General features: G+C 39.3%; 3 protein-coding genes and 1 long non-coding RNA gene across 7 annotated transcripts; 2 read left to right on the plus strand and 2 right to left on the minus strand.

Annotated features, from left to right (window-relative positions):
- Positions 1 to 29,053: 29,053 nt before the first annotated feature.
- ITGA6 (integrin subunit alpha 6) lies at positions 29,054 to 54,257 on the plus strand. 4 transcript variants are annotated; one of them, XM_075711615.1, is made up of 25 exons: positions 29,054 to 29,181; positions 29,593 to 29,672; positions 31,373 to 31,628; positions 33,140 to 33,271; positions 34,662 to 34,778; positions 35,775 to 35,985; positions 36,569 to 36,762; positions 36,897 to 36,993; positions 37,771 to 37,878; positions 39,621 to 39,716; positions 40,231 to 40,292; positions 41,647 to 41,804; positions 42,671 to 42,826; positions 43,558 to 43,673; positions 44,628 to 44,817; positions 44,902 to 44,985; positions 45,186 to 45,265; positions 45,410 to 45,487; positions 45,591 to 45,693; positions 46,790 to 46,963; positions 48,549 to 48,647; positions 48,998 to 49,108; positions 49,191 to 49,289; positions 49,647 to 49,772; positions 53,100 to 54,257. In XM_075711615.1, exons 2-25 carry the CDS (start codon positions 29,604 to 29,606, stop codon positions 53,256 to 53,258), a joined length of 3,075 nt encoding a protein of 1,024 aa, XP_075567730.1. In that variant the 5' UTR covers positions 29,054 to 29,181; positions 29,593 to 29,603; the 3' UTR covers positions 53,259 to 54,257. The 4 variants fall into 4 exon arrangements, with proteins under 4 accessions (XP_075567730.1, XP_075567729.1, XP_075567731.1 ...); XM_075711614.1 differs by lacking the exon at positions 34,662 to 34,778 and adding an exon at positions 51,276 to 51,405 and having other exon boundaries at positions 36,897 to 36,985; positions 37,751 to 37,878; positions 53,100 to 53,136; XM_075711616.1 differs by lacking the exon at positions 34,662 to 34,778.
- On the minus strand, positions 36,016 to 54,290 carry LOC142593604 (uncharacterized). Its single transcript, XR_012831079.1, has 6 exons — positions 54,251 to 54,290; positions 53,009 to 53,151; positions 49,453 to 49,523; positions 46,043 to 46,302; positions 44,229 to 44,295; positions 36,016 to 36,157 (listed from the first exon to the last, which is right to left on the minus strand). It is a non-coding gene; the product is annotated as an uncharacterized LOC142593604 (long non-coding RNA).
- Positions 54,291 to 61,316: 7,026 nt separating this feature from the next.
- On the plus strand, positions 61,317 to 75,699 carry PDK1 (pyruvate dehydrogenase kinase 1). The gene is made up of 11 exons (XM_075710332.1): positions 61,317 to 61,434; positions 64,703 to 64,844; positions 66,278 to 66,349; positions 66,985 to 67,169; positions 67,468 to 67,557; positions 67,859 to 67,936; positions 69,875 to 69,951; positions 70,649 to 70,747; positions 71,720 to 71,830; positions 72,739 to 72,852; positions 72,981 to 75,699. Exons 1-11 carry the CDS (start codon positions 61,317 to 61,319, stop codon positions 73,119 to 73,121), a joined length of 1,227 nt encoding a protein of 408 aa, XP_075566447.1. The 3' UTR covers positions 73,122 to 75,699.
- A 1,974-nt stretch (positions 75,700 to 77,673) lies between these two features.
- LOC104036516 (neurabin-2) lies at positions 77,674 to 118,766 on the minus strand. The gene is made up of 18 exons (XM_009490161.2): positions 117,159 to 118,766; positions 105,333 to 105,465; positions 104,722 to 104,842; positions 104,099 to 104,203; positions 103,801 to 103,921; positions 103,194 to 103,337; positions 101,272 to 101,325; positions 99,270 to 99,499; positions 97,508 to 97,604; positions 97,238 to 97,427; positions 96,257 to 96,408; positions 95,106 to 95,439; positions 92,155 to 92,239; positions 90,993 to 91,064; positions 90,222 to 90,417; positions 84,314 to 84,430; positions 79,230 to 79,418; positions 77,674 to 77,841 (listed from the first exon to the last, which is right to left on the minus strand). The coding sequence occupies exons 1-18, from the start codon at positions 118,764 to 118,766 to the stop codon at positions 77,674 to 77,676; spliced, it is 4,116 nt and encodes a 1,371-aa protein (XP_009488436.2).
- Positions 118,767 to 144,179: the final 25,413 nt, after the last annotated feature.

Below are 144,179 nucleotides of genomic sequence, written 5' to 3' on the forward strand. Positions count from 1 at the left end.
ATTAACGAATGACCTTTCCTTCCTTGCCCCAGATTTTAGTTGTTTGCAACAAATGAACAAAAGAACAAATCACTTGAAGTCAGTGAAGCCAACACAGCAGCTTCTATAAAACCCTTTGCCAAACTGATTAGATTTGCAATTCACTCACTAAGCCTGCCTGGTCATGGCAGCATCATGCAATGAATCTTTTCATTGAATAAAACTGGAATTGCAGAGGAACTAATTTTTTTTGTATGAATACTTCTGTAGTGCTTGTTTAAACATGAAATTGTTCCTGATTAATTCATGTATGAGCAGTCTTATTCTGAAATTTAAAAAAAAAAAAAAATCTTCTTCCTGTTAAGCTTAATGTAGTTGTTTAATTATTAAACAGAAGCAGTTAATTGGAAAATACTGTGTATGTAGACAATCCTCAGTCTTTTTCCTTTGGTGTGGATATAAATGGTTAGTGGTTGGATAAAGAAGCGGTATTTTTAAAAATTCTTCCTTGCGTAACAGATTTTCTTAATGTGTTGATTTTCTTAATTTGTTGGACTACATGAGAAAGTGAAAGTATCTGAGAGTTTTTGCATGTAAAATAGCAGTACAGGTAGATTGGCATGAAGGTAGAAGAATCCTTTATTTCTTATAATAGCTTACGAAGCTCCAGAAACTAAAGGTTGCATTGCTCAGCAGGGAGCTTGAGAACTACAGTGTGTCCTCAGCCTCCACATAAGTGCTATTCACATCCAGGCAAAGCAGGGAGAGAGAACAACCTGATTTTCATTCAGACAGTAGCTCAAATCCTGAGCGGGCTGGGCCTTTACAGACTTTATTTAGATTTTTTTTTTTTTTACAGCCTTTGAATAATTAACACTTTCATCATTGTTAGCGAGCATGTTAGGAAGTGAAACTTAATATAATAAAAGGTTGGATTTGCTCATTACGGATTGATTTAAAAGACTAAGATTAATTAAAACTATGTATTGTCCAGACAAGAAATATTTTTAAATGGTGATCCTAACAGAGTAAATAAGATGACTGTGGTGCTCAGTTCTACCTTGTCCAATTTGTTCTTCAGAAATCAGGATGTTAATCTAAAAAGTGAACATATTTGTTAGATTTATTTTTATTTTAAAAAAGAAAAAAAGACTTCTATTAGCAAAGAAAAAGTAAAGAAAGTAGAGGAAGCATCTTTCTGAGGCTGCTAGCTTTAGACCTTAACCAGAAAAGCAGCCTCTGCTGGCTTTGCCTGCAGTGGTCTGAAAGCCATGTTTTACCATGTCTTGAACACAGGTCATGTCAAAGCGGTGGCAGACACGGTTTGGCTGGCACATGTGAATAGTGGCTGTAGTACCAAAACTGTAAAATTGTTATAGACAGCGACTACCAAAAAACTTAAATCTATTTTAAAAAAAAAAAATCAGATTTCTTTGCATGGTTTTTGTCAGCCAGTGGAAACCTCTGTGCAAACCGACTGGGCTTTACCACCTCCACGGAAGCCAAACAGCCAGCTGGCTGCCCTCACAGCTGGGTCTGATCCAGGACCTGATGGGGGGAGCAGGTGTGGTTAAGTGTGGTAATGACCAAGCAGCTGCTTCCGCTAACTTGCTGCAAGGGGAGTTGGGGGGTCTCAGCTATGCTGTGCTGTTACAATAAGCTAGGTAGTGACTTAGAGACCAGATTCCTCAAGTGACTGTGATTCCTGGTCTTGTGCTTTGTAGACTCTGTCCCAGGGCCAGGTCCTGTGTGTCCAGCACCCAGCATAGCTCTTGGAGGTAAGTGCTATCAAGGTTACGTATAGTTGTGCTTTGGGTGACGGCCAAAGACTCTTTAGTCAGAGTCTGCGTGAGCTAGGAGAACAAAAGTGTTTTGTCCTGAACAATGATTATTTTTGGCTCTTGATTGAGTTAAAATGTGTCCCGTGAAGGTTCATCTTGCTTCCTGAGCTCCTGGGGACAATCTCCAGGGAGATCCTATAAATGTCTGGTTTGTAAACCTTCCCTCTTCCTCCCCTGCTCCCGGCCAGCACCTACCCAAGAAATACCTTCCTTTTTTTTAATCTCCTCTGTTAGCATATGAGCAATGGTTGGCTGCTTTGGCCCAAATTGGCTGGAAAAGGCACATATAGGCAGACATTGAGGGAGAGTTGCCTAGAATTGCCCAAAAGTTTGCATCTGGTATCGGGTTATGTCTCTCTGCCCTGGTGAACAAAGGTACAAGGCAAGGTTCACATGCAGGACAGTGTTGACCAAGAAGTGTGCATGGTATAGATGGGTCTGGGATGCAGTGAAGTGCTACAAGTTTCACCTGTGGTAAGAGATTTGGGGATATATCTGTCTGGTTGAGAGCGCCACAAAACGGGGCTGCAAAGGGGCCTATGATGTGTATAATGATGTTTAAGCTTAGGCTGCCCTTACCGGGGGGGAGGAAATCTTACTAGTCAATTAGAATATAGGCATACATTCAAAATGGCTGCAGTTTTATGCCTTAGTTATCGGTAATTTTGAAAAAACATTCTTAATTCCTTCCACAGCAATCCAAGCTATGGGTGCTTAGTTGCCATTTGGCACCAGCATTTCTCTGATCTCTGCCTAGCTACGCTCATAAAGTGCCTCCAAGTATGTTTACAACGATGTTTACTCTCTAAACAGTTCAGGCTGGTCATTCTGGAACTACTTAGGGAATGTACCTGACAACTTGGGTGGAAAAATATCCTCTCATCATAAAAGACTTAAAGAACTGCTATATAACACTGGTTGCAGTGTTTGCCAAAATTCTGAGTCTGGACTGAAATATTTCTTTGAACTCATATCTTTATTTGTGTAATACTTTAACTTAATGTTTCTATATAATATACAAAGTTATGACAAACTCGGACTTAAAGTCTTTGGACCTGGAATATCATGTCAAATTCGAAACAGTTTGTCTACAGAGGTAAAATATTTTTACTTTGCATGCTAGTAAAGAATGATAGAATGATGTTTATAATTGTTTTAGATATCAAAGAGAAAAAGAAAAGTTATAAGAGCATAGCAACATCTTCATCTGGAACTGTAGTTAATCTGATTTAAATAAAGCAACAAGTAAAAAAGTGGCATCTTAGGAATCTTTCTGAAAAGATAGCAAAGAAAGATATTGAGACATTCTTCATTCAGTTACAAATGATATAAATACGATGAGTGTCAGTTCTGTATAATACAGGATACCAAGTGTGTAAATGTAACTATTCTAATGCTCTGGTTTCTAGACTCCAGAGCAAAACATTTTGCTTACATGGTATTGAGCAGTTTGTCTTCCTTACCACTGTAAGCACCTTTATCTCCTGTGCTGCTGCCTGCTAGCCCTAATGTAATTGTTAACAGAGAACCAAGAACAGCCATAGAGGATATACTAGCAAAAATAGTCTGATAGCCTGGGTGAATAAAAATTCAACTGTTTATTGTAGCTGTTGAGATGCATCTGTTCAATAAACGTAAATAATTTGGAGAACATGCAGTTCTAAAAACAGTATGTGTATTGCATTCGGGAGAAACCATTCAGAAGGTTGATCCAGGCCACTAACACTTAAAACTAGTTTATGTTTCTGAACTGAAACAACTCCTTAGCTTTAGAACTTACACAGTGAACCAAACCTTTTTGGCCTGTATCATTTTTTTCATCTGGAATTACATCAATTATAAAATCAACCCCCTTTTTTTTAATGAAATGGGAAGGGGATGTTTACATATTTTGGCTTTTCAGGACCATTTGATGTGTTGCATTAGAGCTGCACAGCTGAGTACCCACAAATTGTATATTTCTTTGCGTAGTATGTTTTGTTCATATAAATGATAAAAGTTCAGAAATGTAAAGCATTGTGCCTTGCCTTCCTTCTAGGGAAAGCCTAAAATGTCTTGCCAAGCTCTAGCTTTTCCATCCCACCTCTTCTATTTTCCAGAAATTATTTTTCTTCCTTTGTAATTAACTACACGGTTGTACGGAGGAGGAAAGTATTGCTGGCACTAAGGCTTTCTCAATATGTAGACACAGCAGGCGAACACCTTGGAGCTCTTTGGCCGAGTATCAACACACCGTTAATAAGCAGACAGCTTGAAAACTCAGCAATAGCAGAGCGTTTGTTACAAAAAAGAGGGACGGCTTTGATCTGGCCATTGCCTTTCTTTGCTTCGCCCCGTTATTATGCATAGCAGAGTGCTCCTGTTTAATTGGTCATCATACCTAATCTTGGTCCCGCTTCATACAGGGATGGTACAAAAGAGGACTTCCTGAAGTACATGTTAGTTATAGATAACCCACGGCGTGTTTGTTTTGGAGGAAGAGCAAAGGAAGGAAAGTGACTTTTTTAAAACTCTTTTTTCTCGCCTCATCTAGAGCAAATGAACATAGTACAAAATGATGAGAGACCGTCCAAGGTAACTCTGAGCTGTTTGTGTGCAGTTCTGCTCCACCCTGTATATGATCTATTTCTGTTGTTCCTGCCGTGGTCACTTGAGACAGGTTTTAATATAACTATGTCTTGGAATGCTTGTTACTGCATCTGGAGATGAGAAAACTCTGTCTCCCCTCAGCAACCTCTGTGGATAACAACAAACAGGTACAACATGCCCAGGCAGCGCTGGTTGGAGGGAGGGAGGGAGAGGTCAGATGAACCTAGCATGCCAGTATCATTCAGATGGCTCTGGATGAAAGTATTTCTGTGACTCCTTACACAGGTTATTGGCTACAAGCATTACTTAAAAAGTAACTATAGTTACTATAAGAGTATTATAAATACAGAAGTTTAAATGGTCCCGAAGGGCAAACTGCTAAGGCTTTGGTACAGATCTTGATGCTATTTTAAGACTTTTTTTCAAATCTTTACTAATTACTGTGAAATACGTGGATTGTAGTAAGCCTACTTTCTTCTAATTAGTTTGGGACCCTTCCTTCTTATGGTCCTTTAGTGAAACCGTAGGGCAGTGTTTATGTCAGTACAGTTTTCTGCTGTGGCAGTGACTGTGAAGTGATTGAACACTGGATTGAGACTTTGAATGAGTTGGGCATGACGAGCAAGCCGGGAAGGACTCTGCTAGCAATAAATATCTGGTGAGCCTAATTTAACAAAATGTTTTGTTTTCACATTAGATGCACATTTCTGGTGCGTTTTCTCCTCTTTTGATCAAGGGTGTTTTGGACTTGAGCCAAAGACTTGTCTATACATGGAGTTATCCCAGAATAATTACTCTGGAAAAAAGTAGCCTGGATTAACTCCATGGGAGCAGAGTATTGTTCCAGAAGGTGTTATTTGGAGTATCAACATATTCAAGTGCTCTGTCTCGATTGCTCTTTTCTCACTTTTTCTGGAATCTCTTGTGTGGGAAGAGAAACTTCTCTCTTTGTATCTTGGATACGGGTAGAAAAGAAGAACAGAGTATTGTCATGCTGCTGGGCACTTGCGAGGTTTTAAAATCTTGCATCCACTTCTCCAAAGCACTAAACCAAGACTCTGTTACAAAGAGACCGAAACCTCTCTCTCTTGGGTGGATGAAGTGCGTTAAGGTATGCTTGCAAATATCCTTTTTGAGTTACGGGTGAAAGGGTGAGATAAAATGATGTGGGATCTAAACCCACATATTGTTTTCAAACAATTAACAAGTAGGGGTAAGAAATTATCAGATCTGTTCAGAGATAGGAGACGCTGGAGGCATGAGGTTTAAAGGCGACTCGTATGTAGTCTTGAGTCTGTCCTCATGAGCTGTCTGAAGAGTCTGGAAAAGAGGTACATACGTGTTGATTTTTTCTTTTCCTCATGGCTGTGGTGTTTGTGGAATACAGACCGAATGTGAGCAGCACCTGTACGCTGGGGCCGTGCTGTCCGTAGCTCTGTGCCGACCCTAGAGCGTTTCAGAAAGGTGTCACGCACATGGTCAGCGCCTTGCCGTGCCGCGGAGCACCCCCCAGAGCGCCCTCAGCCCTTACCGTGCCCCGCGGGGGGGTCTCTGCCCGTCCCACCGCCGGTGCCCGCGGGCTGCGGCCCGGCCCTCACCTGCGCCCGTGACCCGCCCCCCGGCACCGCTTTATTTTCGGTTGCGGAGAGCGGACACCCGGGGTTGGGGGCGCGGGAGGCCCTCGGCCGCCCTTCCCGAGGGGACGGGGCCAGGCCCCGGGGGACATTTTGTGCCGTGCCCGCCGCCCCCGCGGCGGAGGAGCCGCCGCTCGGGGGCCGGGCAGCCCGCGGCGGCGGAGGGCGGGGAGGGCGGGGCGGGGCGGGCTCCGTCACGGCGCGCGGAGCCGGCGGGGCACAACGGTCGCCCTGAGCGCGGGGAGCGGCGGCGCGCGGCAGCTCGGCGGCAGGTTCCCGTGGGCGGCGGGGGCAGATGGCGGCCGCGCTCCTCTTCTACCTGCCCCTCCTGCCGGGGCTGGCCGGCGCCTTCAACCTGGACACGGACAACGTGATCAGCCGGCGCGGGGAGCCGGGCAGCCTCTTCGGCTTCTCCCTGGCCATGCACCGGCAGCTGCAGCCGCAGGAGAAACGGCTGTAAGTGCTCCCGTCCCGGGCGGCCCGCGGCGACCCTGCTCCCTTCCGCCGCCGGGAGGCTTCCCCTGGCGGCGGGCCGGGGCCGCCAGCCCCCACCTGGCGGCGGGGAGCGGGGCCGGGCGAGGGGGGGGGGTCCTGGGAGGGCCGGGGCGGCACCTGCCGCGGCCCGCGGGGTGCTGCGGCGCCGCAGGCCGCCCGGAGGCAGCGTGCGCCCGGGCGGAGCGGCGGGGACGTGCCGGGCGGCGAGGTGCCGCCCCGCCCTCCCCGGTGGCCTGCGGGGAGCAGGGGGAAGCGGGCAACAGCCCCCGCCGGGAAACCTTCCCGCCGCAGCCGCGACAGCGGTCTCCTGCGCCCCCCACCCCTTCCCCCGGCGGGGAGCGGCGGCCGTGGCTGTGCTCTGGGGCCCGGGGCGGAGCGGGGCGCCCGGAGGCCTGAGCCCGCGGCGGCGCCGAGCTGCTCGGCCGGTGCCCTGGGGCTGCCGGTGCCTGTCCAGGCTCTCGGGTTTGTTCTCTCTCTGGTTACCGGCCTCGGGGAACACAGGGGCTGCTGTTCAAGACGGAACCTGCCCGGGAGTGCAGGTGGGAGGTGGTGCAAGGAAGACGGGAAAAATAAATCAGTCTTGGTGGCACACGGGTGAAAGCTAGGAACTTCTTTTGGGAAATTCAGAAAGCAGAGTAAGGCTCCTTTATACATCTTCAGGATCCTTGCCTCTTCGTGACCATATCTGAGCAGTGCCTGACCCCACCCTGTCCAGTAGCGCTGGGTGGGGTGTGTCTTGTATAAGGTATTGCTATTAAATAAATGTCTCTTACCCAGATACGTAGTTGTAATTCAAGGGAAGACAAGCCCATAATCTGTATAGAGTTAATAAGAGAAGGAAGCTGGAAAGAAATCATATCCTTCATAAAGTTAACTGGTAAACTTACTTAAAAGTCCTGTGGGTCCATTTTGCTCACACTTGGCGTTCTGTGTGATTTCACAGAAATTACAGCGTGTAAAGGAGTATAAATCAGAAATACCCACATTCTGTTGTCCATCTAGTAGACAAGATGACCCATGGTATCCTGAAGAATGAAATACAAATCTGTGAGCTCCTTTTCAGAGGCCTTTATCTTAATTCTCGACAGGCTTACTCTTGCGTTGGTCTCATTTTAGTTCTACTAAGAAAGCAGTGCCTAAAGCTTGTTAGGTTCCCGTTGTATTGTCAGTACTGGTAGAATGAGTGTGTCAGAATATGCAGAGACAGAAAGCCAATTACTGGGAAGTCAGTAGAAACACAAGAGCAGTCACAGCATTCAAGCTAGTCTGTAATATTTGGCTGAAGTGCTTCAGAGATTATTAGCATGAAAGTTCTGTATTGTATGTATAATAAGTGCTTCCTCAGGCAATCCAAATTTGGGGACAGAGCAGAGCCAGATGCTATCTGCCTTGACATGGCCTTCTGAATCCAGGCTTTCATGAGAAGCAAGGGTCTCTAACAGAGGCAAAACTAGACTAGAGAAATGACATTTTATGGTGATGTGCACTTCTGAGTATGAGATGTCTTGGCCATTTTTAAAATCTATTCATGAGTTTTAGCATAAAGAATTTGAGTGCTACCCCGGGTAGCTGCTGGGTATTACTCTTGGAATGAAACCTTTTACATCACACAGGCATGTTATGGTCACTTGGAGCATCATTTTTATGTCTGTAAGGATAGTGGTGTGTGGCTGTAAAAGAATAAGACATTAAACATGCCAAATTGTAACTATCTTTCATAGGGACAGAGGTGTGTTTAGCTCGCTTTGTTTAAGTTCTGTCTCATGAAACAGATGGGAGTTTTGGTGGGGAAGCTTGAAGTGAAGCCTCCCATGTTAGGCTGTATATTTGTATCAGATAAAAACAAGTGACACTGAACTAATACCGAACGATTTCTGTGGCCTGTTCCACAGAAACCACCTGCAGTTTCTAAATAGCTTGACTCTTTATAGGTGGAACAAACAGTGTCTGTTGTCCGGATATTTGGTGAAGGTAGAAAGTTATGGGAATGGAGGTCATACTGAGGTCTCCTACTGAGAAACAAGTGTGTATAATGCCTGTATGCTGCCCATTATCTGTAACGGCAGGAATTTTAGTAGTTTGTTCTCAGGAGTGCGATACCTCTGCATTCCCAACTGCATTTTGGTCTGTGTCTTATATCTACTGCAAAAGTGGTTTTATGTACAGCCATTTCTTAGTCAGGGAGTATTTATTTTACCCCTTCTTCTTGAGTGGATGCTAACTTCCAAGCTCAGTTACAGTTTGAGTGTGAACACTGTTAAGTAGCTGCCGAAAGTGCACAAACCCCATTTCATCATTGAAACTTAATTAAAAGTGACACATGGGTTCTCATCTGGCAGGGACCTCCATTTCAAAAAAACGTGCCAACCCAAGCACCCCCCTGCCCCTCCAATTTTACAAAATTAGAAACAGTTTGTAACAGACGTGTAAGATCAGTCAATCCTTGGAAAAACAAGGAAATGAGAGAAGGTGAAATACATGAATTCTATTCAAGGGCTGTTTTAGTCTGCGGCTTGGAGCAAGGCTTGGTAAAACAAACTGAATGATGTGTAATTTTTCTCTTGCCTCACTTAAGTGGTTCTTAAGTGAAATGGTTCCCTCTTCTTCATGTCGGATAATTCAGTGTTAAACATTATGAAAATCCTCTGTAAAGATGAGGGTGGAGAATGTCTAGGAAGTGTGACAAATAAAGGTACAGCTGAAATAGCCTTTAATTAAGCACGGTGTTTGCTTTTGATCACCTTTTTTCTTAGTCATAGCATACTATGGATTACGTATTAGCTTTGAATGGTAATCTTTTGATTTATTAGTGTTAGCTACTGGTGCCATGTTTGCTAAGGAGGAATTACTTAACTCCCAGCAGTATGGGTAGATGACTGTTCAAGAACTGCTTTGACTTTAGTTGTAAATGGTACTGAGACTAGTAACAGGATTTCATTTTTCTTCGTGAATGTCTTTGGGTAGAAAAGTTGGGAAGTTTGTCAATTGGAGAGGAGAAAAACTACTAAATTCACAGTGACTGAAAGTGGACTGCTAATGGCACGTGGGTGTTGAAAGACAGGCAAACGCAATCTTAATGTGCATCAGGGGAGCATTAACGTTGGAAGTACCAAGGGCAGCCTGCCTGGATTCCTGTGTACAGTTCTGGTATAGTATTGAGCACAGTGAATCAGGTAGTGGAAAAGGCTAATGGAGGTCTAAGAGAGCTGGGCTTGTTGACCCGTATAAGACTGTTTTGTTTTTAATCTGTCAATATGATGAAAATAAGGTAGTCCTGGTTCTGCGAGGGGGCGGTGGCACAATGGCAGTGGGTTTCGACTGCAAACTGGAGACAGGTTTGTAACTTGGAGGGGCCTGAGACTCAGGGACAGGGTAGCTATGGGAGTAATGTGGTTAAACTTTAAGTAGTACTGTGATGGAGAATGCGAGTGTATCTAGCATCTGCAAATGGAGACTACACTCACTGTGTGTGTATATGTATATTAGCTACTATATATTATAAATATGTTACTATTATAATAAATATATTATTACTAGTGACTCACTATATATTATAAATGTTACTATTATAATAAATATATTATTACTAGTGACTCACTATATATATAGTGAGTGTAGTCATATATGTGTAACTTTATGTATATAGAATATATATGATATGTATGTATACATATTCCATGTAAGATGTCCAGCAGGTCTGTTCCAGTCCTTTTTGGTTGTAATTCACAATGATTTAAGCAAATATCTTGAATTGGAACACAAGCCTCAAGAATAAATTTGTGCATAACTTTACTTGCAAGTAATTCCGATACTATTTTTGGTAGAGGTATGGAGCTGAATTCATGCAGGCTTCTTGTTATTGTTTAAGGCAAAAAAGGATGAGATTGTAGTCATCAACATTCAAGATTTTCCTCATCAGCTGAAAAGCTGTGTGGTTGAAAGCTGTGGACAAGCACTTTATGTCAAGACTGCACTGACCATCTTTAGGCCATAAAGTCCTAAAAATCGCAGTGTTTTACTGAAATTTTTACTTCTGACAGGTTTTGCTGATACTGCATCTCTCTACTGTGAGCTATTATATCAATACGTAACACAGTTGCCTTTGGTTAGCAGGGCTGCTGACATTGCTGTACTGCTGCAGTGCATCCTCAGTGGCATTTAGCCAGTGCTTCTGTTGACTGAGAGCTTGCGCTCATAGACACTTTGCACCAGTAACAGAAGACCTGAATTATGCTGGTCTGCAGTGGAAGATGACAATTTCTGCTTGCAGAGGTGGTGTGGTGTAATTCAAACTTCAGGTGGACTGAATTAATAACAATGTGTATTTACATCTTCAGGATTTAAATGCTTTAATAATGCTGGTCTTTAGTGCTTCTGTCAATTAAAAGGATTTATTGTTAATCTTCCTTTTTTTTTTTTTAAAGACTGTATCCTTACTGACTCACTGCACTTAGTATTTTTTTTCTTGAGTATATATCTGTTTTTGTATATGCAAGCTATTCTTGGATAACCTGCTTAGCATGCTTGATTACTTCTTAATTAGTGATAGTAGAGGATTTTGTCTATGTTTGAGATAGATATCTTATGGCAAAAGCCAGGATCAAATGAAGTTGGGAAGGAGGAGGGAGGAGTAGTTTAAGAGTTTCCCTATAGTGGTAAGGGAAAGATCCTTAAAAAGAAGATCCATCATACTAATATCATGGGTGAAGGAAGTGAGAAGATAAATTTACATTGCATAAGGGGGAAGAATGTGGAATTGCTGTAGGTGGAGAACTGCAGAAGGCAAGCTTTTTTCCAGTGCGAAGTTTGGGTTCTGCTGTGGGTTATCTGTGGTAGGCACACAGCTGACAGGTTTACAGGTCAGGTATACAAAAGATTGGAAACTCTATCATATAATTGCCACTGTCTAACTCCCATTCCTGCAGGTGGAAAAGAAGAGGTCAACATCTTTATTTTTGGGGTGGTTTTTTTTTGTTTTCCTCAAAGGAACAGGAAAAGAATTGTGCACTCAGTCCTGCAGAACTCTACTAAAGCAAGAAGGATGAAATGGAGTGTTGAACTGATACACACTGCGAAGTTGCACTAGTGTAACCACTTCTGTCAATGTAGAAAAAGAGCAAACCCTGCAAGGCACTAGTGAAGTCACAGGTTGTACAACAAAAATATGCTTCTACCAAGACAGTTTAGTCCAGGTAGCTCTAAAAAGGTGATGTCAGGAAAGATACGCTACAGTACAGTCCTTTGCTGGTAGCTGTGTGAGTTCACAGGTTCAGCTTCACTGCAGCGTTAACTGGTGTGACAGACGTTCATAGTGTAAAGCTAGCCTTCCCACACCATAAGTGGCAAACCTCTTATCCCAGTCCTCTATCCCCTTGAGAAACTTGTTTTTCCAAAGGTCATATACTTTCAAATGTTTTTTTCTATGGTCACCTGTAAGTGCATAAGTATCTTAAGTAACCCTGTAGTAGATGTGTTACTTTTCTTATGGTGGTGTTACTAAGAATTAACAAAATACATTGGTCTGCTAGTGAGAGCCTTCCACAAGTAAGGGACTGTAGCATATGCCTTTTGTCAGCAGTGATGATAAAGGGCTTTGTGTGCAGACTCCAGCTTTGAGAAACAGCCTAGGCTATCAGCTTCAATTACAGCTCATAAACCTGTTACGCTCTTATTGGAAGATACTTGTACCTGATACAACTCCTTGGTTTCATAGCTTTTTGTTTTTACCTATGCTGAGCCTGACTGGTGAATCAGTTCCTAATGTAAGAGGTACCATGTCTTTGGTGGGGTTGCTAGAGCATAACATTTACAGGGTAGAGGCGATGACAGGTTTAGAAGCATTTTGGCTTATGCTTTCTTATTTTTACATGTCTCAATAGATGTGAATGGAAATTTGTGGAGGCACAAATTCCTCTCTCTTCAGGCTGTGTGTTTGGAAGGAGAAGGGTGTTCTGTAAGCTGTTACTCTGTGTAAAACGCGGACCTGCCAAGCCATTCCAAGAGCATTAAAATATAAGTGATGGCTCAATTAACCAAAATTGCTTTAAGTTCCTCTGGTCCAAGTCTGTTGTACTCATCCCTTTCTAAAAGGTTGGAATTTATACCAGGTAGTTCTTATTAAATAATATTAGGATATAAATCAACCCTGATGAACACAGCACGTGCTAGCCCATTGAGCTCTGTTGCAGCCAAAGTATTAGACACGTCTCAGAAAACAGATCAAAAACTTAATCTTGCATCCTCTAAAACTAGCAAGATTAAAATAGTGTAACTGGAAAAAAAATAACACAATGCAGGCAAGGACAGACCTTGATCTCGGGAAGCAGGAGAAAGGCTTTTGTCCTCACTAAAGTGAGTGAAAACTAATGAACTGCACAACATATGAGTTAAGGACAAAGGAAAAGCATTTTCCTTGACAAGCTGTTGTGTTCTTGAGCAGGGGCTGTGGGTCCTGACAGCTCTGCTTAATGATGCCCGAAGGCTGGGCTGAAAAGTGTTGGGGGGAGGGCTCACAGTTGGAAAGACCAGCAGCTCTTCTCTTGCTTTTCAAAATCAGCTGATGTAGACACACACAAATGGGCAAAGTAGACATGTCTGTGTGCGTGTCTGACATAAAGCCTTCAGTGAAACTGTCTGTGAGGTATTCCATTGTGAAAAGGAGTGTAGTCCTTAACAGTGTTTGCTCTAAATATTGGGGGGGAGAAGTCATCCCCTGCCCTTTTAGTCTGACGTATAGGTCTGTTTGAGAACCGCAGTTGTAAGTTGGATGCGCTGAAATGTGTTTGAGGAGCATAACCACTTACCATCTAAACCCTGAGATGGGAGTGAGCTGGAGAAGCACTTTTTTCTGCAGTTCGCTTCATGCAGTGGGAGGTGGGGTGCTGGGGTGCTGACTGGGGTTGCATGCTGCGTGCGTGCTCTGTCCTGGTTCTCAGCTGTGTGGGCTGGAGCTGAGCGAAGAATCTGTGGTGCTGGCGTCCTGAAAGCTTCAGCTGGCAGACAGGTGCTTGAAGCTCATTGCTCTCCTGATCTTACGGACTGACTGGTGCAAGAAACTTTGTGGTGCTCTTTAGACTTAAAATATGACCCTGCCAGCTGCAGAAGGGTAGAAAGTGAGGGAGACAGAGAGAATACTGATCAAGATGCATGAGTGTAGAGTGAACGGTTTTAAGTATCTGAAGAACGTAGCATGCACAACGCGAGGCCTGCTTTCTTTGTATTGCTCTGTTCCAAAGCAACAGGATTTGGGACAGACGTTCCAGCAGTCCTTCTGCAACAGGAACATTAAAGGGAGCACTATATCATTAAATTACCTATGAGCTGGAATCTTAAAAATTAGCATTTTTATTTGAGGACAGTTTTCTTTTGGTTTCTGTTTTCATGTCTTGAGAGCAGCAAAGAGCTTTCAAAGAGTTGTGCACAAGGAGGTGAGATGTACTGGCAGCGTTGGGCACAGAGGCACAGCTGTAGCCTATCTTCTAATAATAACTCTGACACAATTTCTGTATCAGTTTCACTCTTGTGCTGGCTACCTTGGTCTTGAATAAGACTCTTTAAGCTGGCATATACTTTTTAAGAATAAGTCAGAAGGTAACCCTACCATCAGGTATGGATCCATCTTCATCCATATGTGAAGTTGTATGTACTGCATTGTCTACTCTTAAAAATACCATTCACCTGTGTAAAGAGTCCTAAGTCATCCCTTTTTTTGTTACGATCTGGTAGAAAAATGTCTTGTACCGTAGCAGGAAATAATAAATAATCTGTGTTGTATCTTCTTCAGAAATACTGGCTAACTCTGTAAGTCTGCACCTGGATCCAATCTGTAACTGTACAAGACAAATGTAAATCTTTGTAGTATGACTATCAAATTATAAAGAAGGAAATTATAAGGAAGAACTTTTTTACAGCGAGGGTGGTGAAGCACTGGAACAGGCTGCCCAGAGAGGCAGTGGAGGCCCCATCCCTAGAAACATTCAAGGCCAGGTTGGACGGGGCTCTGAGCAACCTGATCTAGTTAAAGATGTCCTGGCTCACTGCAGGGGGGTTGGGCTAGGCGATATCTAAAGGTCCCTTCCAACCCAAAGCATTCTATGATTCTGTGAAATTAAGTATTTTCAGTTAATTAAACAGTTTTTATTTACATTTCTGAGAAGTCTCTTTACTCTCGACTGCCCTTTATTCTGCCGTTGTATAGGCTCGCTCATCCAAAAATCTCCATGTAATTTATAGTGATATTTCATTAACTGTAAAATAGGAATGAAGAGGGGCACAAAATCACTGTTGCGGTGCTAGCTAAGATGAGCGCAGTTTTCTGTGTAGTATATTTTACTAGTGTTGCTAATGTTAATTTGTAAATAACAAAGAAAAACTTATACAGAAGCAGGACAGGTAGGTTGGCTTCTCATAAATGTTTTTTCTTAAAGGATAACAAGCAGAGAAGAATGGTTTACTGATCTAATTTGTTGCTGTCTGGATTCTCCACAAAATAAACCAGAACGTTTCCCAAATTAGTATATTGGGTTGCCTGGCACATTACAGCAGTAAAGTGTTCACCAGTCAGCATGGGCCATTCTTTTCTCCTCTGTTAAACTCTACCCAAAACCCCTTCTGCATGTGCCAGAGCAACTCTCAGTTTTGTAAGGAATGCAATCTGGTAAGTTTTCATAGGAGAGATCTCATTCATTTCGGAAGAACTGCTGTTTAAAATCAGCTGTTATTTAAATGTTTCAGAGCCATCCTGGGGCTGGATGAATCATTCTAGCCATAACTGTAAAAATTACATGTTTTGGGGATGTATTCTATGGAAAGAACAAGGCTGAGATTAGTCTATTGGGCAAATGGCCATTTAAAAACAAGTAAGCAAAAATCCGTATTATTGAATGAGCAGATGGTGGCCTGTACTGTGAAATGTTAGCTAGAAAATTAATACCTCATAGTGGTATTTAGCAAGGGTAGGTACAGTAAGAGGCACAGGAATATTTGAAGAAAGAAGTATACAAAATGGTCTGGAAAACATTGACTAATTAATTTATTAGCATTGGATGTTGTTGATTGAGAGATATAAGCAAGTTGCTACTTTGAAATAATGGCAGAAGAGTATAGTTTAGAAAAGCAAATGTGGACATAGGAAAAAAGTTTCACTTCCATTTTTAAAGGAATTACTCAGTATATTAAAAATAAGTGAACTGAACCATATGTTAATAAAGCTTCCTTCACAACTTTAGCATCAAATGTACTGTATTCTTGGTAAGATGCACTTCCCTTGGGTTTAAAGTATCGAGCGTATCGCATGTTCTAAGACTATTTTGAGAATTCCCTAAATATTGCTTTGAAAAAGAGAATTTAGTTTAAAGAACAGGCCAGATGTATTCTGCTGTGAAGTACCTGAGATTAGATTTTGTATCAAAATTATAGTAAAAGGTAAGAAGTACTGGTTCTTGCATTCTGATTTTTGGAGCATTTGCTAGTATGGACTGACCATTTTTGGCTCTGTTGGAATGGTGGCTGTTTTTCTAGTTTCCTCTTACAGAACTGCATCTAAAAATGTAATTTCCTAATATTGATTTCCTTTAAGCAGTTGTACTAATGTGCGTGAGGTTTGTGTTTTGACTGTGTTTGCAAGCGAGAAGGCCTGCAGGATCAAGAACAGAAGAGAGAGGGGTTCACGGGATGCTCCCTGTCTAGATGCCATCTACAGCATAAAAATGTACTCTGGTCCCTCCAGGGTAACGCGTATGCATCCTGCACTGGATTTCACTGTCAGCTGTCGAGCTTCTAGGTTACTTTCCAGCTGTATTCTTCTTTGCATTTGTTTTCTATTTTCAAGGAGTTCAGAGATCTTTGAGAAACAAGGAACAGCAAATAGGAATGATCAGCATTGCTGTTAAGACAGTTTGCTGATAGTGTCCGTAGGAACGGCAGACTTCCTTACAGTGACTTGAGTGTTGTTTCCTTTTTAGTGAAGATGACAAAGGGAATTTTTCAAATGGAGCTAAATGTGCTTAGCTTCTGCCTGCTTTCAGCTGGCATTGATACCCTCCTCAAAAGTAGGTCTATAAAACGCATCTTTAAAAAACAAAGCAAAACAAGCTTGCAGATATGCTGGGAACGACTCACCCCTGTAATGCCCGAGGTTGTTTGCTCAGCAGCACATGCTCAGGTCAAAGGTCTGAAGGAAATTCATGTTTATCCTGGAAGCACTCAAAAGTGGCAACCAGCTGTTGCTGATAGCAAGCACATTATCACTGTTTGTAGTTGAATATTCTGCATCCCTCTTTTCTTATAGCTCTTTTCACATTACTCTTGTAAGCGAATTGTAAAGATTGGTTAGCCTTGCACTTTGTCACCGGTGCTGCTGAAACTGCACAGTGGTTAGATCTGCTGGCTCTTAGACCTTAGCTGTGTTTAGCAGAGTGTGTGAAAAGAGATCATGGCTCATATTTAGTTATCCATGTTTGTTAGTGTGAAACAAACCTTGAGTGAAAATCATGTCATTTTCTTGGTGAAAGAGGCTAAAATAAATTTGGTATTTTTTTTTCTTCTATAGCCAACTCTTGTAGCTGCTACTAAAAATATGGCACAATTGTGCAAGTCCCTGTAAACTTTTCATCCACTCAACTTACTATTCTGCTAGAGAAATGTTTGATAATTATGTAGTGTGGCCCCAGAATATTGCTTGAAGAGGTAGGTTTCTTCTCTCTTCTAAACCAAGCTATATTCCTGCATACAGTGGAAGAATACTTCGTCGTTGTTGGGTCAGATCCAGTTGTAGTAGTGGCTGCAATACTGTGTGCACAACTTTCAGCCTAGAGGAATACAGGGTGTTAAAAATACTTGAAAACAAATAATTAACTCCAGGTTCTGCTCAAGTGAGTGGTGAAAGAAGGAAAAAAAGTACGTGTGAAGAGAGGCATGTAAAAGTTAAGCATGTGTGCATGTGGAGGGGGAGCAGTAAGTAGCGGAAGAGAATGCAGTGGGTTTCTTGGCGTAGTCTCAAATACAAGTTATTTTGCAAACAGAAAAATCTTGTTCTTACGTTTTGCAAGCTGGTTGAAATTCTCAGAGTTTGTACATTCCTACTCATATTAAAATATAATTGCTGCTTCTTCCATAGATATGTATATGGACAAGTTTCTTGTGAATATATCATTTATTTTCTGCTGACGTGTTTGATCAGTGTTTCAGTATCTGCATGAAGATAAAAAAAGGCTCCTGAAGTGTTCCAACTGCATGGACATTTGTATGACTCGGTTCTCCTACGAAAATACCTTATTGGAGTGACATTCTTCCAAGTGATTTGAATGCCCGTGTTTTCAGTTAATTTGAAGGAGGGGACTATGTGTCAGTACATGTACCCGGTGACACATCTGCTTTTGTGATTAAATTCATGGCTTGAAGAAAAGCCTTACTCAAACTGTGGATCCTGTTATATGCATTTAACCCAGGGTTATGATGGTTTTAAGACTGAAGGCATAAACTGAAATCTATGCTTTAGCATTGCTGTTGAAGTGTGTGTTTGCTGGCTGTGTACTCATTTTCCGAAACATTTATTAGGGATTATGTATCGGGAAGGTATATGCCTTTTCTACATGTGCCGAGCTCTTTAGCCCGCTCCTGCAGGGTACCTCTCTGTGGTGCCGTGGGCTTATGTTGGCAGCTGGGAGGGCACAGCTTAGCTCAGGGTGCCAGTGCTGGGCTGGTGTGGGTGAGCTTCCCGCTGGGGCTCTGGTTGGTATGTTTTATCTGAATGTGATGAACTACTTTTGTTCAGATGGTGAATCTGCCAAAGTTGTATATTAGTGTTTCTGTGGTTGTGTATCTAGTGTAAGAGGTTTCTACCCGTCTTGGTTTTCTCCCTGCAGTTCAGAGGGGGAAGGTGGTAAGTCTGGAAGAGAAGGAGCAGCGGGGGTGTCATAAATTGTATGTACGGGTGAAGGAACCGCAGCTTGGGTTAGCTTGGGGAGCAGTCGCTCTTCAAATACTGCAGGGCGGTGGGATTAGTAGCTGTAGCATGTTATATTGCCCATTGATTCTCGTGTGAAATGTCCGTCCCTCTTACTGTACTTCTTTCATGCCTTTTAATGCTTTAATTATGGTCATAAATGAAACTGATGTACTTCATTCGGTGAAGGAAATAGAGGAATGACATTTCAACCCAAGTATTTGTTCTGCACTGTATTAAAACTCCTGCAGGTTTTTTTAAAATGACTTTGGGCATGTTGATGAACAGTATGTGCCTGTTATGGTTGTTACCTCTCTAACAAGTAGTGCCTTGAAATAGTAACTGGGAGCACTGCGCTTTCAGATTGCTTTTTTTTTGGGGGGGGACGGGGGGGGGGAATCTGAGCAACTGTTCCTATATTTTGATTACTTCCATGTTCGTTTTCTAAAACATGTACCTACTAGGTGATGTGAAACTGCTTTCATTTTTCATTAAGTTCAAATGGAGATGGCGGGGGTGGGCGGTACAAAGACAAACCCTGCAAATACAGAGAAGTTTAAATCTGAATTCAGAGGTTTTCTATGGCATGAATGGCCAGCAGCCCAGGTGCAGAAGACAGTAACTCCCTATTTCTGCCATGCACTTGCTTACTTGAGCCTGTAGAGTGAGCATGTCCAGAAAACACTGATCACAGGACTAACTCACCGCTTTATACGGTAGCAGCAGCAGCTGCTTCTTTACCAGCCTGTTTTGCCGCAGGAGCTGGGGCAGTGCTGGGCAAGGAGATGGGCCAGGGCCCTGCTGCGTGGGGGCTGTTGGCACAAGAGCGAGATTGCGGTGTGGGGGGCGGCAGGGACGGACAATTCACTCTCTCTGTGCTTGCAGGTAGCTGGGGACTGCTGGGTCACCTCTGCTTTATTGCAGCCGCCCTTGCTCGCTTGTCCTGCTGCTGTTGGGACCTGCGCCTTTGCGCACCGTCGCTGCCTGCAGCGGAGAGTAGCTGGGTTGTGCCCAACTGCCTGTGGTGGGACTTGCGTGGTTTCAGTGTGCCTAATGCAGACAAGGCGGCTGTGGGCAGGGGCTGGGCTGGAAGCACTAGGGCTTTGGCTCCCAAGTTTGTTTCTTGAAATGGTGCACTTGTTACTTCTTGAGTTAAACCCATGTTGTTATAAAAGGATTGCATGTGGTAACAGGCACTGCTGTATTAGAAAATCTGAGTGAAAACCCCTTTAACATTATTTCTTCCCTAAGTTTACCATATCATATCACATTATAAAACTGTAATGCATGTTCTACAGTATCACTTCATGCTCAGGTCTGTTTGTGGCATGGGTGGTGTTCTCTCTTTTAAATGTGAAGGAATGTATAGCTTGTAAGGGAGAAACTAAAACTGTAAGTATTAAACAGGTTTCACTTGCTATTTGACAATACGAAAAATGTGAGAGATCTCCTGGTTAAAGCCAGAGAGTGGTGTCTGAAATGGAAACCTGTATTTTGAAACATGACTTTGGAGCAGACTGTGCCATTTCTTATAAGAAAAATACTTTCTACCAATGAAAATGAGATCTGCAAAACCTGTTTCAGGTCCGTGCAGTCTAGGCTCTGGACTGTGAGGGGAAAGGGTTTATTTTTCCATGTGACTTTCAGAAAGTCAATAATAAGTGGCCTTTCCAGAACAACAGGTATCTTTGTAGTTCCAGTGTTGCTTGGCCGTATGCTGCTTTTGGCTTCTTTTCCCAGCCTCTATCATAATCTGCTTCCTAAAAAAGCCTGAACCAATAAAATGAAAATCACAGTCCTTCAAGTGCCAAGCCTCCAGGCAACAGAGATTAATGGTGTACTTGGCCATGGCTTTGCACTGGTAGTTGGAAAATGGAACTGTGGAGTAGATTAGGAGAATCGTCAGTCACTTAAAATAGCTGTTAATAACAGGCTGGCGGTGATGGGTATCTCTGTGAAAAGTGTCACAAAGTTCTCTGTTGACGTAGTTACTGGCTGTATTTTGCCGGAAGAAGGTTTTTTTTGGAGAAGCCCAGTCCCACGGTTCAGCTCCAGTTCCCATTAGCAGCCTGAGTGTATAGAGGGATGATGTCTCTGTGCTAATTAGTCTGTGGTGCTCCTGTCCTGTGACTTGCTTCTGTTGCGAGAAGCCAAATCCAGGCACAAAGCAGAGGTGGTGCCACCAGTATTCAAACACAGCATCTGTCTCATTGACCAACTTCAGTTATGCTGAAATATTGTGGGGTTTAAGACGTTCCTATCCTCCCCTTTCATCAAGTTTCAAAACTGTTGAGACCAAACCAGTGCAGGGGACTGAAAATACAGCTCCAGCAGAGGGCTCTAGATGTCCATACTGAGATCAGGGGTCTCTGCCTGGAGGTTTTAAACATTTGGTAGACAACTAGCGACTGTGACTGGTGATTTGGTAGTAAAATTTAATCTAAATGAGAGTTAGTGGTAGTTATTCTAATTTCTTCATTTTGTTCAATCCAGTGAAACTCTTTGCAAGCAAGTACTGGGAGTGTGAGAGGAAAAGGATGCAGGAGTCTGTCTGTCTAGACAGGGATGGAAGAAGTTTCATAGCATTTAACTTCATCACTTTCTACATTTGCCCCCCCTTGTGTGTATGGAGTCTTTCTGAAAACACAATGAAGTGCAAAGTGTATAGCGGCAGCATTGTTATCTGAGAACAGCAACCTTAAATTGGACATTTGTGCTCAATGAAGGTTGCAAAATTGGAAATTACTTACACCAGTGACTATTTTATTCTGCCTATATGTGGAAATGGCTAATAGTTTGTTACCCAGGAAACACTTTCAGCGATTTCTACTCCAGTCTGTTAAAGCTCAGAGCTGGCCCTGTTGATGTGTTGCTGTTACTTTTAAAGAAAGGATGGCAAAGATGTGGTGCCTTGTTTGGGGTAGAAGATACTATGGAAAAGGAAAGAATTTAAGGAATGAAGAAAGCTTTGGGAGATAGCAGAGTATCTGAACTCAGTGCAGACTGTGGTATTTTTTGTTTTCGTTTAAATCAAAATGTAATTTACTCAATGGAAGCCTCTTACTTTGATGAACAGGATTTGCTTTCACAAAATGTTGAAGATGTTCTCCCTCCTTTGACTTGATTTCTTTTGAGTAAGTGTTTATTCCAAAATAGAACTGTAATGAATCGCTGATAATTTTTCTTCTCTGAAGTATGTTGTGAAAATCGTATGTTGTCCTTGGACAGTTCCAGGCTATAAGTGAGGAAAAGAATTTCACTGTGGAGTGAGGGAATGCTTCCAGGAGCTTGGAGGTTTTCTGGATTTCTTTTGATACGGTTTTCTCATCTTAACTGCAGCTTTCCTTTTGGAAGCGGCCAGGGCAGTTTCATGAGCAATATTGGAGGGAGTTCAGATAGCTGTGAGCAGGAGCTACTCCCAGTTCCCACTGTTGTTTTCATTAGCTGAGAAGAAGCCACAGCTACCTACTAAACGTCTCAAGAATTACCAACGAAAGCAGGCAGGGTTTTAAAATCTGCACCCTACTGCTTAATATTCTGTAGTATCTGTTAAAATGGAAATCTGTTTCTGGTGTATTTTGCTTTGGATTTTGATAACTCTTTTGGGCTACTTTTGATTAAGTTAAGTTACAGCCTTTCTTCTTGATGTTCACCCGACAGTTCTTGCTGAATATTGGTCAACAGCAGTCAACAAACTGAGGCCTGGTGCCTGCCTGACTATGAGCAGTGAGTTCCCACCTCGTTTCACTTCTTGGAAATGTGTGGGTTTATAAAGCATGTTTTGTACATACAGTTATCCAAAGGCCTGGTCCAGATTTAGATCAAGTCAGTAAGATGTCTTGATGCTGTTTCTGAGGCTTGAGTAGTGCTCAGCATAACTGATAAGGGCAAATCCTGCCTGACCAACCTAGTGGCTTTCTACGAAGGAGTGACTGCATCAGTGGACAAGGGAAAAGCAATGGATGTCATCTACTTGGATTTCTGTAAAGCATTTGACATAGTCCCCCACAACATCCTTCTCTCTAAATTGGGGAGATACGGGTTTGATGGGTGGACTGTTCGGTGGATAAGGAATTGGCTGGATGGTCACATCCAGAGGGTCATGGTCAATGGCTCGATATCCACATGGAGACCGGTGACAAGTGGGGTCCCTCAGGGGTCCGTACTGGGACCGGTGCTATTTAACATCTTCATCAGTGACATAGACAGTGGGATCGAGTGCACCCTCAGCAAGTTTGCAGATGACACCAAGCTCAGTGGTGCAGTTGACACGCCAGGAGGACGAGATGTCATCCAAAGGGACCTGGACAAGCTGGAGAGGTGGGCCTGTGTGAACCTCATGAGGTTCAGCAAGGTCAAATGTAAGGTCCTGCAGCTGGGACAGGGCAACCGCCAATATCAGTACAGGCTGGGGGATGAAGGGATTGAGAGCAGCCCTGCGGAGAAGGACTTGGGGGTACTGGTGGATGAAAAGCTGGACATGAGCCGGCAATGTGCGCTTGCAGCCCAGAAAGCCAACTGTATCCTGGGCTGCATCAAAAGAAGCGTGGCCAGCAGGTCGAGGGAGGTGATTCTGCCCCTCTGCTCTACTCTGGTGAGACCTCACCTGGAGTACTGCATCCAGCTCTGGGACCCTCAGCACAAGAAGGACATGGACCTGCTGGAGCGGGTCCAGAAGAGGGCCACCAAAATGATCGGAGGGCTGGAGCACCTCTCCTATGAGGCCAGGCTGAGAGAGTTGGGGTTGTTCAGCCTGGAGAAGAGAAGGCTGTGGGGGGACCTTATTGCGACCTTCCAGTACTTAAAGGGGGCCTATAGGAAGGATGGGGGCAATCTTTTTAGCAAGGCCTGTTGTGACAGGACAAGGAATAATGGATTTAAACTAAAGAAGAATAGATTTAGACTGGACATAAGGAAGAAGGTTTTTACAATGAGGGTGGTCAAGCACTGGAACAGGTTGCCCAGAGAGGTAGTGGAGGCCCCACCCCTGGCAACATTCAAGGTCAGGTTGGATGGGGCTCTGAGCAACCTGATCTGGTTAAAGCTGTCCCTGCTCACTGTGGGGGGTTGGGCTAGATGGCCTCTAAAGGTCCTTTCCAACCCAAACCATTCTATGATGAAAATGGAGTTTTTCTTGCCTCAGCTGTTTCGTTCAGGTGTAACGTAATATTGCAGTGAGGTCGGGTGGGTGTAGCTGTGCCCTAAGGTTGCGTGGGGGGATGTGGTGCTGCACTGGTCCCTCTCTTGAGAGGGGGGCTCGTGCCAGTCTCTGTTGCATGTTGTGGCTGCAGCTCGCGCATGCAGGTACAGCCGGGGTCACCGGTGTCTGTGCAATGCAGGCACCATCCACCTGAGCCAAATTTGTGTCTCAGTGAGGTTAGTTAGTTAAACTGGCATTACGTGCCAATCCTGGAGCTCTAATCCTATAGGATTATCTCAAGTTTGGCCATGAATCTGGGGTTGTAAGGGAGTAAATCTGTCCCTGGAAGCCAGCAGATGCTCATAATTGGCAGTGACTTCAGCCATTATCACGTATATCCAAGAAGTAATTAAGAGAAAACAATAATTAATCTAATTCTAACTAATAGAGCAACAGGACTGATTTATTTGGTTTGAAATGAGAATTTTAGTTTGAAATTGGAAGGCGCGTGTTTTAATTATGGGGTATAACTGGAGCTAAACAGCTTTGTAGTTTTGTGCCAGGATATGAGATAATTCTGATTTTTTTTCCAACATTATCACTTGATAGACACTTCTTTTAATCTACAGAAATGTATCGTAATGAACTATTAATAGAAGTTAACACCTGTGCAGTCTGATTGGCTCAGGGAAAACCTAATCAGTTTATAGTATATATTTAAGCAAGATGAATGGGGAAAATCAGGATTCAAGTAGTACGAAGCATCTGATTCCATAATTTACATGCGGAATAGTAGTAATTTTTTTTTTTGTCTGACTTTTAGCTCATATGGTAAACATTAGATACTAAGTCATCATAAATCATAAAAAGCTAAGGCTCCAACAGGAACTGATGCTCAGGCACGTTTATGTTCAGTATACTGTATGGCTGAGCTTCTGTTCTCTCTATAGTAATAAGGCAAACCTGCCATGGGATAGAAAATCAGTAAAATGTCTGCATGTTGGAGTCTCTGGGGTTTTCATTTCTGACTCTTGACATTGGGGCATTATTTTGGTATTTAAATACGGATTCTGGAGCCTGACTTTGAGCATTCAGACCTGAATTGAAAGTAGTGACTGTAGCCCTTGTACACCTTCAGCGGGATGTCCCAGTCAATATATGACTCATACTGTGATCATGGGTGGAGAGAAATGAAGAACCTATTTTTGTCAGTCTTTGTTTGCAGAGGAAGTTCTTTGGTTTTAATCTCAGTGTTTCATCTGCCAATATAAGGAGATAGCGATAGCTAGGAGAGCACCTCCTCGCCCTGCCTTAACTCTTTCCTTTTGCAGAAAGAAGTTTTGCTTGCCACTGAGAAAGCTAAAATGGAACATGCATAGCTGCAGAAAAACCTAATCCATTTTTGGCATAATGAGCTCAAACTTGATTAAAATTCTTCTATTAAAACACAGCTGAGTAAGTAGCCGTACAGTAATGACTGGAATGCGTCCTCAGTCTGGAAGGACTCTGTTGAGCACGTACCACAGCTCAGTGTACAAGCTGATTCATTTGGACTGCTACAGTCATGCTGAAATTCACACTGGTGTACGGCCATGTCATACTTCTGTAGTTTTGTGCACACTTTTATTTTTAAATGAAGTAATTTGGCTTCTATAATAGAATTCTGATTTTTCAAATGTACATCTTGAACAGTAGGCAAGGTGAACAGCAGCTTTGTAGATCACAAGTCACAATGTGCTTGACAAGGGATTTTTATGTTTTGCTCGATTTATTTGGCCAAAGATTAGATGCACCTGACCTTCTTTCTTACATTCCTAATAATGTTGATAATCCTCATAACGTTTATAATCCTCATCATCTTTAGTAACCTGTCTGGCAGAACCTGGAAGCATAGGTTTAGTCTTCTCTGCTGTGGCCTTTGGGGCAGGTAAGTTGTGAAGAAGCACAAAGCAGTTAGGCCACTTTTTAATGGGTCTTTGGCTGCTACTTGTAAATACATTTCGGGATTTACCATAGTATCTACCTGAACTGATCTAATCCTTTGCAACAGCTTGCTTGTAGTGTGCGCTACTGTTGAACTGTGTTGTGAATAAGGACTCGCAGTGACGTACCTGACAAGATTCAAGATTTTTGTGTTTGGTGAGCCTTGAAGACTAGTGACAGGATTCCTGACAAAAGTTCTTGGAAGTCTGGAGGGTTTTAAGTAAGTCTGCCTTGAAATACTTTGTTTACAGTGGAAAATAACTTCTGCAAAATTAGGGGAAAATGACTTATGCAAGATTTGGACAGTGGTTATGAGCACTTGGAAAAATCTAAGGTTGCCTGTTTCCTTGAGATCATGTTGCGTTGACACTTTTTAAGAAGGCTGAAGAATTGCTTTTTTCATCTATTGATCTCAACAGGTGTCTGTTTGAGATGCCATTGAATATTTGGGGTATGTTATGTCAGGGGGCACATCTTTCCACTTTATCTTTTTTTGGCTACGCTGTTTATTCCCTGATGCCTCAGTAGGTCTTCCCTCTGGCTGAATTGTCATCAAGATTATTGTCACATCATGGTATGCTGTAAAAGGTGTCATTTAGCTAGGGAGAGGATATGGTCTAACTATCCCATAAAAAAAGAACAGGGTTGTAATTTTCTTGATCTAGCACCACTGCTGTTGGTAGCATGCAGGTGGGTGAATTAAACCAAATTAAGTATTTCAATTCCAGAAGCTTTTAGTTGTGTTCACAATGTCGAAACAAAAGGTTTCTGATCAAATTCCTGTAAGTGAGATTCCATACATCATTTTTACCCCCCAAGCTTTGAATGAAAAAGTAGAAATAATAAGAATTTCTGTAAGTTAGGAAATCAGTGCCTCTACTTTCTTAAATTTATGGTTGTTAATGTAAAAAAAAAAACAAACAAAAAACTCATCTGTCTTTCTGTGGGGGATAACAGAACTGAGGAGAAAATGTATCTATTCCCATGTTAGGAATAGCTCAGAAACAGATGCTTTGCAAAAGAATTACTCTAAGAGATTAGAGTTAAATGCACTGTTGCCAAAATTAGAAAATGAAGTAGTTGATGGCCTTTCTAAAAGCGTGGTTGTTTAGGTTACAAACTCTTGTGATGACTGCTATGTTTCTGAAAAAAATCTTTGAAAAAGATGCCAGACATATGTAGGGGGAAAAGAAGGAAACACTTTAAACCAAAACCCACCCACACTGTGTGTCCTGATTTTATATGCGTATCAGTTAAAAGCAAGTATTTTACCTGAAGGTTTCACCATTCAGGGGGTTACCTTCACGACGACAAATTGTGGGAGAATTTATTTCTGTAAAAGTGGTGAAAACTTGGCTGTTCCATAATCCAGATAGAATTTTCTGTTTTTAAAAAAGCGTGTTTTCTCAGAATACATCAATTTAATTTTTTTGTCTCATTATTTTAGTGACACTGAATAAATGTTTTCTCAATAATAAAAATGTATGATCTTAGCTGATCCAGTCTTAAGTGTTAGATATGAATAAAAGTGAGTCTTGTTTTTAGCAAGAAAAGCATTCTGGGGGACTGCAGTGTATTTTGTCCCACTGCCACTATAAAGCATACAGAAAAACTTTTCTCTCAAGAGCAAAACTCTATAGCTGAAGCCTTAAAGAGGGTCTGAGTTCCTCTCTGAGCCTTGTGGGTCCAACTATAGTCCCAGCTTTGCCCTCTGTGACACGGTAACGTCAGGGATCTCTTTCACATGTTTTGTGCCAGGGTCAGGAAACACATGGAGTCTGGTTCAGCATCCATCCATCCTTTGTACCTGCTGTGTTGCAGCTATCAACACGCTGTTCTCTTGGTCTCAGTTTTTCAGCTGAGCGTGATGTTTCTTGTTTCTTCCACAAACTATTGCACACTGGTGGTTGTTATTTCAGTTAGCTGCTTGAAAGGCAGCTGTGCTTTGTGCGTGTGACCCTTCAAGGAAAACTAGACAACGTAAGGATTTTTTTGGCTGAAAACCCTTGTTTTGCAAGTAAATATGTCTACTGGTGGTGGTGTGATAATACTCTTGGGAGTCAGTTGATACAGGAAGAAAATTTGCTTTGTTCAGTTTTTAAAATAAGAACCTTCACATTTGGCCAGAACAGTGTCTAACGAGGGCTCATTAGAGTGGCCTTTTTAGAGGAGAAATAAGTCCTTTGTGGGCATGATCAGTTCTTGATGGGAGATTTGTTGGAGAAAAACATTGTCAGCTTCAAAATGGAGTGTCTGGCCAAAGGAGTGGAGAGGAGTAGTGCATTTTTGCACAGAGCCGGGAATAGTTTGGTGAAGAACACTTGCTTGGGCCAGGAGGGATCTTGCTTTGCTTCACAGGATGGAGATACTAAGGTGTCTGTAAATTCAGCCAAACAGTGGCACAGCACTGGTGTAAAACTAGAAGACAGCCTTGTCGTGGTTTAGCCCCAGCCAGCAACTAAGCACCACGCAGCCGCTCGCTCACTCCCCCTACCCTGATGGGATGGGGGAGAGAATCGGAGGAGTAAGAGTGAGAAACACTCCTGGGTTTAGATAAGAACAGTTTAATAATTGAAATAAAGTAAAATAGTAATGATAATAATAACAATATAATAATGATGATAATAATAGTAATACACAAAGCAAGTGATGCACAATGCAATTGCTTACCACCCGCTGACCGATACCCAGACAGCTCCCCAGGAGCAATCGCTGCTCCCCGGCCAACCCCCCCCAGTTTATATACTGAGCATGACGTCATATGGTATGGAATAGCCCTTTGGTCAGTTTGGATCAACTCTTCTGGCTGTGCCCCCTCCCAGTTTCTTGTGCACCTGGCAGAGCATGGGAAGCTGAAAAGTCCTTGACTAGCATAAGCAGTACTTAGCAACAACTAAAAACATCAGCGTGTTATCAGCATTATTCTCCTACTAAATCCAAAGCACAACACTATGCCTGCTGCTAGGAAGAAAATTAACTCTATCCCAGCCGAAACCAGGACAAGCCTGAAAAGCACTTGTATTCACTGTTTTGGGGGTTTGTGGTCATTTTAGTAACAACACTTTTCCCACCCTTAGCAACAATTTTTAGTAAGGCAAAAAATACCCCACTTGACTCCGTGACAGAAGGATGTTTTTTACAAAACTGCCAGACACCTACTTTTTTTTTCTTTTTTTGGTCAACCACTTTCACTGAACATTGCAACAATTGTAGCAGTAATAGCAATACATTTACTGCTTTGCAGGTCCAGTAATTGCAGAACTATTACTGCTTTACAGCCCCCTCTTTTTTTAAGGAATGGTTCTGTGATGTAGCTTTTCATACATCTTCAAATGTTTGCAAGTCGAACCTCTAGCAACATGGTGAAAACAATTCCTGATTCTGTTGCCTTTGTCTTTTCTAATATTACCTCTGTAGATCCCTTGAAATTATTTCTCTTTCCCTGCAGATTGCTGGTTGGAGCTCCTCGGGAAAAGGCCTTTCCATCCCAACAAGCCAACAGAACAGGAGGGTTGTACAGCTGTGACATCGCATCTCCAAATACACGCTGCACACGTGTCGTATTTGATGAGGAGAGTAAGTTCTTCAGCGCTTTTGTTTTGGATTGAAACAGTTGTCTGATTTTTCTTATTTCATGTGGTCCTTTCCAAAGGCAGTGTATCAGACAGTTGATTCTATGGCTTTATACGTAACTTTTCTTTGCATGAGAATAAGCCCTAGCTTAATTGCTAAGCTTGCACGAGATGCTTCAATCTTGGTATATTTGGATGTTCTTACTCTTCTGTAAATTGATGCGACATGAAGTACTATGCTAGAAGTGTTTAATAAAATGGATGTTGTCAGTGATAAAATGTACAGACACTGCCACCTGCAGACTGCCTCGTGTACTGTAGGAAGTGCCTGTCCTGACTGGGACTTCAAAAAAAAAAAAAAAAAAAAAAAGTAATTAACTGTTAATATTTGAAGCTGTATTATGATACTCTGCAGCTGATCCGAAGATGGAGAGTAAAGAAGACCAATGGATGGGTGTAACTGTCCAAAGTCAGGGGCCAGGAGGAAATGTGGTGGTAAGTCTAAAGGACTAACTTATAGAAAAGTTTTGTATCTATGGTAAATGTTCTGAATGGTCTGTGTTTCTATGCAGCTTTCTGAAAGGTAACTTTCCTGTGTTTAATCCTGTGATTTCTTGTAAGGATGGACTTAAATGTCTCCCTAGCTAAGTAAGATACTTGAGATTGTAAAAGCTTTAAATTATTTATTTAACTGTGAGTTGGCCTTTCTTTATGACCTTTGTAACAGTCTAGGATGGACAGCTCATTTTCAGGATGTCTGCTTACTGTTTTTGTGATACACGTATTGTTTCTTTTAAATACCACTGGCTACAGAAATAGGTGTGATAAGGTTGTAAAAGTAGCAGGCTATCATCAGCCTGTTTTCCAAGATGATCAACATCACTTTAACTTTCATCAGGGAGTTTGGCTGATTTGCTCCTATGAATTAATGTGGTCATTGCACTGCAGTAAGACTACTAGCTATTCTTTATTTTATACGATACAGAGGTACTCTTTATTTTATACAATACAGAGAGAAAAAGCTTTCAGGAGTTACCAGAGAATGTTACTTTTTTAGCTCTTTCTTAGTTAAATAAACCTCTCATGATGCTGCAGGATACCAGCTACATCATAAAATGGGTGTGCAGTGAAGCTTCCCCATCTAATTATATTCTTGCAGATATTCATAATATATATATAATAATAACTAATGTTGTCTTGTCTTTTCTGAGAAGAAACTTTTCTTTCTAAGTGCTAAGTGGGAAATGCACTTACTAGATGAGGTGTGGGCAGCCTGAACGTCACTGGGCAGCAGGGCAGTACTGCAGTGCTCTAAGTGTAGAGGAGCTGCGTGTTTGCTTAATATTTAAGCCTTGATAGGAACCATAGAAAAGGTATGTCAGCTGAGAAACCTGGTGTGGTTGTGCTGTTCACACACTTCCTACATCCAGTTCTGCAAAAAACACTGCTGGCAAAGGGGTTTGACTGTTCTACCTTTTTCTACAATAGTTTGGTGGTTACACCGCTTAACCGAGTGGCTACTCATCTTTTGTGTTAAATATTTGATTAGAATTCTGTTCCCAGGTGAACAGTCTAAAAGGTTAAGGAACAGGCTGTGCTCAGTGCTGCGGCTCTGTCCCGATGCCAGTTATCTTCTAAGTGGAACATTCAACATAGGAAGTAGGAACAACTTCCCTCTCCTTCACTGGAAAAGCTTTCAGCCTCTGCTTTGTGACACTTTTCTGGAAGGGGTGAGTTCTGAATAGTCTCAGGTAGATGGTAGTTGAACCAGCTTCTCATGTCCTGCACAAGTGTGTAAGTCATTTAACTGACAGCTGTGGGGAAACACAGCCACTTCTTTCTTTATGAGAGATAGGGTGGCTCTGTCCTCACCTCTTGAAAGAGAGTGATTAGGTATTAGGGAAGGCTGTAGGGCTAAAACTCCTAAATCCCACAGAGAAGAGGAATTTTAACCATGTGGCCTTCCTTGACCATGAAGCTGGTTGCCTGACTTGTATCCATTGACGCCCAGAGCTTCCTATACATTGCCCATGGGGAACAGTGGACTCTCTCTGCATTGCAACATGGATGTGTCTACAAGGTGACTGACTTACAGCATTGCTAGCATGAAGTATTGCTAAAGGAGACCAGCCTTCTTTGATGACTTGCATACAAACATACGGAAAGCATCACTTACTATGTCTTCTATCTTGCAGACATGTGCACATCGCTATGAGAAAAGGCAGTATGTAAACACAGTGCAGGAAACCCGGGATATCATTGGAAGGTGCTATGTGCTGAGCCAGGATCTCACTATTAAGGATGATATGGATAATGGAGTATGGAGTTTTTGTGATGGTCGTTTAAGAGGCCATGAGAAGTTTGGTTCCTGTCAGCAAGGTGTTGCTGCTACTTTTACTAGAGACTATCATTATATTGTGTTTGGTGCCCCAGGCACTTACAATTGGAAAGGTATGACCTGGCTTCCTTCCTGCCTGCCCTTCCCATTTCCTCTGAGATTGCTCACAAGGGTTGCATCCTAAGGTGGTGGGGTTTTTTTTTTGTTTGTTTGTTTTTTTCTTTGAGGGGGGAGGGGATAATAGGGATCTAATGATTTTACCCTGTTTTCACAAAATGCTATGCTCCTGTATCAAAAGTATGTCCTGAAGTTCTTTTAAATATCTTTGAGGGAGTACTTATGAATGGGTAATGGAACTCTTTTTTTTCCCCCTTATTAGTCTTAATCTTACGGTAGGATTGAGTGCTTGCTTTGTGACTTCCATACTGGAACAAGTTACTAAATTATTTTAAGCTTATTTGACCAACCTTTTTTCCTGCATTTGAGCAAATGTTAGATAGCTGCACTGAGGTCTTTGTTTATCCTGCAGTATTCTCCACTTTATTCTTTGTGAAGTCTGTGGAAAGTAGTACTTCCCAAATTAAATACTGGAGGATTGCAGGAAGATAACTGAACAGAGAAATATTACATGCATTCATATCTAAATCCATGGATATCCATGTAAAATTCTATGGATAATCTGTCTGACTAAGAGCCCAGTACTCTATATAATCTAGGAGATATTCCAAAACTTAAGAGAAAAAAAGCGTAGATTTTCTCTGTTAGTTTATATTGAGAAGCATCTAAATGGCCGGCTCTGTCTCTTTTTCTTAAAGTGGTTTTTCCCGTCACACTTCATTACACCAACAGCTTCCCTCTTTAGAACATCTGATCCTCGAACCATGACATTTTTTCCCTCTGTACACCTGTGCCTGCTATATGAACCATGCAAAATCTTTGAGTTAACTCTGGCACAACGTGTACTTTAGTGAAAACTTAATCCTCCACATATCTGTCAACAAAATCTGACCAAGCTGAAACAGCATATTTTGTTCAGACACTGTTTTACTTTAATTGCAGAGAAGTGCTATGAAAGTATATGAGTCATAAGAGTACTCTTTTGTATCATGGAAAAACATGTTTGTGCTTGCCAAAATGTTAAATATGCCTGTTGAGAGAAGGGACGCATACGTTTTATTGAACAATAGCTCTTTTCCCCTTAAATAATGTTTTCTAAATATATCACCGGTGTTTGTCATAGCTGAACAGTAATTTTTTTTTTTCTATTCCTGTGTACTTACCTCCCTTTTAAGAGAGGCTTTATGAGGTTAAGAACTGTGGGATGAGGGTGGTTCCTGACCAAGTTGGTCCCGTGTTTTTGTTGAGAATTTTCTTAGTATCCCGTATTTTCCAGATCACTGCATGGCCTCTGCAGAGCAGCATTGAGAGTGTGGCACACAGATAGAACTTAGAAATTCATTGCCTTTTGAAAACGCTTTCACCCAGTGCACTGTTATGTGTTTGTCCCATTTACATAGCAGTCACTACCTCATTCGTCGTAATTAATGTTAGTTGGGAACCATTTATCTGTTATTTTTCTCCCTTACCATTCATTTGCTTTTATTTTATCATTTCATTTCTTCAGGGGTGGTTCGTGCAGAGCAAAAGAATCAGACATTTTATGATCTGGGTATCTTTGATGATGGGCCTTATGAAGTTGGTGACGAGAGCCTCCAAGATAAGAATCTAGTTCCTGTTCCAGCTAACAGTTACTTAGGTAGGATTAAGTACATACAGTAAATTTCTTTAGGCTTCTTAAACATTTGTGATCCCAGCCTGGTGCAACGATATGAAATGGGAGCAGAAAATCCTTCATTTGTGGACCCTGTAACACGTTAACCATTTTGGATAATTCATATCTCTCTCTGCATATATGGGCCAGTTTTAAGCGTAAGATGATACTCTGCTGAGGTACCTAAAAGAGCTGCTAATGTAATGAGAGATTTAAGAGCTGTGATGAGGACCTACAGATTCTCAGGGAGCGATTATAATCGCTGTAATGGTAAGTACGGTATATGGATCTGTAGTCCTTAGTCACAAGGTCTCTGCCATGTGGTACCAGAAAGTTGATAAAAATTTGAGTTTCTGGATGTAACTGTTAAGACTGCAGTTTCTCTCTCCTGGTAGGTTAGTGCAATTTTTTTATTCAAGTTTTTAAAACTCCAGTGGCCTTTTTACAGGCCTTTAATATACCATAGTATGAGTAGTGTTTATTTTTTAAGTGCATGTGTGTGTGTTGCAGGAGGCAAGTCTCTTGCACTTTGTGCGCGCACAAAAGCAGAAATACATCCTTAGGCCAGTGGATGTTACTGTACACCAGTGAGATACGTTGGTGCAGAGAAAAGGCTACACTGCATTTTTGGAAAGGCCTCAAGCGTAAAGAACCTTTCTGTTCTAGTGCAGATTTCTGTGGTGTATTGATCCACTGCTTTTGGCATATGCAACAAATACAATTTTGGTAACTTGAAACTGGAATCTGTGTGAGTGGTGGAAAGCTGAACAGGTGGGAAGGGCATTGCTAATATAAAAAGTAAAAGCAAGTCAAGAAAAGAGCCAACTTAGAGCTACATATCTGTTAGAAGAAATAGAACATAAACTTCCGTTAAGTATTAGCCGTAATCACTGGGTGTAAAAAAAAAAAAAAACCCAACAAAAAAAAACCCCAAAACACAAACAAAAAACAACCCACCCCCCCAAACAAAAAAAAAACCAACCCCAAAACCAACCCCACAAAACATGAACAAAACACACCCACCCACCCCCCCCACCCCCCCCCCCACCCCCCCAAAAAAAAAGAAAAAAAACCCCACACCACACATAAGAGCTTACATTAGAAAGACAAGCTGATTGGTAAGGTGAGGAGTGCTATGGAGGTCGTATTTTGCCGTGAAGAGAGTAACGCTGACTTTTTGCAGTTTCATAACAAATGCATTTATCTTCTAAATGTAAATGCTGCCTTTGATTTGTCACAATCAAAACCACTTCCATGCAAGCCTGCCGTTCACTGGCATTGCTGTTCCCTCTGTTTAGCCAGTAAATAAACATGGTTATGGCTGCTTTACTTAACTACTATTTTTGTCTCTTCAATCTTTCACTCATGGTTACAGGTCTTCTATTTTTGACAGCTGTATCTGATACTCATCCAGATCAGTTTGTATACAAAACGTTGCCTCCCAGCATACAGGTGGACAAATCGGTGGATGTAATGATGAATAGCTACTTAGGTTTGTGACCGCTTGAGGTGGCAGCATCTGGTCAGACGTAATCTCCAGACCTTTCACGTGATCCTCTCCTCTCCATCCCCCCTCATCTCAAATACATTGCAAGTAAAAGCATGTAAAAACAGGGATTCAGATGAAGAGTAGCTTGCAAAATAACATGGCTTCAAGAAACATGTCACACATTTCTCCAAACCCTCTCATCCCTCCCCCAGATGGGACTCCCTGAATTTTTCTGAAACTGTCTCATTGTGAATTGCTGTAATTGAGAATTTTCATAGTGGTGGTGAAGTGTTTCAGAAGGGAGACTTCTGTCTGCTGGCTAGTATCTTTCTTCCTTGCAGTGTATGTAACTTTCTTCTTTGGGCTTTATTGGATATGTTGGTATATGCAGTATATTCTTTTAACTCCGTTTTTCATATTTTTTTTAAATGCATTGACTTTTATAAAGAATACGTAAGATTAAATTAATTTGAACATGTCCTTCAGGGCTGCATTGAATCAAAATTGCCAATTTCACCATTACTGTGTGAGGTGATTCTCAAATACTGTATACATCACTCATGTGCAATACTGTGCTTGTGCAATATGTTTTGCATGTTTGCAACAGAATGATATTGACTTGTACTTAGGAATTTTTATAACGATTTTGCCAGACGTGAGATACTCGAGCTATATTCAAGTGGTAAGGTGTAGTCATTTCTAAGCTGGTGCTTTTAAAAATGATCTTGTATTTGGTGTCTGTGAAAAGTAGATCTGAGTAAGCAATGAAATAATATGTTTTGTGGGGGAAATACTTAAATATAATATATGGAAGAGTGTAGACTTGTAAATATGCATTCACCAGTCCAAACAGAAAAGGAGAATTCCCAGGATATCATACTCTGTTTTAGATAAAACTTCTATTCAATATACCACTTTAATATAGTAGGGGAATTTATTTTTCCTATGAACAATACAAGCCATTTGTTTGTTTATAATTTATTTCTTTCTCTGTTAAAGGTTTCTCTTTGGACTCTGGTAAAGGAATTGTCTCCCAAGATGAGATGACTTTTGTGTCTGGTGCCCCAAGAGCCAACCACAGCGGAGCAGTTGTTTTACTGAAAAAAGAGAAAAATCAGAGAGCACTTTCACTCGAGCACATGTTTGAAGGAGAAGGGCTGGCCTCTTCTTTTGGCTATGATGTTGCTGTTGTGGATCTCAACAGTGATGGGTATGGCCTTGGTTAACTCCTGCTGCCTGTATAATGAAGGATGGTGATCTGTTTTAATTCGGCTTTGGTTTTTCACGTTGGAAATACAAGGAATGCCAAATCCCATCTTCCATGTTTTGCTGGAGGAAATGGTGACCATCTCAGAGAACCAGTCAGGACATGGTCTACATTTCTAATTATAGAAAAGAGTTTATTTAAATTTAAACAGTTAGTGTAAACAAAGAAGCAGCAAACCTCATAGGGAGGTGGTGGAGTCACCATCCTCGGAGGTATTTAAAAGATGTGTAGATGTGGCACTTAGGGACATGGCTTAGTGGTGGACTTGGCAATACCAGGTTAACGGCTGGACTCGATCTTTTCCAACCTAAATGATACCCAAAGCAGGCCCTAGAATATCCTTGTATGTCACAAAGGAAATATAATCAGCTTGTAGTATCAGTGGAGCTGTTGTTGCTCAGCCAGTTTAATGTACTTCTTAGTCTTTGCTTAGCAGCTCTTTGGCTAGCTGACCTTGAGACCACAGTCTGATGGTTATTTTTCACAGTTCTGTAAAAGCCCTACTTTTTTTTCCTTTAATTCTAAGATGGCAAGACATTGTTGTTGGAGCCCCGCAATATTTTGACAGAAGTGGAGATATCGGTGGAGCTGTGTACATCTACATTAACCAGCAAGGCAAATGGGAAGGAGTAGAACCTATTCGCTTAAATGGAACCACTGACTCCATGTTTGGTCTTGCAGTTGAAAACGTTGGGGACGTTAATCAGGACGGCTATCCAGGTGAGTGAAAAATGATTACAGTAAAAATGTATGTGACATGCTGATGCCAGAGTTGGAACATCGTACCCTTATCATGATTGCAAGCTGCAGAAAGAGCAAGAATGATTTTAGATGTTGCAACTTATTTTCAACAGATATTGCAGTAGGGGCTCCATATGATGGTTTTGGCAAAGTATACATTTATCATGGATCCAAGAATGGAATAAACACAAAACCAGCACAGGTATTGAAATAACCTTTACTTTATATAATTAGTCTTGCACAAAATTAAAGGGATGATAGGGCTATCCATTTTCTCCTTTTCCATTACTATTAGCGGGGTGGTGGGTGTGCAGAAAAGTCACAGGACCCTTCGAAGATTGCACAGCTGACCAGAAGGATTAGGAATTCTTGATTTTAACACACATTTTTCTTTCTGGGGCAGTCCTTTGGCACCAATAATATGTAGAGAAGGAAAAAGGCATGTAGGTGTGCAAGTTTTGTTTTTTTGAAAGAAATTTGGGGATTTGAAAATACTTAGTTTCTTCATTTTGTCTTTCACTACGACTACTTCACTTTCTTTTTTAATCAAAAAAATGTTTATGCCTTTTTCTTTTTCTCTTGAGGACCACTGTGTTGTCTGCAATGTGAGAATGGAACTTGATTACACTTCCTAGAATACCATTGAAATACTTTCTCAATTACTTTTTCAGTTTTTCAAGTGTCTATACTGCATAAATACTATAAATAAAGATAAGCTAGGCAACATTTCTATTTAAAAGAGTAATTTCTGGTACTCACTGCTATTGCAAAGTAACTTTTTGGAAGAAAAGCAAAAAATCCTGGCACTCAGTGTCATTTACCTGAACACAGAGGTTCTATTTCCTTGTATGTCTTCTCTCTCTTCCCCCCCCGTCCCCTGGCCATGAGACAATGATGCTCACTTGTTACTTATTCCACTTCAACAGCTTTTAAATGTCTAAATTCCCTCAATCTGTTTGCTCTTTAGATTCTTGATGGTGAAAAAACAGGCACTAATTTCTTTGGTTACTCTATTGCTGGAAACATGGACCTGGACAAAAATTCCTACCCTGATATTGCTGTTGGTTCCCTTTCAGATTCTGTATCTGTGTTCAGGTAATACAGAACTGTAACTAATTACACCAAGGTTCTGGTTGTAGTTTGTTTTTAAAAAAACTGCTTAGAAGTAACAAAAAGCTGTTTGGCCTGGAGTGTATTTTTTTTCTTCTAGAAGTTGGAAATTTGGGGGGTGGAGGGGGTGAAAATCCATAAATTGGTTTGTTACTTTATCCCCCTCTTCTCATTGAGAAGCTGCCTTACTATCAATACAGGGTAAGAGGGTGAATGCGGACAGTTACTGTGGAGTGCTGCTGCATGTAGTGTATCTGTACCCTAGCTTTGCCCTGTGGTAACTTACTTGGATGCCTGTGTCCTTTGCTGGAATTAAGGGTGATAAGTAATTCCTTTGCCTTAAGAAAGGAGAAGTTAACTGATACATTTGCTAGAGCTTTTGTTTGCTGCTGTTATATAAATGTAATCCTGCTTTATTGAAGATAGAACAAAATGAAACGAAACTTCTCTTTTGCAGCTGAGGATCCAAAAGCAGTGAGGTATTGCTGAGGTTGCAGTGGGGTCCATGAAACAGCTGTGAGGAAGCCCTGCAGATAGGATCCCTTTGGATTTCTGTAGTATATGCCTTAATTAGGGATGAGATCATGGTCTTTTATGGACCTCTGCTTTTTTTCCAGTTTAATGTACTGCTGAGTTGAATCATTAGTAATGAGCAGGAAGAGGACTGTCTCCTCATCAGAGCTATGAATGCTGCATCAAGTTCAGGTCTTCGGTGGTTGCTGTCAGGTCCCAAAGGAGGAGGAGCAGAAACTCCAAAACTGCTTATCTCAATTTTAGGGATAAAACCAACTCTACCTTTGATGCAGAATGACCTTTCCTGCAATTCTCTGGTGATCCCATCTCTAAGGTGTATAGTACCTGTGTACATAATTGGAATGTTCTTAAATACACTGAAACAGCACCCAACAAAACCAACTCATGTTGCTTGTGGAAGACAACAGAGTAGGTAGAATGGAAGTTGATTAGATTATTAGGTGTTCTGCTTACTCAAAAGGAGCTTTAATCATTTGCTGATAAGGGCAGTACAGAAACATTTACAAAGGTGAAAACAACAACCTTTATGATGATGAACAATGAAGGGGGTGGCCCAGTTAAAAGAAATTTGCTAGAAAAGGAAGAGGTGGCTTACTGGCCATTTTAAACAGCCCTTAGATCCTTCCAGGAGAGCGGGGATCAGCTCATTCATTTTTTTTTTCATGTGAACCGTCTTTTCTTGTCCCTTCCAAAAAGGAAGAGAAAGGAAAAGTTGTCAGGCTGAATTATGGTTGCAGCCTACATGCAGAGGAGTCAGGAAATGAAAGCATCATTTCCCACAGCTACCCAGGCTCCACATTAAAGCTGTTGTGAACATTGATCTGAATGAACTTTAGTAGCTACAGTTGTTCATAGGGGTTGAATTACCATTGGGGTGGGAACCATCACTTTGAATTTTCTGGTTTTCATATGTGTGTAAAATGACAACCACAACATCACATTAATGTACCCTGTCAGGCATTTAATACAACTGTAGTCGTTTTTTGTGACTTGCTTTGCTTAGCTTTAAATAGTTTTGTTTCTAACCTTTATCAAAGCCAAATTCTGTGTTTCTTGGGATGTCTTTGTTGCAAATCAGTGCAGGCATGGAGGGCGTCTGGGATTCACATGAATTATTTAATTAATCTTAACAGAATCTTTTCCTTCTTTTTTTTAACCCTTGTTTTCATTCCCCATTTTTCCCCCAAATGAAGATCTCGGCCTGTGATAAGTATTAGAAGCAGCATTACAGTACAGCCTGACAGAATTGATCTAAAGAAGAAGAACCCTGAAGACCCTAGTGAAATATGGTAAATTTAAAAAAAATTATTATATCAGAAGCCTTGGTGTATTGAGTTTTCTGTTGTCAAAATTTGTTCAGTCAGTGATGATGTTAAAGTGAAGGGATATGACAGTTGTGCAGGTTAAGCAAATGCATCTGCGTGTGATCATTCTGACTTCCTGAATTTGGTATGACTATGTGCTAAAGACAAGGGGTGGAATATGTTCTGGTCATAATGTCCATTTTTGAAAATTAATGTCACTTTGCCACTTAAGACTTTTAACGCTTACAGGTATCTTAACTTGAACAGCTTTCTCATGAGTAGAGATGTAAGAGCAAATACCAGAAAATATTTTTTCTATTTGCTTATTAACCGTGTTTTCTTGGTTTGTAATTCAGCTTAGTAAGCAGCAAATTACTGTTCTCCCATGAAAACCACAGTCATGAGACTGACGGTATCAGTCAATGGGCTACTAAAACTTTTCAGTCTGTTGGGCCATGCCTTATTAAAATTAATACTAATTTCTTGGCACTTTTTACAGGATGGATGTGAAAGCATGTTTTCAATATACTGCAAACCCCAGTGATTTAAATCCAAGAATAAGTAAGTTTTGAAGATAAATATTTTTCATCTGTTTGTCATATGGTTTGCTTTTTGTTTTTTCTTCATAATGTGTCATGGAAGAATAGTACTCAAATTATAGTGACTCAGACTGTGATTGTCAAATTTAAAATGTGACTCAATACTAAGGTTGATCAGCTGTTGCACTGTCTGTATTCAGAATAACATGTACTTAGAGTCATGCTGGTGTGTCGGGAAGTTTTGTGGATGACAGACTGAACTGAAGCTTTCCAGATAATATAACTACCAGTGAGCAAATGGCTGCCATACAGACCAAAACCATTTTGCCTCTCTAGGTTACTGCTGCTTTAGAAAATATTTTTAAAAGCCCATTTTACATATTGTTAGTAAGCATTATTTCTTACTGGAGACTTACCATGTAAAACAGTGTTCTGTTTTCATGAAAATGGTTTTGTTTTCAGTAACTGAAATAAAAAAATCTTTCTATGAATAGGAGCCTGGAAGACTGTGCCATAAATATAGTTAAAAACGTAAAGCATTAGTTTCTCATGTCTCTTGTTTTTTCTCATTACAATGCTGCTGTCACTACACCTCAGAAAACTGTGTAGGATTTTGAGAGGAAATGAGAAGAAGTTTAAGCCCAAACCTTCTTCTCTTCCTGTGTTGTCTTGAGTTTCTCAGTTACTTGTAAAATCTATAAGATATGCTTGAATAAGGTCCTGGTCCTTCAACAGGTCAAGCGCTGCCAGCTCTCAGAGGCGGCTCACGTGTGCCCATCTGCATGCTCCCGAGGCCTGGCATGCTGGGTGCTGTTCCCAGCCTTGCGACATTGAATTAGCTCGGTGAATACAGAGATCATTAAAAGATGCACAGAGTTCAGATCTATCAAAACATGCCTCAGCATACAGCTAGAAAGCTCTCGTCGCACTTTGCTTTCAGTGTTAAAATTAACAGTGTACCTTGACCTCAAAATCGTGCTGGCTGCTTAGGTGCTATTTGGGACAAAAGAGAAATCAAGAACAGATGAGTTTACAAAGTTTTGTATCTCAGCCCTCTACTGGCTCCCCAGAAGCAATTACAGCTCCTCCAGCCAGCTCTGCATGCTGGTAAAGTAATGGGGTACTTCTGGAATAAAAGGATTTGGTTTAGAAGTTTCCTCTGGATACACGTGCGGGGTACCTGGCCCTCAACTGGAGAGGGACAAAACTGACAGATGGAGAAAGTGTTGTAAATAACTGAAAACAGTTTGTGAAGCCCAGCACTGGCTGAAACTCTTCTAGAATAATGTTGTAAGATCATACCTGGAGAAATTAAAGTTCTTTTCAGTAAGGCAAGGGTTCTTTTTTATAGTGACCTACTTTATTTCTTCATATAGGGATCAACTATACATTTGAAGCAGAAAACGAGAGGAGGCGGTTAGGCCTGCCGTCTAGGGTACGGTTTAAAGACTACCTCTCTGATCAGTTTACTGCAAGTACAACCCTAAGGGGGCAGAACTCAAAAGAGTGTGTGACAACCAAGCTTGTACTGCAGGTAAGGCAGAGTATTTTATTTTTATTTCATTTAGATCCATTTAAAACAAAAGCATGCTCTTTTTTTCAGCCTCGTGGTACCTTTGTCTATAACTTAAGCCACATGCAATATAAAGCTTCAAAACTAGAAAACAACAGTAGTTAAGTAGTACCTTACTATTCCCTGCACACATGCTGCTTCCTCCTGTTGTCTTTCTTACAAAGTATGAATAAAAGTTGTAGCCACTGCAGCATGCTCTGGATGTCAATAGAGCTGAACTAATTTAGAACAATACAGCTGTTTCCAACAGAAGTAATTGTTACAGAATTTAATGGTGTGACTGGCTAGGAAAAGAATTTTAACTGAGGGGTTTTGGAGGGGATGAATGGGCAGGACAAGAGAGCTTGGTATGTGCTCTCTGACTTGGCTGCTACATTGGCCCTTAAAGGTGGCACTGCTCCAGGAGCTGAATAAATTCTCTATCTGTGGCTCAGCAGTAATGAGTCAGCCTCCGAGGCTGCTTTTGACCACAGCAAATCAAAAGAGCTTGAACTTGTGTAATAGGGAGAAAGTGTGTTATTTTATCATTGTAGTGTGAATTTCACTAGCCTGAGCTACCATCTCTGGTTCCTAGGAATTCTTAACGGTGAGAGAAATCATCAGATTGGGAAGCCAGAAAAAGACAGTAGGGCTAGGGCTCCTTGTGTTCTTGCACATTTTTAGAAAGTATTGGGTTTCTATATAGTGAATAGTTTTAATACTGCAAAATGTAGCAGAAAATATTTTGCGTTACTGCTTGTTTTAAAATGTGCACCAAAAGCTAGTCTTTGTGTTGTTTTTTCTTCTCTGTACTGTATACTAACTATGCCATTTAAATATTTTAACAGGAAAAAATTAAAGATAAGCTACGCCCCATTCCAATATCAGTCAGTGTTAAAATTGCTGGCCTGGAGTCTAGCTCACCGCCTGCAAGAAAAGAGAGGGTACTTCCAGATCTTATACCAATTCTGAATTCAAATGAATCTGAAGCAAAGACCACGAAAGTAAGCCTTTGATATCACATTTTCCCATAAATCTGCACTTTGATAAATCACTGAATTTTAAGACTGTAGAAAGCTAAATTGCAACCAAAGGAAATAACTGGGGCGGCACTGGACTTGTAACTACTGGCTTATATTTTATACGTTGTTATGAACTTGCTACAAAATGTTATGAACTAGATCCGGTGTTTCTTTTGCAACAAAAGTGAAGCTGGTATAGCTGCTAGGTTTCTTCCTTCTCCCCACCAAGTTTAGGAGGAAATGTACTTTTGATTAAAAATGGAAATCCATCATCTCCTGCCGTGAACACTTGTCCCACATCACAAAATTATGTACAGGCTAATTTTTCCATAGGTAGGATGCTGTAACAGCATTAGAACTCTGCAGCAGTGACGTAAAAGAGAGAAAGTATCTTGGGTAAAAGATTTCATTTCCTGAACGCTCATTGAAGAATCAGACTTAAGGATGTTTCTCCTCATTAGAAGTGTACCTCTCACTTAGAATTATCTAATTCTGCCTTTTAGTCACATTTGAAGTTCTAAATTATCAGCATCAAGGGCTATGTCTCACAAAGGAAAAACTCTTGACGGGCAAGAAGAGTCAGGTTAAAATCTTACTCTAGCCAGGAAAGTATCTCTGAGCTCCCCGTAGACACTTTATGCAGTGCATGTCAGAAATCTTGTTTTAAGCTAGTATTGTGTAGCATGCACTAAAAGTGCTTTGGTTTTATTTAGGTGGAGTTCTTAAAAGAAGGATGTGGAGAAGACAATGAATGTCACAGCAATCTGAAACTTCAGTACCGGTTTTGCAGTAGAGAAGGAAATGAAGACAGGTTTACTTATTTACCAATGTAAGCCTTGATTAATGCATTGCTGAAATGCAAATTATTAACAGGTGCTTAAAAGAACTTTTAGGAGAGGGTTTTGGGAGATGGAGCAGCTTCATCCTGTTAGTCTGGCAAACACAGCCCTGTGTAGTAGTACTGATCTGACAGGGTGAGGAAGATGGGGGACTGGGGATGAACTTTAGAAGAGGAGAGGTGGTACAGAGTCAAATGGATACCAAGTGGCCACAGCTGTGCACATATGGTCTAAAAGCTAGGGGGGGAAAAAGTTTCTAACCCCTGGAGAAATGAGATTCTAAACCAGCTTTGCAGTAGTTTATTGTGTGTGCTACTGTTAACTATTTTTGAGGTGAAATTTCATTGCGAGTATGACAATATGATTGATACACTATAGTCTAGTAGCCTAAGACAAGCAGTTACAGAGAAGTGAACAGCGAAACCATTTCACTGTAACACACACCTAATGCTCTGTTGTATCCTTCCTCCCTGGAGGGCCAGTGGGAGGGCCAGCGAAATTAGAAAGGAGGTGTAAAACAAACAAAAGGAAGTATGTTTACTTACTGTCAGCAGTCAAGTCACCTTTAGCAGTAAGTGCCACAGTCTGACTCGGAAGCCAAACCCATGTATGCTTTACAAGAGAAAAGTCAGTCAGTAGATTTATTCAGAGAAAATTCATCACTATTAAACATGAGCCAGATGCATGTGCTGGTTCAGAAATACTATAAACTCTTGATTACTTGAGGGGTATATCAGTCTGTTCTATGCTGTTAACTGCTGGCCACTTTCAGAGAGGAAATACTGGTCTGGGGAAAAAACCTGCAACCATTCATGTGTTTATGGTCCTATAGCGATTCTTCCCTAATAGAGGGAATTATATTAGGGTAAACTATAGTAAGAAGCAAACTTTCATACACATTTGTTTTCCTAATGCACACAACCCTGTATACTCTGTTTCTGTAGTGAAAATGGCATGCCAGTGCTTGTTCTGAAAGATCAGAAAGATATTGCCCTGGAAATAACGGTGACAAACAATCCATCTGATGCAAAAAATCCACAAAAAGATGGTGAAGATGCATATGAAGCTAAACTAATTGCAACTTTTCCAGACAGTCTGACATATTCTGCATTTAGGGAGATGAGGGGTTATCCTGTAAGTATTTTTAAGAGAAAAGATAGAAAAATTTTTTAATATTTGCAGCATATTTTTACTTGTAAATGTATTCTGTTTAATCAGGAGAAACAACTAACATGTGGTGCTAACCAAAATGGTTCTCAAGCAGAGTGTGAACTTGGAAATCCTTTCAAAAGAAATTCTAATGTAAGTTGCACCTCTTTTACTCGTTATAAAATCTGATTCCTGACTGCAGTCATCCAAAGTTTCTGTGTGTCATAACTGGAAATTTGATTTGGATCTGTCTTTTTAGCTTTAGAACTTGACGGTGTATTTCTATAATACTGCATATATTAATATATTTTATAAAATGTTTACATATTTCATGGATGTTCTTTCTTGTCTAGGTAACCTTTTATCTGATCTTGAGTACTACTAAAGTTAATGTTGATACAACAGACTTGGACATTAATCTGAAGTTGGAAACGTAAGTTTTCTTTGTGTGCACGTGCTATGTTTTTATATACAGTTGTAAACATTTTGAATTAATTTGTTCAATTCACAAACACAATTTAGTAGTAAAGTGAAAACTGCTAAATTTATAAACAGCATTGTTTCCTTTTCATTGTAGAACAAGCACTCAAGTTAATTCGACTCCAATTACAGCTAGTGCTAAAGTGGTTCTTGAATTGCTTTTATCACTCACTGGGTAAGTGCTGATAGCATAACAAATGGGGGGGCTGGGGATGACAGTTTTGCTGCAGACTTCATTAAAATCTGATTATTCTCCTTCCCCACCCCCACCTGAACAGAGTGGCTAAGCCTTCGCAGGTATATTTTGGAGGCAGCGTCATTGGTGAGAGTGCTATGAAATCTGAAGATCATATTGGAAACCTCATAGAGTATGAATTCAGAGTGAGTAATTTAGATTAATGCCAACAGCTTCTCTCTTTTTGCATATGAATACTTGGAAAAGTTGCTGGATTTAGAATTGGCTTTTCTTGTCCCAAAATCCTGACTCCTGATCAGAACATGCAGTCTGACTGCAGACTACAGCTTCTTTAGGCCTTGACGTTTTACAGTCATATTTTGAGGAAGTGGCCTGAGGCTGGCTGTACGCTTGTTTTTCAGAGCAGTTCACGCACATTCACTTGCACAGCATAAAACCCCATGCAGGTAGGGAACAAAACTTAAACCCAGAACCCTAACTGTGGCATGCCCAGGTGTTAACTGATGCACATGGACAGCAAGTATGTGTACTTACTGCACACAGGATTGAGCAGGTGCAAGAAGACGCGGCGGGCACCACTTTGAATGTATGGGTCTGTTTCACTCTTTGGTCTTCTGCCCAATTAATAAATCGAGGAGAAGGCTGAGAGAGACTATTTTGGTTCTGTAAAATCTCAGGTTATCAGCAAGAGTGGTGCTTTTTCTACATCATTAATGCAAGCCCTGCCGTCTTTGTACACAGTAGTTTGTCAGGATTAAAGTCCATCTCTGTCAATCCTTTACTTCTTTCTGTACCTGCATGTATGTATTAAAGTAGAAGCAGTTAGAATATCTGTTTTAGAACTTGCTATCATGAACAGTAACACTAAGAAAGCAAAAAATAGGTTGGGAAACAACTTCCAGACTTATGAGTGCAAGAGCTGGTTATCTTTTTGTGTCAGAGTTCCTCATAAACTTGCAATTTGCCTCAGTTATGTAACTGGATGATTTGTTAACTCCAAATTGGAGTTGTCGTTTCACATGAAGATAGATTTCTAAAAATCAACAGCTTAAAGTTCATGTTAGGGAATTTTAATCCTTACATGTTTAAACTCCATATTTACTTGCTGTCCAAGTGTGCTAGTTTCAGTATAAGCTTTGTATTTATCCTCTGTTTTGACTGTCTTTCATCTGCTTTTAAATTTCCTGTTAGCTGCATGCTTAAAAGTCAATAACACTTTCGATTGAGAAGAAAATCCCTTTGGAAAGTATTTCACAGTTTAAAGAATGTTTGTTTTAACAGGTAACTAACTTGGGCAGACCACTGAAAACATTTGGTACTGCTTCCCTGGACATCCAATGGCCGAAAGAAATTAGTAATGGCAAATGGCTGCTTTATTTGATGAAAATAGACTCCAAAGGCTTGGAAAAAGTCTCCTGTCAGCCTGAGAATGAAATCAATAGTTTGCATGTTGCGGTATGTTACTGTTTTCTGTTCATGATTAGTACAATGTGAAAGCACTGCAGCCTGTGGTAATGGGGCATAAGAGCTTGTCTCCAGAAGGACTTTTTTTCTCTTAAGCAGCTCAAAAGCATAATACAGGAACAATGTATCAAGGGTTAAGCTTATTAGGAGACTTCATAACAGCTAATGAGGATGACATGCTAAAGGATAGATAGTATGCAGTGGTGACTGTTATTGCAATGGGCACTGTTGTCATATGCTCTTACAGGATGAAATTGCTGTTTGCTTTAACACATTTCATCAGCATTATTGATATGTGATTCTTACACGGAAAACAATAAACAACAGTAAACATCTCCCCAGCCTGGGGGAATTCCATGTAATTTTTTGAAGAGAAAGGGCTTGCACTTTAATTTACTTATTTACAACAAATGTGATAAAAAGAATTTCTCAAGCAAGAGTTTCATAGCCTTTTGTTGTGCCTATCTAGCAAGATTTTCTCCTAAACCCTGAGCCTTCATTTTCATAATTTTTTTTTCATATAATCTTTAGTTCATTTGGGATGAGTTTTTAATTTTCACCATTAAAACTGCATGCACGTAAACCCATTCTTGTCAGATCACTACATTAGTTAATAAAACTTCCAGTGAGTGTAATTAGTATACAGTTAAAAAAAATGCATCTACTGACTTCACCATAATCTTATTCTTTTAGCATGGTAACATTAATATCCTTTGTATAGAACAAAAATGGAAATAGCATTGTGTCCTGGTTTCGGCTGGGATAGAGTTAATTTTCTTCCTAGCAGCAGGCATAGTGCTGTGTTTTGGATTTAGTAGGAGAAGAATGTTGATAACATGCTGATGTTTTTAGTTGTTGCTGAGTACTGCTTATGCTAGTCAAGGACTTTTTCAGCTTCCCATGCTCTGCCAGGCGCACAAGAAACTGGGAGGGGGCACAGCCAGAAGAGTTGATCCAAACTGACCAAAGGGCTATTCCATACCATATGACGTCATGCTCAGTATATAAACTGGGGGGGGGGGGGGTGGCCAGGGAGCAGCGATCGCTGCTCGGGAACTGTCTGGGTATCGGTCGGTGGGTGGTGAGCAATTGCATTGTGCATCACTTGCTTCGTGTATCATTATTATTATACTGTTACTATTATCATTACTATTTTACTTTATTTCAATTATTAAACTGTTCTTATCTCAACCCAGGAGTGTTTCTCACTCTTACTCCTCCGATTCTCTCCCCCATCCCATCGGGGTAGGGGGAGTGAGCGAGCGGCTGTGTGGTGCTTAGTTGTTGGCTGGGGCTAAACCACGACACATTGAAAGCATTATAAATCTAAAACCCCTTTGACCTATTAAAGAAAGTAGGCAGTTGACCTTTCTTTAGGTAAACTCAAATTCTAGGAATTGTCCTGACTCTACTATTAGCAATAAATGTAGTTAAGTAGGGATATATAATGATGTCACTCGTGCTGATCTTGGAACAAGAAAACACTCCCTGAGTTCTTGTTTCTCTGCTTATGTGGGGTCAGAATTAAGATAAACTACTAAAACTTTTACCTTTTTTTTTTCCCCTCTTTTTTTAGGAATCCCATAACTCAAGAAGGAAACGTGAGGTTGCAGAGAAGCAGATTACAGACAGCAAGACATTTTCTTTATTCTCGGAAAGAAAATACAAGACCTTGGTAAGCATATTGTACCAACTGTAGTCTTGTCAGATACTTCCCCCTGCACTTGTAAGAGGGCTTTGGCAGGGTGAAAGAAGGTATCTCTCTGCTTTGTTTTTATGTTAAATCCAAGTATCGAAGCTTTTAAAAGTTGACCATTTAGATTATCTACTGACAAGAGAGAAATAGGAAAGAGTTTCTGCATAGTTATCTACATAAAATAAACAGGTATTTTCCTGTTGCTGTCAGTACAAACAGATTTTTGGTTCTTGCACACAAATATGATGCATATAATGCAATTTTTAATCAGGGGTGGGTTAATTTGTGAGGATGTGTTTTTATTTACATGCACGAATTTGTAATTGCAGGACTGCAATGTGAATGCACGCTGCGTGGATATAAAATGTCCCCTGAAGGGTTTAGACAGCAAGGCATCTATTGTGCTGCGTTCCAGACTGTGGAACAGTACTTTCTTAGAAGTAAGTCCTCTTATCTGCCATTTTGGAAGGTCAGAGTTCTCTCCTGTTCTGTGTCTAATGTCCCTATTTTGTTTTGGAACAGGAATACTCCAAAATGAACTACCTGGACATTCTTGTTAGGGCTTCAATCAGTGTTCCTGCTGCAGCTAAGAATGTTAAACTCACAAATGAAGTTGCTCAGGTAGGTTCAACATTTAATGCTAACCATATGTTATGGTTGTGATGTTTCCAGCTTACCTCAAAGACTGAACCCCCCCCGCCCCCAAAGCATTTTAAAACAAAACTAGCTAAAAGTTTAGCTTTTTACCTGAGTTATTGATAACTGAATTACTGGTTGTTTTTACCTTTTAATCGGGTTGGAAAAACTCACTGCCATATTGAAATGATACCAGTAGGAACTTATTCTTCAAAAACACTTTGTAGATGAGAGAGAGAAGACATCTTGTTAGAGAAAAAAGACTGTATAAATTACAGCTTTACATTAACATGGATGCTTTTGAAATGCTCTTTACATCTTCACATATTTTCTCTCCTTTAGGTGCGTGTTACTGTCTTTCCTGCCAAACCTGTAGCACTTTATACAGGAGTACCTTGGTGGATCATCTCGGTGGCTATTTTTGCTGGAATACTGATGCTTGCACTGTTGGTATTCTTACTATGGAAGGTGAGTTTCTATTCATATGGTTATTTTACATCTCCTGGTCTACAACTGATAAGACAGCAAACTAATTAAGCAAATGATTAAATATTTTCGTTTTATTTGGGACTCAAAATAGAGTAAAACTGCCCAAACCATATATTACCTTTATCAGTTTCTCAGTTTTGCAACATACAGAATGAAAATGGTTACATGGGAAGACTTGTTATGAAATTTTTCTGCTTGCACATCCTCAAAAGGAAGTATTTTGAGCTCTGGGCAAAACTTAAGACAATGTTCAGAGACCATAGTTACTTTGATATGGATGGATACAGCTAATTGGGGCTTCTGCAGTTAGGTGTAAAACTTCATGTGAACTACTTACAAATGGTTTAGCAGCTCTTTGTTCTCATAACATTAGAAATACCATTAAACTGAGAGTAGATAAAAATAACCAAAAGGTACAGAAATAATCTATAGCCAAGTGTGTTGGTGAATTTCTGTAGTATTGGCTTTTTATCTTAAAAACCTTAAAGGAGTAAGTGTGTATAACAAAAGGTTAACAATTTGCAAAAGAAAAAAAATCAAGTATCTATTTTTCTAACTACCTTTGGCATTTTTACAACTAATTGTGGTTCCAAGTATAGCAGGGCAGTCCTTTTATTCTTGGTTTTTATAGGCATAGGCAGTTAGTATTTGCTGTTATGGGATAGCAGAAGGTTATTCAGAAACAAGAGGTGAAGAAGAATATCCTCTGTCTGTCACTTTCTTCTGGAGAAACTGTAGCAATTAGCTTTGAGGAGCTACTGTTTGCTGCAGGTTACTTCTTACAGGATAGTTCTGACTTCCCTGTTTTCTAATAAATGCCCAGCACCTGCTGCAATTCTTCCTGATGAATTAATACTTGGGTGGGCTGTTAGGTTATAACTAATAGTGTCTTGCTGCACACGAAAATAGACACACAGTGTAAAATGCTTCTTCTGATGACAAACACTGTGTCATCTTATGAAGGACAAACATGGTACTTCAAAGACAGTTACATGACTGGTTTAAGACAAATGCTTGTGTTGTACAGGTCAAAGTAGTACTCATTTTTGTTCTACCCTATGTTTTTGTCTATCCTGTGCACTAGTCCATGAACAGGTTTCTATATAGATTTCTTTCTGCTCTTCACAGCCAGCTTTAGTTGCTGTGGACATACTTTATAGTAGCTTTTCTAAAAACAAAAACCCAACCAACGAAAAAAAACACAACCCACAAAACCAAAAAACCCAAACAGATGCATTACAAATTTATCAAAATGCCTCTAAAATAATATTGTTTACCTCAAGTTATTCTATTATTTTACAGATCGAGCTAGTCCAAGAAATTATCAGATCTAGAAACAGCTCAGTTGTTGTGATTTTATTTTTTTTTTTAGGCCTGTGAAGGGATAACGGGAAGATAGTTCAGAGTTAATTTAAGTCAGTTTTAATAGGTTTGACTTCTTTCAGTCCACAGAAATTGACTAAATACCTTGCTTCCTTGTAGTGTGGTTTCTTCAAGAGAAATAAGAAAGATCATTACGATGCCACATATCACAAGGCTGAGATCCATGCTCAGCCATCTGATAAAGAGAGACTTACTTCTGATGCATAGTATTGATCTACTTCTGTAATTGGTAATTGATGAAATTTTTTTAATTTTTTAGCTGTGGCACATGCTATGGTTGTGGTGGCTAACTATGAAGCTTTTACTGCATATGTTCTATTAACTTTTTCAAACTATCTGTCATACTCGCTTGCTCATTCTGTTGATAGATTTTCAGCTTTTGGTGCACGTGAACAAACACAGGTGTTCACCTTGGTCTAAAAAGCTTCTTGTTTATTTCTGTGGAAAACATCTTGATCTGTTGTAATGTTTTTTAGTCTTTTTTTGAAATTTATGTTTTAACAGTACAATTAAGTTTTAAGCTTGAGAGATGGTAGTCAACACTGCAGAGTTAAGATTTAAAGCTAAGACTACGTGAATGATAAACTTGCTTTGCTAATCTTCAGTGCATGCTAAAAGATACATGTTGCTTATAATGAAAGGGGTTTTCATAATGAGAATTAAATTGCTGTGGAAACGTCTGTTTTCCTTCAATTCTAAGGTATACTTTTCTAGGAACACACTTTCCTCTGCTGAAGCTACTAGATGCATGATGATTTATGCTTCTGGCAACCTTTATTCAACTTAAGATATTACATGCATGTACATCATATTAATTAAGTGATGCTTGGGATCAGGGGGTGCGGAGGAATTCTTAACTAAAATATGTCAAAACAATGTTTCATGAAATCTTAACTAAGACATGGCTAAAGATTTGGTCTATGCCTGGATGTAATTTTTTTTTTTAAATTCAGTTCCACCTGAGTTCTGATGTTGTTTTTTTTAAAAAAACCCACCACCCCAAATACTATGAACAAAACCTTACCACTTTAATCTCTTTTCTAGCAGTATCTAATGGCAGCTGGATGGCACAATGTCTCTTAACCTTAATCTTGACATCGGTGACCCATAAGCATGTAAAGTTGAGCATCTACCAATCATCATCTTTGTAACATTGTGGCCGTAACTCCATTTTGTTTTGAAAACTAATTTCAGTCCATTCCTCAATAGTTAAAATCAGTTTTTACAGTGGCTTTGAATAAAAAATTGCAGGGCATAAATAAGCTGTACTAGATTTCATCTGGGGAGACTTGTGTCATGGCACATTACAAAACTTTCAAGTTATGTCTTTTTTTTTTTTGTCCTGTGGCAAACTAAGCAAGACTCATGTTCTCATACTGCATATGTGTGGTTAGTTCAGGTGACTGTAGTTGAGATGGTGCTTTGAAAAACAAGGCCTTAGTGTAACTTTTCTTGAAGGCCCTGGGAATCTTTCTGTAGGATTTTAAAGGTAAATCATGTCACTGTACAGGAAGATAGCAAAGTACATACCTACTTTTGATTCAGAAGCAGCAAGCTTTCCTGAACTGTATCTACTTCTTTGTGTAGCATTAAATTCTCTCATTATGTGAATGAATAGCTCTATAAGACAACTTAAAAGACTTGTAAAACAAATTTAGGAAGTTAGTGGAGGGAATATTTTTAAGGTATTAGATTACTAGATTGTCAGACTATGCTACTTGTCTTCAACTGCTGCTGGAACAACTAATGTAAATCTGCTGGCTCACATTTTTATAGCTACATATGCTACTTTTTTGGCTTAGCTTATGTATGTTTGTTTTCAATTTTCTTACCTGTATATCTGCACAAAGGAAGAATTTATTGCCTCTATAATTGTAGTACTTTGGCAGCAACCTAAACTGTTCTTTTTCTTCTCTGCCCCAGTGTGGGTTCTTCCAGCGTTCTAGGTACGAAGACAGTGTCCCCCGATATCATGCTGTAAGAATTCGAAAAGAAGAGCGACAGATCAAAGATGGGAACTGCAAAGACCTTGAGACAAAACAGTGGTTCACAAAATGGAATGAAAATGAAAGTTATTCTTAGGGAAAAATTATTTTCATCCACAAAGTTCAGATAGATGTTAAGGTTTTTCATTAATGGAATACTGATGGAGTTAGACCTATGAACACTATGGACATTCACCATTTGATTGTAGATATTACTACTTATATTGAGGCTTTTGTTTGCACAGTTAAAACTGCTTCAACAAACTTTATTTGCATTATTTAATTTCCAGACTGCCTCTTTTTCCCTTCAAATCTAACTCACACTTTAGAAGATACTGTGTTGATTTGGGGTCTTTTCTGCAAAATATACAAAACCACTATGGCAGACCTTTGCCTGTGATCCTAACCTTCCGTGCAAGGAATGCATGGTTAAGATCAAGACAGGTTCTCTATCCTTCTGTCAATGCGTAGCTAATTATAAAGAGACAGTGGCCTTAACATACTTTGTTCAAGTATAATCTGAAGACCTGCAAATCTACTTTAGTCATAAACTTTGCCTGCTGCAGTAGTTAGGGCTTAACAAAAAGCATCATCTTAAATTACATGTGCAATAGGTCATGTTGCTCAAAATTTTTTTTTTTTTTAAGATTGGATTGTGTGATTCTTGCTCACAAATATACATAGTTGTTTTTTTTTTTTTAAAAGAGAGGCTTGAATATTAGATGTACTTTTTGTATATATACACTTTAGTCATTTTTGTATTTATTTTTGTTATAAATCATTGTCTTTGACTAACTGTTAGGCCAAAGACTTAACTGAACCTTCAAATCCACTGTGTTTTTGAACTTCAGATTGTGAGACCTGAGGCTTTCACTGCATTTTAACAAATCACCAAAGGTGCCAATGCTTTCTAAACATGTACATATTTACTCCAACGATGTGTATGGGGGCTTTTTTTCCCCCGATACTTGTAACTTTATGTAACAGGAATTACCAGGTCTTGTAACATGATTTGTATATTACTTCAGACTATTTAACGATTTGGACACCAAGCAGAAGCTGGGTTTTTAGATACAGTTTTATACTTACTGCAAGAAGTGAGAGGTTCTCTGGAAACCACTTTCCAGCTTCATAAGGACTTCCTGTTTGGCAAAAAGCATTGACTACTGCAACTGTAACACAGCACTTGAAGCAGGCTATAAATGCCTAACTTACCTTAACCATGGGGATCTGAGCTGATCCACATTGAGACTACTGAATCATCTGGAATACCTGAATGTTGATAAAAGTAGAACTACAATGTTGTGTTTAATCAGTACTCTAGTTATTGTAATATAACTGATAAAACTATTTAAAGAGTTTACTTTTCTACCCGTGTTCTAAAGCGTTGGTACTATTTAGGAATGAAGATTTAGTTCACAATTGTTTATTCTACGCAAAACAAAATTCTGCTCAAAAAGTATGCCTGTTAATTGCTAGTAATTTGAACTATGCAAAAACCTCTTGGTACTTTTTCCCCTCATAGGGTAAAAACCTGCTAGGAGGGCAGTTGTCAAGTGTCTTATTTTACTACTGACTTTGAACATACCTTTTTGGAAAGTGTGGTCACCTAAAAAGATATCATTATAGAAAGTACATTAATTTAATAGACTAAATAATCTCAGCATGTTATGACCCTGATTTTATGAACACTTATACATGTATTTAGCTGTCACACAGTTTTTGACCTTTTAAAATTCTAGCCTAGTTGCTGAAAGGCTCAGCAGCATCAGAAGCCAGGCTAGTCAGCGGCTAAGAAGCTTGACAAATAGCCTTGGATTTAAAAGCAGACTGTGGCCCTCTCCTCAGAACATGAATGTCTTAGCAGTGTTAAACTGAAAGTTCTTGAAAAATAAGTCATGTCACTGGTATACTTTTCTCTGAAACTTTTTTAATACCAGCTAGCAATGCTACATCATTCCATGATTAGAAATTACCTGTGGATATCTGTATAGAAGTGTGAAATAAATTTTTTTTTTTAATTAAACATTGTTTTGGTAATAGTGATCTCTTAAACTGAGGTAGCCATAGCTTAGTTCACTAGAAGAGCAAGCTTTAACAAATTGTCTCATTCTCAATGTTGCCATAACTCTCAGTGCCCTCCCTCATGCAAAGGGGCAGATAAGGCAGCTGCAGGAGATAACACGCAATCTCATGCTCGCAGGCTGCTTGCTGCAGTTTCCAGCATTGGGAAGGGTCAGGCGTGGAGTCCGGCAGAGCAGGCTCTGGCAAAGCACCAAGTGTCAGCTCCTGTGCGGCAGGGCTACCTTCTCCTTCCGCACTTCACTCACACTGCCCAGGGTACCTTCACTGCAAGCACTCTTCTAAAGGCTCCCCTGCCAGACAGGTGTTTCTGTAACTAGGGGAGATGGATGCATCCCCCAAAACTAGTCAGGGGACCTCACATACCTATCTGTATTTAGCAGTGGAAGTTTGATACTGACAGTCAGTTACATGATTGCAGGATACAGCTTCAATGCCACAAAAAACCCCAGAAAAGCCAAAAAGATGCAGGGGGGGGGGACCCAAACCCCAGAGGAAACCTGTGGTTTATCTCTATTTTAAGATCCCTCACAGGATGCTTTGCTTGACTTTGCTGAAAGGAAACACCTTTTGATGCAACACAGCCTGAAGATAAGGGTTAGGAGGATACATGCTAGACCAGTGTCTGTTGCTGCAGCCAAGAAACTTCTAGGACTAGAACCAGAAGAGGCTGCTAGATCTTTCAGAGCATGTCAAAGATGTGGACTCAGCCTGCTTTTATTAAACAATTATTCTCATTTACATTAACTACACCCACAAACATTTGTCCACAACAGCACAAAATATGGACTGGGAGAACAGTTAAGTAGCTGATCATAGGAAGCAGTACTAATATACTGTATTAAGTTTTATATATGCTCATATATACTATACACATATAGTACCAGATGTAGTATATACTATATACACAGCAGTACAGTACATAATACTGTATGTGTATAGTATATATGTGCATATAAAAAAACGTGATATACTATATTTGCTCTGTCTATATAATATACACACACTATATAGCCTAAGGTACATAAATAGAATGCTAGTAAACTGCAATACTGTCACATATGTTTTAACTGGCACAGCACAGGAGACATTGTTATGAGAGAAGCTTTTGCTGTAAGGGACCATCACAGCATAGTTAAAATAACCACCTGTGCAGAAGTCACATGTGGAAGAGATGGCACTTGGATGCAAATGTCAGAAATTGGCACGTAAGGTGAAGGGAAGCTTTTGAAAGTGGCACTAAAATTCCAATCCCCATTCAGAGCATCCACATTACAATGCTAACAATCACTGCAGCAGAGCCTTAACTAAAATAAACAGCCTGCACAGAACCGGAGCACTGCTTATGTACAAACAACTGAAATAGTTTCTCCCAGCACAGAGTAGGTGAGCCTGTCAGCAGTCAGTCTGCAAAACCCAGGAGAACAAATGGCGATGAAACAACCAGGCAACTGCAGCCAGCACTTGGAGCCAGAGGAGGCACGTGGACATGCTCCGGCTGGCTTGCCAGCCAACGCACCCGTGTGTGACAAGAATGCAAGCAGCATATGGCCCTGTGGTGGTTGTGTAAGCAGTTGCTTCAGTTTTTATCCCATTTCTCAGACATCTTTAACTGTCCATTTGTCTTCCCAGGCTGTGGATTCATAATTAATACTATACACCTTTTATAACCTCATAAGCCTTGCTGGAGTCCTAACCGTGATCCTCGTGAGAAACACACAGCAACTCCCTACCCTGAGGGGCCACCACAGAAATCAGCCTTAATCCCCAGCCAGGGTGCGATATTGTCACTGTACAGGGGTGGGGACCTGCAGTTTGCATTTTCCATACTCGAAGACAGACCCCTTTCCTCCTTCGTTTTCTAGCTCTGCACAATGGTTGGCTGTAAGCAGCACCTTTTCAGGGCCGTACCTGCCTCAAAGATCCTAGAAGGCAGAGGCAGAGAACTGAGTTTTTAACAAGCAGAGGTGTCCTTGCTGCTGCTTACCTATCACAGAAAAACATATAGCCCCCCCCCCCCCCCCCCATCGATATACAGTGCTAACTATTTATTTCCTCTTATCTCTCCATCTCAATGTCTTCAGGGGATAGAGGAGGAAGGGACAGAAAAGTCAAATACTTTTGCCAGGAGTAGTTGCATTATTTCGTATGCTAAGTTGATTAAAAGAAATGTTTGCGGGATATTGCTTGGTTTCTTGAAGTGTAGGGGACCAACAGTTAACGTCACAGATCCGAGAAGCCTATCATTGCCAGCCAGCTTATGAGACAGTCTGTGACTGATTCCGGCTTAGCAAGGAGGAGCAATGTAAAAATAGCCATCCTGGACTAGACCACAGATCCACCTGAATCAGCATTCTCACCTCTGACAATGGCCAGTAGTTAAGCACCATGCTGGTGATACTTTGCTGTTCCTGTTCCCACAAAAAGTTAGTGCTCAACGTCAGTAGCTATGTAGTATACTTTTCCCACGGAAGAAAAAAACCATCTGTGATAATTATAAAATTTCTCCAACTGCCTTCTGATCTTGAGTCACAAATTTGTACATGGCAGAAATTCACAAACTCTGAAGTGTAATTATACACTGGATAAAAATAAATAAGCCCATCTGTATGTTGTTCTTGAACCTGCTACAATTTGCTAACTCATACAGAAACCTCTCCATATTTTTAATCAACTTTGTTGCCATTTTTATATCTTTATTTCTACTCCTGCAAAAAAGAGACCAAAGCCACATCAACCCAATATAATCCTAAGAAGATTTTCTAGCATAGCAAAAGCAGATGAACTTGCTGACAAAAACCTAAGAACAACGACAAGCCTTTATGCAGACTAAGTACACAAGCTGCAAAGAGACACAGAGAGATGGACCAGATGACTGCACAGGCATCATAGCAAAGCATGTAAACCATTGAAAGAAAAGAAAGAGCTATTCTGTGGATATCCGTACCTGGCAACTTCAGTTTTTTTCTTGATATATGATGCACCTGTTTTGGAGGAAAGGGAGGAAAAGAAAGGGGCAAAAGAAAAAAAAAGGGGGGGGGGGGGAGCACCAGTACACGCAGCAACCAAGAACAGTGACTTCCAATTATTTATAGTATTTTCCAGAATTTATAGTATCACCTTAACAAACCAAGAACCCTTTCTATGGAACACTCTGCAAGAATGCTATGCTTCCAATCATCTTATTAAACCTTAAACACCATGTTAAATTTCAAATTGAAAACAAAAATTAAAATGTAATTGCTTAGGTTAAAACAAAATACTATGTTTTCAATTGTCTTGAAGTCTGATTTGTTCTGTTCCATTTAAATTATGCATCCAGATGTATTAATTTCAGGAACACCAATAACCAGGAATATGAGTAGAAAAATGCCAAATGACAAAAATAATACGCTTCTCCTTTTTGGTTTGCATAAGAATTTACAGAAATTGGCACATCAGAACTCCAGCTAGTGTCACATTGGATCAGATCAGAATAAGCCCCCAGAAAATCATCAATGAGAGAAACAGGTTTTAAAACAGGGATGGGGGCGGGGGGGGGGGGGGGGGGGGGGGGGCGCGGGGAAGAGAAAGAGAATTCAAAACATTCTCCAATATTTTAACAGAACATGTTTAGATGGATCAGTAGCTGATCAGCAGTTTAAACAAGACCAAGAAAACACCTCTAGGTAAACAGAGAGGGTTTGTTCTGCTGTGAACACAGCATTCAAACAGCTATCCACAACTCTTTATCCACAGTTACTTCTGTGACTGCTCACCCTGCATGACTCTCCCTGAGGAAAGTGCTCACTGTTTACATTATTGAGAACGGGCTCCAGCTTGCAAAGTGCAATGATTTATTTAGCCTCTGACAGCCTTTGCCACATCTTCTGGCTGGGGACTGCTGTCCAAAGACAACTTTAGGCAGTAGGCCAGTTTTTTAAGGCTTGCCTGTAAGTTGAGACATCAGGCATTGAGACAGCAACACACATACAGACATAAAAAATGAAGACAATCCAGAGCCATCACAAGAAATTGCAACAACTTACAAATACCCAACTTACTCCTTGTAGGCACTGCTTTAAACTAGCGCTGGCTCACAACAGAGAGGCCACTCTAAAATGGTTTTAAGCACAGCAATTCACAAGTAGGAGTCCCAAACTATTACAAACTTGAGTAGCATGAGCTACTATTTGGTGCTTCCAGGGGTGGCCTACAAAAATAAAAATAAAAATAAAGCAAAAACTGTCAGTAACCTCTATTTATAGAAGACTTGCAGAGACAAACAAGCTGTTAGTTCACCCCATTAGCCACCACTCCCTGGCCAGAACAGAATAAGCCATTCATTTTTTGGCACAAGATGGAGGTACAGTCTGATTATAAACCAGATGAAGCAGTCTAATCCTGAACTACTGCTTCATTCTTACATATTACTGGTGCAGATACTGCTCAGAAAATTGCCTCTGGAGGCAGACTGAATCAATGTTTTCTGTATTTCAATGCCACATCAAAAAAAACCCCAAAACAACCCTTAATTCATTATGATATCTTCGTCTCTTTAATGTAAGGCTCCAAGCAATCCAACAAAGCACTGAACAGATTAATGTGATAGAAATAGCAAAATGATTCCTGCTCTAGTGGAGGCCATTGGATATCCACCCCCACTATCAGGCATGTTTAAAGGAAACTAACCAATATTTAAGAGTTGATTTTGTAAGCTGAATTTATGGGGCAAATACAAGTATCCACAGTAAAAGATGCAAATGATAGAGGGTCAGATCCACTATTGTACTGCACTGTATACAATTTTGAATTACAGGATTCAGTATCTACACTGCAGTTAAGTTTATCAGAAATGCTTATAATTAGTCATAATTGCCTTTTTTGTTAATGTTGTGGATACATCTACCTGAGCGGGACAAGGAACTATTAGATACCACTGTTTGGTACCTCACATGTTGCATTAGTATCCTGACAGCCGGTAAAGTGATTTAGCGTCGCACACAGTCCAAGTACTTTTTAACAAATAAAGACATATTGTGCTCACTGTTGACCGATGGGGAGTGTATCTGTAAAGACAGAAGCTCTGTTTTTCCTCTGTAATTTTTTCGTTTTCTCTGATAACTGAAAGAGAAGTTCTCCCTCCCCTCGTTCTGCTCATTCGGGCGCTGGAACCCAGCGCACACGGGCTGGAAGAGGCCGCCGTGCCCCTTCCCGCACCGTCAGGCGGCTCAGCAGACGCCAGGCGCGCTAGGAAGAGAACACACGGCCGCCAAACCGCGGCCTAAACCCCCCGGGGGGGCTCTGCCCTCCCGCCGGCCGGCAACCGTGCGAACAGAGCCGGTGCTTTTGTGGGTTTCTGCTGCCTCCCGTTTCAGCCCCGGGGGTAACCGATGCCGGGAGCCGAGGCGCCCCCGCCCCACACAGGCCTCCGCCCGCCGGGCCGGGCCGGGCCGGGCCGCGGCGAGGGCAGCGGGGCCGCAGGGCCGAGGGGCAGCGGGGCCGCAGGGCCGAGGGGCAGCGGGGCCCTCCCCCAGCGCGCCGCTTACCGCAGGGGCCAACCTCACGGCGGCAGGCTGCCGGCACTGATGCGCGGGCGGCCCCTCGGCCTCGCTACGGGAGCGCACACGCCGCCCGCCCCCTCACACCCACCGCCCCTCCCCGCCGGAGGGCCGATGCCTCCGCTCCCCTCACGGCTTCCCGCCCCGGGGGCTGGCGAGCAGCCCTCCTCCGGGAAGGCGGCGGCAGTCCCCCGCCGTGAGTAACGCCACCGTACCTGCCCGAGGCTGGGCTCCTCCGGGAAGCGAGCGCCGTCTTCTCCCGGCGGACAGCCGAGGCGCCGCGGAGCAGCCCCCTCAGGCGCTGCGACCCTGCCTGCGGGGGCCGGGCTGCTCCTTGGGGACCGCCCTCTCCTCCGCCCCGTCGCCGCTGCGTGGGGCTGGGCCGGGAGGAGGTGCCCGAAGCGGTGGGTGTCTCCTCCCGGCCCCGCGGCGGAGGAGGCCGCGGCCTGGGTAGGGGCCGGGGGAGGCTGTCGCGGCGGGAAATGGCGGCCGGGCCGGGCTGAGCCGAGCCCGGGGGGGACGAGAGCCGCGCCATGAGACTGCTGCGCGCCCTGCTGCGCGCCGCCTCCCCGGGCAGCATCCCGCAGCAGGTGGACTTCTACTCGCGCTTCTCCCCCTCGCCGCTCTCCATGAAGCAGTTCCTGGACTTCGGTGAGTCCCCGCCGGTGCCCGTGAGGAGCGGGACGGGGCGGCTCTGGCGCGGCCGCTCCCCCCCTCCCCCCCGGTGATCAGCGCTGCCGCGTTCCCCTGCTGTTCCTTATCGCTTCTTAATTCTCTCCTCCTTTTTGGCAGAAAAAGGCTCTGCTTCCTTCCTGGAGAAGGGAGCCCAGTTGGCTCCTTCCCCGGAGGCTGGAACTGTGGCAAGGTTGAAATTCAGCTGAAAACTCCAGGTTTTGGCATCGCAAAAGTAGCGCGTCTTGTTTTTTTCTGCAAAACCTGCAGCGTTGGGGAGAGGGTGGGGACAGTTAGGACAATCGGTACTGTTAGAGCAGTGACTCAGAAAGGTGAGATTTGTTAAGCCTTTTGCAAGCTAGCAGCGTGCACCCTTTTAAGGTATGGCAAACACAGTAAGTGTTTAATCTCAGCTGGCGCTGAGGAGCTTGAACAATCATCGCTGCTCCTCGGTCACGTGTCCCGGCCCTACAAAAACACCTTTCCCAAATATTGTTGGTTTAGAAGATGGGTGAGAGAAGGAGCAGGACGCAAACACCAAGGGCCATCCTGGAGGGCTGGGAATCTTAGCCTTGCAAATGAATAAATTGGTGACAGGTACTCAGTCTTACACTCCGCACGCACTACAACCGCTCGTAATGCTCCCAGGTTTGACTGACTGCTTGGAAACAAAAGGGATCACAGGAGTTGTTGTTCTGCTTCAAAGCAAAGACGACACAGAGAAAGGCCTTGTAAGTCACACTGAGAAACCTTTTCAAAGCCTGGGGATGGAGCCATACTAGAATACATTACGTTTCTGTACCCAAGGCACTCTCATGTGCATTAGTGTTTACATAAATGTTGTATATAAACATTTAACTAGTTAATAGTTGTATTGCTTTTTATGTTTTTGTAAGTAAAACATAACTGAGAACTAATCCTAGAACCCCAGACTTTGTGTAAGTAGGAAGACTTACAAAGGAAAGTTTCTCTTCACTGTCCAGTGTCACTTCATCCATCTATTCAATGTTTCATACATTGCAGTAAAATGTATCCAATATTTAAAACTCCAGATTTGTACAGGAACCCCACCATATATTCTGTTGCTACCATACTTTTAAGCAAAGAATCTTGCAATTCAGGGTTCACTTTGACCTGTATTATTTTACCACTAAAATACTGATAAAATAATGCTTACCTTAAAACCAGTGTTTATTTTCAAGGCACAGTATTTCCTCATGTCAAAAGTCAGGCTACTTTTTTGCTGTTAGTACCTGAACGTAAGGTAAAGGTAATCTTGAAAACGTTATTATTTTTTTTTCTCCCTTTTGCTGAAGGATTTAGTAGTAAAAACTAGTAACAAAGGCAAAAAAAGAGTAGGGTACAACACTGAGACAGTATTTGTCTATAAGACATTCTGTAGCCATTATAATCTGATGGTGTTTTCATTGGGGATTTTTTTGGCTCCTTTCGCTAGAGTGAGAGCAGTCACAGAGGAAATCATAAAATCTCGTAATGCTTACTTAAAAAAAAAAAAGGCCTGCTTCTAGATCCTCCAGGTTTCAATCTAGCAAATGAAATATTCCATAAGCAAATTTAGATCTGGATCATATACATCAGTCATATCTTGGGTTATAAGCACACAGTGTTTTCTGTAGGAGTCTTATCCATTCTTTGCCTAGCTGCAGAGGGAAACAAAGTCATTTGCCCATTCACCAAAGTCTTGCTTACCCTAAGCTGTCTTCCATATTTGACCCAGAATTGCAAAGATACAGCCTCCAGATACAAAACTAATTTGTGGAATGTCATTTGCTGAGTATATGAGGCATTTGAAGATTATCTTTACGTTGTAATACCTTCAATCTGACTTGTTCATGGAATTTTGCCTGAGAAAAGGGAAAGGCCAGTAACAGTCATGCCTGAAATGCAGTCTGACTAGGGAGAAGAATGAAAGGTTTCTGGGCAGAGGTCATGTGTAGACAACGCATAATACTGCTACATGTCACTGGGGAGGAATTTGTTCTAAGCTATTTACTTTTTTATTAAGTTAACTGACATTCTCTCATCAGTGTAGTTTATGACGTATCTGAGTCTGGATGCATTAAGCTAACCTACTCCCATTTCAATTTTGTGAAGATTTTTCCTGTTTAAGACACTCCCAGCTTCCTCTTTTTCCATGTCCCTTCCTTTAATCTTCTTCCCCAACTCCCCCATGCCAAATGGAAGGAGTGAACTGAGCAGAAACACCAGAGTTAATTTTTAGGAGTTACCTGTTGTGAAACACCAAGCCTGAGGTACATACTTCACTGCAGCAGATGAACTGGTTAGAAAGTTCAGATGCTGTTTACCTGACACTCTTGAAGTCTAGACAAAAGTCTGGCTGAGAATAAAGTACGGCATTTCTTAGCCTCTTCCCCACTCCGCACCCTCCTTTCTCACATCGTAAAACAAGCATTGTGGGAGTAAATTTAGGTCTTGATCTTAATTTAATTGTCACCCACACAGATGACACCTGTCCTTATAAAAGGGCAGGTCAGTTATCAACAGGTGCAATAACTTAGCTTCTAGCTTTCAAAAATGTAAAAAATTTAAAAAGTAAATGTATGGGAGAACTACTGTTGTAATGAGTAAGCACAGTAGCTGTCCTACTTTCATTTCTCTCAGTATTCACGTGAATTCATTCATCTGTCTTCTGTTCCTGTAAGACAGTGAATTTAAACTACAACAGATCTAGCTGAAAATGAGATAATTATTACAGAATTTACATACTGAAAGTGTTCCAATATGAGTTACGGTAATTTAGTAAGATCAAGCAGGGTATATGGGACCATGATACTTTCTCAAGCATCCTTCCCATAAATCATTTCCTGCGCTGGTTTCATTTGCCTCTTTGACATGCTCAGAATGACATACTGTTTGATCAGTGCTAGTTGCAGTCGATGTTTGCTGCAAATAAAACAAACAATTTACATGGATAGAAGCAATATTTAAAGTTGAATAGTATGGGTCTGCAACTATTGCACTAGTTACTCTTTATATATTTAAGATTCTCATTACCGCAACAGGGCCGATAGTTTTCAATATGAGTTTACATTTTGAAATATAAATGGGCTGCTGCCATGAAAGAAACGTTGGCTTACCAGAGCGGCTGAGTCAACTTTAAAACCAAACCACAGACCTCTTATGCAAGAAAGTAAGAGTTTGTGTAGTTCTCTGCCATAAGTACTGACTTTATTCTGATGTTGTTATGTATTTATTTTGGTCTTAGGATCTGAAAATGCTTGCGAAAAGACTTCATTTATGTTTCTGCGACAAGAGTTGCCTGTGAGATTGGCAAACATAATGAAGGAAATAAGCCTGCTTCCAGACAACCTCCTAAGAACACCTTCAGTTCAGCTGGTGCAGAGCTGGTAAGAACACTGTCATTTCATACCTTTAAGGGTGACCTTCTGCATGTATAGGAGTTGGAGGAACTCCTTCTCTTCTATCGAAAGAATATTTCATGTGCTCGTTACATGAACATCACTTATTTAGACTGAGTAAATATCCCAGTGTGACATAAATCAGAAACTAAATTTACAGAGTTGGGGAAAAAACCTTTAGGGGCAATTAGAGAACCCACAAGGGAATTAAAAATCATTAAGTATTGCAGATAGTAACCACAGAAATCTACCAGAACAATGTTTAATAGGGGACTTGCCTAAAATGAAGAGGCTAGTTGAAGAAACCAACAGAAGCAGGCTAATGCACAAAATGCTTGCAAAAGATAGTAGAAACCATTTAAAAGACAGGTTATTGTAAATTGAGAATAAAGGCGTAGAAAATATGAAGAAAGACCAATAGGAAGCTCCCAAAGCCAAAACCCATAAAACAACAGAAAGAATACGAGGCTATTAAAATAAAAGAGACGTCCTTTGACAAGTAAAATTTGCTGTCAAGTTAGGAACTTAGACATAAGCATAAACTTCTGTAAGATGAAAGCAAACCAAAGAGATTGCTTGGCAACTGCCAAAGGCACATGGCTATCTGGAAAGTTAAGAGAACAGAAAATCTGCCAGTGGGTAAGTGGGATTGATTAGATGACTGAATATAAAAAGAGCTATCAATGAAGATGAAGTCTGTTAATGAAACACGAATGCTTAAATTCTCATGATACTAAATGACATTGATCAAATGGGAAATGAATTCTACTTGGACAAATGCAAAGTAGAGCACAGAGAGGAATGTCCTCCTCTTGTATGTTTGCTTGTTTACAATGGAAAAAGAAATTTTGATGCTACTGGGGATTCTTTTCTGAATATGTCAGTTGATGGGCAAGAAGGCAAATAGGAACTAAGTAACAAATGGGGAGAAATATAATTGTACCACTGTGTTAGCTCATTATTCCTCTGAATTGCATGCAGTTTTAGTCATTCCATCCTGAACAGAAAAGACCAAGAGGGATAATCAGAGGGTTGGAACAATTTCTACGTGAGGAGAAACCAAATAGAACTCTTTAGCTTGGAAAATAAACATCTAAGGAAAGAGGTGGCAGAAATACTTAAATCATGAGCAAGCTGGGAAGATTTTCTAATAACCGGAATTCGCTGGGGCTGCAAATAAGTGATCACCTACTGGGTTTAAAACACAAGGAAGATCTTTTATGCATTCTAATTAAATTGTGGAATTCATTGCTCTGGAAATTTTGGAAGAAAACATCATGAATAGATTCAAAAAGATCTAACAAAATTCACAGGGGATAGGTCATGGGATATATCAAATACAATGATACAGAAATTGCTAACCAAAGGGATCTGGGGAGGTATATTAGAATTGGTCTTTCTCGTGTTTCTTTTGTTTAAAGGTATGTTCAGAGTCTTCAGGAGATCCTTGACTTTAAGGACAAAAGCTCAGAAGATTCAGGAGCTGTTCACAGGTAAGGATTTGCTGTCATGTATGTTAATATTATGTAGAAGGACTGGCAAGAAAATGATAGCTTAAGAAAAATTCCTGCTATCTCCATAAGTTCACATAAGAACTGCAGTAACGTCACCCCCCAGCCCTAAAAGGATGGTACATTAAAACATGAAACAAAGCACTTTTATGCCATACCATTCTGGTCAGGGCTTTTTTTGTTACACTGGAGAAACTATGAATTTGTTAAGCTTGACCAAATGTTTACCAGTTCCTTACTTGCAATGTTGGAACTGATGTATGGAACTTCTCACCTGTAGAGTAGGTTTGGTCATCGTTCGCTGACCATAACTGCCATTTGACAGGCATGGGATGATCTGCATGAAAATGGTTGGCACAGCATTCTCTTTTTCTTGGCAGTAAGCAAGATAATAAATAAATAATAATTTTATAAATAATCAATAATGGTTGATTACTGGTTGTTTCAATGCTAGTCACGTGAAATACGCTGTAAAGACTGACCTGTCATCTTATTGCCACAGGCAGACCTGTGATATTTCGGTACATAACCATCCTCATTTTTGTAGGCAGATACTCTGTTTGCCAGAGTATTAAATTCACTTGAAAGTGAAATCCTAACAATGTATTAATTTTTAGTTTCACAGATACTGTGATAAAAATCCGGAATCGACACAATGATGTAATTCCTACGATGGCTCAAGGAGTAATAGAGTACAAGGAAAGCTTTGGCATTGATCCAGTGACCTCACAGAATGTGCAGTATTTTTTAGACCGTTTCTACATGAGTCGCATTTCAATTAGAATGCTCCTTAATCAACACTGTAAGTGCCATTGTTGAAAGGAGGGGAAATGATACCTGTACTATGTCAGTATATTTTCCTTTCATTTTTAAGTGCTTAACGTGTGCTTTAATGCTTCTTAGGAGTACACTATTTGCCTTGCTATTTATAAATTCATTTTTAATACAATTCTTAAAATATTTATTAATAGTAGGCTTTCAAGTATGGTGAAGATTGGAGTTACAGATTGCCTATAAGTTTCTGTTTAGCAAAACTGAAGACACAAACTAAAATTATAAAATTATATTGGGTATTAAGTACCATTTTCTTTTTTTGGCAGCTTTACTGTTTGGTGGGAAAATTAATCCAGCTCATCCAAAACACATTGGAAGCATTGATCCTAACTGCAATGTTGTTGAAGTTATTAGAGGTAAATTCAGCAGATAAGAACAAGAATCCTGAAAACTTACATGAATGTCTATACTGAGAGCCAATACACATCTTGATATTCACATACTGTTTAGTTCTTTCCTACCTGGAGCAGAAGTTTCATTTAAAGTGTAATACAGTTTTGTCACTTTTCCCTATAAACCCAGTTTTTGTGAGAAAATACAGAATCTCGCCCTGACAGTGCACAGTGTTTGCAATTTTTGTTTTTCTTTTTGGCAAACTGTAAAGGAGAAAAAAAAAAAGTGGAGGGGGAAATGTAACTTTCTGTGTTTTTGCTATAGATGGCTATGAAAGTGCCAAGAGACTTTGTGATTTATATTACACGAGCTCTCCAGAACTCATCCTTGAAGAGTTGAATGGTAAGTGAATATGGAACAAGGCGCTCTCTTGAACGTAGTGATGGTGAAATGTTCTCCTTCCACTTTTCATACAGTTAATGTGTTCTCTGTGTCTATTGTCATAAATAGTTGTTTGTTGTTTTTTTTTTTAAATCTGGCAAAAGGCTTTCCCTATTCCTCCCTTTAATTAGAAAAATTAAATCAGTAGAAAAGTTTTTGACACTACAGCTGTTAACAGATTTTAGCAGCCTCCTTCCCTCCCTAAGGTTTCTTGTATGTCTTCACTCTACACTGTCTATTGTGTCTCACCCTCTCTGCGTTTCTGTGATGCTTTTACACTAAACATTCCATTCTAATTTCTCTTGCTTATTCGGCTGTCATGTTCTTGTAATTGTAATTAGATATGGTATGAATTTGGAGGTCAGCTATTGTCCTCATAGTCCTGCTGAATGCTAAAGAGCCTTTCTGACACCACTCATGAGTACTTTTCAAGATGCTAAATGCCAAGTTTGGACAGACCTAGAAAAACCAGCAATCAAAATTGCTTCTGGAAGTAACTGCGAAAGCCAAAGTGCAACCACAGTAACTTGGTCTATCAAGCTAAAGGCAAAGAAAGTGTGGCCTTGACTACACGTTTCAGATCTTTTCTTCCTACTGTACAAACCCTGTTCTCTGTCTAGGTTGAAGGGTTTACCTCTCTCCATCTTTGGAGTATGATACTAAAATTTGTAGGAAACTGTCAGTCACGCTAGCTAATTCTCTGTACTGAGGGGTCATTTAATGGTGTATGTGCTCCAAAAGCCAGAACAAATAGTTCAGTTTTTATAAAAGGAGTGACCTTTTGCTCAATGAATTGTGAAGGTGAGTTAAACCTCATCCAGGCCAAATGCACATTCCTTGCCCACAGCGAAGAGTGGAGACCATTATTTAAACCTTAGGCATGGGACTGGGGAGTGGAGGCATGGAGGGAAGCGGTTAACTTGAGGACAAGAACCTGACATATTTCAAAGTGTGATTTCTCCCCCTGCCCTACCTCCCCCCCTTTTATTTTTGCTGGGTACATAATTGTTCTAGATCTTTTGATGTAGCTAGTCTGCTGCATTTATGTTCATAAAGCACTGGTCACTAACAGAGTCTGGTGAGAAATTATTAATTTGTTGAACTGAAAGAAACTTAAGAGCCAGCAGAATTTTCTGAGCAACCTTTCCTTAATTTTTGATATAATGAACATGTTCCCCTGATATATTTTCTAGAATTTGTTCTTTAAAAAAAAGTTTGAAAACTATACCAGTTTTATCAACAGATTTGTCTATATAATTTTTGTATATATATATAAAATATATTTATTTTATATATATTATATATATATATATATAAATTTTGTTAGAAATCATCTAATTTCTAAATGAACCCAAGAATAGGCTGTGCTGTAGTTACTATTTGGTGCATTATAGGATCATAAGATAATTCAGGTTGGGAGGGCCCTCAGGAGGTTTCTAGCCTGACCTGCTCAAAGCAGGGACAGCTACAAGGTCAGACCAGGTTGCTCAAGGGCTTTATCCAGTTTGGTCTTACAAATCCTCCAAGGATGATGACTCTGGGCAACCTGTTTAGTTTGAATCTCTGTTATTTCATCTTACACTCACTGTTTTGTGTTCTCCACCACTTGAAGAGCCTGACTCTGTCTTCATGATGCCCTCCTCATAGGTATTAGAAAGCAACTATTATATGCCGTAATCAGTGATGCCACAGTGGGTTATAAGATTAATTTCTAAAGCAGCAAGCACATTTGAAAATCTTGAGTATGAATTTTGATTAACATACAACTTTTCAAAAGATTTCTGTTCAACTTTTGCTTCTCTTGTAAATTCTCTCAACAATACAAACACACATTTCTAATTACTGTGGGAATGCAGAAAAGATACCTAGTTTGCTGTTTAATTATTCTCTTTTCTCCAGCTAAATCACGGGGACAGCCAATGCAAGTGGTGTATGTGCCATCGCACCTCTATCACATGGTTTTTGAACTTTTCAAGGTCTGTGCAGTTACCACGACACAATTCTTTTATACATCTTTGTTTAGTGAGATTATATTTGTTTGACTTTTTGAACCAATTCTAGATTGCAAGTGCAAGCCTCTCACTATTTGACTGCAGGAAGACACTGAAATTGTACTATTTAGACAAACAGTAACTATGCAGTGAAAGTGAACAGCTTTGGAAGATGTATCTCCTTTGCTTGCCTAGCCACTGAATACATCTGACACCTGAGTAGACTGCTTTGTCAAAAAAAAAATCTTAAAATGTACAAAGATGCTAATTAATACAGCAAGTGAGAATAAGGTATAGAGTTTCTGGGACATCTTCAAATCTGGTATAATGTGTAACAGGTCCTATATAGCTTTCCTCAAGCAGTTCAGTCCTAGACTTTTCTTGATCTTTGTGTCATATGGCATGTACTATGCATTACAAAGAATTCTACAAATAAAACTGTACATTAAAATATTCAGATGTTTGTTCTAAAAAAATTAAATATTTGAAGTCTGTGTATTCTAATAAACTATAGAAATACTGATACTGAACAAACCAGAAATAGTAAAAAACCCTATTCTAAAACCATATACATTTGTCCTGATTCTGAAATAGTTGATAAAAATAACTTTCCTAAATTGATGCTTTAAGATAATATACAAAGTGGTAAGAACAAGATTTAAGTTGTACTTGAAAATTGCAGAATGCAATGAGAGCCACCATGGAACATAATGCTGATCGATGCATTTATCCTCCAATTCATGTACACGTCACGTTGGCAAATGAGGATTTAACTGTGAAGGTAACCACTTTTTGATTAGTTTGAAGGTTATTTTGATGAGGTTTGGGGTCCCCCCCGCCCCCCCCCCCGTAGGCACTGTATTACTAACTTTAGTTGGTGATCTGGTTCCAATAATAGACTGTATGTGATGATGTAGTATGTGAGTAATGAGACCATTATGCAGTTTCACATACTGCATCAGTAGGAAATTCATGAAGAGGTTGCACAGTCAGACTGAAGGCTCTGCAGTAGAACTCTACGCTTTTGTCATGCTCATGTCTTGCCTAGCTTATAAGCCACCATGAAGTAGTATCTTTATACATCTTTATCCATAACAATGTAGTAGTATCTTTATACAGTTGTTAATAATCAGCATTTTGTATGTGACAATGACAGAGCTATACAGGTGTGAAACAACTGAAAAAAGGGAAATAAACATTGTATATTCCATGCAAATCAAGCCTTCCTGAAGTACAGTTTGCAGAGTAACAACTTCTTCTGTACAACATCCATGTTGGATTTTGAAGACCAGCTGCAAGCACTGGCTTTTTCATAGATCTAACTAAACTCTAGTAAAACAACTCTTCTGACTTACTCCTTCAGTAACAGGTTTTAATAGGTTGTATTTAACTGGCAGTATTCCTGAGGCATAAGGATACAAGTACACAGAACTGGCATTTGCTAAAAGGTATAGATACTGACTTCAGGCAAAATGGAATTATGAACAAGCTAAAAGCAATGTGCAATTGCAGTAGAATTTTCTTGCTTCCAAGAGATTATGAATGCTTCTTACGGTAGGATTTTATTTGGTTTAAATGGTTTGGATAAGGGATGAAAGGGAAGGATTCATCTCTCTTTGGTCATTGCTGTAGCTGAAAATTTAAGAAAACCCGTAATTTTTTACATGAACTTTCTCTAGATCATTGTTTGAGAGAAGCTGTTTTATAAAAATGTATTCAGGGACATAATGATACGCATTCCTTCTTGTTCCAGATGAGTGATCGTGGTGGAGGTGTTCCTATGAGGAAAATTGACAGACTATTCAACTACATGTATTCAACAGCACCACGTCCACGTGTTGAGACATCACGAGCTACACCTTTGGTATGCAAATCTTTTATGCCTTGTCATCATGAATATGTTTAATTGTCACAAAAGAAACCATTTAGCCAAAGCTATGAAGTACTGATTTTATAGATGTAATGAGTATCACCATTTGAACATTATAAGCTTAATTCAAATATTTTTCTGAAAGTAACTGGAAAATTGCATAAAACCCTAAAATACTAAAAATTATTTAAACTTGTTCAAGATTCTGTTCTTCTCAAATATGAAGATCAGCTACCTCAAGCATACTTAGCTGTGCTCCATGTACTACAGTAAGGACAGGACTCTGAATTCTTGCTGTGGCCACTGAATGAAAGGAAAAATGATTATAGCAATGATTTTGGATCAAGTCCATAGTTTCATTTGTACTGTGTAGTCAGTTGTACCATTCCCCAGCAAGGATGAAGGTACGCAGATGTGACAGGGCATATGAAGAATCTACTTTGGTCTCGTGTGAACTGAATAGATGCACAAGAAGTAAAGCCTTAGCTCTCAGTAAGAAGCTCTGAACAGCTTTCCTGAATTTATTCTCTCACATTGCATCATTCACAATGTGGTTTTTAAATGTATATAGTGTTCTGCATCTAGATGACTGTGCAACTCAAAACCACTAGATCTTTACAGAGAAGTTTTGTGTATGTTTATTGAGAGATTATGTCTAAGATTTAGTAGATAAGTATAATTTTTTTTTTTTTTTTAACACTTCAGGGCTATGTCCTGCTGCTGCAGACAGGGCTTGACAGAATTTTAGTATAAGCTACGAATTCACAGACATCAATTCTTGGACTTTTAATTTTTTTTTATATATATATATATATACACACACACCCCCCAATGATGAAATGTATCTGAAAATACCACTGATTGATGCAGTTAATGAAAATACACTTTTTCTCCTGGATCAGGCTGGATTTGGTTATGGCTTACCCATATCACGTCTGTATGCACAGTACTTCCAAGGAGACCTGAAACTATATTCCTTAGAAGGCTATGGTACAGATGCAGTTATTTACATAAAGGTATGATGTAGCACTTTACCATTTTAAATGTATCGGCAACTCTAATCTACCTGCTAATGGCACTCCTTGTTCTGTTACTGTAACTTTGATTTAAAAGAATCATCAGCTACAGTCTTCTCTACTTACAGGCCTTATCAACAGAATCAATTGAGAGACTCCCTGTATATAACAAAGCAGCCTGGAAACATTATAAAGGAAACCATGAAGCAGATGATTGGTGTGTGCCAAGCAGTGAGCCAAAGGACATGACCACTTTTCGCAGTACATAGCTTTTTCCTCAACAGTTCATAAGAAGTCGGTATGTCTGTAAAGGGAATTTAAAAGACCTGATTTACACCAAGATGCTGAGCCACATTTGATATGTCAAAGTAATTTTAAGTGGAATAACAGAAGGTTTAATGTAATTACTCTTTTCTGGAATTTAAAAAACCAACAACAAACCAAACCAAGAAAAACCCCAAACCTGTACGTACTTTAAATTTAAAGTGAGAAGGTCACACTTAATTTGCTCCACTTCCTATTTATGACTACTTCCAGTAGCTAAGTCAAGGAAGCAGTAATTTCAGGTTCTGTAGGCGCCAATGCAATCTAGATCACAGCTGGTGAAAAATGTATTAATTCATATAATTACAAAATTGTTTTAATAGAAGAACTACTGAAAAAGCTCACCAGAGCATTCTTCCCTTATACATTATTACAGATCAATGAAAAACTCATGTAAGAAATATTGAGGAGCTCATTGCTATACCTTTGACCTGTATGGCACTTTCTATTCTTTTATCTTAAGCATGCTGAAGCCTAATTTTGCAAAGTCAGATACGTTGCCTACACACCTTGCCTACATCAAGGTTTTTTTGCAGCTGTACAAATCACACTTAGGTCTGTAGGGATTTTTAAAAAAAAAAAAAAACAGTTCTAGCTGCTACCATTGGTTTAATGGATCTCAGGTATGTGGTATCAGTCATATTTCTTTGGTTGTAATGTGAATATTTAATACATGTGAAAAACTTACTTGCCATGATCATTGTGAATTAGCAAATAGTGTTGGCTTGTGTACAGTAAAGATACCCTGTCTTGCATTTGCTTACCTTATATTTCTGTAGGTAATACCAAAACACAGTATCAGCATTCTAGCCCTGGTAAGATCTCAGACTTGGGTATGTCAGGTTACAGCTGTAAATGGAAACTATGTTAATAAACAGATTTTTAAAAATTTGCCCTTAATAGGGCATCTCTATTACTTTGACAATAGAAACTACCTTCTCAGGAGTATTTAAGAAAAAGTGGAATTAACAGGTTTTGAAAATACCTTTGTATTTGTGATGTGCTTCTGGCCTTGTTTATGTAGTAACTGGAAGTCACACTATAACATAAATAAGGTAAGCAGAATGTGTTGATCAGTCAAAGGCAAACTGTCAAAACATACTGGGGAAGATAGAGAAGGGAATGAGTACTACATTTCAGGTACAAAGTCCTTCTTTTAATAAAAGATTCAACTACTTTTAATGCCTGTTGTGCCAGCTTTGTGCAAGTCATATGCATCTATGTTGCACCTCAATCCCTGTCATTCCTGAACATTTTAGGAGTGATGCAGTTAAAGACACTGAGAACTAATCCTTTTCTCAGTTAATTCATTGCATGTAATTCTGTGATTTTCATTTTGCAGCAGACATGCATAATCCCTCTCAGAAAGAATAAGCCTAAATTCTGCTAGTTCACTAGCTCTGCACAGAGCAGAACGTGAGGTTCCACAAGTGAAAGGAATAGCTGGTATGTTAGAAATCAAAGTGATGCTATTCTAGTTGTAGCTGAGCCAGATTAAAGATTATCACTTGCTACCTCCCTAGCCTAGTTCTGCAAAACAAACTGGTTTTATACCCTGGTCAAGCTAATGTAGTTCACTTTAACAGGAGTGATTTTCAGAATGGGCTCTATATCCAGTTAAACTGACACTCGGAGGGAGGATTTTTCTAGCCTAATTGCCACCAGAACAGCACAGTTACCTGCTCCACTCAAGCTTGTGGGCACTTTGAGGGGTCCCTGTTTTTCTTTACAAGGATGTGAGGTGGTGACTGGCACGCCTTTCAATCTGCGTGGGTACAAGTGAGGAGATGCTATAGCTGTTCTCTTCTTCAACCCTGCAAGAGGATGTATGTGGGACATTCCACATGTTGTAAAATGGGGCCTGTGCAAAAGTTAGAGGGAATGCTTGCAGCTATTGCTTTTGCTAAACTAAAGCTGAAAGTTACAGCAAGAGATTTTAAAACCTCAGCTCTGAAGCTGAACATTCTAGCCTTTACACTAAGTTTTAAATGTTTAACTAACTTAATTGAACTGATTTTAGTAATATATGAGAACTACAAGAGATGTTTCTGAAGAAAAGCTAATGCAGTTTGTTTTTTAGAAAGTCTGTTAAAGTGTTTTGTGTGGCATTCTTGAAATAAAACCTCTTTCATGCTCTCAGCTAGCTACTGATTGAACTCTGATTATTAGAACAACTTGCTGTGAAGTTATCTTTGTATCTATCTCCTCACCCACCACCCCGAACAATTGTGGTGAAAACACAAATGTCGTAATATTTTGGTTTACAATGTTTAACCCTACTTACAAGTTTGATCTTTGATTACTTTCGATTTAAATAGAAGTTCAGAAGATAACTGTTGTGTTTAATATTTCCCTTACCATACTGAAGTCATTGCTAGCACACTGGTTAAGTTGAAATGAATCACTAGAAAATTAGTATACTACCTCAGCTATCAAAATGCTGAGATTAATAGTTTTGTATGCAAATGAGCTCAGTCTTGCACTGTAAAATTAATTTTGGTTTATGTTAACTTAATTTTTTGAAAGAATCACTACATTTATTCATTAAAACTATTTTAAAAACTAAACTTTCAGTTGGGTGATTTTGTGGCTTGGTATTAAGCTAGTTCTGTGGAACCAGCCTTCTCATTTACCATCTGACAGATGTTAAATGCTGTGGTCTGTGCGAATGAGTTTTCTTATGCTCAGGTGCCAGGTGAGCTTATCATCCCTGCTATGGCCCCCATTTAACTACAACAGCTCTGCACACAGGCAAACCTTTGACACCATTATTTGCACTAGTCTCCTTCCTGAGAAACAAACTCTTCACAGGGTGCAACATTCAGTTCAGTAGGCTCGAAGGAAAAGGTAATACATGGTTGTATCAATGTTCTAGCTGAAAGCACTTAACTTTGAGAAATAAACTTCCCTGACTGAATTAACTGAAGGGCGGTTCTACACATGTGATCCTAAGCATTTGATCATTCCGTTCTTCCCATTCTCTTCTCTTTTATCAGTAGGACAGCATTCCTCTGGCTCAAGGTCTGTAAGTTTGGAGTACAAACTCAGAGCTACTGGAAACAAATAAATTAAATCTTGACCAAAGAATTGTTCCTTAATGCACAAAACTGAAAATTGAACCTCTTTTTAAAAGTAATTATTACCAAGATTTTGAAACTTTATTTTGGAAATGCATAGTGTGCAGAAGCATTTCCACACAGTCCTTTTGCTAAAATCAGTAAGACATTTATACAAAAAAAATAACTGTGAAACACCAACAGTGAAATTCATTCATTTAATTAAAATGAAAACCAGTCCACAGATTTAAAGGAGAACTTGGTCCACATAAACGAATTAATATAAGTTTTGCTCTAGTCCATTCTATGGTGGAATTGATATTTAAACTAATCTATGTTTCTGGAATAATCTAATTAAAGGAAGTGCTGGTGTAGTATCTCTAGAAAATAGTATGTAAATATACCAAACACCAATTCATGTTCTAAACTATTCCGAGAATCAAATCCTCCTTTAAAGAGAAATAATCTGTAGTCTACAATTGAACATTTAAATACAACATAGAAACCCAGTGCTTCGGTGATAATTTTTCCTACAATTCTTCCCTCAGTATTTTAAGTTTGAAAAACAGTATAGTTTAAAATTAGCAAATATATAAATTTGGTCCGCAAAAATCTCGTAGCAGGTAGAAAAGAGAAATACATGTATTGCAAATTGATCTTATTCATAGCATAAATCTATAAAACTATTATTTAGGAAAAATAGGTTAAAAAAGATCTTATTTATAGGTTTAAACCTTGTCCCAACACCATATGGGTAGTGTACAGAAAACTTAATATTACGCTTAGTGTATGTAGTTTGTGAAAACTACGTAGTATTTCTTGTTATTTTCTCAGTAAATGGCAACACATAGAATTCAAAACCAACATGCTACTACAGTGAACTTTGAATGAAAATCCCAGAAATACAAGCATTTAAACAAAATAATCCATAAATTTGAAATACATGCTTTCTTTTTAAATTAATTTGACATTACTGTTTTCTTAAACTTAATTTTTACTATACATCTTTAGTGGCAACAGATAAACAGAGTGTCACAGACTGAATTTGTTGGCAGGATTTTTCTATTGTCCCTCTATCATATTCAACTATCAAATGCTAGTTGACTAGTATTGGAATGATTTTTAATACAGTATTCTACTTTTCACAAACATCCATTTCAATGAAAAGGGCATATGAGGTCTTGGAAGCACAAATATTACTTAAGGCAGAAAGTTAAATTATTGTCTATTAGTACAGGCAGAGTCAACTAGGAATAAAAATACTGGAAACATTTTTTCATTTTATTGGGTTGCAATAGGGAGGGACCATAATTAAAAAGTAAAACAACACCTACCATGTTAACCTGTTGCACTTTCCCTCCTCCCTCAATTGTACAATTATATACAAATCTGAACTTCCTCAAGATGAAGCAAGTCCATGCTAAAATAAAACAGGGTCATTTCAGCAGCTTGATTCAAGAGTGGCTACCACTCTGCCAGTCTTGCGAACTTCTCTCTCCTTCTTTTGAACCTTTTCCTTCTGCTTTTCCAGTTTTTCTTGTGTTTTTCTAATATCCTTAATTTTTTTCTTTATTGTTGAGCGGTCATTTTGACTGGAAACTCCCAAAGCCTTTGTGGGAGGGGGGAAAAAGAAAAATAGCTCATCATTCATTTTTCCAACAGTACTGTCAACAGTGCTTGTGCATGAACAGTTTAAGAAAGTGTTATTCACTTTGCTGCAAGATAGTCTGTTTTTTTGAAACATACGGGCCTAAGTCCTCAAAAGCATTGTAAATTGTCATCTGGGTAACAAGGTAAGGAAGGAAACAAGGGCCTACTCTTGTTCGGTTGTGAAATAACAGCTTCTCATTGCATTGTACAAACACATAGACACCTGAGAATTTCCAAACAGGATAATAAGTAGCAGAGTCAAAATATTTTTCTAGCTCTTTTTATACAGTAACTTTTTATTCAGTAACTACTCTTTAATATTAAGGATTTTAAAGTGTATTATTAAAATGTATTCAGTAAGTAAATGGTACACTTCGATTTTTGATCAACAGGTGGCAGTACCCGATTCTAAGTTACAGAAAGCACTCGCTCACACTCTGTGGAACTCCTAATGGCATTAGGTGTAAATTAAGCTGTAAGCATCAATGTCCAAAGTTCCCCAAATACCTGTTACTGGTCCGTCAAATGACTGTCTGTATTTCCTCTGTGTCCACAGAAATATTTATTTAACAAAATACAGGACATTTGGTGTTGCATGTCTATTCTAAAATGCAGGTATATTTTTGAGACTGAAGTTAGACACTTTTTTCCTTCTGTAAACACTCAAATCCTGCTATTGATCCTTAACAGTAATTTGCCTCATGCCAGAACACACCAATGAACCTAATTTTAGTCACACACCTTGCCTGTCCGAAATGCAGTCTGATAATCTAATGAGAAAGAAAAACTGAAAGAGCTTACTAGCACTATAAGGGTTACATACCATGCAGCCTCCAGAGGTAAAATGACAATAAAAGGCTTAAAAGAAAGATTTAGAATAGGTTTTTTTTTCAGCAGGAGTGAAAACCAAAAACATTTAAAAGGTCACCAGATAGGATTTTAGCCTTCCCATTTGAAGAGGAGATGTGGAAGAAACAGATTTCTAAAACTGGATCCTGCAATTCTATGCATTTGAATTGGCTGGATCTTGTTTTGATAAGACCTTATGCTGAGATCGATGATAGATGTATCAAGCCCCTTTGGGGAATTATGCCTAGTTTGATTTCCTCAAGATGCAAACAAGGAAGAAATACTTGGTATTTTTCTGGTTAAAACCAGCTTGTCTTTAATTGTACAATCAATTACTAAATTCTCATCTAACTGCATAGTTTCCAAGTATTTCAAAAGCAAAACCGTATCCCTTAAAAAGCCATTAAAACAGGGAAATAGACTTTGTAGGTCAAAACTACGTCTGAATAAGCAGTGAAATTTATACAGTTAGAAATCTGTCCTGGGATATTCACATACCTTTAACTTCTCACTGTCGAGCTGCATTAACTGCTGTCCATCTATGTTCATAGCTGTGAACTCTGTAATGTACTGCTCCATGTTCATGCCCATTAACCAGTGGCATACTTGCTGGGTGGTCCATTCAGAAATGGGTCTACTGTGCCATTGATTTTGCTTTCCTGTTGTTGTAAATTCGTCGTCTAATGTCTAAGCAATTGAGAAAAGTCACCGTAAGCAATGTTTAACATGACTACATGTTGAATTCCAGCTGCCAACTGACTTTGATTAACAAAATGCATTTTTAAACATACTCTAGCTCCAAAAGGACTTAAGTTCTTGAGATCACAGTTATAGTTGGTTTGCTATAAACAAAAAGACACTACAACATTCAACACAAACTAAGTCAGAAACAGAGAACATAAATGGTTTTCTCTTAAAAATTATATAGCAAAGCATTTGCTTAAATTTTATGTAACCTAACAATGAACAAGCTTCCTCAGTCAGTTAACGTAGCTCAGATCTGATGTTAGATACTGCCTTACACAGCATCAAGAAGAATCAAGTAGCACTTCAACTGTATTATTGATTATTGTTAAGTGAAGGAAATCCAGAATAAAAGCAATTCTAGTAGTCAGTAAATCTGGTGACTGTTCCAGGTACAGTTTTACTAAATTTGTTGCATTTCTAAAAAGAGAGGACTGTTTATTCCTTCATCTAATGCCATCACGTCAACATTTTAAAGGGTCTACCTAGTAGAAGACCATTTCAGAAACATAAGAGCGTGTAGCCTTCCACTAAAAATACACTTTGCCAGCTCACAGAGCTTTTGAAGCGCTCTGCTTCAATTTCAGTTGGCTTTGGAGGAGAAAAAGATACTGCTGTTCGTCCTGAAGCACTCTATTACTTCATCACAAAAGAAAAGCTACATAAAACAGAGCTCAATGTCTGTACAGAAGTAATTCTAGTGCGATATTTGAATCGGTAACATCAGAGTTACCTGAAGTTTTATTAACTGTCCAAAATGATCTCTCACTAGCTCATGATTGAGTACAGGCTGCATTAGATTTGTGGACTGCTCTGCTAGGCAGCTTCCAGTACTTATCAAAGATATTTGCAAAGCTGCAGAAAGTATGCCTGCTTTTTCTCGCGAGCCTTGCAAACATCGTCTGTAAACAGAAAACATGGAAATAAGCATCTTTCTAGTGATGGATTTGAGTTGTGACTCTAAGTTTCAGGTGAACAACTAACAGCTCCCAGCCAGAGGGATCTCACAAAATCTAACTCCCTTGATGGAAAATTTGGGAGAGCTGATTGAATGTAACAAAATAATTCTGGCAGCTGCAAGTGAAAGATAGTGAGATGTAGACCTGTCACATGATCCAATCATACAGTAAACTGTATCTGAGAGCACAACACAGAACACAAATACAATTTTAAATCTCCAATGTATCAGATGACTACATGTAATTAGAAACGGTTTTGCTTTCCCTGGTCTGTGAAACAAAGGACAGTGGTTACGTTAGGAGCTGGTGCAGATAAATAGGAACAAGTTTGTAGAGCAGAACAGTTTGTGCTGAGGTCCTAACATCCATACTACAAGCATTTCAAAGGATTTTTCACTTCCAGATAGCTCTAGTCTGGTCACACAGACTCAATGGCCACTATCAGCTGGAATGCACCAGGAACACTGTTGGAGCACATCTGATTTGATTTCCAAGATAAATCAAAGTAAGGCAAGTGGGGGAAAATCAGGAGATTTACTTCAAAAATGAACTCCTAATCCAAATTAAAATGCTTATGTAGATACAACAAGTGTGAACACATCCACCTTCCTGATGAACAAAAGAAGAATAGCAATTTTCACAAAAAACCAGCAAAGGGCTCTGTAAGAGGTTTTGCTTGAAGTGCTCTATACAGCATCTGTATCAAGACAACTGGGGCACAAGGAGTTTTTCTATCCCAGCTATCAAGCTTTGTACAGAGAAAGAAGATTCATTGTATAAATTACTAAAGGAATTTCAAAATGCCCATTTATTTTAAATCACTTTAGATCAGTACTCCTCAACCTGATATCGTAATACAAAATACATACTGGTAATTTTTTTGTCTCATGCTAGCAAGTGTTCATGAATAATACACTAAAAAAAAGGGGAAACTTTTTATGTTTCAAGTTTGACCTGTATCTCAAGAGTCGTGTGTGGTCAATCAGCAGCAAGAAATACTAAAATATATATTGCCACATAGTTATTTTTTAATATATATATACTTTTATCCCTTCGGAGGTGTGTGTGCCTATATCTATATCTATATATAGATATATAAAAAAAATCTCCTTTACACTGAGAGATGTGTAAAATGTTTTATTCCAGTTTGAACTCATTTGTTTTATTTAATCTGTGCTAGCCAAGCAACAACTTCACTTCTGTAATTTCAGAGTATAAGTACTTGAAGAAGGTGTACTGCTGTCAAAGAGGCCCAGATTCATTCATTTCCTGTCCCCTGACAGAATCTTGGGGGCTCTCTGCACCAGTTCCTCCAAGCAGCACAGATTAGAGCAGCTAAGAGACTGTACCATGGAGGAGTCCTCCAGACCGAGATACTAATTCCAGTGTAGGCTTTCAGCATCATCAGTTGCTAACAAAGTCCTCCTACTTCATATTGGTAAAGACACAACCCTAAAACCAGAAGAAGTTGTACCAAAAACTGAGTCTGTGTTAAAACACTTAGATATCATCTCTTCACAGAAGTGAATGTGAACAGGAAGATATTTAATCCTGTATAACTTGAATTTTTCACTACTGCACAAGGGAAGAGCACATCTGTAACTATTTTTTTTTCAGAATATCAATAGGAATGTCAAAAGTATAGAAGAGTAAGATGAAGAACACCGATTTCTGAGTAATGCTTATTGGTCATTAAGTAACACCTCTAAGTCATTTTTTTTTTTCCAATTGTTTACCATCCTTCCAGAGGCAAAGGGACTGTCCCAAGCTGTTGGGAGTTACAGTCAGTTACTAACAGAGTTACAGTCCCCAAAACAACCACCACACACACACTCAGCTGCAAATTCAGAAAGCAGAACTAAAACTACTTATAAGGTATGGAGCATGAGAAAACCATGTGCTCCTGGATAAAAACACAGGTGATTCAGAAAGCAAGCACAGAAATACTGAAGGCTCTAAAGATAAAATACAAACCCCAAGAAAACACCAATGCCATCACACTATTTAACAGACTAAAAACTTTAGAAGAGTAGGAGGGATTACCAGCTACCTTGCTAACCGGCTGTGAGTAGAAGTGCCTTTGCCGTAACTAGCTGGCTGCTCACAACCTAACTCTCACCACACAGCCACTTCCCCAAACTGCCTGTGAGTACCTGCCCAGCAGAGGCAGAGTCTTCGGTGCTGCTCCCATCTAGATTTTGAAAAGGTGTTTCCACCTCCTGTCTACTAACAATTCCAGGATTTGTAGGGCAGCATGCAGTAGCCCATTCCTCTGAAAGCAGGGGTTGTTACACTGGCTAACATGATCCCTGCTGGATATTTATGAACCCATCCAAACAACAAGCACCAGCCAGAAATACTACTTGTGAAGGGCTTAAGTTAAGGATTTGAAATATCCAAATTGCTGTAAGATTGGTTACTTTTTTTTTTCTAGACCTCAATGTATTGTACTACTAATTAAAAACCCCTGAGAACAGAACTACCTATTTCTCTTCACACATACTGCTTTCCAAAAGAGAAACCAGCTCAGAGTTTATTTATCATTGTCCTCAGAACAGACCCTCATAATCTACGTAATTACTGAAGAGCTACAACCAACTTTCATTGGTCATATGCATAAACAACATAGGAACTAGAGAGAACACTAGAATCAGACTCATCTATAACAAAAAGGCTTGAATCATCACTTTACACACGCACAATTAGTAATAGACAACTTCCATTTGAGTTTTAGAACCAGGAGTTTACTGAAAGTTGTAACACTGATCAAAGAACAATATTCAAGAAGATATTTAGCACTGTTAAAATCTTACAATTTGTACTACTTGAAAGTTTTAGAAACACATATTCCATTCATGAACTATTCCATTCAAAAAACTGCAGGGAGCACTTGCAATGATAGATATTAACTGGAGTTCCTCTGGTCTTCATTAGATCTATGACTGTCATCTCTGATAAAAATCTGCAAGAAATTAATCCACTACTGAAACCTGTAAACTAGTTATACGATTTTTGACACCCCAAATTTTTATGTTAGTGATTTCATATTTGTAAGACTGCTCTGACTTTCTACGTATTACTGGAATATTAGAAGATTTTCACCAAAGCCTGGTTTCAGATAGCTAGTAAGAAACCCCCACATTCATGAACCACCATTTATTTTTTTTCTTCAAACATTATCACTACCAGTTTGGCAAGCCCTCTAACTCACTTCTGAAAGATGACTGTGTTCAGCTTTTAATGACTCCTCCTAGTCTATAAAGGATTTAATTTATGAAGACACCCATCAGTCAAACACCTAATCAGACACTATCTCAGAATGTTACCAAAGTGTAGACTTCAGGTTTCAGCTGTAGCCAAAGGAGTTAGCTCTCCAGGGGAATGAACACTGACTTTCAGGTATCTAGTTTCTACCTATATATCAGAACCACTATATTCTGCTTTTTTTTTTTCTTCCTGTTTTCTTTTGTTTGTTTTTATTTAGATGAAGTTTTATGGTAAAACAAACCTGCACAGATGTGAAGGCAAGATCAAAAACACTGCAGTTTTCATTCACCCAGGAAGTTGCTTTAAATTGGCGGAACAGAAAGTTGTTATATTTAAAATTAAAAACTGCAATTTGATCAGAGAGAGTTCATTCAAATTTTTATGATATAACCAGGATCAGAACACAAAGGCTGATATGGCATCTACTAGTCTGTGTCCTTAGTTCAGTTATAGCTTACTATTCTTTACAGTGTGCTATTCTTTACAGTGCTCTTCAACATTCAAATATGGAAACAGCCACCTAGTTCCACATTACACAAATCTGTTCTATTAAACATGCTGTAGTGTGAACAACAACATCAACAAGACACATATACACACTTTGAAACTCACCTCATTTGAAGAGAAGGTTAAAGTGTGTGAACGACCTGACAGATTTGGTTCTGTCACTAACCCTGAAAGTTCACAACTTGGCTTGCTATGGTATGTATCATCTATGACAATTCTACTCTGCAAACAAGTGGAAATAATGTTTTATTAACTCACTCCTTGGAAAAGCAGGTCATAAGGTGACATTCTAGTAGTTTTGATTTTTGGTAAAGAAACAAACAAACAAAAAACCCCTATGACTCAGTTATCTTTCGATCACATATGAAATGTACTCACTACATCAAGCATCTGGCTTGTTTTTGTTAAACTTCTGAATTAAAAAACAACAATAACAAATTTAAAGCAATATCTGCAGTAAGAGCACCTTGTGCGGAGACTCAGTCATAACCTGAAATGGTGTTAAAGTACACAAGGAAATACATGCAGTTACTTTTTCAGCAGGCATACCACACTCGGGGAGAAGCAATTTAAGATTCATTTGGTGGAATTATTCATGCCGAGTTTGTATTCAACCAAAACGTACAGAAGCACTATGAATGTGCTTCAGAAGGTGCTGTTCTGTTGGAGAGATAAAAATCAGTCCTAATTGTTTATGGTCGTTAAGATTCCCATGGCACAGAAGTGCCCCCATAACTTACAAAGTTTCTGAACATGAGAACTAGGTTTAGACTTCATAGTTGCCCACTACTGAACCACTGTAGTTGACAGTGGAACAAACAGGCTGTCTTTGCCTGACATACACTGAGAATTGGAATAGCAAGGAGCTTTTGGCAGCTTGCAGATCAGGGTTTAAATTCATTCATGAATAGAGAATACAGAGCTTGCCTCAGGACAAGCTTTCCCAAACCTTTAAATTCTAATTTAAGCCACTATGTTGTATTGGTGTTCATTTCAACAGCTTCAATGAGGGTGGTGAAACACTGGAACAGGTTGCCCAGAGAGGTGGTGGATGCCCCATCCCTGGAAACGTTCAAGGTCAGGTTGGACGGGGCTCTGAGCAACCTGATTAGCTGAATATGTCCCTGCTCATTGTAGGGGGGTTGGGCTAGATGACCTTTAAAGGTCCCTTCCAACCCAAACTACTCTATGATTCTATGATTCAATTTTGAGGTGGCTGCATTTGAGGCACAGAATCATGTCATCTGAAAATTACCTTGATATGAAAAATACCACATAGATGTAAAATACCTTTAGAAGAATTTTTATAAGTGGACTATATCAAGCTATGTAAAATCTTCTTTATAGTTAAAGTACCAAATAGTGTAAAAACACTATAATAAAGCTGAACATTTTAGAAGTTAAAAAATCACTTGGATGTCTTTACAAAAAAAATGGTTTAACACTGTGAATCTACAGTAATTATGCAGTCTGACAGCCTGAATAAATTATTTTCAAAATAGAAAATTCTTCTGAAATAAAATATTTTGACAAATTTATTCTTTTAATAAATTAATAAAATACTATTTTTTTTTAAAAAGTAACAAAGTAAAATTCAGGTTATAAATATGACTAATGTAAGAACCATCATATTGAAAGAATGTAAAATTTTCATAGCATTTACTGTTTACATTCAGTTATTACACTTAGCCTGTGTTTAAAGGAAGATTGTGGATCTGTACGCCTGCCTTAGCATCTAAAACCAGCAGGATCTAGGTTCAAACTTATCCAGCAGCCAGTACTCATACAACATCAGGCAGGTACCCCAAGCAGCCTGTGACTCTAGCTGAAGACTAGGAAAAAACAGATGCTACACCTGAAAACTTCACAGCAGGTTTAGTAAGAAAATCCTTCTAAAGAATACTAATGTATGCGCTTCCCAGAATATTTTCTAATTTGATTACTTCCATTTCCAACTCAGATCCGGACCTGAACATTATTTTTCTTTAGTGAGTGAAAAATAATTCTGCCAAAAGCATGCGTCCTACTTTTGCCTTTCTAAAATTTATTTCTCAGCACTACTCTTTGTGGCCTACAAACAATAAGCAATTATTTACCAGTATTTTCTCTAATTTTCTCTAAGTCTCCAATCAACTAACTATACTGTGTAAGGATGTCATGCCATATCCCTATATGCATAAACAATCTGAGATCCTAAATTAAGTTGATGTTAAAGACATTTTTCTTCAGTAACTTATGCTCCTATAAGAGAACTATGTTTTTGCAGTTGTCTTCATTGACTACTTCTGTACTTGTGTTCTGATTTCAGTTTAACCTGAACTCTAAATTTTCTAGATAATTCTATTTTTGTTTTGGGGGTGGATACTTGATCTTTGCATTCCCTTTTACCCTAAATTACTGAGACGCATTTCCAGTCTTTAAAAAAAAAAAAAAAAAAAAAAAAAAAAAAAAAGAAGAAAAAGGGAAGAAAATAAAAAAACCAACAAGGGAAAAACCCACCACCACAACCCAACAAACAAGAAAGCCCCAAATCACAACTTGAGTCTTCCTGCTACCTTTTCATGGAGTGTGACACTGTCCATGACTGAAAAATGGTGTTCTATTTACCATGTAGATTATTTTGTTGTACATTACATTTTAGGGACTTCTTCAATCTTTTAGATGTAAAAAGTATTATCAGAAACAACAGAATATTTTGTCCATCAACCTATTCTCAAATTAATTTCAGCCCAATCTGAAAATCTATTTAGGAGCTTTTCTTTTAGCCACTCAGTTCACTCCTTCTACCATTGCAGAGCAATCGAGCACAATTCAGAAACAAAGTTGTACCAAAAAGGAAAAAAAAAAAAAAAAAAGACAGGATGATATTTGAGCAAAATATTTAATGAGACCTTAGAAAAAATATGAAGAAAACATAGCCAAAAATAAAGCATCTCAGCACCAGTTATAACATTTTTTCCTCTCCCTGCTCCTATTCAGTTTAAAGAAGTAGTAATTTCCTTTCAAAGTATTTAGAGCCAGTTGCAAAGATTTTTGATTCTTGAAGAACACAGACTTTGGAGAGAAGAGGTTTTATAGGTATATTTCCTAAGATTTAAGGTACTAGGATATAAATAGTTTACACCACAGTGTTCTTCCTTGCAACAAAAACAAAACACTGCATACAAGCTTACAGAAGCTAAATAATGCTCTGGAAAAATAATGAATAAGAACAGTATGTGCGTGTTTGTATTGTGTCAGAGAATGTGACTAAATCAAGGGGCAGGTTATGTAAAGGGACTAATTTAAGAGCTCTGTAATTGAGAACTCTCATAAGGCTAAACAGTCTCCAAACAGATCACAGGATTTTAGTTCTTGTGTTTCTAGTTTTCACAAGCAACGAGACGTTGATTAATTACTTTGCCAAATTATAAATTTAAGACTAACATCAGTATCAGAAAACAAAATCTTTCTAGGTACAGTAATTTTAAGAGGCAAATTTTGCAGAAACAGAAAAGTTAAATATAATTACATTCCTTACACCATTAATATTAAAACACAGCTACAGAAATTATACACAATGAGAAAGACTCAGTATAACAGTTAAAGATTTTTATATGACAAAGTTCTTATTTTAGGGTTTTTTCTACTTTTACATGCTCTTTAAGAAATGCTGGGATACCACAGACACAAAAGCAATAAATATTATGGAGTTAATATCAACAAAAAGGAGTATTCTTTCCTTAAATTCTGGGAAGATGATTTTGTCCCTGCTGTTCCATTGTTTTAGTAACAAGACTCACTGCTGAGTGGTCAAGCACATTTCTTTTTCAGTTTTAATGTCTTTTCATAGTGAGGTTTACCAGCCAAAGCCTTGTTATTGTAGTGCAAACTTAATGATCAACTGCAGGTTAAGATCTACAAAGATTAGTCATTCCAAGCAGTAGCTACTGTCACATTACCATCTTTCTAGAAGACCCCAAATGTTGCAAAGTAAATACAGCCTGACTTCAGAGAGGGTGAGTATGATTCTAGGATCAATTAATCTATGGGAATCTGTTCTTTAACAGGGTGAGCTTTCTACCATTTTACAAAGCAGGAATATAGCTGAAGACTTGTATATTCTTCCAGCTGCTAGTTTGCAACTGGCACTAAGGAAAAGAGCAGCGAGCAGCAATTACATACTGGAGCATGAGAAGGAAACAAAAAGTAAAACAGTAGGCAAGAAACCATCTGGATGGTTAAAGTGATAATCAACCTGGATAAAGAATACAACAGTGAGAAGAAAAGGCTATTATTTCAGGGCAATGTGGAAAGGAAGAGCGCACTCAATCTGGTAAGTTCTATATCTTTTTGATTGCCAAAAAAAGTGTCTATATAAACACATGAAGGGGTGCTTAAGCACATTATGGGTGCTTATAGTAGAAATGCAGCAGTGGGACTTTTACTATGCTCAGAAAAATTATTTGAATCAGATAGAAAGGAGGAATGAAGAGGGGATGAATGGATTCTTCTAAACCAATGACTTTGAAAGCTAAACCACTGAGTATTTATCTATACAAAAACCATCTCTTGATAGCTACAGCCTATGAAGATATCAACCATGCACTCCTATTTAAACAAAAATTGTACCAAAGTGTATGCATATCCCCTTCAACATGGATCTTGCAGTCCCAAGATCCTTGGGTTATTTACAGAAACATCTTTTGGCCACTACATGCTTCAAAAGAAGCAAACAATGCAGGAGCTGTAAATACACAAGACTGACAGACACTGGACAGTATTCTGTAAAATGTCGTTCTACTTCAGAGATTAAAACGTTCCTACTTTTCTTAAGTTCTTGTGTTATAGGAAGGTATTGTATGGTTCTAAAACCACTTTCTGTATTTTTTTTTTTTTTACAAACTATGTATGCAGATAGCTTACTCCTGTCACAGGGGCTGTGAATTCACACTAAGAAAACAGAAGGTAATTTAAAAAAATGTATTATAACAGCATTTTAGTGCAATCAGCATCTGGAAACATGGAAAACCAACTTGTTATCTGCCATCTGTGCAAAACACCAGTAACTGCATGGACTACAACCTGGCAAGTTTCTCTTCTAGATTTGTAACTCACTTCCCTCTAGTAACACAGAGGAAAAGGAAAAAGTGAAAGTGTATTTTAGACAACCGAGGTGAAGAAAAATTGTGAAACTCAAGAAGAAACCTAGCTTATGAGGTTATTCAAATAGTTACAATTTTGAATCTGACAAAATCCAAAGGAAGCAAGAATGAAGGTAAGTTAATAAGATTGTTAGAAACAGTCTTACATTGAAATAGGTTTTAACAAAATATTTAGACAGTGCACACATTAAACATAACTTCTTACAGCTATTTCTTTCAAATAATTTAAACTGTAAAGATGGTAACTTTATGGTTATAGACTAACTGTGTAGCCTCACTCTTAAGATCTGGTTAAAAGCCTTTTAATTATTAGAACATTATCAGTTACTCAGAAGCAGTTTCCTAGAAGAGAAAGTGTTCTACAGATGTGTCTCTTGGCTTTCAATACTAAATTCGTTAATGAAAACCAGGATGCTATCTTCATCCCCCTGCCTGGTACTCCACCCCTACATGCCAGTATGAGAAGAACTGGTTGGGCAGCTGACCTCTCTTTATGTACACTTCCTCCAAGTATTCAACTGTATTAGATAGGGAAACAGACTTGGCTTTTAAAACTATACTGTCCTAAAGCTAGCGCTCCTTTTAGCGTTATAAATCAGTGAAAAAAAAGATACCCCGTGATTATTCCTTAGGTACTACTTCAGCCTGAATAGCCTCCACTGATGCTTCAGCTGAACAGGAGGGAATGGGAACACTCACACAGTTTCTGCTTGTGAGGGCTGTGAAGTCTCAAACTTCTGCAGCAACATTTGTAAGAGGTGATGTGGTCAAGGACTAAGTCATCACGCTTCCACATACTAAGCACTGACATTTTTACTTTATCAAGATGCAACACTTAAATACTCAAAGCACAGATTAGTCATCTTTACCTTGCTTCTGTTCCTCTCTTGACCGTGTTCACAACTGTCCTGCCCGCTCTGAGTAACGTGCAGGCTGCTACTAGAAGTCTGAGGCTCTTTGTGGCTGTCTCCAAACCAAGAGAAAGGCATGCAAGTAGGAACAGGGGAATCCGAATCTGATGCAGATAGGTTGTTGCCAGAGTCATCCAACAGTTCTCGCGAACCTCTGAAACAGGTAGATTAAATTGTGTTTAAACAACAACAGCAAAAAACGCCGCTCCGCCCCCCAAACACACACCCCCCGCAACAAGACAAACTCAAAACACACACCACTCTTTTTTACCCGTTTCACAGCACAATTGATATTTAAAATGAAAACTGATATTTGCCCTTAAGTATCCATGCCAAATAATTCGAGTTACTGAAGAACACAAATTTAAGAGCTTTTGCAGTATTTCACAATTTAACAGTTTCAAATAATTTGCTAATTTAATTTACTCAGCATTCACCTTCCTAAGCAAAATATAGTTGTTATATTTAAGATAGGGTACAACATGTTAATCTATTGAGCCACTTTAAAATATAACCCTGCTTTATTGTTTCCTCTATACTATTCTATGTATTTTTCTTACTTCATGAGATTAGAAGCTCACCTCCGCATCATTATATTCATCTTCACAGATTTTTGCCACTGTTAAACTTGAATGTACTTTAAGGTCAAACAGTAATGATAATTTTAAAGAAATTCTTATGTTAAAAATTTTAGGAATGCAGCATGTATGTATTAAACAAAACAACTACCTGCTATCCAGGGAACCTCTTAGATTTTCTTTTTCTTGTTTCTTGCCCTTGCCCCCAGATTTCCGTAATCCACTGAAGTGAAAAAACACAGTTTTCATAAAGTGTTTACATTTACACAGTACAACTTCTTTATCAGTAAGCTAGCCTTTACATTGATTTCAACAGTTACAAAAAGCCATTTATGTTGTTACACAGAGCATGATTTTGCAGATTATGCATGCAATTAAAAGTACTGTCATTCATATTTTATTTAAGAACCATGACAGAATTATGAAAGTACCTTTCAAAGACCACATATAATCAAAATAAACACAGAAAATGCCCAAAGAAACCTAGCATACAGCGGATACAACCAAGAGGAAGAACAGTTTTATTGCTATATAAGTGTTCACATGCAATGCAGAGTGACTTGAACTAAGTCACTATGTTCTCTATGTGTGAAATAAGTTATAATTTTTATGTTATATTTTATGATTTATCTGTTGCAGTACCAGTCTGAGTCTTTGGTGTTAGCTGGCTTCAACGAGCTTTATACCTGGCTCCAAAGGAGCAAGACTTACTGCAAAACGTAGCAACTCTTCTCTCAGATCCCCAGAGTTCTGTTACCACACTGTATTTCCAGATAATATGCAGCTTGTACTTTTGTTTTACCCCTGTTCGCATTCTCATCTTCTAAATGAAATTCAGAAATCCACTCATCACTGCTGCCCGCCTCCAAGGAAGAGTTCAGTAAGCAGCTATTGGAGCCAAACCCTATGTAACAACACCTCTACCGTAGAGGGAATTAAGGCAAGACAGGTATCTATTTTACACTGTAATGCAAGTAGGACATAACATTAGAGTCTAGGCTCCAACAATATTTTGGCATAAAACTACACATGGATTTACAATTTAATTCATAGAGAAATTGTGTATTCAGATAAAAACTGAAGAACCCCAAGAAATTCTTTGAGGGGAAAAAGTATAGATGAATAAAATCAAGATGTGGTAGAAACACGAATGCAACATTACAAATTCAAGATGAAAAAGACTCTGTCCAGTGGTGTTACTATGAAGTAGCATTACTAGATTTCCTCAACATTTTTTATTTAGAGAACATGATGTTCTCCAAAAGTAACACTGAAAACCACTTATTTCCAAATGAACACAAGTAAAATCTTACCCAAAATCTGGAAATCTCCTTTTGGACTTCCCTGATGATGTTCCTTCATTCGTTTCTACTGTCCTGTCTTCATTTTTCTTTTCTTCTGCTTTTCATAGAGCAGTAAAAAATAAAAATGTTATTCTAGAAATGCTGGCAAGTTTCAAGTACTTATGATGATGCTTCTAAGTAAATAAGATACTAAAACCTGAGTAACGGCATCAAAATTCACATTCACACATGCAGATACTAGCTGAAAATACTACAGCCATATCAACACAAGTCATTCTCTAGGGCACCTTCCCATTATTCTGGCTGTGCTGTACCACTGACAAATGGCAACGCAACAGTTGCTTGCAACTGATCAAAAATATTGCTTTTGATAAACAGCAATTCCATACTGTCTACAGAAAGATAAATTTTATCACAGTATTTTGCTTCAATGAATTACAAAAGATAGTTTAAGATAGGTTTAGAAAAAAGTACCTCTTTCTTTTGCAAAATGTCAACTTCAAAATACACCAAGAAGATAACCAGTATAAGATGCATGAAAGAAACTCAGTTTTAAAGCAATAGTCGAGCAAGTACAGCATTTAATTGCCCTTTATTACGCTTGAAGTATTTTAAGATGTACCTTTTGCATTTTTTTCTGGTTCAGTAGCTAGTCCAGGCTAGCTACTTGGAACACGGGCTACATATGCAAGCTGCTAGCTCCAGAAAGTGTGCCTAACCAAGATGATAGCCAGTATCTGGAGAGGAGGCAGATCCTAACAAGCAGAGTTTCTTGGAAACAGTATACAAACTGTGAGTATTCTAAAGAAATAATTGTGACTTTGAAGCTCCTCCAAGACTGGTATTTTCAAAATTGGAATGCAAGCTGCTAGGATCCAATTTTTCACCAGAGGGAGCATGTTCAAATCCAACTGCTCAATTATTAAATGAATTAAGTGACAAACTTAAGCATCGCACTACCTCTTCCCAATGGATTGTGACAGATTACTGCAAGTCCTGAATGTACGTACTTTTAAATTCTGAGGCTACTAGATTTTTTTTTTAAATAACTGAAATATATTTCTTATTGCAAATCAGGTGTTTCATAACCAAGCTGCCTATGAAAGAGATGCAATCTGCTTTTTGTGAGACAAAGTAGGTTTTAAGCTCCGCCTTCAAGACAGCTCCTGACTTCAAGTAATGTACACAGATGCCTTCAAGGACCATAAAAAACAAAAGTCATGTTTACTACACAAAACGGAGGACAACTCCCCACCACCCCATCAACTAATACCCCTTCCTGGAACATATAATGGTTATCTCAAAGTTTATGTGCTGAATAGTCAGGATAGTCAGGGGTTTTTCCTTTCTTTTTTTTTTTTTTCCCCCTCCTCACATATGATCAACATCAGAACTTTATCTAATTAGTTAACCACTCTTTCTAAACATGTAACATCCAATAAATTATAACTACCAGTTAAACTGGTTATTCTTCCTGTCAACTTAAATACAAACCCAGAAGAATTTATTTTAATATTGACATTTGTTTCCACCTCTCTCTCCAGCCGTAATATTTTAAGAAAAGAGGTAATTTCTAAAACGCAGTACAACAGGTTAAAATACAGACTGATACATGAATGGATGGGAAGGTAACAGAAAGGAATATTTCAATGAAATAATAGGTAGACATTTAAATACATTTAGAAAGCAACAATCTAGCAGAAAGTAGCATTTAGCATCATTTTGCCTACAAAGAGCACACTTTCAATACTAATCCTCAACTTTGATGTACTGCATTAATTGGCTCTTCCAGTGACTCTACCAATTTTAAGAAAATGTTTGCGACGCTTTAGCCATCACAAAAAATTTGTAGAAAAGAAGGCAAAAAATCACTTATATATTAGGTACTTGTTTTTCCAAGATTTTTTTTTTTTTTTTTGAGAAAAAACAAACAAAACAAAACAGAAGCTGGGGCAGAGACTATTTTGGTTTAAGACTTTACAGAAACACATAGAATGAGGAGAGTATAAAACAAATCCTGTTTTCAGGGTATTAAAAGAAAGGTTTTGTCCAAGCTGTACAGAAAAGACAGCAAGTGTAATCTGCCTTTATATATCATGCTAGCTGTCTAAAGGAAATATCGAGCATTTAAACTATTTTATCTGATCCCTTTTTCAATTATTCAGAAGAAAAGCCAAATATTTCCATCAAATAATGATTAGTAATGACTAGGCTGATGGTAATACCTTTAACCTTTTCCTAGTGAGAAATATCCTAAGTGGGCAAGATGAATAGTGCAGTAATTCCCATAACATTCAGAATCTGTATCTTGTTTAAACACCTGGATAACATCTGGAAGCACAAAGCCAACACTGAATTTTTCTGGGAATCGGGAAATCAGTCAAACTTACTCTGCAATACATTGCCACTTATGAGCCTAGGGTTTTGCAGAAATGTGTTAGGACCTTTACTGATTATCCACAGTCAGTACTTAGTGCCCCTCTAGCTTATGTCAAGGCAACCGTTTAGACACTCTAGATTTATAGGTTTGAGCTTTTACCAAACTGACTTAGACCTATTCCTTTCTGTAACTGGTTAATTGAAACAGCATTTATTCTGCAGGCACCTTTTAGATTCTTGGTGCTATAAATTATTTTAGAAATGTTGTGTTTTTGTAGAAATCTGGTAACTAACTTGTTGCAGATGAAGGAATTAAAAGATAGATAAGCATATTTCAGAGCATACTACTGTTGTATCAAAATGTTTCAGTAAGTAAAAATATAATACAATGAACTCGCATACTTTTTTTTTAACTTCAAACTTTCCTGAAGAGTTAACAAGTGGTTTTAGAACAAGTAATTGGTTTTGTAGTCAATTCATTTTCCCTCAAAGTAGTTCATTGTTCAATATTAATTTATATCTAAAAACTGTAATACTTTATCCCTGAAGGATTAAAATAATAATAAACCCCTAAGTCTTACCCTTGGCCTCTTTCCCTTTCCCTTTTGCTTCTCGTTGCTTAACATTCTTGGGATACCCTTGAGGAGAATTTGGAGCTATCTCTTCAGGAGGAGGTGAACGAGTGATGGTTGTGCTATTTTCGTTGTTCGGTTTGTGTATTGGAGAAGAGTGTGTGGAAGCAGAAGGACTTGACTCTAGAGGACTTTCTGTGCTTTCTGTTTGTTCAGGCTTTTCACTCTTTTGATCTATGTCATCCAGGCGCGGGAGAGTTAATTTTTCACTCGTTTCTAAGGTCTTGGTTAGGTACGCAGTGCAAAGTTCTCTGTTGAGAACAGTATCTTCTGAATCCTCATCCTTCAATAAATTCAAAAGTTATTTTATGATAAGCATGACATGTAATAATTTACTATCTGATCTTTTATGAGGATGTAAGGATATGCTACGTTACACATAAACTTCCTCAGTTCAGAAAATTTTAACTTAATCACTTCTAGATACCATCTAAATCACATGAAGCCTATTTTTATAGGCTTTCTTTTATCCACCCCCATATAGATCTTTCTGCATATCCCAAATTACCTTTCTCTAGCCAAGTCAGAAATGTTCTAGTACATTTTGGCCATTCAAATTCAATGCAACCACTTTTCAATCTAACTGAAGTAGTTCAATCTTCTCCCTCTACGACAGGCTCTCTCATATACTAACTATATGCACTTCAATTCTTCAACTGTTTTCCAGAAGCGTGCTAGAACATTTTACTGGTATACTTTTTGTGAACTTAAATGATTATTTATGGAATAATGAAGCATTTCAGAAGTGTATAGCTTTTGAAGAAATTCAGTAACTAACTTGTTTCACCTGAAGGAATTATAAGATAGATAAGCATATTTCACAACATACCACTGTCACTATATCAAAATCTTTCAGTAAGTAGAATACAACAAGCTTGCATACTACTTTGCTAACTTCAAATTAACTGTGCCACAAAGAACATATCAGAGATCGTATATGTGGTATGAACCCTAACAGGGTTTTTCACTTGATACAGCATAAAAATGATGCTTTGGCACAGTCTGAATGAAGCATGGACACCACTTAAAATTGCAAGTACAGATAAAACTGAACATACATTCAGGCTCCTGAATGCATAATTATCTACCAATATCAGTACCTGTAGATTTGCAGTCTGTTGTCCAGCCCCAAGAGATTCTTTCAGTTTTGATCGAGAAGGTGGCTGGCGTTTTACTTTCAAAGCAAGCTGAGCTTTTGCTTTGTGGGCACTGGTGTCTAATCTGGGAGTATCCCCAACAAAAGCATCAAAATCTGCAACAAATATGTACTTCTTTTAGGAAAAAAAAACAACCAAAACCCAAACCTGGTAGGCAAGTTCTCCAACTCGCTGTCCAGAAAAATATTCAGAAGTCAAATCAGAATTATTCTACCTGTTAATCATTACTGTATGAAAATACTGTTTTATATAATACTACAATATTTTAACATATTGTGATAGCAATTTCTAATTAATTTGAAATATAGTTGTACCCGATTTCTTCAATTTAAAAGAAAAATAAAATCCATCAGATACAATTGTATTATGGCTTGAAAACTGAATTTTATTCTCAAATAGATGAGAATTTATGCCCAAAATGCACTTTCCTATCCTTGTTCTTTAAGATAGAAATTCTTTACAAAGTACATAAGCATCTACCAAATCCTTTTAAAACATGCTTCTCATTTGAACCACCATTTGATATTTTATAAAATTCTGGGCATAAAATTACAAGACAAATAAAAAAATCATAGCAAGTTTTGGTGTAAAACCTAGCTTAAAATCAATGGGATTTTAACTGATGTATCTCAGTGTTGTAGTCCAAATCATACTATTAGTTTAACTAATAGAGAATCTGAGGAAATGTGAAGATGGATCTCTCTCCATCTATCTCTTCTTTCCCATAGCATTTAAGAAATACATTACTACAATACTGAAAATGTTCGGGGACCTAAACAAAAGTATCCACACTGGCTCAGGTCAAACATTTACCCAATCAGTAGGAAATAGCAAACACAACTTCTTTTAAAACAAAAAAACCACTAAACATGTAACTCCTTAATTTTTGTTAAATGCAAACCAAACATCCTACAACCTACTTACCAGAAATTAACATATCTGAAGAATTTAGTCTTTCTTCTATTGATTCTGTTTCTTTTTCATTTTCTTCTCTTATCTTTGACTGTTCATTATATTGGCCTGGACTTTGACAGCCATCTTCCAATATACTGCCACCTCCAAGCATACATGGCATTCTCTCATATACTTTTAATTTACTTTCAAGCTCTGAAATCTGCAAGAATTAAAATTCAGAAGTGAGATACAACTCTCCAAGAATGCAGAAGTTTATTTCAAAATGTAATATTGCTTTACTTTTTCCTGATATATTTTCAGCTCTTCTGCGTATTTCTGGTCTCTCTCTTCAAGTAGTCTTGAATGATCCTCTTCTTTTTTCATAAATTCTATTTCTCTGGTAAAAGAAATATATATGTATATATGAAACAATAATATACAGAAATGCAGAAAAATACATAAAACAGAAATATGTACAGTTGCATTTACTAAAAAGCATTCTGTTAGTAAACATTGGGAAAAAAAATCAGTCTGTAAGGTATAACTGATTAATTAATCTTGTAATGTCACAAAACGACTTATGTATTTGTATGCTTCTACTGTCTTCAAAAGAAAACACATATGACACTATAATTTACTCTGGGCTGAAAAAAAGATGTGTTGCAACACTTTTTCTACAAAGTTACAATCAGCTCTCTACCTTTAAAAGTGGCAAGTTGCATGTACATTTAAAGTGTGAAATATATGCATGACTCTAATCATTACCTCTTACTCTTTTCCACAAAGACACATGCACACACAGTATTTTCCTTCCAAAAGCTATGGTAGAATTCTTTGTAGGAAAATAAATTGCATTTCAAGTTTCTACTTGGTTCATCCTACAGAAATTGCAATGGCTGGCTTTTACAAAAAGAAACAATGATTACAAGAAGGAAACAAAAATAAAAGCTGCTTTTTGCTGCATGTCAGATGGAATAACATGCAAAACCAGAAAATAAGTGTAGAACATCTACACAAAATGCAAAAGCTTCAGGGACACTCAAAAGAGTAATGGGAGTTTGCTAAACAGCGAGGAAATGGAAACTAGTATGTTAGCAGTCAACATACTTCTCAACTTCCATGCGGATAAGCTTGGGAGGAGAGGGGAAAGGAGACCTTTAAAAAGCTCACCAAACGGCACAAAATGCACTGTGAAAAGTAACATTTCTGGATGTGGACTACAGAGCAAAAGATGTTTAAAGGCAGTTTGCATGGTAAGTAGCAAGTGGAGAAATTGGGGGTAAGAGAATTATATGCTTACAGTAACTATCAAAAGCAACAGTTGTGTTCTGTATTATCAAGACACTTCAAGTATTTTGCAATTAGCTCTTGTTTAGCTATGAGGAAAGAAGGTAGAACAAATAGACACAACTGCATGACAACAGTGTTTAAGTCTTACATGGGTGTATCTAATAAGCAGTATTACCTCTGCTAAAAACCCAAACCTGTTAACAGACTGAAGACCCTGTTTTCATGCTGCCATTTTGATGGGCTAGATACATATCCCAAACTCTTAATTTTTCTCAGAATTCCTTTTACTCCCCCTATAAGATGTAACTCCTAACTCAGACCGAATCACATGTATCTGGCTCTTCTTATATATCCTTTGGTATCTACCCTATCTGGAACACTGAAGTTGGTCAAAGCTAGAGGGTTTTTCCACAAACATCAAAAGGTATTGCCAAATAACCCATGCCAAATTTCAGGTAGTCCTTCCAAAAGTACAGACACATTACAGTTTCTCAACTAAGTTGTTTTAAAAATTTGTAATAGAAATATTAAATCCTTTTTCCTAAACTTAGAATCAAAAGCAGCAGCAAAATTTTTGGAGAACCTTTCCAGAAGCTGGTGGCTTAAGGTATAGAAGAATTCAGCATGTATAGCCCACTGCTTCCCTAAACTCTGACAAATTAAAACAAAGTGTGTTAGGCAAACCCTAACCCTAGGTATTGTTGTCAGTTTTCCCCATAACGTACAAAACATACAAGCAAGAAATAGAGACTTGGTATTTTGGGGTACTTACTTTTGTTGGTAATCTTTAAGCAATTTCTTGGCCTTGTTGTATTTCTTTTCAAAGGCATCACAGTGTTCTTGAGTTTCCTTAAGATGCTCATTTACTGTTTTGCACAAACTCTGTGCCTCTAACCAGTAGGTCTCTAACTTTTTAATTTTCTCTTTGCTTTCCTCTAAGTTTTGCTGAAGTTGGGCTCGAGTCAGTTTCCATTCATTTTTTTCTGCTTCAACAATTTTTAACTGAAAAGATTAATACTTAAGGAATTAATCTAAACTAAAAGATGAAATAAAAACCAGTTGTTTATACGTGTTTAAGTAGAGAAGAGCTAATAACAATTAAAACCTTATCCGTAATATTAAAACAAGACACCGAACTTTTAAAGAAATCATATCAACTCTTCCAACCCTTGCTAATCCAAGTAAGTTTAGAACTCAAACCCAAGTCTTTTACTACTGCCTCATTTGTATTGTTTCTTTTTAAAGAGATAAAATGACTAAGACCTTTATTGTTAGCTTATGTTGACTTGTTCAAGATCTCGCCATCTCTTAATACCTCTGGACAGGCCTATTTTGATTACCTTCAAAGGTAACTGGAGATACAGAATCTTAACCTATATAAGACAAACTCCCTGTCCTACTACTTTGTTACCAACAGCTTTTTTAATAAAGCTAATGAGACCAGTTGATCTTCCCTGGTACTTTATAAGACATTGGTCTTCCTAATAAATTAGTATATACCCATGGTTTGCTTTCCTGGGGCTAAAGTATAGAAACACCAAACATTCCCTCAACAAAGGAAAGGGATGGGGCCCCTTCAGCTTGACAGCAGCCACATTACAAAAGGGAATGTTAACATGGGAAGTTCTCCGGGCCTCAGAGGAGCGAGCATGCAGGATACTGCTTAGTTTGTCCACTCCTCCTTCTTTGGGGACACCATTTACACCGAGGAAATCACTGCTTTTGAAGTCAGTTAAGATCACTGGCTGCTGGATCAGAGATGTTGAAAGGACCAAGAATTTCTTGAATTAAAAATAGGGCAGTTAAGTTGTACTAGCACCAACATTTTAAACAGCTTTCTGGCAATCCAGTTAGGCCAAATTTCAAGAATACTGCAAGGAGGAGGAGCACTGTCAGAAATCAAAATCAGAACTGTCATAAGAACAGAAAGAAGTTTTGGCTGCCTTGCCTCTCTCCACCAGGAGCTCTGAACATTTGCAGAGTGCAAGAAAAACCCCAGTAGATACTGTTATTCAAAACTATTGCAATGTGAAGCACTACCCCCTCCCCAGTTGCTATCCACCCCAGCAACGTGCTGCAACTTGTCCTAGGGTACACATTTCTTGGCAAGGCAACACAGAAGGGCAATGGAATAAAAGAAGCTGCTCACCTACAACAAATATTTCCAGAGAAAGGCCATGCACAGATCTCCATCAATGGAAAAAGCAGCAAAAAGAGCAATAAACCCTTTCTCAGAGAAAGCAGAAATGTTGAACCAATCCTCACCAAAAAGAAAAAAAAGCTGGAAAAAATTCTCTCCCCAGAGCAGGTCAGAAATTTGAGGAGGGAAAGAGAGGAAACAAAGTAACAGAAATAACTTTCTGGTAACAGAAAGTCAGCCACAAACCATTGACTGTAAGTGCCAGATCTATACTCAAATAAGACAAGTTCTATCCACTGAAAATGTTCTCATATTTGTTTGGGAGCTTGTTCCATACAATACTCCACCATATTCAGTTCTACTCTAAGCAGTAATACTGAAGGATTCATTTTATAATGGCACAAGGGGTATTTCGGGTTTGGGGTTTTTTGTTTGTTTGTTTTTTTTAATTTGAGCACAGCTCTTCAGCTTAGAAATGCCTGTCTAGCATAACACAAAGTACATAGAGTGTAAGGCCTAAGGCCTAAACCAGATTGCTGCTGCATTCATCCTTTTCTTGGTAAAATTCGCAGGTAGAAATAAAATAAAATTAAAAAAAAAAAAATTCACCAAATAAGATTCTTTGAAAACTTACTTTCTCCTTCAGTTGATTCACTTCAGCTATTGTTACTGCATGTTTTAATTGTAGCTGAAACAAACAAACAAATTGTATAAGCATACACAAAATGACACTTGAAATGCTAGTTTTTAAGTATTTGTCCATGATTCCCTTCTTTCTCAAACCATATTTATAGTAGCATAAAGTCAACTTAATTATTTGTCAGTTACAGGAGAAGTGATCATGAGCTTCCACTGAAAAAAAAGTTAAACTCAAATTAAACCCCCAAAAGTTCCAGGGTATTCTATTTGCTACAAAAATCAATACATGACCACCTATAGTTAAAAATCCCACATTGTTGTCTATACATTAAGAAAAGAGAGAAGGTTAAAATAATGTTTCAATGTGCCAGTAGAATGAAAAGGCAGCAATACACTTATGATGACAACTGGTACACAGAATCAAGTAAAAATTTAACAGTACTAAATAGTTTTTACTTAGCACTTACAAATAAATGTGCTGATTTGTTTTAAAATTAAGCCTTGTACTTTACACCACAGATCTTCATAGGATTATTAGAAATGGATAAAAGCTACACCTAAGCCAAATATAAAATTATTGTTAACAAGTCTTAAGAAAACAGCACACATATGAATGCAAAAGCACATTTTTTTGACAACCATTAGTTATTTCTTGCATCTCACTTTCCATCTGTAACCCTGGAGGCTTTTTTTTTTTTTTTTTTTTTGCAAGGCATAGTGCACCAAACACACAGATTAAAACAAATTAATCCATGACTATCCTTTATTTAGATTATGTTAATAACAGCATAGTAATGATTCTATCTGAGAATTTAATCGTATCCCAAGTAAATACAGCGCTTACGAAAAGATGCTGTAGCCTGCTGCTATGCTTCCTAACCTAGAAATACTGTAAACATTCTCTACTGATCAATAGCCTGAAATTTCAACTTCCTCAAAGACATCATCAGTGTTATCAAGACAGCAAACTTAAGGAGGTCTGCAAAATACTGATCCTTTATAAAAATAAGCTGATGTCTGTACAAATGACATCTGACAAAACAGTTTCTTTGCAGTCTATTTTTCTCCTCCAGAGTGAAAATGACAGGGACTTAAATCTACCAAAGCAGCCCGGACCCCTAAATGTCGAAGACTGCACCACTTAAATCCCTGACTAAATCCCACAGACCTGACATAAAGCAAATATGCTCCTTTATAAAAACCTTGGGAAAAGGGAACCCAATTTTCCAATTATGTTAAGTTGGGATTCACAGTCTGGAACACCCTACTGGGTTTACAAATTCATTACTTCCAAAAAATACACAATAAAAAACCCCAGAAGGGATGACCTGAAAAAACCTTCCAAGCCAAAACCATGGCTATCTACAGAATCAAGTGCTTTTATGCACACAGGGATTTCCCAGAAGACCTCAGGGACTAGAGCAAGAGATTAGAAGTGTATTTCTTATCTTCCTGAAGAACACCTAACCACAGCACTCGAGACCATTCAGAATGGGCATACACCCCGCAGCTAAAGCCATTCTAACTATGCAGTAAATAAATGCAAAGTACAATGGGCCAAAGAAGAACTAAGAGAAGCATCATATCTATTTAATGGAATGTTCAGACACCACAACAAAGAGGGAAGTGGTGTTGGGTTCTAATGCCTGTTTCCAAGGACTTTTTTTTTTTTTATTATTATTATTTAATTTAAATCAAAGGGCCATTCATATAAATATGCATAGGGAAGCTGGGATCAGAAAATTACAGAAGACCTACATTTCAAGGAGCATTTACCAGAGAATTTTATTGGTGATGCTGGGAAAACACACCCAAAACCACAATGAGGGGGACATGAATGAGATTATATCCAAATCTTACAAGGTTCAGATGCTCCCCAGTGCATCAAAAAGAATGTTTAAGAAACTGCTACCACACCTCTTTGAATTTAAGAAGAGACTGCGCTGAATCCATATCCAGTGGTAAACAGATATCTTCGTTTTCAGGAAGATCAAAAACTTCTACAGATTTTCCATGTAAATGTGACTCATACGTATCGTCATCATCATCATAGTCATCATCCTGACAAAATGGGAAAATCATGACATTCTGTAACGCACACGCTTTGCATTATGGTAGCAGCAATAACAAAAGCACACAATCAAGGAATCCAAACAGTTGCAAAACTTTTCTCAACTGGTTACTATTCCTTTTTGGTTTCTTATAACTATGCTAAGTTTTAAAGATGACTTACAAACACCTTCATCAAAGTTCCACAAAAGAGAGCTAAGTATGCCACGCACAAAACAAGCCACAGCTGATACTTAAAAAACACCTTTTGGGTTATTGATAAATTGGAAGTATAGCAAGTAGTGGTAATAGTAATGTATGAAGTTAAAAAGAGAAAATACAAACAAGTTGCCTGTTTTATCCTTTTTTTGCTTCAATTTGATTCAAAAAAAGCATTTATTCCATTTGCGGAAGCTATTGCATGTAGTGATAATCATGTACCTTTAAAAGTATGTAAGTACGTATGATGTTTTACCTGCTCTGTATCATCATGAACATAGTGCTGTTCATACAGACATCTCTCTTGCTCTAAGGTCTCACTAATGAGGCGGGCTACTTCACTCTGAGTCCCTGGCTTCTCTCTCCCAATCAGAAATCTACAGAAGAAAAACAAATTACCTTGCAGCAAAAAGCTTAAGATATGCTTAAGAAATCAGTCTGCCATACTGTTGCCTTCAACAACACCTTTGTAAAACTTTCAGATTATTGTTTTGTATCCTCCATTAATGAAAAATGACAAAAAGAAAGTATTATTTCATAGAAAACATACATACCTTACTGTGCCTTTGGTGTTTTTTAATACAGTGGCTGCAAAGAACTGAGTAACTCCCACTAGACTTATGCCATCAACCTCAACAATCTGATCATTTACTTGAATTCTGCAAAATAAATAAATGCTTAGCTATCAGTTCAAGAAAAATATTTTGGCTTGACAGATTTTTGACATGACAAGTATCACTTAAAATTCCTTAGTATTTATAATGAGAAATTCTGAGTACCAAGAAATTAATTGCTTAAAACCAATCTCCTGATCCTCCATTACTATGCAGATCACTAATTAAAATTTACATGGTATTTGCCTTGATATTTTTATACTCTTTGCACATTGATTGGTGTCCTGGGGTGTCAACATGATTTTGTGCCACTGTTACACATGGGCACATTCTAAGCTTTTCTCATATATGCTGTAAGCAGACCTACACTTATTTTGCAAAAGCATCCTATATTAACTAAAAAATCAATTTTTAAAAAAATTAACATAAAGCAGAAATGTAACATTTATTCAGCTGCATTCAGCTTTTGTACTTTTATTCACATTATTTAGCATATCCAATGAAAACCATTTGGCTCACTTGGAAACTTATAAAAAGTGTAATCAATTCAATGAAAAACTCACCGTCCATCTCTCTGAGCAGCTCCGCCATCTGTTATTGTTTTTACAAAAATACCTAGTTTTTCCAGTCCCTGATCAGCACCAACTCCCATTCCAATAATACTGATACCCAGACCACTGTCACCTAAGGGATTCAAAAAATCAAACATTAGCCACATAACACAAGACATAAGACTGAGCAGTAGCAAGCTGTTTCAAAGTGTTTCAAGTCCTTTCACACAAAGGATATGAAAATTCACTTAAAAGACAACAAAAACATATTTTCTATCTAGATACTACTTAAAGCCTTTATGTTTTGTAGTTATGACTGCCTGTTAGATTCAAAGCTTCATGATATCCGGAGGAGATAGCAAGATTTATGAATTGTATATATTTTGGTGCAGATTTGTCACTCAGTAATGTAGCTTTCCTAACTTCAATTAAGTATGATGATTTGAACTTAGTAGAGGCCTGTCCAGTTAAAGTTCACTAAATTCAACAGAACTAGCTACAAATGAAAGCCTGAACACACATTCAAAAACTCAAGACCTAAATTCAGGGAAAATACAGTTTAAAATTGTTTTATCTTTTGTGCACATAGCATCTCTTGCAAATGTTCAATGTTTGATTTGCACCTTTTTCAATTTCCACAGGAAACACTTCCATTTTTTCCACCCTTTTCTCAAGTTCATACTCAGCTGAGGCTGCCACAGGGTCAACTTCTTCATTACGTCTATCATAGTCTTCATTTGAGTAAGTACTGAAAACCTAAGAAAGGTAACAGAAAACTTTTTTTAGTGCTTTCCCACCCCCTTCCAAACACGACATAATTGAAAGAAAATCAGTAAGGAAATTAAAGTGGTATTTTTAGAGATCCCATTTTCTAAACAACCATGAATTTAATAAATACTGCTGCTGTAAGACAGTTTCCAGCTTGCACAGAAGTAACATTTTAGAAGTTTCAAAACAATTCCTTAAATGCTTTTTGTGTTGTAAATGCACCAAACAGTTAAAAGAAATCAGTCAAGGAAATCAGTCATCTCCTCTTTGACACAGTGTTACTTGTGTTACCTTTTTTTTTTTTTTTTTTTTTAGGACTACATTCCCCCAAATCCTTCTTCCTCTCTTCTTCCCTCCCCCCACACCATCTGCCAATTGCAGTGCTTCAAACAGATGTAGTTTTCTGATTTTGCAAGGGAATCACACAGTTTCCCAGGAAAAGGAAATGCCTTATTACATACATTACTATTTTTAGTAATCACTCCAGCTGAATTTCTGAATTGTTACAAATAAAAGATAAACAAACAATACAAATTAAGACAGAAATCTAGAAAGGAAGAATGAGCTACACCTAACAGGGTTAATTTTACTTATCAGCATGTTCATTAATTGCATTTAAATTCATAAGTTAAAAAAAGAAAAAATAATACACCAACCCCCATTTATCTGAAAAACAAGGTTTATCTGCTGAAGTTTTTCCAGGCACTGAGTGTTTTACTCAACATCACTGTAAGACAAAAACCAGTTATGGACTGTAGCTGCAGCAGCCATCTCCCTAATCAACAACGCGCAGTGGTGACACAAAGTTAATTTATACTGGCCTACTAAGTTTTTCCAACTTTTGCATTTTCCTACTAAGACTACCTAGACAGGTAGCTGCAATCATGTAAATAAGACAGAATTAACTGTAATTAGCTGTAATTAACATTTTCCCAGTGAATTTATATCCGTTAGTATATGGTGTCAGCTCTGCATGGCAGTAGCCTCAGACAAAGGAAAACGGTTATTGAAACAGATTACAAAAAAGCAACTGATATAACTCAGTATTTCCCATGGGGACCTTACTGCTTCACCTCCAGACTGCAGCTGGAGGACAGTTTCACAAACTCTTCGCCAAATCCTGCAAAACAGCTACTCCAGAAACATGGCATGGCTGTACAGCAGTCCAGTAAGTAAGCAAGATTAGATCCACTTGGCTGAAATGGAAGGAAGAAACCCATTCTTGAAGTCTTATGTTTCCCCCAATAAAAGAACCTTCCTGAAAACCTGTTCTTCCTCAGTCTTGCATAAAGGTAAACAAACTACTAAACTCCTTTGGACTATCATACAGACACCAGTGGGCAACAACTGGACACAGAAAGACAACAAAGGTTGCACTTAGGGTATCTGTCTTCCATAAACTTGACAGAAAAATCTACAAAATAGACAAAGAAAACTACGCAAATGGTATCAAGTATTCTTACTCTATCAGAAAAAGGTGGCCAAGTTCTTAAATTAATCCCCCTCCTCACCCCCCCCAAATCAGTAAATAGGCTATGAAGTAGAAGCTTTAGGGTTTCACAAAGCACTATTCTTCCTTTGGAACAAAACCCATCTGGTCTGGTTCCTTTCCATTCCAATAGAAAAATCAATCACTCAAAAAATATAGTCAAGTTATAACAGCAAGATGAATTTTAAACTACTAATAAAAAAAAGTTCATGAGTGGACAAACGTTAAATTTTTAATGACAATATTTGAGTTTTTGAGAATGAATCAAATATTGGGCCATTAAAAAAATCAAGTTTGCTTATTTAGAAGTGTATGTATGATCTAGTATTAATGACTAAAACATTAAAGATCACTAACCACCAAATGGATGAATGAGCAAAATGTGGAGAACGGTAGTAGTCCATTTTGGAGACACTGACAACTGTATCTTCTTGATTCTTTATAACTCAGTGGTCTAACTCACAAAGCAGGAGATGATGCAAGTTGTAACTATCTACTGAAGAATTACATCAGCAAAGGGATGACCAGTTCCTTACACAACCATTTCTAAAGCGCTGGAAATCTGGGGGAAACGAAGTCATACCATCTTAACACACTGCATTACATATGCTGCAAGTCTTAGGCTGTCAGCACTAAAATATCTCTGGAATTTCTAAAAATTATTAAATATTTTTCCAACTCGAATGTCATAGCATTGTACTTGCGAGTCTCATGGAATTTGCCCATTTTGACACAAAACTGATCATGAGGATTGATCATCTGCCAGGAATGGATCATAGAATTAAAAATTAATGGTGGGTTAGATTCCAGTGATGTTTAGAATTGCTATACATACGATAATAATAGCATAAACATATGCATGCAAATGAAGGCTACTGATATTTAAGCACACTAGCTCTTTGAGAAAAAAAACACAAACAGAACTATCTGAAATCAATTCTGGCTAATCCACTAAAAGAAAGAATTCATACTTTTCCTCTTAAATTTGCAGATGGGAAGCGTGTGAGAACATTTAAGGTAATATTCTAAAAACCATAATGCCACAATTAGGACAAGATAAAGCTGTTTCACAATAATAAGAAAAAAAACCACTGACTTCAGAAAAATAATTTTGAGGAAAAACATGAATTTACAAATAGAGGAAAAGCAAACCTGATACATAACCAGAAGGCAAACACTGCAATAACAAAGAGAAAAGCAAGAGCACTCTAAGAAACCTACTGCCCAAAGAGTCAAGGCAAAAGGCAGAAATTTTTATTGTGTGCATGTGGAATCATAACATAGTATTCATCTTTTATGAGACAGAAACAGTAAAATTGTTGATACTAATACAGAAAACACAGATCTGCTCAGCAAGTTCTTCTTGCCAAGTAGCAAAAGTAATATTAAACACAGTTAAAATGTGGATAATAAATAATGTAAGTTACAAGTTGCACAGTTTAGAAGATTGATGAGAAAGCTAAACACAGTTCATCTCTGCACTGTGTCTGGCGGGGTTTAGTCACTGAATCAAACGCATTAGGGACAAAAGAAATTCTAATCTTACTATTTAAAAGCCACTGCTAGCCAGAGATCATAAAATTATTAGTGTGCAAGTGATATTTTTAAAATATATGCTTTAGCAAACACAAGTTATTGTCTCAACGTAGCAAAAACTAGATGAATTTTACTGTGGAAACCATGTGAATTTTACAAGCCTTTTACCACGGCTTGTTATATATCCAGAAGCTTGACCTAACATTAGTAACTTCTGGATCTACTCAAGCCAATAAATGATGAAAAGCCCTGCTATTGGAAAAAGGAATTTCTTTTTACACTCAAGGCCTCTTTTCAGAATGAACAAAAATAATCTGAATCCAAAAAAGTTCTAACAGAGGGCTGAATTTTTAAGGATTATTTGAATTAAATTGTTAAGATACATAACTGGAATTTTTCAAATATATACTTAGTCCTTGGAGAGCAAATGTATTTATTTGGAGACAGAATAAACTGAATTCTTCACACCAGGAAAATGAATCACTTTTTGAATGCAAAACGCAGTTTACCTCCTTCTATGAAGATGCTAATATCAACATCATCAAGATCAGTGCTCAAAAAAACCCAACGCAGCCTACTGTCTAAAGAATCCTACCGTTCGTTTCTTCTTACCATACAGAACTAAAAAACTCCATTATATCATCTTAGTGCCATCACAGAACACAGCATTCTCACAAAAAAAACGACCACAACCTCTCTTAATTCAAACTCTTAGCAGCACATAAAAAGCTCTACTTAAGAACTATGTTTGTTTTAGCAGAATGTTAATTTTCTAAGGGGTAAACTCTTCAGAAGAGAGACGCTAATTTACCACGCGTTTGCATGAAACTGCTACGGTGTCATAAAACAGGTCCCAAAGACCTCTGCTCCCATATTAGTTTCTAGTAGATAGATTTGTTTGTGCCCGATCAAAAGCAGAGCGTTACAAAAGTAATTACACAGTAAGGCTGAGAAATCATTAACTGCCCAGAAGGGCTCCCAACTAATTGGAATGGAAGCAGCACCAACATCACTTTAAAATTCTCATGTAATACCGCGGTATTTGCTGGAAAGCCTCACAGCACCTGCACAGGCAGTAAAAGCAACACTTGACAGCTGAGAGGCACTGGGGTGTTACTGCCACCCCTGCCTGGGCACCGCACCCAGCAATGACTACACCAGTTGGTTCAGGTTTCGTCTGAAACACAATTCTGACTTTGAATATTGGAGTTCACTGGCACTCAGTAAAGCTGTACATTCAAAACACAAGTTAGAGCCCAGGGAAAATTATCTAATAGTGAACAGTTTCAGCTTTTCAAATCAAGCGCCTTTGCGATGCCTGCCAAAATGTGAAGTGCCCAGGCAAACATGAATAATCATTTGAAACAGTAGCACCGAAGTAGGACTGAAGTATAAGGTACACTTTACCCTTTACTCTTACAATCTCCCTCCTCAGTTAAAGTAGACAGCTCATTACTGCTACCCTCTCTTCCCTCTGTTTCCGAAAGCTACATGGTTAGTATTTTATTACCACTATTTGTTATATTTTAAGTGAAAAGTGACTATACCTGATTTAAGTCAATTCATGCTATCAAATCATTTAATAGGCAGACAGAAATACCTTGCTTACTTTTTAAAATTTTTTTTTAAAGACTTACACTTTTCCTCTTCTTCAAAAAGTATTCACAACAGTTGGTAACTGTTAAACAGGTAATATTATAAGCCATTACATTCAATGTAGAATTTTCTGTTACCAAACAGGTGGACAGACAGGCTGTGCACACTTATGCACTTGATCCTGTAGCTCTGCATTGGCTTAATCAAAAACTCCAACCAAGTCAGTCTACATAAAGGCGTAAGTGCAACCTTGCTTCAGAGCTACAGTACAGACAGTTTCAGACAGTTTCATCACAAATAAACCAGTTTTTTACCAGTCTCACTATTCTCTACTTAATTCTCAATAAAATCAGTAAAATTCATTCTCTGATTCTGTATTTCACTGCAGTAGCAAAGGCACTGGATCGAGCTAGAGAGCAAGAAAGACAATATGGTATCTGTTTCAGTCAGGTTATGCTACCTGCTCCAGAAGGAGAAACACTTGCACTTTCAGGTATTTCATTTTTAAATTCCAGTGAAAGAAATACTGAAGAGAGAGAAAAGCATCCATTCAGATTCGGTGCACTGATTATATTTCATTTCAAACATTCAGAGCAGAAGTTGAGAGGCAATCCACATTCTCCCTCCGTGGCAGCGGAGCTCTGCTGTGACCTGCTTGCACTCCACCACCAGCTCAGTTGAGGTGGCATTGTGCTCTCACTGACAAAGAGACCGAAAGACTCCAAATAAATAGAGTTTTTGCCAGAAGAGGCAAAAACTACTCATAATACCACATAAAAGGGGAGCACCCCCCAAAAATCTTGGCTCCTGAAAGACTTTATATACAAAGACAGTGATTCAATTATGAACATCCATAAACTTCACAGGTGCCTTGGTACCACCAATTTAAACCTGGAAATCCAGAAGAATTAGACGTGTATTTATTTAGTATTCACCAAACCAAAAATCTTGACCTGAACAAATCGAAATAGCAAGCAGATTGGTAAGAGGAACTTCAAAAGAATAACAATGAACACAAAAATAGTCCACCTGGCTGGACTGAATGATATGAAAAGGGATAATTTATTTTTTCCATCTTCAAAAGGTAAACTACAAACAAGTTTCAGCTACAGACTGATAAAGAATGAACAGACAAAGTTAAGTATTCTCAGGTGCTAATAACAGCAATCATCATCAAAAAGATGCTGAACCTTTCAGCAGCTTAACTGTTGAGGTAATGAACTTGTCTCCTATAAATTTGCTTATCTTTGCTGACCTTTGCCACCTCCTTGGTGTTTCTCCCATAAAACCCTCAAGCGCCTCCTGTTCACCCCCCTTCCTACCTCCTGTTCCCCACAGCTATTTTCAGAGCAAAACACAGCACAGGCTGGACATGCATAGCAATCAGCTAACATTAAAGAACAATTAACTTAAACTAAAGCTGCAGCCCTGCCATCAGTGAGTGCATGAATCTGCAACTCTGATACAAGTGCTAATTTTCCCCAAACCAAGCAGTATTTTAAAAATACCTTTAAAAATCTCTCTCCTGTCAAATCCAGGCGAAACTGCTAGGAAGGCAGAAGTTGGAGGGACTGAAAAAGGACAGGTTATCACCTGTCCATCCTCACTGTCACCTCACCTGACACCCATAACCTCAGCATTCTCTTATTTGTCTGTAGTTTTATAGCATTGTCAAGTACATCAAACAGGGCAGCTAGTATGTCGCATAACTGCATTCAGGGAAATAATTCAGTTAGAAATACACTGAGATATTAATGTAAAGAGTCCAGCTGCTCCAGCAGTGAACCAGGATATAAAAAGAAATTCTTTGCTTTTTCTGTTCTGGTTTAGGTTTGTGCTCTACAGCTTCACACCCTGGCACTGGACCCTCATCCAAAACCTCTTGAAAGGCCAAATCAATCTACCATTGTAAAACTTACGCATCAAATATTTCCTAAAAATCAAAACAGAAGCCAAATAAAGCTTGAGTTGAAAGTGCTTCTTTCTGGAGAGCTGAACAAAGGTCATGGAATCAAAACATAACAAGGACCAGAAGAAAGGCATCAGAAGTACTGGATACCGAACTTTCTAAAACCAGGTAAATCTATATGCAGAATTAAATGCATTTAGGCTTAATAAACATTTAACTTTTATGAAAACTGAAATTTCAGTAACCGTTTAAAGATTCTCTTTCCTCAAAAAAAAAACCCAACCCAAATTAACAAAACTTTCACACGTGTGTGAAAATATGTACCTTCTTCCTCCAGTTAATATCTGTGTTTTTAATATCTCATAGTGTTAAGTTAGCCAGCAGGAAATGCCATGCTCTCAGATGCAGGCAGAATACAACAGGGTTACTTTTTGTGAAGAGTCACCGAAAAGTACCACGGAGAGTTTAAGTTCGAGATAAAAACATGAAGAAAAGTTGTTACGATGTTAAGTTACAAACATTGTAATGCTGATGCAAGTGATAAACAGAGCTCCAAAACAAAATCCGTGAGTTACTACAAATTGTCACTGCAAAAGATCCCAAACAAAGCGTGATGGAAATACACTTACATTATTTGTGTCAAGAAAAAAAGCAGATGACTTCCCTCAAACAAGTCAATTTTGTTTAAATCTACTCTCAAATCAAATCTCTGTTTTCCTAGATCAACCTACATCCATGTCACATACTTGTTTCTTAGTGCCACAGAAGTATTTTACTGAAGTGCTTGACCAAAGGCTGGCAAACAATTGACCATTTATGCAGTCATCAATCCTCTAATTACTGAAGAAACTCCAAGGTTTGGGTATCTTCCACCAGTTAGTGTATTTTGCATCCCTTTCTGTGTATGACATGGTAAGTATAGAAGTTACAGTTCAAAAATCAGAGGATGTTTGAAGCTGAAGCACTATGCAACATTTTGTTAAAACAGTGTTCAGGAGACTACACTTTGACCTAGAAAAACTGTCCATCTCCTAGAAGTGGTAAGCATTTACAGATACACTGTTATACAGGAAATCTAATTCAAGTGTATCTTCATTTACTGCTTCATTAACTTCCACAGTAAGCAGTTCTGTACTAAAAAGATTGAAGAGTATGCCAGCCTGAACAAGATTACTGTTTGTGTCCCAGCTATACATAAAACAGCTCTGTTCTGATAGGCAAGACAAATGGCAATATTATGAAGGATTTCCATATTCTCTCGGAAGCAGCTGATAGTTGGCTGGCTAGGACAACACACAAGCTATGAAACTGCTTTCAGTTTCCTTATTTAAGAAATAAGTTTAAACTTCTGCTCAACTGTGACAAATATAGAAGTAAAGCCTTTACGAAGGTTTGGGTTTTCTTTTTTTTGTTTTAAAACTGTGTTCTTGACTTAACAATCTTAAAAGAAAGTATGATTCACAAAAAGCTAGGAACAGACACTCCCATGCAACATAAACTGGCTAACACTGCTAATTAAACAGACTTACGGAAGCAAATAGCAGCTGTACTAATCTTTTCAGTTTACCTGAGCTACAGAATTTCTAAGGATCATAAATCATTGCAGAAGTTAGTCACAGTGCTATTAAAGGTTTTGAGGACAAAGTTTCATACAGTCAGAGGTAAAACCATCTCAAGAAGTCAATTTGGCAACTGGGCTTTGTTTTCCCAACAGAAAGTTTCAAAATTACAGATGTCAAACAGCACTCAGTCATTACATTTATGTTAATTAAAGCCTTTCAAGGTAATCACATAATTGAAAGCAAGTTTAATCTCTACATTACAAAAGCAAAGTGAAATATAAAGGGATGACAGCACAGTTACCTGACGTTATTTGCACTGTCTGTAATGCTGATTATTTACACAGTTTATGCAGAAAACTTCAAGACAAAGACAAATTCAGTTCCCTTGCAAATACCTTGGACAGCTGAGTGTGCTTTACATTCCTTAAAGGCTTCATATGTGGCAACAAGAGACTAAAAATAGCTCATGTACCATAACACAGACCCTCTGCTAATAACTGTACAGTATCACTCTCTTCACTACTGTAGGAAAAACAAGCAACGGAGACATAATGTTCCTTAAGGTCTGCAGAGATCAAACAGCAGCAGAACTTAGAGTCAGGTCACTGGCGGCAAGCAAGAAATCTTCCCAGACCTCATTTATCACCAGCTTCCACGGAATTGAAACCTTTATTTTCAAAAGTCTCATCTATGCTTATTTTCACAGGCACAGGGAAACTCAAAATAATGGAGTATTTGCATAATTATGTTCCATCTTTCCTGACATTATCAGATCAAATTATGTTCTTAAGCCCTGCTACAGATGTCAACAATTACGGATCACTAGCATGGGTCAGACGCAGTGCTAACAGCGTTAGCCGCCCTATACATCCCTGGGAGCTCCACAGTCTCCTCCTTTTACTCAAGAGCCTTGCCAATTTTACAACCAACTACAAACTTCGAAACAGAGGTATCAGTCAAGTTCTCTTTGCTGCTGCGGCATAAATACTGTTTTTAGGGTGCCTGTAAGTTACATCCACTACCTACACATGTCCAACTTCCCTTTTGTATGTATGTATACCAAGCACAATGGTCAGAGCTCCACCACTGCAGAACCTTGATGATCTGAGAATGCGCTTTTTCTTGCCCAAACACCTTCTGAATGTTATGAATTCTCCAACTCTATCAGACACCTGCTGAACAGCAACTGCAAAAGACAGAGATGATTTCTTCGTAATCACTACAGAGGTACAGAAGGAAAATGGCGAGAACGCCAAGGCCAGCCTGGCCTCTCTCAGGAGCGTCTGAGAGGAGGAGAAACACAGACCTTCTCCTCTGGTGGCAATGGATGTCTGCAACAGCGCTCACATTTCAGTCAAACTTACTACTCTAATAAAGCTGAAAAAAGAAGCTACTAGGATACATTTCTCACTATGGCACCGCTCTAAGCTGTGATGGGGACCAGGAATAACCTTTTGCTACCGCTCAGGATTATTTTTTTCTCTTCCAATTTAAGAATCTACTAAAATCTATGCATAGAGCCAAACAAGAGACATTTCCTTCTATGAGGTAAAAGTGGGATTTTCTAAAAAGTTAATGAGATATTAACGGTACATTACTAAAAAAAAGATTTGGGGTAAGTGCAAAAAAAGTTGGAATTCTTTATTTTATAGTGCACAAAAGCTGAAAACCATATACCAAGACTCATTCCCACTAAGTGTCATAAAAAATATGAAACAAAAGGCACACAAGGGGAAAGAAATCGTCACTTAGGCATAAGGAACAGAGGGGGAAAAAGCTATTGAAAATCACATACAGAAAGAGATCCCTATACCGTTATAGGAAAGATATAGTCAAGTTTCACTGAAAAGAGATAAAGGAAGGCAAGTATCACAAGCTTCAATTTTAGGGCCTTAAAAAGAAAGCTCACTGGCCATATTGCTATTAAGTACAGTTTATTCTGTCAATCCGAGTGGGGCATTATGGCAAGAACTAGGTTATTTTTAATGGAAAACTGCTAACAGTTGCTACTAACTGTTCATCTCTCAGTTGTGTAATTGCTAATCTGGTACAGGTTGGTTCCTGTGGCTTTCAGAAAAGCAGCTGTAATTGAACAGTGCTAGTTACCGAAAACTGAGTTTTGTCTACACAAGAGCTTCCATCACAGTTGGCACAAAGGTTTCTACTAAAGCTTTGAACTAAGTCTGGCGCAGACATAACAGAGAAGCAGGAAAAGTCTGTTACAGCCACTGCTTCAGTAGGATTTCAGCAATGACCAGTAAAACCCTGCCTACAGCAGGAAACCAGCAGCCACTCAATGCACACGCATTTACAGTAGACTCTACACAGCACTTTCCTCAGATACTCAGTGCACAAATGCGAGGGGAAATGGACTGATGCCCCTCCGGCTCTCTCACAGCCCTCACCAGACTCATTATCCAGTTTCCAACAGCGGCACTCCCCCTTTCAGTGCTCCAGGCCACCACTAAAGCAGCATCAACTACAAGAAAGCCATATAAAGTCAGCCTGTCTATGGAGAGACTCTAAAAAACCACATGCAACAAAACTCCTATTTTGCCACACCCAAACCATTTTCTGGGGTACAGCACTGGTGTGTGTTTAGCAAACTGGGAAATTACAGCTTTCCACTGCAGGAAGTACAGGAGTCAACAGAATTTTTGCATCCCTCTGATTGGTAAAAGTGAGTCCTGACTCTGTATGAACAAAGTGTAAAAATCGTTTATTAAAGACAGTATTTTTCATTCATGTAGTAGTAGAAGAAAAGTATGTTTGAAAAAGCCTGGACAGTTTCCCATTCCACCCTGATCTGCACCTCCCAATTCTCCTCCCAAACTTTGAGAGGGACTACAATAACTGAAGTCTGCAACGAGACTATGGGTAAACACAGTTTGAGCTGTGGAATGACTTATTTTGTGGGTATTTTTGATGAGGGAAGATCAGACACCTAAATCTTTTTAATTTATTAGCATGGTAACTTAGACTACTCCTCATTATCCAGTCTGCCCTGTAACTTCTACTTCCACAACTACCTCGCTCCAAAATGTTCATGTTAACACTCCTACAGCATGTTCACCAAGCCAATATTTAAAAAAAAAAAAAAAGTTGTTATTAGAATTCTAACATCTTAAACAGGAACCAGTCATTTGATATTTTCTCACAGTTAATTCTGAAAACACGTCTGAAGTTGAATCTGAAGGTTTGCTAGGGTTTTTTTTTTGTTTTTTTAAAACTTTTCTACAAAAAGTAAAACTGAAAAAAATCCTTCCTAATGCAATGCCTCAATTTTAAACAAATGAAGGCAAGTATTAAAGGTCATGTGTTTGCATCTATTCCTAAAAGTTCAGTGTTCCTGAAAATGTCCAGTGAGTAAAATCTCACATTTCACTGCGCTATCATACAAAGCTGTGATTCAAAAAATCACTTGTGACTAATCTATAACTTCTCTCTCACTCAGTTTTGAATAAAAGCCATAAGCTTACACTTTTTAAAGTGTTTTTAGAGCTCTGAAAAAAACCACCACAAAAATTTACTTCCTGAGTATTTTTGACTGCAAAACAGTAAAAAATAAAGAAAATTCAAATGGTCTTACCTTGATAGGAGCTGTTGAGAACTTGACTTTTCGGTCTGGCTCAGGATCTTCCTCTTCAGAAAGTCCAGGAAACTCCTCATATTCACTGTCATACATATACTCCTCCTCTCCCTCCAAAATTCCTTTGCCTTCAGGCCCTTGGTTTTCTGGCTCTATATCCCTGTCATCATCAAAAGCTGCATTCTCTATTCCAAAAGCACTGAAGTTCTCGCTCTGCTTTTCCACTGCTTGCTCCTCTTCTTCAGTATCCCTTTCTTGCTCTAGAACATCCTGAACTCGTGTAACTGGACCATCTCTCACAGACATCCCATCTTCTTCTTCCCGACTGGTCTCACTGCCTTCCGTAAACTCTTCTACCACCTCCAAGGAGTAATCACTCCTCTTCCCTTCCTGTACTTGGCGTCGGAGCGCCTGATCCTCTTGAACAACGTGATCTTTCTCCAAACCTTCTTTTTCATGCCCTGAGGTTTCATTTTGTACAACCAGCTCTGCACAAGTCCCCTCCGTGGGGGAAACCTGGGAGAGAACACTATCCGATCTCCGCTGAGCCTCCTGACCAGACACACTGCCCACATCCCATAGGCTTCTCTCAAGTACCAGTTGCTCTCTTTTGTCTTTTCCAAGTGCCTCGCTTGGCTCATCTCCCAGGATCACAGGCACTTTGGTGGACACAGCCTTCTCCGGACATCCTTCAGCAACAGCAGATGAATCCAAACTGTGGTGGCCTCTCAAAGGGTCCTGATTTGGAGCACAATCATTTTTGGAAATTTCTTTGGATTCTTCAGTATCGCTGTCACCCAGAAAGCTTTCCAGCCTCCTAGAAATGGGCCCTGCATTCAGGAAGGAGGATTTGGAACCACTATTGGGATGTTGCTGCTTCAACTCCTCATTACCTTGACTTTCAACTTTCTCCAGCGCAACTGGAAGACTCGCTTCTGTATTAAAACTGAAGTGGTCCACCACACTGCTGCAATCAGAAGCTGAACCGTGTCTCCTCTTATCCTCACTTCTTTCACATTTGCTGGGGGAATATCTGTCCACTGAGCTCTGTTGTTTTATATTTCTCTCAAATAGCTTCCTGGTCTCCGAAAATTTTTCTGCCAGGGCAACTTTGTCCAAGTCTGCCTCATCGTTGCTACGGATGACCTTGTCGGCAGCAGAAGGCACAGACAGTGAATCCACAGGACTGCTGCAGGGGCTGGTACTTGTATTAAGAAGATTATTTTTTTGGACAATGAGGAAAGATGGGCTACCTGGCGAAGGTACGTACTCTGCTGCTGTGGCCCGGCTGATTAATTTGGTCTCAGCAGGTGGACTGCTTTCACAAGAGGGTGTGGAAGAAGAGCCTCCCATTTGCAGAAACATATTTTTGATCTTGTGCACTCTATTGCCGTAAGTGGCAGCTCTCCCTCGACTGTGTGGGTCATTTCCCCCTCCATTGGAAGAGGCGCTCAGCTTCTGATGCAAGCCTGTTTTGTTGGAAGCGTTTTCAGGATTGTTTACACCATCGAAAGAGCATTTGATAGCATGGAAATCGGATTTATAGGCATTTCGGTGCGGAGAAGCACTTCTTAAAGTCCTTTCCCCTTTGCCTTCGGTTTTCATCATTGTCAGAGAGCGAGCTCCCTCGACTCCTGAAGAAGAATGGGAAGGACGGCTCCCAGGCACAAAGCTTCCACTCTCCAACACCAGGCAGGGCAGATCCCACACAAGATCCGAAAAGCAGCCTTTCACTCAGCCAGCCTCCCCGCTCGCGTTGAAATGGAGTGCAGGGGAGTATACGTGGAGAGAAAGAAATCACAGCGCGTAAATGGCCACATCGGGTATTATCCCCAGCGCGGACCGCGGTATCCGGAGAGCCATCTGCAGAGAGACACGGAGTTTTCATTAACTCGGGGCCTCGCCGGCGTGTGACACGAATCTGGAAGCCGGGGTGGGAATCGCCGCCCGAGACCTCCCCGCGGGATAAAGCCCATTGTGTCCGCCGGGACGCCCGGACCCGGCTGCCCCCCGCCGCCCGCCCGGGCACCGACCTGGCGGCTCCGGCGGGGGATGCGGCGGCGGCGGCGGGCGCACCCCCCCCCCCCCCCCCCCGCGCCGGGCTGCCCGCCCCTCCCGCCAACGGCCGTCCCGGGCCGGGCCGGGCCGGGCCAGGCGGCGGGGGAGGGGGCAGCGCCCAGCCCTTGCTGCCGCCCGGGGGAGGCCGGGCCCGGGCCGGACCCCGCCGCACGCACCGCGGCTCGGCGGGGCGGAGGGGCCCGGGCGCCCCGCGCTGCCCGGAAGGGGGGAAGCCGCAAGTTTCGGCCCCAAGCTGGGGCTTCCCCGTGGCGGCGCCTGTGCGGCGCGGGGCCTGCGGGGCGCCCAGCGCAGCCGCCCCCCTGCCACCTCGCCCCAAACTTTCCGAGCCAGCCTACCTGGGGGCGGGGGTCCCGCCGCCTCCTTCCCCTCAGCGCTCCCGGCCGCCCAGCGGCCGCGCACACCACGCCATCATTATCCGCCGCCGCCAGCCGCCCTCCTCCCTTCCCTTCCCGCCCGCCCCCCGACCCGACCCGCCGCCGCCCCGCGCTCCTCACTCCACCTTCCGCCCGCCCCCGCGGCGGCGCTCCAAACCGCCGCCCGCCCCGCTCGCCGCGCTGTGTCTCGGGCCCGCCCGTGCGCGCTCCCTCGCTCGCACACAAAGAGAGGGAGCGGCGGGCGCGCCCTTGCCGATCTCAGCGTGAGGGAAGAGAGGGGCTGGGGGGGGGGCGGCGGGCGCGCCCGGCCGAGGGGAAGCGCCTCCCGCGCCGGGATATACCACGCCGTAGCGGGATACGGGTTTCGGGTGATACCATGTCGGGGAGGCGAGCGGGCGCGGGGCCGCCCGCCGCTGCCCGGTCCCCGCCGGCGGCCGTGGGCGCGACGGGGCGCGGGTCGCTCACCGGCCCCGCCGGCGGCGGGGAAGCGCCGCGGCTGCAGCTGGGGACGCCGGGGCGGGGGACGGCGGTGGGCGCCGAGGGAGGGCCAGGGGTCCGTGAAGGAAGGCGAGCGCCCAGCTGCCGGCCTTGGCGAGATGCGCGCTCTTTTCAAAGCCCGGGCGGGCGCGGCGGCGGGGATAGCGGCAGCCCCGGCTTCGCCGCGGAGCAGCGTAGCTCCCGGGGGGAGGGAAAGTGGCGGCAGCTGCCGCCACCGAGGCTCTGACAGCCGGAAGTAACAGCAGTGCCAAGCACTCCTTTCTTCCCCCTTCCTTTTAAAAATCGCGTTGTTTTTCACCCCTCCCGAGCAGGTGAGTATCCAGCCCAAGCAAAGGCGCGCAGCCGAGGCGGCTCCCGGCCTCCCCGCGGCGCCGGAGCCGGGCTGCGGAGGGGCCCGGGGCTGCCCGCGCACACCCGCTGCCCCTTCCCTCAGCGGGGGGGGGGGGGGGGGGCAGGCAGCGCCCTTTCCTGCGCGCTGCGGGCGAGTTCGTGGATACTCCTACGTGCCCGACCGGGGCGAGCCTGCCGTGCTGCCCCGCACGCTGCCCGGGCTGGAGGTCACTGCTGCTCCCCGAGGCTGGGGAAGTGACGCCCGCCATCGGTAGCCTCGGGCAGTAACAACTGCAGTTTTGCAAGCAGCGTTGCGGATGCCCGGTTCCCTCCCTTGTTAGTCCAAATAAAAGCACTGGCTTCAACCTATTTATCAGTTAAAGACGGAATTCGGATGACTGTCCAGTTTCTAGCGTAGCTGCTTCCACAGAGCATATACAAAAATCGCACAAAATAACTAGGAGAGCGCTAAGGAGACCTGGTAGTTTCCAATTATTTGGTAACTTGCCAAAGTGTGTAACAATTATTTAGAAGTCTAAATACTTAACTCTTGGTTAAAAATCTTTCACTGGTTTATTACTCAAATCAATGGTCAAATTTGTACATTCTCCCAGACATCCCAATTGCCTTTGGCTTAACTGGGAATCACAATGCCTGGACTCTTTCACAGCTTGATTAAAAATCTATGATAGAGTTTCAAATTAGCCTTAATCATGATTTTGCCATACAAAGAAAATGTTATTATTGATACATTTTTCTAACACTTAATTTTTCTAATACAAAGCAGGGACAAAATTGTTGAGACCTTCTGTGTTTTCAGATGTCGCAGGGACAATGGCATTTCACCAAGATCTGCCACTAGCAGTCTTAGATACACTTGGAAACACCATTTCGAATAAAAGTTTAATACAGATAGTTTCACTGCAAGAGCAACAAATGTTTCCTATTCTTGAGAATACGTAGGTCTTATCTAGAACAAGTAGGGGTGATCTTCCTCCCACATCCTCCTGAGGTAGTCCTTCGTATAGTGTTTGTAGGCTGGGTTGAAATTGCAGGATTTAACCACCGTCTTTCAATAAACAGGGCAGCAAGAGCATACTAAGCAAATGTTTCTTTCACAAACCAAAGGTAAATACAAGGTTGCTCCGCAGTTTGAACACTGTGGCAGAGAAAGTTCTGCGTGCTGCTCCGGGAGCCTGGCAGTACATGGGAGACGGTTCAAAGAAAACAAAGGCAGAGCTCAGGAACAACATAATAACAAAGCCCAAAGCAGCTCTAAAGTGTGCCCAGGAAAGTCAGAGTTCTTTGTACAGGGTGCTGGCGAAAAGAGGCCGGAGCAGGAAGATACTCTTCTGTTTTGATTTCTTCCATGCTTGAGAAAGCAGGAATTCTAATTACAGACCCTGGAAACAGATTTAATTGCATCAAAAGACTCTTATTTCCTTACAGTTTCCTATCCTAACTAGGAAAATATATACGCTATTTTGGCTAGCTGTGCTGCCTAGGAAGGACAATATTTATCAGGGTCGATCAGTTTCTAGTGAGGAAAGACTCTGAATTGCATTCTAGGTGAACTGATGTGAAAGAAAAAATAGAATTGTTTACAGAAACAATGATTAAAAAGATCAGAAGAATTCAAGATAAAGACCTCTGGAATTTGAGCAAGAAGTCTGGGAAGGTGACGTAGTTTATGATTTCACCATAGCGAATAACTGCAATAAACCCTGGGAAGAGTATCTTACACATTCAGTCTGTGGTGGTTTCCGTGAATGATGGTGCAACAATGGTGAGTAAGCAAATGGTTTGCGCTGAGCAAGAAGCACCTGCCTTTTGTCATCTAAGCTTATTAAAAAAATATAAGTTTCAAAGGGGACCTTGGTAGCTCAAAATCTTCTTGGGGAAAAAGGGAACCAGTGTTGCAGTATACGAACCCATGAATCTAATGAAGAGAAAGAGGAAAGTATTTCCAAGAAAAAAATAAAATTGAGGGCACTTCTGCAAACCCAGTTGTTCAAACTGCCACTGAGGCACACTTTATTTCAGTATTCACTCTGATTACAGAGGCATATATGAGCAAAAGGAATCCATTTCAGTGGTCATCAGAGAGTAAGCATCTTCTGAATGGGACAACGTTCCTGTGACTACTCTTGTCTTGGCTTAACTGTTTCAAAATCCCTCTCCTATTGCACCCACATGCCTGTGCTTACGGTTTGGGGGCAATGTTGACAGAGGAACAACAGACATTCCCTGTGGGTACATCAAAAAGGTGTCTGAAACAGAACTGAGCAAGGAAAAAGACTCTCAGGAGATGTGGATGCAAGTGATATTCTGTTATTGTTGTGAAATTATCCCATAAGAAAGATCCAAGAAATATGTAAATAGATGAGCTCAGATAAACTGTAATTTCTCAAATGGTTTATATGCTTTCAGCTTGTGAGGGCTGCTGTCCTTTTAGACTTCAGCTGAATGATTAATGTAGCTGAAATGGGGCATGTATTTAGTGGTCTGGGTTGATATTTATTGATACTGGTGGATTCAGTAGCTGCTGTTCATTGAGCATGAACATGAGCATAAGAAGCCATTAAGTACATGTCCCATGCCAAATAAGTTTGAAACTGCTATCATCACCCCATTAACATACTTTAATCAACTCACGAAAATTTTGGTCTTGAGTCTTTTTAGAAACTAAAAAACTTGAGCAAGCAATGTTTTGGCTGGGGGCTGGATGGTGAAGCTCCCTGTCTCTCCATTGCTGCTTTACTGATCCCTACAACTGCCTGGGCAGAACACAGCTGAGAAGGAGTAAGTGCCTCCCAGGGCAAGGAGAGGTCAACAGCGGGTGCAGCAGTTCAATGTTGTTAAAGCCGGCGATCAGCTGAGCTGAAGAAGCCTGCATGAGTCAAAACCATGTCTCCAGCATTCATTGCAAAACTTAATTCTCTGAACTTTTACGCTTTCAAAGTTATCTGCTTTATCCACATTTTAGTTTTATCATGTGATCTGAAATGCAGTCGCACCAAATTTGTATTTAATCTGTTTAATGTGAGTTACACCAGCAGTTTTAAGTAGAACAAGTCAGTGGGGTTTTTTTATACTTTTGCAAAAAGCCAGGAATAGAAGGAATAATTAAGCATTCAAATTTCCACAACTATTTCTGTAGATTTTTAAAGCTGTATTTTAAGAAAATATTTTTCTATCATTTAGCAGTAATTAAAATGTTCTGGAAGTATTTCAGTCATACTCAGTATAATTCAAACAGCAATTTTGAATTTGAAATAGAGCACCTTCTATAAGTTTGGTGGGCAATTTTGTGATGTCTATCATTAGAATTAAGAATGAAATCTGTCATTTTAGAAGACTGTACTTACGTAAAGTACAAAACAAAAATAATAAAGTAGCATTTTAAAGTCATTACTTTGCAGCACTTCTTCACAAAAATAAAACAGAACTAAAGTCCAAAATGGTATTTAATGGTCAATAGCATCTGATCAGTGAAGGAGAAGCAAAAAGTTTCAAAGCAGATGAAGAAACAAGTCATCTGGCAAAGGCAGTGTGTCAATGACTGGGGACAGATACGGAAAAAAAATCTGCAAGAAAAAAACTCAGGGTCTAAATATCGTCAAATCCATGAAGGACATTTCCAAGGCTGAAGGGCTGGACCAGCCAGGCTGCCATAGAGTAAGTACCATGTGAAATAAGGATGTAAAGATATCCTAGAAGAAAGTGACAAACAAAACCCAGACCACCGCTAGTGCAGGGGTTACAGTATGTAATGGCAAACTAGGACAGATTTTGGAATTGGATTCCCCTAACAGCTTGCATTTTGGGTGGAACATTACAGTTGCACAGCAGGACCCTAAAGACTGCAAGTGCTGTGGGTGAAGAAATGCTCTAAAGACAGGAGCTAATTAAATTTGACTCAATTCCATTTAAATTGTGCTGGATAATGTGGCAATTACTCTACTGCATGCCAGCAGCGCCACAGAGAAAGCCTGAGATATCATTGTGTCTGTCTATGCCATTGTATATGATGATATATATGTTCAATATTTATTTTCATTTCTAAAATTGGGGCCACAGTGTTTTGGGTAAGTTAGTGCCAGTTCCAGGTTTTATTTCTCTTTCCTCAAACCACTCCCCAGCACATTCAAGAAGGAGTTGGTAAAAATACAGTGGTTCAGGTTGAAATGGCTAACAGCAACGCCGTAATCCTGCAGCTTTATTTTTGGTTTCTCCTGCTATTGCCACCTCTGAGCCTCCCCCATTCTCCCATTCCATGGTCAGCTGAGCCAAATTATAAAGGAAAAGCCCTCTGAATAGAACTGTGCTTACTGGAGGATGATGTATTTTATAGGCCTAATATGAAATATGTATCCTATAACTAGCACTTTGATCAAGACAAAAAATTACTATTAGTACAGACCTTAACAAGATTTATTTTTAGTGCAAGTAAGCAAGCAAACTCCAGTTAGAAAACTGTCATACTGAGCAGTGCTATTAACAAGGCATCAATCCTCAAGACTCAAGTCCTCAGCTTACCTGATTCTCTCTCACTGCAGTAATATTTATGCCACAGCAAACTTTAAATGTGGGATATGAAGGGGAATTTTAGAAGCAGAAGCAGCTCCAGCAAAGGAGGGCTTGCCCTCTCTCATTCCCAAACATGTCTGCAAACCTCCAGGGAGGGGCCTTTCTGGTGAATAACACATCAGTGTGTATCTCGTTGGATTAAATTTCATAAATCAGTATTTTCTTTGCTGCTTGTTCGCTAAGAGATAGGTCCTTCAAGGATAGGGCTGTCTGCAGAAGGGTGAATTTAATTAATGACTAGTCCCATCACTTCCTTCTACAGCCCACCCAGGATGCTGTTCCCCAGAAATGCTGTGAATTAATACCTTGACCACATATTCTGGCCACAGAACCACAAATGTTAAATGAAGGTTGGTGGAACATCACTGAAACCTGCATTGAGCACAGCTGGCCTACCAGCACACATTACTAATGGTCTTTGTGAACTAAGGAGGGCTCCTTACATTACAGGTCCAAGACATGTTGGAGATAAAATTAGAAGAATCTCTTAAGTCTTGAGTCTCCAGAATCTCCTGAGCCTCCAGGTAAAGTATTGGCAGTTGAATTTCCTGGCTGCATTAAAAGAAAGAAATCTTTATTGCCAGGAAGGCTGAACAGAAGACACTTGAGACTTTCCTCATCTTACAAGCCCCATTCCTCAAGTCTCCAAACGGTCAAAGCCACTTGCCACATTGGCAAATTCATGAAAGAAAAAGAACAGGGGAGGAAAGAAATGACCACGTTGTAGAATTGTGTGAAATGGTGATTCAAGACCATGCTGGGTCTCTCAAGCACAGTAAGCAGATGTTGGCGTGACAAGGAGGCAGGGGGTCTTAATAAAAGCATCCCACCAAAAGCTGTTGGAACAGAAAAGTCCGTTGCTGCATTTTTCAGCCTGATAACTGGAGTACTGTTGACACAGCTTTATAGAATTTGCAGGATTTTAGGAAATAAATGTTATGGCTACTGTTGATTTTACTGATTTCCAACACAAGCTTATGCTGTTGCACTCTCTCTGTGTGCCTCTGAGTGTCTCCTACTCTGCAAGGACTTCTGAAAACTGGCCAACTGGTTTGACCAGATTTGACACAGGCTGAGAGTTTTCAACAATAATTATGTTCCTACCAGTTTTGTAAAAATAGGCAGCTGGACAGAGAGAGGAGAAAGAGAGACCTTGCAAGATCAATCAAGGGAAAGCTTACAGCAGGAGATCACCCCTGATAAGCCACTAGAGAATCCCATATAAGCCACACAAGACTGAAACCTGATGAATGTATTAGTCACAAGAAAAGCCTTATTTTGAAGTTGAATCTTTTTTAAAGCCAAAGTCAGTCAACCAAGAGACACACATTGGGAGGGTAACTGGCTGCTTTAATTCTGGAGTTCACAGCACAATTTCTTATTCTGATGTGCTAGTTTCTGCCCCACCAAGCAGTTTTATACAAAACCCAAAGGGTTTCTATACAATAAAAGTGGTCTGAATTATAATCAGGAATGCTATGAAAATCATGTGAAATAAGTCCTGTCCACACACAGCTATGATCACTTTTTAAAAAAAATTAAATAACATTATACATCTATGTTGTTTCATAGCATTATTTAAAATGCCCTCTGTTAAAACGTCTATATCACCGTTATACCTATTTATGCATAAATAACACTTATGGATGTATTTTTGAGTTATGAGATAACCTCAAATCCTTTGAAATTAAGTCCTTATAAAGTATCTTAATTTTAATCTTCAGATTCCCTAGTCTTCTTTAAAAAACTATAGCTATATATAAACAAAGAGAAAAGTATACAGAGACTAGAGTTTAGATTACAATATAAAGCTAAACCAGTGCAGTTTGAAAGCAAACCAGAAGCATTCTAACTGCATATCTTTTACATTGAAGTAGTAGTTATGTTAGAAAAAGCAAAAAGGAGAAGCATGATCTTACTCATAGGTGAGCTATTTCCTTCAATTATCAATAATTTCAAATAAATAAGGCAGTATTTTGAAATTCTGTCAGTCCAAGTATTGCTTGACATCATCTAGGTTTCGAATATATATTAAAAATTTTTTCAATGTTACAAAACCAGAAGAAAAATATGAAACAAATTGAGCTTCAAAAATGCAGTAATTTTTTAAATAGGGAAGTCTGAATGATAGTTGTGTCAGATAAAATAAAAACAAAATGAGAAGATAAAACAGGACATAGAAATTACATATATGGTATAAACTACACAACAAAGAGAAAATAATTTTAATCTGATACCTATCAGGACAATTTCCGTGATGATTCCTTGCAATGTATTAGGAAATGTGCATTTTGCAAGCCTTATGTAGACAGAAAATAAGATTCAGTCCCCCACTACTAGCTGTATCTGCAGTTATGTTGGAAATGTGAGGGAAAGGCATTAAAAAAGCATTTTATGCAACTACTAAATTCACATCAATATTTTCAGAGAAATAATTATTTTCCAAATCTGTGAATCTGTAAAATAGTTTTAAGGGTAAAAATAAGTCAAATTCAGAGCTTCTTTTGACATTTCCAAATAATAACATTCAGTTTTTATTTCGAATATACAGTTCTCATTTAAAAATATCTTAGAAGGCGAAATAACTATAATGTGAAACAGTTAGGCTAAAGAAAATACTTTGCATTAACAGAAACTGATTTTATTTTTTTAGAAAAATAGAAAAAAATGCATTTCACTTGAACTGAACCTTTCCCCCCCTCATTCATAATGTAGCTTTTGAATCCAATAATACATTGTCCAGATGCACCAAGAAATAGCAAACTTATGACTGAAGTCTTTCCTACCATAACCCCTAAAGCAAGTGGAAAAAAGAAACCTGAATTCCCCAAATCCAAGCAAACAAGTGATCTATCAGAAACAATCACCAGTCTCGTGCTACTCTAAGACGACTGAAAAAATAGCGCCTGGTGAATAGAAGGCATTAACTCCACCCGCATTGGAGAAAGACCTGCCAACCGCCTGTTCAAAAGCCTGATCTAATTTAAAAATTGCTATCAGACCTTTGCCTTCAAGTGTCACTTTTAGAATAGCTTTAAGAACATCATTAGCAGCTGGTGGATTGTCACTGTTTCACTGACTCCTACTGAGGGATTCACTTTGACAGTATATTGATTCAATTAGACATATTTAAGATGCCTATCAGTACTCTCTGGGAAGATAAACAAAGTGTCCATTCCTTTTCTTGGTAGGCTGAAGTTTCTAATTTCACAGGAGTTGAAACCAGACTGGCAGATTTCCTGGGCATCACAGCTGGAGCTATTTCAGAATTTGGTTCCTTTTGCATTTCTTATTTTTGGAACAGAAGGATGAGAGGCTGTTCACAGTGACTTTTTAATATAGGAAATACCACTGAGAGGTAACTACTAAACTGAGGGACGCTCACCTAAACATGCTTTAAAAACAAACTGTTAAAAAGATCGCTCCTATATCATTCTTAGTGTTAATCTTACAGCAAAAGTCAATGGGAGTGTACCCATATATGGGATAAAACATTTGTTCCTGCATCTTTATTTAAGTAGTAACATACTACTACTAGTGGCCATAAAGCAAGTTACTGCCTTCAAAAGATTCTCTTCCTGCATTTAGTACTTCCTTACACCATGATCCTGAAAATTTTCATTAACAAGATGACTGTCTCAGGAATTAACCTAAAGTACTTGAAAATTGAAAAACCACCTTACCTCTGAAATTAATCCGTTTTTGATGAGCTTCATGAGTAGAATACTCAACAACCACCCCACATTCTCACTTGGTGTATCTTTGCCTCCAAGCCAGCACTGAGGCAGTGGTTTACCATGACTGCGTATCATCTGTAACGCAGAGCTGGCGAGGTCGCAGCCTTCCACCAGCGCTCGGAGGGCGCGTCTCAAATGTCACAGCACGGGAAGCAAAACCGGGTGATTCTCAAGTACGGCTACGCTGAATCATAAGAAATGAAAGAGCGCTTCACTTTCATTATAGACTTTCTCCACACTGAGGTTTAAAACTTCTAACAGCAGAGTTACAGGCTGAGCCTGAAAAGTTGGACTTTAATATGGTCATAACAACTGCAGTTTAGGTTACAGAAAAGCTGGTTACAGCAACTTTGTTTAAACATGAAAATAAAACCACAGAGCTGCTCACATGGATGTCTTATGGGGTGAGTAGATGAGTACAGCAAAACATCAAAAGATGCAACATGAAGGACAGTAGAATCAACAAAATATTTGCCTTGAGGCACAATCTAGCTCTGATACATTTATTGTACCTATAGCTCTAGGTGTATATTCACATACCAAACACCGGAGAGCTGGAGATCATAACCTTGTGGTAAAGCGTGCTGGCAAAGTAAATTATGCTGTGTTTGTAATCACATCTTTCCAAAGACTGGCATGAGACTTTGGAAGTGTCTGTCTACGCACTTAGACCTACCAGCAAAAAGCAAGTCCTTGTATGCTGCTAATCTGTCCCATTTCCAGGTCGCACATCAACCTGGCATGCCTTTGGAAGGCCTGGTTGGAAGGCATGGATGTGCACTGGATGGTTTTGGCTGTGAACCTTTCCACCAAGTCATTCCCCAGTGCTCGGGCTGACATTCCAAACCACTGAGCATTTTTAAGCACTGCCCATTTCTTAATATCAGAAATAGTCAGAAAATATTTCTTGCTCACTAGCTCCAAAGTTTCTTCCCCAAATTACTCCTGTCTGAGATGTAGACTAGGCAACATTCAGCTCTGCAGTAATAAAAGCTCAATAACTTGTCTACTTTTGCTTTAATTGTTGGATAAGTAGGAGTTTTTTCTTATCGTTATTTTTTAGCGTTTATTTTCTGACCTGAAAGGCTCCCTAGTACAGCCTAAAGTTAGAATTTTAAATAAATAAAACTTATGCAGGGTAATTTCTGGGTTGTTTTACACTCATTGATTTGATCTTTTTCCTCTGTTGTGAGAGCTTTGCACACAAGGGTCTAACTACCCAGATTTTCAGGAAAAGTACAAGAATCAGTTCCATAAACATCACAAAGCCCTTGAAAACTATTCCAAAAATAGTATCTTTCAAGCATGTATGAAATACACAAAAGGCATCTGATGTGGAAAAGAAGTTGAATTGAAGTAAGTGGCAATATGCCACGCTCTACTAATAAACTAAATTGACTTACTTAACATTCAGTTCACATTAGATTTTACAGATGTTCAAAATACGAGCAAGTTAACTCTGCTAGGATTAGACTCTGCAGATTTGGCCTCACCATGTAGTAGTGCTCCTCTATGTGCCACAAAGAGTTCACATTCCGCAAATGGAGGCAGAAGTTCTGTGCTGGTTATGCTTGGAGTAGGTAGTTTCCTTCACACCCATTTCAGGTGATGGGAATGACCATGGCTCTGCTGACACTGCAACCTCATAGATGTTAGGGAGAAACTTGACCCTTCCTTTCTGTGGTAAAGGGAAGTTTATAAAAAGTACAGGACAGGAGTGCAAGAGCTGTAAAGTACTCTCTTTAAACTTGTTTGATTGCTGTCATAGTGAGATATAAAACCTTTATTAGATGTCACTCGGTGAGAGCTATGTAGCTTGTTCATTGTCCTCCTTAGCTCATTCCTAGGCAATAAAAGCTTATAGTCATAAAAAGTTGGTATTGTGCTACATCACAAAGTTTCTTTTGTACTTTAATGCACAATTATGTGCATTATTATAAAATAAAAGGAGGAATTCTTTAAGTCACCTCCTCTTTAAAATAAGACGCTGTGACTCAAAGCTCCTTCAAATCAGTGCAAAAATAATTAGTCACCCATTTGTCATGATGATGTTCATGTGAAAAAACTGTAATCAATGAAAGCGATGGCCTTCACTACATTTTCTGCATCTTGTTCTCTGCCCTCTAACCTCACCTCTCTGTGGGTTGCTTCTCGTGCTTCAAGCCCTGAGCTAGCCACCAGGACAAAAATAATCAGAAAACATTCTTCTTACTTCAAAATTAATTGAATTAAAGACACAAAATAAGAAACTTTCAATTCAGAATGAGCTGGTTTTTGATGATTAACTGTTAAGGAAAACTTTAATCACCAAAAAAAAAAAAAAATTACCATCTTCCCATGGCAGTTATTTTTATCCATGATATTGCTACTTAGGGGAAAAACAGTTTTGGAAAATATTCCTGCAAAGGAAAGCACTTAGACACAGACTAGATTTAAAGTCAGTAAGTATATCTGGCTTGTCTTTGCTGCATTTATGGTCTATGGAGCAGATTCACGGTTTGTGTAGTGAGGAAGTCTGAAAATCTATTCAACCCTCTGTTTTATCCAGCAGGTGTAGCCATCAATGTGGTCTCATCACATCTCAATGAAAACTATCATTCTAGGGAACATACTTAAATTTATTGTGTAAATTTATTATATACCTCATAGCTTCATTGTTTATCTTCACCAAAATCTGTGTTTTATCCTATTCTGGAGGCTGTTTTCTGTTATGCAGTCATTTTGTTAGCCTGTCTAGACCACAATGTGAGGTCATCATCATACCATCTGTTAAACTTGTTTGGGTTAGTGTCTCTGCAACTCAGTTCAGTTCAAATGTTGTTAGAACATCCTCAAAAGCGAGGGTAAGTCAGGCCAAGTCATACTTCCCAAGCATAGTACAGGTACTAGATCTACTATTACAGGTAATATAACTAGTCTTTTGTCATAGGTTTATTATAGAAGTATTCAGAAGCCATTTCAAGCTAATCTTGAAATACTTTCATCTGAATATCTGAATTCACATAAAACTAGCGTATTTGAGTGGCATGGAATTATTTAATTTATAATATTGGTACAAATGTGGAAAAAATGCCTGCAATCTGAGGACAGATGTCAGAAGAAAAAGCTAGATTTTGATATTCTGATTGACAATGAGTAAGACCTTGCATATACCAGCCTGTGATCTCAGTCAGATGGAGGGGAAGGGAAGGCATCGTTTAGAGCGTATTGTAAAGATACCAGTGTGGCCCCTCCATCTGTGGCTCCAGTGTTTCAGGGCATACAGATTAATCAAAGACAAAACTTGCAAACTTGTTTAGTTTGATGTTAACAGAAGCAAAACAAATATTGATAGAGGACTTCTATTTTGACTTACCTTCCAATGAACGGCAGTGCAATGCCAGTATCAACTGTTTACATATATGTGTTGCAGAAGTTGAAGAAACATACTGAGTGAGGGCTTCTTTATCACACCTTGGAGTCAAACAAGGTGATTAACACCTTATTCTACAGAGAACTAAAACAACAGCTGAAGTAAAACTTTATTTCTAAACTGTTCTGTCAATGTAGAATACTCTAATTCAAGAGCAACAGTGATACCTGTGAATATTACCCTCACTAGAAGAACATCAGTAAGGAAATACTGGACAATTTTTAAACCAAAAAGAGTAGTAGCTTTTTTTTTTTTTTTTCATTGTTCATTGTATTACATATTTTTAAAACATCAGGTTTTTTTATAAATACTACAGGTAGAAATAATAAGTAGCACTAGATACAGTATGTGTTGAATTTCTTATGAAGTTAATTTTTTTGAAGTGAATATTTTGCAATCATTGCTGCTAGCTGTATGATCTACTTATTTCCAAGAAAACCTAGGCTTTATTTACTTCCATATTTTTGCTATACAACTGTATTTAGTTTGACATCCCTCATACAAACCATATTCTTGTAAATAAAAAAAAAAAAGAAAAAAGCAAACCAGAAAAACTTACGTAAGTTTTTACCTGAATGTTGAACAAGCAGCCTGCAAGTTTATCTGCAGAAAGGAAAATGCACTTTGGAAAGAAAACTGAAATATTACTAGATGTTTGCATAGCTACAAGTTAGGCCCTCAGGGGTTTTTTTAATCAGTATTTTCTTAAAAATTATAATTATGTTGACACTTGTGGAACTCTGTCTTGTTAGGCAACTTCTGTTAAAGAAAAAAAGTATTCTCAAATAGTCTCAAATGTGCTTAGTACCATTCACATCTGGCTTTTTAGAGGACAAGCTCAATTAAGCAACCGTTTCACACTTGTTGCAAAACACAGTACTCTCTTTAGGAGTTGGAGAGGGAGATAGGAATGACCACAGCACATGGCCTTTAATGATAACGGAGCTACCCGGGAATTCCTTGTCTTGGCGGGGATGAAGTGCTAGTGCCAGTACAGGCAAGCTGACACATCGTCTGCGTCTGTCTGAAGCACCAGTGTCAGGGCAGGAACAAAATACTTTGCTTCAGCGCTCAAGGGAATGGAGAATAACAGTGCTTGGAGTTGTGACGGAACGGGGGTGTCTCTGCATTGCGTTGGGACTCCTTAGTAAGAAAAGCCATGTTGCTCCATGCTGAACTTTCTCCACAAGGCCGTAAGTAGGCATATTATTTGGCCAGCTCAATATCTTTTTTATTTTCCCTGCCCTCTGTCTCATCAAACTTAGACATGATTTCTATGCCTTTTAGAACAGCTGGTGTAAAGAGAAAGTTGCTATTTCAGCCAGAATGTTGCAGGACCAGATTATTTTCACATGTTTTCTCAGGGGTGGGAATCTACATTGACCTCTCCTCCCTGTCCCTGAAACATCTTTTTCTTTATGCAAGTTTTGCATTTGAATTGTGTAGTGAGTTGTACATCAGCAGATATATCCTTGTTTAAAGAGCAGAAAATTCCCAGATTGTACTAAGTAATCTGTTCATTCCTTTTCTAACAAATCCTATTAGTTCACTTCAAAATACCTTCATCTTCTTAAACCACAGTAATGCCACTCTGTTCTGAGGGCTGGTATGAACCGATACCATTTTTGGGAGGCTGTGATTTTCAACTGGCAGGAAATGAATGAAATCAAGGGGAAAAAAAGTTGATTTTGTGCCAGTGATTGGGATACCAGTTCTGCCAATTGACTATCATCCACTAGTAGCAGATGTGCTATAAAAGGAGATGAAACCCATTGTTAGCATGTTGCTTGGTGGCCAAAGCCAGTTACAGAATGGAGAATTGAGCGTTTCTAATAAAAGAATTTGCATATGGAAATTACATGTATTTCCATGTAGTGATAAGTATTTTCAAACTGCTTAAGGGAAGGCTTGACTAAACTCATTTTATGTTAGTATGCATTAGTGTAGCTCCTTATTTCATACACAGTACAGAATTTTTTTACTATTATCTTTTAGTCTGGTACTTTATTTCTTGCTGGTCATATTCCTTACCCTTTATGAATGTTTTCCAAGACAGAATACATTTTGATACCTCACATTAAAAGTGTATAATGATTGCCAGGAAGAGAAAAAACTTCTTTTTTTTTTTTTTTACAGAACATGAGTTAAAAAAGCAGGCTGAAATGGGGTTGTTAAGTCTGGTGACGATAGACTGAAGGGAGAGTTAATAATTATTTTCATGTATACAATAGTTTGCTAGTTTGAGGAAAGCAATACACTCTTTATTTATTGCCCTTTTCTTAGTGGATATGATAATGTGCTTAAAAGAGCAAGGGAGACTTAGATTACATGCTATGGAAAGCTTTCCAGATACAGGTTGTGGAGCACAGAATAGATTTTCTAGGGAGACTGTGGCATCTTCACTGTTGGAAGTTTTTTAAGCACTTGTAATACATGCCTCTCTTAAGAGTCTTTTAGGCAGAAGTGATCCTGTTTGGGACAGGGGATGTAATGCGTGACTTTTCTGGGTCTCTCCATTAATTTCTACGAACCCTTTGAGTAGTCCCAATAGGTTCCTACTAAATTCATACTGTAAACTATTAACTGTAAACTTGGCATACAGTTGCAGCTATGTTACAAGTAGTAATGGGCATTATATTGTCATTGTAGTAGTACCACCATTCTAAAAGTACCTTTTACCAAAATTGCTAGGTGCTATTTGCATATTTGCAGAAACAGTCTTGTGCTCTGCTTTATTTCTGTGCCGTTAGCTGTCCCCCCAAGTCTTGGCCCCATTTTCTTCACTAAAGAATGACAGAGTGTACAAATCTAGTTTTTTAGAGTAGCAAAGAAAATCTTGCCTCTGTCTTGAAGTCTGCTGATCCTTTGTCCAAAAGGCTTAGTAGTAATAAGACAGTGGTATCAGTGCCCAGTCCTTTTATCGGTGTCATGAAACACTCAGATTGATATTGCCCACAGCACATTGCACATCAGGTCCTGTCTTTCACTTCTTCACCGATTGCAGCCGGAGAAGTTAGGGAAACTAAAAACTAGATTTGGAGATTTTTGTTGTGGCTTCATAATTGGAGAGGAATGAAGAGATGGGCAGACTGAGACAGGGGTTGGTTTAATGACATTACATTGAAACTTCTACATCTAAAAATAACTCCTAATTAGTACCCTAGTGCCTTAAAATATTTTACTTTAAGCCTTGAGATAAATGTTTCACAACTCATTTATGTATTACATATATGCATCTATGCATACCTATACACAAACACATCTTTCATTTTAAGTTAACTGTATCAATGGCAATATTTAAAAGCATTAAATGTAGATTTATTAAGGGCAGCAGCTACCAGAGCATTTTTTCTTAAATCAAACTTTTAAAACATTCACATAGATGCAGTATGTAGAAATATGCTTCCTTTCTATCAATCACATAGATGCAGTGTATAGAAATATCCTTGCTTTCTATCAAATACATATGATAAGTATTTCTATACAAATTTAACTTGCCTCATATTTACAAATATATATAACTCTTTTGTATTCCTTCCTTCCCAAATTTTTACAGCCTAACATGGGCTGAATCTCAAAATCTTTTTACCCAAAAAGTCTCACCAACATCCATAGGTGTTTTGCCTGGGGAAAAAAAAAACAACAAAAACTTAAAAAAGAACCTCTTTAGATTTTTGATTTGTATGATACTGGAACAACCCAAACATGTAACCTCCACCCCCCCACAACTAGGTGATTAATCTCTCTTCAAAGTCCTGTTCTGTTCTTTTCTCAATTGTTGAATTAATATTTCCTTTCTGTGATATACACAACTAAGCTGAAGTGTATTGCAGAAAAACAGAATGTCTGCTTTGGCTGTTTTGTAGCATTCCTGTCATGCACAACATTCATACATCTGATTTAACCAGGCAGGTGAGCCAAAGTCAGTGCTGCTGCAGTTCACTCTTTTTTTCCAAACAAGTCTAAGATACTCTAAACTCATTGCTAAAACTCACTGATCAAGTCTGATTATCTCACTTTCCAAAACCTCTTCTCCAGCTTCAACAAATGCAGTTTGCCCCACTCTGTATGTACAGAAAGCTGCTGCAAGGGTCATTCTCTCAACCTGTTGCTTTGACCATGGCCTTCCTCCAGTGGTTCTCCATGATTTCAGGCATACGCTGTTCTCATGCCTAGGGTCCTAGACTCCCCTAAAATTATAGTCTTTCATTGAAGACTGCAATTGACTGGATTCTGGTCTCCATCACATAACTGATTCGTTTTCAAGGAAGCACATTTATACACTCTTATGCTTCTCGACATGCTGTGTGAGACCTTCCTGTAGGCATCCACAGAAAAATCATCTTGTTTTCTGAAAAGGCTTCTTTGAACTTACCTGTAACTGTAGTGCCTACAGAACCCTGATAGTAGCTTGGCTATCAAGGCTGACTTATTTTCCCTTCTTTCCTTGTCTATCAACTGTCTTTATATACTTGTCTAATGGCTCATATTTTATACCCAGGTGTTGTGGTTTAACCCCAGCTGGTAACTAAGCACCACACAGCCACTTGCTCACTCCCGCTCCGGTAGGATGAGGGAGAGAATGGGAAGGGTAAAAGTGAGAAAACTCATGGGTTGAGATAAAGACAGTTTAATAGGTAAAGCAAAAGCCGTGCATACAAGCAACGCAAAACAAAGAATTCATTCACTGCTTTCCATTGGCAGGCAGGTGTTCCGCCATCTCCAGGAAAGCAGGGCTCCATCACACATAATGGTTACTTGGGAAGACAAACGCCATCACTCTGAACATTCCCCCCCTTCCTTCTTCTTCCCCTGGCTTTACATGCTGAGCATGACATCATACGGTGTGGGATATCCCTGTGGTCAGTTGGGCTCAGCTGTCCCGGCTGTGTCCCCTCCCAGCTTCTTGTGCACCCCCAGCCTACTCGCTGGTGGGGTGGGGTGAGAAGCAGAAAAGGCCTTGACTCTGTGTAAGCACTGCTCAGCAATAACTAAAACATCCCTGTGTTACCAACACTGTTTTCAGCACAAATCCACAACATAGCCCCACAGGAGCTACTATGAAGAAAATTAACTCTATCCCAGCCAAAAGCAGCACACCAGGGTATGCCTATATTGTCTCTCATGGAGAGCTATGAGCTCACCTGAAAGTTGTAGTGAGAAGGCTGCAGGTAGATGTACTAACTCAGGGTTGCTGCTGCAGGAGCATATGCTGCCTTTCAGCAGGACTTACTCACTTGAACTAATGATGCTGCTCCCAGCTTGGAGCTGGCTTGGATCTCAAAAGTGCAGAGTGTGGAGGAGCTTGTTTGCTTCAGCCTGCAAAGTCCTGTGAAGATCACAAACCCTGAGGCAGGGATTATCTCCTTATTCTCTGTTTACTTGTCATGCTGGGCCTTTGAGGTGCTGTAATGGAACGTATAATAAATAAAAACAGAGTGGAATAATAATAGAAGCTAGTTCTTGTTGTTGTTGTGGGGAACTGATGTTCAAATAGATGAAGATATAAAGTACATTATCTGTTTTCAAGTAAGAAAAACTATTTGCTCAATAAATGAGATGAAATGATAAAAGAATAAAATAATAAAAAATCAGAAGAAAAATATTTATTAGATAGTGTCTGCATTTAGGCAGGTTCTTGTGACATATTTCCAACCAGAACTAATTTCTAACAAAGGTTTCTATTTGTTAATAACTCTAAGACTGGCTGTGGAGTGGTAAAAGAGGGGAGGACTAGACATGAACAAGAAAGGCCTTTGTTTTCACAGAGAAAATTTTGGACGGTTTTCTGGTTTTACTTGAAACCTTCTATGTCCGTAAGAGATTTTTTCTTTTTAATAATGAAAAGTCAGTTTTCCAAAGAGAAGAGATACATTTTAGGGAAAAAAAAAAAAATACTTACAAGAGTAGTCTGCCACTGAAGAACAGTTTTGATAGCAAATATTTGACCAGCCTGAACGGACCCTCTGAAAGGACCCTCCTTTTCAAGGGAAGCTATTTCCATTTTCAACACATACTGCTACTTCTTTCTACTTTGCCCACTGGTGTAGACAAGAATAGCAGATTCCTGCTGGTGCTGGGTAGCCTGGCTGTACCGCTCCCCAAGGTGCCAAGCCTCTGGGGCTCTTTGAGTAGCTTGAACATCACAGCATTTCATTGAAATGGCAGCCATTTGGTTTTTCACTTCTGAGTAAGAAAAATTGTGATTTTGCTCCCTAACCTAAGTATTGTAGCAGTAAAATAATGTGTTCTACAAGACTTCAGAAAAAGATATTCTGCTAAATAGAGCACCATGACATTATTTCCTCTAGGGTAACATCATTCTTTGAAGGTTTGGGGGACCTATGTTTATCTCTTGAAGAATATCATCTCTCTCCCCTGCTATGTTTGCAAAGTACCCCCTGCTATGGAAAAATATAATTTGACAACTGCTCACTGATTTAGCCAGACATATCATGGGTTCAAAGGGAATTGCAGGCAGAATGTAACAGCCTGTTCTAGCTGTTTTGTGATGTTTTGCATGAAAAGTACTGGGAAGATTAGCCAACGCTGTGAAGCTTGGATGTAGTAGGTAGACTTGCATGTGATCATGTCATAAATTTGATATGAAGTGGAAGCAAATGAAGAGTAAGGAAAATGGGTGGATAGAGTAACTAAAGCAAACAGATTAGTCATTTAGAATGATCACAGTCAGTAGCTTATTTTCTGCTTCCTGCTTCATTCATGTTGATTTTTAGGGTGTAAATGAGAGCAATATTTGGTCCAATTTGGGAAGGTTGGGCTTAGCTTGTTTTCAGGCTTCTCTATGTGTGGAAAACAAAGAGAGTGTGAATTGCTGCAGCTACTTTTTATTTTGGGAAAAAACCCCGAACAATTCTTGGAAACTGGGGGGTGGAGGGGAAGTATTCCATGCATTCCATTAATCAGATTGCCATTAATAGCATCCTCTGTGAAAAGGCTAGGTTAAAGAACAAGGTGAAAATCTCACAACCAAGTTAATTCCATTCTAATTCTACTTTTGTTGCTAACTGACAAGGGAGAATGAACCCTGCTCAGAAATCTTATTAAAAACTCTATTCACTTATTAAATGACAAACAAGCTTTCAAAGTAAGAAGTGAGTGGACCTAATTGATAGGTAGACCTGGTGAATGCCTTGGGAAGGAAAGGTTTTAAAGAGCATCAGAATGCCTGGAAGCTGGATTTGTTGACCAAAATGTTGAAAATGTTTCTCACAGTGACTTACACCCTTGGCCACTTGAGTCAAGATATCCCACCTTTTGGGAGAAAGTAAAATTTATGTTACTAAACAAGCAGTAAGTTGCACAATAGATGTGCTTACATAATATAAATGTTTTCTAGGAGTCGTCGGAAAAGCAATCATTTGTGGTTCTTTTTTTCACTGGTAAGTCATGCATAATATACAGTAAAGGGCAGGGTAAATGCCACGTACCCTCAAACCAGAGCAACTTGTTATAGCATACTGCTTATGGGGTAGCAGATTTGGATTTCAGAATCAACTATATGTGTTAATAATTAAAAAGAAATTTAAGATGTCTACAATTTAACATAGATTTAGCCAGGCTTTTGTGGCTAACAGTGGGGGTATTCAAAGCACATAGAACAAAAGTATGCATGTCCAATTATATAAGAACCAACTTTGCTTTGAATAGAAGTTTCCCAATATAAAACACATTAGCAAAAATATATAATTTTATAACCAATTTCTGACTATGTCACAAAGTTTCATAATGAGAAGAAAATGAGGAGGAAAAAAACATGAAACACAAAAGAATGAGTCAGAATCTGATCTTGTGCTGGCAAATATCCAGAGTGTTATAATTGATTTTAATATAACTGAGATTAGAAACTATCCCATGTAGTGCAATAAATTGGCCCAGGAGATGAGAAATACAATTCCAACTCATTCCATGAGGGCCATGTGATAACTCTGTTGAGCTGTGCAAGAAGCTTGATAAGCATTATGTAATGCACAGCCATACAAAAATAAATCTTTAGTACAGCTGACATTTAATGAGGGAGATTGAATTCAATTAAATATCTTTAAATCTGAGTAGGAGGCAACAGGCACAATCTCTTTTCCAAACAGCTCCAGGATGCTGAATAACGCTGATGGGATGCAAGGATACTGAGCATGAAAGAAAGATTTCTACATTCTTTTTATGGAACATGAAGAGTAACCAAGTTAGTAATTTAGTTTTATATTATCTTAAGTCAATGGGTTAATTTCTTTTGAGACACCCATTGGCACTGCAAAATACACTGTGCATGTCTGAGTTGGGTGGTAGGAGGAGTGAGGCTTATTAACATTTAAATAGATTTATCTGAGCACTAAAATGGATATGCTAAGTAAATGGCTGTGCCAGGGAAACTGATTCTACCAAGTGAGCTAAGAGGACAAAGGATCACCTGATGAAGATCATGAGAGTCAGCTTTCAAAAACAATTAGAGATTACAGAAGGAATGTCACTCACTATTTCAGGTAAATGGTGGCGTATCAGTAATTTATATGACAGAAGACCAGCAATAATTGCAGATGTCAAAAAAGACCCTAATTAGGAGAAAAAGGCACATGCAGGAAGGGGGCATTCTAACTTAAACTAAGAAAAATGCTTAGGAGTGGCAACAAAATGGGAATGTGGAAATTTAGAATATGTTTTCAGTTATTTCACTGAGGTCTGCAGACTTGCTGCACCAGCTGAAGTTTCTCGCATCTGCACAAATTTTGCTGCCATCATATCTCTGAGGAGGGAAACTGAGAGAAGAGCCTGTAAAGAGACAGAGATCTGGAAAATCTATGCCTGCTGATATTCTGAGGAAGGGAGAGCGTGTGTATCTTGTGGCTGTGGGTCAGCTACCCTCTGTGGTTCCCTTTCTACAAAGAAGTGGCAGATCGATCTGCGGGAAGCATGACAAGACACTAGAGTCCTCTGAGACCAAGGGGAGCACACAGAGCTGCCATGCCGAGACCCAGGTGCAAAAGCCCAGGGTGCCTCTGCCAGCAGGTGCTTCACCACGGCAGGGGACAGATGAACCAGTAAATTTGCAACTGAGTGCCTTCCTATCATAGAAAAGCCATCTAGAAGTCTAGCATCATGCAGTCTAAAGCAAAGACATGCTAAAGTAAAAATCTTTGTTTCCAAAGGTGTATTTTTCCCTTTTAAGAAATATACAGCAGAGACCTATGAACATAAATAGCATGGACATATGAATAAACATAGCATAAGCAACAAGGTAAAGAAAGTAAATCTGGGGAGCTTCAGGGGCAGGCTTAAAGTAGAAATAAAGGGAAGCATGTCCAATGAAGAGAGATGAGGCAGTTATTCCAGTAGATGTGGAAAACTGCCAAGCTGAGATTTGCCACAACAGGCATTGGAAGTCTTCAAATGAAAAGGCCTGGGAAGCATGGCAATTATTGCGCCTTGGTTCATCTCACATGCTGCACATTTTAGAAAGCTAAATGCCTATCACATGTTTCTTGAATAGCATCCCTCGTCATAGAGTTCCAGAACTGTTTCTAACAAGGAAGCTCAGAAATAGGCTCATATACTTACTAAATCATCAATTCTGCTTGATTAAAAAAAAAAAAGGCAAACCAAAAACCTCTCAAGAAACTACATTGATAACATCAAATGAGTTTATTTTTAGTTCATAAAAATACTGCATAAGCTCTTCACAATTCAAAAATAAAGTCCTTGGAAGTAAGCCTAATTTCAGTTTTGTGAAGGTCACTATTTCAAGAAGGATGTTTTTGAGTATGTTTGAAGCATTTAATAGTATTAATGTTTTTCCTTGGTGATTTTTAGATTTAATTTTAAATAACATACTGACAGCAATATTAAAGTTTAATGTTTAAGGACTCAACCATTAATGTTAGTAGCGTAAGGGTACTTAGCAAAAACAATTCCACAGATTTTGATCTTTATGGTAGATTTTAATACTCAGTTAGAACATTCTATAAAGAGAGCTCCCTAAGAGCTCTTTATTAAAAATTGCCCAGAAAACTGTTCAGAAAATAGAAGAGTGATTTTATTTTCCTTTTAACTTATCATATAGTACTCAATTATAATTTATAGTTAGACACTTAGACTAGGAAAGCTACTCTTTAGTCTTCCAAAATTGTCTTTGTTCTTTGGAAGATGTTGTTTTGTCAACAGAAGACTGTTTGAATACTTCTGTAAGGAATGAGAAGGAGGATTAACACATTTTGATGATTTGTACCCTGCAAAGCTCTGATACAATGATTTAAATGTTTGCTTTCTTGAACAATGAATATATTAAGCTATTATCTACTCTAGTGATGATTAACAGAAGACTTCAAAAATATTTCTCAGCAAGCAGTCAAGAGGAAACAGTTTAAGAGGCGATTGTGATAGCGTAGCTGGACTGCCATATGACGTCTATCTGTTTCCCTAGGAATCACACCCAAATGGAGGACTAGCTTTACGTTTTTAAACAGCTCATAGACATTCTGCAGATTGCCACCATTTCAGACAATCCCTTGCTAAATAAACAAACAAATCTCAAAACTGAATTATTGTGCTGTATCATACACTTACTGACCCTTAGGAAAAGTTGAAAGACCTAGATATTTCAGTATTAGTCACCTACCGTTATTAAATCTTTTTGATATTCTTTGGTGTCTTTCTGGATTTGGCTATCCTAAAAAATGTTGATTTTCCTCATGTTTCTCTTTACTGAATCATGAATATATGAAAAAATATTGGTTGTCACATACAGTTATCTGGAACATCAATATATATTTGCTCTGCTTATTATGTTATTAAAAGATTCATAAGTGGAGAAAAAAATCCCAGTTCCTCACAGGCATTTGGTCAACAGATTACTGTTTGTATACAATAACCTATGAGCTAATTTCTACATAACCTTTACTTTTATAGGCAGATGGAAAAAAGAAGAACTGACAGGATTTGCAGTAGGAAGAATGCTAACCAGTCATTAATTTTGTTATAGATGTCAAACACAGAGGTGCTTCTAGGTTATTTCCAGCTTAAAGACAGCAGTGATTGATTTAAAGTACTGCTATACTTACAACTAGGAGCTGTCTGACTATGATCTGCGTCAAAGAAAAATGCCATTCTTTGGCTTTCCATTTACAGAAAGATTTAATTATACTTGCAAGGTTCAGACTTTTTTAGAAGCAGAAAATGTTTCCAGCTATGTTCCTGGATTCCTGGCTGTGCTGCAGCTGTTTACACAACTCTGCTCTTGCATACCCAGAAGCCAAAATAGCTGAACGTGGAGGGACTGTCTGTGTGATCAGTACTGGTGTGGGGCTAACTTTCTAGATGGGCTGGCCTTGCTTTTACTCTATAGTCCTCCAATGATTCTGAGATAGGAAGCATATCTGTCCTGCTCTAGGGATACTAAAGGATCCTGTAACATCTTGCATAGCTGCTTTGAGAAGGCTTTGTGGAAACTGTTAAGAAAGCTCTCAGGACCCCTTCTGGGTCAGATCTCATCCAGAAACTTGGCTGGACATAACCACCAAATTCGAGATCCCTCAGGTGCTTGGCTGAAATACTGGCTACTGATCTCAACATGGTTCCAAACGAGTGGGACAGACGCATACTTGGTTGTATCTATCTGCTGCATACAGGTACTGCTGAGTAAGAAGACAGGCATATGGTCATGGTATAACTTTAAAACAAAGAAAACAACATTAGTAGATAACAAACAGTAGTCATCAGGCCCAGCTATACAGAATCACTTAAGAACTGCCAAGAACAGAGAAGGATCTTTTCCCCAATTTGTATTACTCATTGTTTATTTTGTGAAACAGTTGATAAACGAAAATAAAACTAGATTATTTAAATACACTGATAACTGCCTTTTCCCTTTGTAGCATGACATAAAATATGGCCAGGAGATGTGTTGATTCTTGCAGGAATCAGAAGTAATTTTATTCCATCTGGAAGAAGTGGAAAATAGTCCAAATTAAGTTTTTACAGTTCACGAGGC

This window comes from Pelecanus crispus, chromosome 5 (genome assembly GCF_030463565.1).
Source record: "Pelecanus crispus isolate bPelCri1 chromosome 5, bPelCri1.pri, whole genome shotgun sequence".
Classification (NCBI taxonomy): Eukaryota; Metazoa; Chordata; class Aves; order Pelecaniformes; family Pelecanidae; genus Pelecanus; species Pelecanus crispus.

Coding starts and splice junctions, on each gene's coding strand:
- LOC104036516 (XM_009490161.2), bottom strand. CDS start 118,766: ATGATGAAAACCGAAGGCAAAGGGGAAAGGACTTTAAGAAGTGCTTCT. Junction 103,922..104,098: donor AACACCAAAGGCACAGTAAG/GTATGTATGTTT, acceptor TTTCTTCTGTAG/ATTTCTGATTGGGAGAGAGA. Junction 103,338..103,800: donor TTCATGATGATACAGAGCAG/GTAAAACATCAT, acceptor CCATTTTGTCAG/GATGATGACTATGATGATGA.
- ITGA6 (XM_075711615.1), top strand. CDS start 29,604: ATGGAGAGTAAAGAAGACCAATGGATGGGTGTAACTGTCCAAAGTCAG. Junction 45,266..45,409: donor ATTAATCTGAAGTTGGAAAC/GTAAGTTTTCTT, acceptor TTTTCATTGTAG/AACAAGCACTCAAGTTAATT. Junction 49,290..49,646: donor TCACAAATGAAGTTGCTCAG/GTAGGTTCAACA, acceptor TCTCTCCTTTAG/GTGCGTGTTACTGTCTTTCC.
- PDK1 (XM_075710332.1), top strand. CDS start 61,317: ATGAGACTGCTGCGCGCCCTGCTGCGCGCCGCCTCCCCGGGCAGCATC. Junction 64,845..66,277: donor GTTCAGCTGGTGCAGAGCTG/GTAAGAACACTG, acceptor TTTTGTTTAAAG/GTATGTTCAGAGTCTTCAGG. Junction 72,853..72,980: donor ATGCAGTTATTTACATAAAG/GTATGATGTAGC, acceptor CTCTACTTACAG/GCCTTATCAACAGAATCAAT.